We start from the raw sequence: 144,179 nt of genomic DNA, 5'->3' as shown, positions 1-144,179 counted from the left end.
CATGTATAGGAGGGGCAGAAGGAGCATGTACAGGAGGGGCATAAGGAGCATGTATAGTAAAGGAATAAGCAGAATGTATAGGAGGGGCATAAGCAGAATGTACTGGAGGGACATAAGGAGAATGTATAGTAAAGGAATAAGCAGCATGTACAGGAGGGACATAAGGAGAATGTATAGTAAAGGAATAAACAGCATGTACAGGAGGGGCATAAGCAGAATGTATAGGAGCGGCATAAGGAGCATGGAATAAGCAGCATGTATAGGAGGGGCATAAGCAGAATGTATAGGAGGGACAAAAGGAGAATGTATAGTAAAGGAATAAGCATGTACAGGAGGGACATAAGCAGAATGTATTGGAGAGGCATAAGCAGAATATATAGGAGGGGCATAAGCAGCATGTACAGGAGGGGTATGAGCAGAATGTACTGGAAGGGCATAAGCAGAATGTATAGGAGGGGCATAAGGAGCATGTATAGTAAAGGAATAAGCAGAATATACAGGAGGGGCATAAGCAGAATGTGTAGGAGGGGCATAATGAGCACGTATAGTAAAGGAATAAGCAGAATGTATAGGAGGGGCATAAGCAGAATGTATAGGAGGGGCATAAGGAGCATGTATAGTAAAGGAATAAGCAGAATGTACAGGAGGGGCATAAGCAGAATGTATAGGAGGGGCATAAGCAGAATGTACAGGAGGGGCCTAAGGAGCATGTATAGTAAAGGAGTAAGCAGCATGTACAGGAGGGGCATAAGCAGAATGTACAGGAGGGGCATAGCAGAATGTACAGGAGGGGCATAGCAGAATGTATAGGATGGGCATAAGCAGAATGTATAGGAGGGGCATAAGGAGCATGTATAGTAAAGGAATAAGCAGCATGTACAGGAGGGGTATAAGCAGAATGTATAGGAGGGGCATAAGCAGAATGTATAGGAGGGGCTTAAGGAGCATGTAAAGTAAAGGAATAAGCAGCATGTACAGGAGGGGCATAAGCAGAATGTATAGGAGGGGCATAAGGAGCATGTATAATAAAGGAATAAGCAGCATGTACAGGAGGGGCATAAGCAGAATGTATAGGAGGGGCATAAGGAGCATGTATAGTAAAGGAATAAGCAGCATGTATATGAGGGGCATAAGGAGCATGTATAGTAAAGGAATAAGCAGAATGTATAGGAGGGGCATAAGCAGAATGTATAGGAGGGGCATAAGCAGAATGTACAGGAGGGGCTTAAGGAGCATGTATAGTAAAGGAATAAGCAGCATGTACAGGAGGGGCATAAGCAGAATGTATAGGAGGGGCATAAGCAGCATGTACCGGAGGGGCATAAGCAGAATGTACAGGAGGGGCATAAGGAGCATGTATAGTAAAGGAATAAGCAGAATGTATAGGAGGGGCATAAGCAGAATGTATAGGAGAGGCATAAGGAGAATGTATAGTAAAGGAATAAGCAGAATGTATAGAATGGGCATAAGGAGCATGTATAGTAAAGGAATAAGCAGCATGTACAGGAGGGGCATAAGCAGCATGTATAGGAGGGGCATAAGGAGCATGTATAGTAAAGGAATAAGCAGAATGTATAGGAGGGGCATAAGCAGAATGTATAGGAGGGGCATAAGCAGAATGTACAGGAGGGGCATAAGGAGCATGTATAGTAAAGGAATAAGCAGCATGTATAGGAGGGGCATAAGCAGAATGTATAGGAGGGGCATAAGGAGCATGTATAGTAAAGGAATAAGCAGCATGTATAGGAGGGGCATAAGGAGCATGTATAGTAAAGGAATAAGCAGAATGTATAGGAGGGGCATAAGCAGAATGTATAGGAGGGGCATAAGCAGAATGTACAGGAGGGGAATAAGGAGCATGTATAGTAAAGGAATAAGCAGCATGTACAGGAGTGGCATAAGCAGAATGTACAGGAGGGGCATAAGCAGAATGTACTGGAGGGGCATAAGCAGAATGTATAGGAGGGGCATAAGGAGCATGTATAGTAATGGAATAAGCAGCATGTACAGGAGGGGCATAAGCAGAATGTATAGGAGAGGCATAAGGAGAATGTATAGTAAAGGAATAAGCAGAATGTATAGGAGGGGCATAAGCAGAATGTATAGGAGGGACATAAGCAGAAGGTATAGGATGGGCATAAGGAGCATGTATAGTAAAGGAATAAGCAGCATGTACAGGAGGGGCATAAGCAGAATGTATAGGAGGGGCATAAGGAGCATGTATAGTAATGGAATAAGCAGATTGTATAGGAGGGGCATAAGCAGAATGTATAGGAGGTGCATAAGGAGCATGTATAGTAAAGGAATAAGCAGCATGTATAGGAGGGGCATAAGCAGAATATATAGGAGGGGCATAAGCAGAATGTACAGGAGGGACATAAGGAGAATGTATAGTAAAGAAATAAGCAGCATGTATAGGAGGGGCATAAGCAGAATGTACAGGAGGGAGATAAGGAGAATGTAAAGTAAAGGAATAAGCAGCATGTATAGGAGGGGCATAAGCAGAATGTACAGGAGGGGCATAAGCAGAATGTATAGGAGGGGCATAAGGAGCATGTATAGTAAAGGAATAAGCAGCATGTACAGGAGGGGCATAAGCAGAATGTATAGGAGGGGCATAAGGAGCATGTATAGTAAAGGAATAAGCAGCATGTACAGGAGGGGCATAAGCAGAATGTATAGGAGGGGCATAAGGAGCATGTATAGTAAAGGAATGAGGGGCATAAGGAGCATGTATAGTAAAGGAATAAGCAGAATGTATAGGAGGGGCATAAGCAGAATGTATAGGAGGGGCATAAGCAGAATGTACAGGAGGGGCATAAGGAGCATGTATAGTAAAGGAATAAGCAGCATGTATAGGAGGGGCAGAAGGAGCATGTACAGGAGGGGCATAAGGAGCATGTATAGTAAAGGAATAAGCAGAATGTATAGGAGGGGCATAAGCAGAATGTACTGGAGGGACATAAGGAGAATGTATAGTAAAGGAATAAGCAGCATGTACAGGAGGGACATAAGGAGAATGTATAGTAAAGGAATAAACAGCATGTACAGGAGGGGCATAAGCAGAATGTATAGGAGCGGCATAAGGAGCATGGAATAATCAGCATGTATAGGAGGGGCATAAGCAGAATGTATAGGAGGGACAAAAGGAGAATGTATAGTAAAGGAATAAGCATGTACAGGAGGGGCATAAGCAGAATGTATTGGAGAGGCATAAGCAGAATATATAGGAGGGGCATAAGCAGCATGTACAGGAGGGGTATGAGCAGAATGTACAGGAGGGGCATAAGCAGAATGTATAGGAGGGGCATAAGGAGCATGTATAGTAAAGGAATAAGCAGAATATACAGGAGGGGCATAAGCAGAATGTGTAGGAGGGGCATAATGAGCACGTATAGTAAAGGAATAAGCAGAATGTATAGGAGGGGCATAAGCAGAATGTATAGGAGGAGCATAAGGAGCATGTATAGTAAAGGAATAAGCAGCATGTATAGGAGGGGCATAAGGAGCATGTATAGTAAAGGAATAAGCAGAATGTACAGGAGGGGCATAAGCAGAATGTATAGGAGGGGCATAAGCAGAATGTACAGGAGGGGCATAAGGAGCATGTATAGTAAAGGAGTAAGCAGCATGTACAGGAGGGGCATAAGCAGAATGTACAGGAGGGGCATAGCAGAATGTACAGGAGGGGCATAGCAGAATGTATAGGATGGGCATAAGCAGAATGTATAGGAGGGGCATAAGGAGCATGTATAGTAAAGGAATAAGCAGCATGTACAGGAGGGGTATAAGCAGAATGTATAGGAGGGGCATTAGCAGCATGTACAGGAGGGGCATAAGCAGAATGTATAGGAGGTAAAGGAATAAGCAGCATGTATAGGAGGGGCATAAGCAGAATGTACAGGAGGGAGATAAGGAGAATGTATAGTAAAGGAATAAGCAGCATGTATAGGAGGGGCATAAGCAGAATGTACAGGAGGGGCATAAGCAGAATGTATAGGAGGGGCATAAGGAGCATGTATAGTAAAGGAATAAGCAGCATGTACAGGAGGGGTATAAGCAGATTGTATAGGAGGGGCATAAGCAGCATGTACAGGAGGGGCATAAGCAGAATGTACAGGAGGGGCATAAGCAGAATGTACTGGAGGGGCATAAGCAGAATGTATAGGAGGGGCATAAGGAGCATGTATAGTAATGGAATAAGCAGCATGTACAGGAGGGGCATAAGCAGAATGTATAGGAGAGGCATAAGGAGAATGTATAGTAAAGGAATAAGCAGAATGTATAGGAGGGGCATAAGCAGAATGTATAGGAGGGACATAAGCAGAAGGTATAGGATGGGCATAAGGAGCATGTATAGTAAAGGAATAAGCAGCATGTACAGGAGGGGCATAAGCAGAATGTATAGGAGGGGCATAAGGAGCATGTATAGTAATGGAATAAGCAGATTGTATAGGAGGGGCATAAGCAGAATGTATAGGAGGTGCATAAGGAGCATGTATAGTAAAGGAATAAGCAGCATGTATAGGAGGGGCATAAGCAGAATATATAGGAGGGGCATAAGCAGAATGTACAGGAGGGACATAAGGAGAATGTATAGTAAAGAAATAAGCAGCATGTATAGGAGGGGCATAAGCAGAATGTACAGGAGGGAGATAAGGAGAATGTAAAGTAAAGGAATAAGCAGCATGTATAGGAGGGGCATAAGCAGAATGTACAGGAGGGGCATAAGCAGAATGTATAGGAGGGGCATAAGGAGCATGTATAGTAAAGGAATAAGCAGCATGTACAGGAGGGGCATAAGCAGAATGTATAGGAGGGGCATAAGGAGCATGTATAGTAAAGGAATAAGCAGCATGTACAGGAGGGGCATAAGCAGAATGTATAGGAGGGGCATAAGGAGCATGTATAGTAAAGGAATGAGGGGCATAAGGAGCATGTATAGTAAAGGAATAAGCAGAATGTATAGGAGGGGCATAAGCAGAATGTATAGGAGGGGCATAAGCAGAATGTACAGGAGGGGCATAAGGAGCATGTATAGTAAAGGAATAAGCAGCATGTATAGGAGGGGCAGAAGGAGCATGTACAGGAGGGGCATAAGGAGCATGTATAGTAAAGGAATAAGCAGAATGTATAGGAGGGGCATAAGCAGAATGTACTGGAGGGACATAAGGAGAATGTATAGTAAAGGAATAAGCAGCATGTACAGGAGGGACATAAGGAGAATGTATAGTAAAGGAATAAACAGCATGTACAGGAGGGGCATAAGCAGAATGTATAGGAGCGGCATAAGGAGCATGGAATAATCAGCATGTATAGGAGGGGCATAAGCAGAATGTATAGGAGGGACAAAAGGAGAATGTATAGTAAAGGAATAAGCATGTACAGGAGGGGCATAAGCAGAATGTATTGGAGAGGCATAAGCAGAATATATAGGAGGGGCATAAGCAGCATGTACAGGAGGGGTATGAGCAGAATGTACAGGAGGGGCATAAGCAGAATGTATAGGAGGGGCATAAGGAGCATGTATAGTAAAGGAATAAGCAGAATATACAGGAGGGGCATAAGCAGAATGTGTAGGAGGGGCATAATGAGCACGTATAGTAAAGGAATAAGCAGAATGTATAGGAGGGGCATAAGCAGAATGTATAGGAGGAGCATAAGGAGCATGTATAGTAAAGGAATAAGCAGCATGTATAGGAGGGGCATAAGGAGCATGTATAGTAAAGGAATAAGCAGAATGTACAGGAGGGGCATAAGCAGAATGTATAGGAGGGGCATAAGCAGAATGTACAGGAGGGGCATAAGGAGCATGTATAGTAAAGGAGTAAGCAGCATGTACAGGAGGGGCATAAGCAGAATGTACAGGAGGGGCATAGCAGAATGTACAGGAGGGGCATAGCAGAATGTATAGGATGGGCATAAGCAGAATGTATAGGAGGGGCATAAGGAGCATGTATAGTAAAGGAATAAGCAGCATGTACAGGAGGGGTATAAGCAGAATGTATAGGAGGGGCATTAGCAGCATGTACAGGAGGGGCATAAGCAGAATGTATAGGAGGTAAAGGAATAAGCAGCATGTATAGGAGGGGCATAAGCAGAATGTACAGGAGGGAGATAAGGAGAATGTATAGTAAAGGAATAAGCAGCATGTATAGGAGGGGCATAAGCAGAATGTACAGGAGGGGCATAAGCAGAATGTATAGGAGGGGCATAAGGAGCATGTATAGTAAAGGAATAAGCAGCATGTACAGGAGGGGTATAAGCAGATTGTATAGGAGGGGCATAAGCAGCATGTACAGGAGGGGCATAAGCAGAATGTATAGGAGGGGCTTAAGGAGCATGTAAAGTAAAGGAATAAGCAGCATGTACAGGAGGGGCATAAGCAGAATGTATAGGAGGGGCATAAGGAGCATGTATGGTAAAGGAATAAGCAGCATGTACAGGAGGGGCATAAGCAGAATGTATAGGAGGGGCATAAGGAGCATGTATAGTAAAGGAATAAGCAGCATGTATATGAGGGGCATAAGGAGCATGTATAGTAAAGGAATAAGCAGCATGTATAGGAGGGGCATAAGCAGAATGTATAGGAGGGGCATAAGCAGAATGTACAGGAGGGGCATAATGAGCATGTATAGTAAAGGAATAAGCAGCATGTATAGGAGGGGCAGAAGGAGCATGTACAGGAGGGGCATAAGGAGCATGTATAGTAAAGGAATAAGCAGAATGTATAGGAGGGGCATAAGCAGAATGTACTGGAGGGACATAAGGAGAATGTATAGTAAAGGAATAAGCAGCATGTACAGGAGGGACATAAGGAGAATGTATAGTAAAGGAATAAACAGCATGTACAGGAGGGGCATAAGCAGAATGTATAGGAGCGGCATAAGGAGCATGGAATAAGCAGCATGTATAGGAGGGTCATAAGCAGAATGTATAGGAGGGACAAAAGGAGAATGTATAGTAAAGGAATAAGCATGTACAGGAGGGACATAAGCAGAATGTATTGGAGAGGCATAAGCAGAATATATAGGAGGGGCATAAGCAGCATGTACAGGAGGGGTATGAGCAGAATGTACTGGAAGGGCATAAGCAGAATGTATAGGAGGGGCATAAGGAGCATGTATAGTAAAGGAATAAGCAGAATATACAGGAGGGGCATAAGCAGAATGTGTAGGAGGGGCATAATGAGCACGTATAGTAAAGGAATAAGCAGAATGTATAGGAGGGGCATAAGCAGAATGTATAGGAGGGGCATAAGGAGCATGTATAGTAAAGGAATAAGCAGAATGTACAGGAGGGGCATAAGCAGAATGTATAGGAGGGGCATAAGCAGAATGTACAGGAGGGGCATAAGGAGCATGTATAGTAAAGGAGTAAGCAGCATGTACAGGAGGGGCATAAGCAGAATGTACAGGAGGGGCATAGCAGAATGTACAGGAGGGGCATAGCAGAATGTATAGGATGGGCATAAGCAGAATGTATAGGAGGGGCATAAGGAGCATGTATAGTAAAGGAATAAGCAGCATGTACAGGAGGGGTATAAGCAGAATGTATAGGAGGGGCATAAGCAGAATGTATAGGAGGGGCTTAAGGAGCATGTAAAGTAAAGGAATAAGCAGCATGTACAGGAGGGGCATAAGCAGAATGTATAGGAGGGGCATAAGGAGCATGTATAATAAAGGAATAAGCAGCATGTACAGGAGGGGCATAAGCAGAATGTATAGGAGGGGCATAAGGAGCATGTATAGTAAAGGAATAAGCAGCATGTATATGAGGGGCATAAGGAGCATGTATAGTAAAGGAATAAGCAGAATGTATAGGAGGGGCATAAGCAGAATGTATAGGAGGGGCATAAGCAGAATGTACAGGAGGGGCTTAAGGAGCATGTATAGTAAAGGAATAAGCAGCATGTACAGGAGGGGCATAAGCAGAATGTATAGGAGGGGCATAAGCAGCATGTACCGGAGGGGCATAAGCAGAATGTACAGGAGGGGCATAAGGAGCATGTATAGTAAAGGAATAAGCAGAATGTATAGGAGGGGCATAAGCAGAATGTATAGGAGAGGCATAAGGAGAATGTATAGTAAAGGAATAAGCAGAATGTATAGAATGGGCATAAGGAGCATGTATAGTAAAGGAATAAGCAGCATGTACAGGAGGGGCATAAGCAGCATGTATAGGAGGGGCATAAGGAGCATGTATAGTAAAGGAATAAGCAGAATGTATAGGAGGGGCATAAGCAGAATGTATAGGAGGGGCATAAGCAGAATGTACAGGAGGGGCATAAGGAGCATGTATAGTAAAGGAATAAGCAGCATGTATAGGAGGGGCATAAGCAGAATGTATAGGAGGGGCATAAGGAGCATGTATAGTAAAGGAATAAGCAGCATGTATAGGAGGGGCATAAGGAGCATGTATAGTAAAGGAATAAGCAGAATGTATAGGAGGGGCATAAGCAGAATGTATAGGAGGGGCATAAGCAGAATGTACAGGAGGGGAATAAGGAGCATGTATAGTAAAGGAATAAGCAGCATGTACAGGAGTGGCATAAGCAGAATGTACAGGAGGGGCATAAGCAGAATGTACTGGAGGGGCATAAGCAGAATGTATAGGAGGGGCATAAGGAGCATGTATAGTAATGGAATAAGCAGCATGTACAGGAGGGGCATAAGCAGAATGTATAGGAGAGGCATAAGGAGAATGTATAGTAAAGGAATAAGCAGAATGTATAGGAGGGGCATAAGCAGAATGTATAGGAGGGACATAAGCAGAAGGTATAGGATGGGCATAAGGAGCATGTATAGTAAAGGAATAAGCAGCATGTACAGGAGGGGCATAAGCAGAATGTATAGGAGGGGCATAAGGAGCATGTATAGTAATGGAATAAGCAGATTGTATAGGAGGGGCATAAGCAGAATGTATAGGAGGTGCATAAGGAGCATGTATAGTAAAGGAATAAGCAGCATGTATAGGAGGGGCATAAGCAGAATATATAGGAGGGGCATAAGCAGAATGTACAGGAGGGACATAAGGAGAATGTATAGTAAAGAAATAAGCAGCATGTATAGGAGGGGCATAAGCAGAATGTACAGGAGGGAGATAAGGAGAATGTAAAGTAAAGGAATAAGCAGCATGTATAGGAGGGGCATAAGCAGAATGTACAGGAGGGGCATAAGCAGAATGTATAGGAGGGGCATAAGGAGCATGTATAGTAAAGGAATAAGCAGCATGTACAGGAGGGGCATAAGCAGAATGTATAGGAGGGGCATAAGGAGCATGTATAGTAAAGGAATAAGCAGCATGTACAGGAGGGGTATAAGCAGAATGTATAGGAGGGGCATAAGCATGTACAGGAGGGGCATAAGCAGAATGTATAGGAGGGGCTTAAGGAGCATGTAAAGTAAAGGAATAAGCAGCATGTACAGGAGGGGCATAAGCAGAATGTATAGGAGGGGCATAAGGAGCATGTATGGTAAAGGAATAAGCAGCATGTACAGGAGGGGCATAAGCAGAATGTATAGGAGGGGCATAAGGAGCATGTATAGTAAAGGAATGAGGGGCATAAGGAGCATGTATAGTAAAGGAATAAGCAGAATGTATAGGAGGGGCATAAGCAGAATGTATAGGAGGGGCATAAGCAGAATGTACAGGAGGGGCATAAGGAGCATGTATAGTAAAGGAATAAGCAGCATGTATAGGAGGGGCAGAAGGAGCATGTACAGGAGGGGCATAAGGAGCATGTATAGTAAAGGAATAAGCAGAATGTATAGGAGGGGCATAAGCAGAATGTACTGGAGGGACATAAGGAGAATGTATAGTAAAGGAATAAGCAGCATGTACAGGAGGGACATAAGGAGAATGTATAGTAAAGGAATAAACAGCATGTACAGGAGGGGCATAAGCAGAATGTATAGGAGCGGCATAAGGAGCATGGAATAATCAGCATGTATAGGAGGGGCATAAGCAGAATGTATAGGAGGGACAAAAGGAGAATGTATAGTAAAGGAATAAGCATGTACAGGAGGGGCATAAGCAGAATGTATTGGAGAGGCATAAGCAGAATATATAGGAGGGGCATAAGCAGCATGTACAGGAGGGGTATGAGCAGAATGTACAGGAGGGGCATAAGCAGAATGTATAGGAGGGGCATAAGGAGCATGTATAGTAAAGGAATAAGCAGAATATACAGGAGGGGCATAAGCAGAATGTGTAGGAGGGGCATAATGAGCACGTATAGTAAAGGAATAAGCAGAATGTATAGGAGGGGCATAAGCAGAATGTATAGGAGGAGCATAAGGAGCATGTATAGTAAAGGAATAAGCAGCATGTATAGGAGGGGCATAAGGAGCATGTATAGTAAAGGAATAAGCAGAATGTACAGGAGGGGCATAAGCAGAATGTATAGGAGGGGCATAAGCAGAATGTACAGGAGGGGCATAAGGAGCATGTATAGTAAAGGAGTAAGCAGCATGTACAGGAGGGGCATAAGCAGAATGTACAGGAGGGGCATAGCAGAATCTACAGGAGGGGCATAGCAGAATGTATAGGATGGGCATAAGCAGAATGTATAGGAGGGGCATAAGGAGCATGTATAGTAAAGGAATAAGCAGCATGTACAGGAGGGGTATAAGCAGAATGTATAGGAGGGGCATTAGCAGCATGTACAGGAGGGGCATAAGCAGAATGTATAGGAGGTAAAGGAATAAGCAGCATGTATAGGAGGGGCATAAGCAGAATGTACAGGAGGGAGATAAGGAGAATGTATAGTAAAGGAATAAGCAGCATGTATAGGAGGGGCATAAGCAGAATGTACAGGAGGGGCATAAGCAGAATGTATAGGAGGGGCATAAGGAGCATGTATAGTAAAGGAATAAGCAGCATGTACAGGAGGGGTATAAGCAGATTGTATAGGAGGGGCATAAGCAGCATGTACAGGAGGGGCATAAGCAGAATGTATAGGAGGGGCTTAAGGAGCATGTAAAGTAAAGGAATAAGCAGCATGTACAGGAGGGGCATAAGCAGAATGTATAGGAGGGGCATAAGGAGCATGTATGGTAAAGGAATAAGCAGCATGTACAGGAGGGGCATAAGCAGAATGTATAGGAGGGGCATAAGGAGCATGTATAGTAAAGGAATAAGCAGCATGTATATGAGGGGCATAAGGAGCATGTATAGTAAAGGAATAAGCAGCATGTATAGGAGGGGCATAAGCAGAATGTATAGGAGGGTCATAAGCAGAATGTACAGGAGGGGCATAATGAGCATGTATAGTAAAGGAATAAGCAGCATGTATAGGAGGGGCAGAAGGAGCATGTACAGGAGGGGCATAAGGAGCATGTATAGTAAAGGAATAAGCAGAATGTATAGGAGGGGCATAAGCAGAATGTACTGGAGGGACATAAGGAGAATGTATAGTAAAGGAATAAGCAGCATGTACAGGAGGGACATAAGGAGAATGTATAGTAAAGGAATAAACAGCATGTACAGGAGGGGCATAAGCAGAATGTATAGGAGCGGCATAAGGAGCATGGAATAAGCAGCATGTATAGGAGGGGCATAAGCAGAATGTATAGGAGGGACAAAAGGAGAATGTATAGTAAAGGAATAAGCATGTACAGGAGGGACATAAGCAGAATGTATTGGAGAGGCATAAGCAGAATATATAGGAGGGGCATAAGCAGCATGTACAGGAGGGGTATGAGCAGAATGTACTGGAAGGGCATAAGCAGAATGTATAGGAGGGGCATAAGGAGCATGTATAGTAAAGGAATAAGCAGAATATACAGGAGGGGCATAAGCAGAATGTGTAGGAGGGGCATAATGAGCATGTATAGTAAAGGAATAAGCAGAATGTATAGGAGGGGCATAAGCAGAATGTATAGGAGGGGCATAAGGAGCATGTATAGTAAAGGAATAAGCAGAATGTACAGGAGGGGCATAAGCAGAATGTATAGGAGGGGCATAAGCAGAATGTACAGGAGGGGCATAAGGAGCATGTATAGTAAAGGAGTAAGCAGCATGTACAGGAGGGGCATAAGCAGAATGTACAGGAGGGGCATAGCAGAATGTACAGGAGGGGCATAGCAGAATGTATAGGATGGGCATAAGCAGAATGTATAGGAGGGGCATAAGGAGCATGTATAGTAAAGGAATAAGCAGCATGTACAGGAGGGGTATAAGCAGAATGTATAGGAGGGGCATAAGCAGAATGTATAGGAGGGGCTTAAGGAGCATGTAAAGTAAAGGAATAAGCAGCATGTACAGGAGGGGCATAAGCAGAATGTATAGGAGGGGCATAAGGAGCATGTATAATAAAGGAATAAGCAGCATGTACAGGAGGGGCATAAGCAGAATGTATAGGAGGGGCATAAGGAGCATGTATAGTAAAGGAATAAGCAGCATGTATATGAGGGGCATAAGGAGCATGTATAGTAAAGGAATAAGCAGAATGTATAGGAGGGGCATAAGCAGAATGTATAGGAGGGGCATAAGCAGAATGTACAGGAGGGGCTTAAGGAGCATGTATAGTAAAGGAATAAGCAGCATGTACAGGAGGGGCATAAGCAGAATGTATAGGAGGGGCATAAGCAGCATGTACCGGAGGGGCATAAGCAGAATGTACAGGAGGGGCATAAGGAGCATGTATAGTAAAGGAATAAGCAGCATGTATAGGAGGGGCATAAGGAGCATGTATAGTAAAGGAATAAGCAGCATGTATAGTAAAGGAATAAGCAGCATGTACAGGAGCGCTTTCTGTTACGTGGGAAGCGACAGCTGTGAGATTTGACCTTCTGGTGATACAGGCAGTATGGAGCAAGTGGAGTCCAGAATGCAGGGCAGGGACCAACCAGCAGCTCTGTGGCTGTGCTTCAGGGCTTCAACACAGATGGAATAGGAGGAAGCTTCTGGAGTGTGCTCTTCTGTCTGCATCCTTCCTTTCCCTCTTTCACAGGGATCCATCCAGGTGCTAGAACAGCTAATGTAAGTGCTATGTAGTCAGATGTTTGATTCCTGTACTGTCTATGGCCCTCATTCAGACCCACTCGCGAGCGGCTGTCCGCTCACAAGTGGGTCGATGGTCCCCACTGTGCATGCGCACGACGGAGGGAGCTCCGTCGTGCGCATGCACGAGACCCGACAAGCGAAGGACTTTCCTTCGCTCGTAGTGTCTCATCAAAGGGGGTGTGCTGTCTATGGTGACTAACAGCACGCCCCCTTTGGTGGGCGTGCCTGCCAGACGGAAGCGTTCTCAAGGGAACGCCTACCGTCTGAAGCCGGCCCCACTGACATCACTAGTGATGTCAGTGGGAGTGATTTTGGCTCTGATAGAGCCAAAATCACTCCTGGCCTTGCGGTTGAAAAACCCAACCGCAGGCTTTTGCTCGCAGTTTCGATGGTCGCGATGGTCAAGACCATCGCGACCATCATTTTGCACGCTCGTATATGCTGTGGGTGGTGACCCACAGCTATACGAGCGTCCAGGAGGACGCTCCATATTAATGGAGGTGGGCCCTGATTCAGAGTGACGCTCTGGTCAGAGCGTCCGGCTCTGAATCAGGGCCAATGTTCCATACTTAGGATCTGCCTGTCCTGTCTATGTTCTATATCCTGGGTCTGCATATCCTGTCTGCCTATCCTATGTTCTATATCCTGTGTCTGCCTATCCTGTCTGTGTTTCATATGCTATGTCTGCCTATACTATCTGTGTTCCATATCACATGTCTGCTTGTCCTGTCTGTGTTCCATATTCCCTATCTGCCTGTCCTTTCTGTGTTCCATATTCTATGTGTCTACCTGTCTTGTCTGTGTTCCATATCCTATGTATCTGCCTGTCCTTTCTGTGTTCCATATCCTTAGTGTCTGCCTATCCTTTCTGTGTTCCATACCCTATGTGTCTACCTGTCTTGTCTGTGTTCCATACCCTATGTGTCTACCTGTCTTGTCTGTGTTCCATATCCTATGTATCTGCCTGTCCTTTCTGTGTTCCATATCTGGTACTTGCCTATCCTGTCTGTGTTCCATGTCCTTACTGTCTGCCTGTCCTGTCTGTGTTCCATACCGTGTTTGTACTACATTCCCTAAGTCTTGGCTCATGCAACTGGTACTTAGAGGTCCCTTTGAGATTACAAAAAAATGTGTTCTTCAGCGGGTTGTTTTTCAGTGGGCCCCTAACATTGCATTTCCCAAGTGAGCCCTTCGTGTCCCAGTCGGTCCTTGTCTGCCATCTGTCTGACTTTACAGTTGGAAGGGCGGCCCAGAGCTGGGTCAGGAGAGCCTAGGAGCAGGATCAGGGGTGTATCTATAATGGGTTCATGAAGTGCACTGCACGCGGGCCCCTGGGTCCAGGGGGGCCCACACTGCACAACCTACACCGATGTTTTCTAATATTTACCTCTCCAAAGTCCCGTGTCAGGTGTCTCAGCCCTGCACAAAACACTGGAAATGGCTGCCGTGGCCATTTTATCGGCATTTTGCACAAGCGCAGTAGACTTTAGGCACAGGCTAGTGCCCAGAGTCTACTAATGCTGCGACATCCGGCATTCAGCCTTCAGTCTGCTGGTGGCCACCGGGGAGAGAGGAGGGGGCCCCAGACAGGGAATGCACATGGCCCCCTCCTCTCTTAATACTCCCTTGGGCAGGCTGCTGTCTCACCTCAGCTCTCCTCACTGACAATGGTGGAGATGAGGTTGTAGTGGCCGATCAAAGTCTCCAAACTACAGTCTGGTTAGAGGGCCTCATGTGGCCCGTGGATCGCAGTTTGGACGCCCCTGGTGTAAATGCATGAAATCTCAGGACCTCTAAGAGTTTGAAAATATTACCCAGCAAAGCAATTAAGCCACTTTGTGGGCACCCATTAATGACATTATTTGGTTACACTTTGGCAGAGGGTTGGATATCTAGGTATACTGCTTCACAGTTCTAGGCTTGCCCAAAGAGAATAGACCCCAAATACCAACTAAGTTATACAGTACAGATGACGTGTATGTGACAATGGTTTTAAAGAAATGTAATTTATCCACTAGACTTTCTCCTTCCTCATCCTCTTTGAATGGCCCATTGTGTGCTGGCTGTACACAATTTTATCATTTAACATATTAATGGTCCATGACCTTAGAGGGTCTTTCTTATCTTTCTTGCCATAAGTGAAAAATATCATGTAAGCTAACAGAGCTCCACCTGAAGCATCTGTACGGGTTTATGGCATAGTCACAGCAGCAGCCGTTGGGGCATAAATGAAGTTGAGATTAGAAAATACCTCTTCATAGGATACAAAGGACTGACCAGCTGTTTAGATTTAACGTTCTGACTCATGTACAGTAGAAATCAGACATTGACATGATTCACTGGGGATGTTCTAGTTTTTCTATTTCCTGAGTATATCGACCTTTATTAAACACAGCATGACAGCACTTCCATTTCCCCTTCTTATACTTTATGTGTTTTGAATGCCCACTCTATATGTCACTCGGTCTACTGTAACCCTCCATAAGCATGGTGTTCACAGCTAACAGAGATTTTGTGTATAACACTTGTTATTACTGCCATCAAGTGGAATTCAGTTGCTACAACATCTGTTTTATAGTACAGTTTATTATTATTATTATTGGACTAAATGTAAAAGGACGTGGGATTCTGCAACTGCCGAGATTACTGCAAGTTAGCAATCACATTTAAAACATCATTGTTTAGCAAAGCAAAAATCCTGCACCTTAATACATTCGGCCCATAGCTGTTAGCAATTACTATATTAGCAGGACATTAGCAGGATAGGTACCCCAATAGAGAAATGTAAATCAAGATAACATTGCATCTGAAACGAAAAGGGTTAGGGGGAGAAGGGGGGAGGGTAAGTATACTTACCTGACCCCTGTTGGTATACCAACCATTGAGATGCTGCTGCCGGTAATCTGATAGGAGGCATCCTGACAGCTGGCATTACATACCGATTCCATAATTACTCGCTAGTAAAACCTGCTTTTAGAAGTGACACCTTTTACAGAAAACTAAATATTTATTAAAACCAAAACTAAAATAATGTTAGTTACAAATATGAAACTGTCCTTTAAATATCTGCAATTGGTACTTATAGCCAGTGGCGGGCTGGGCCGGAGGGCAGGGTGCCATGTGCCCCCCCGGCCGCAGCGTCATGCGGGCCGCGGGCAGTCTGTGTCACTGTGACACAGACTGCACCGCGTGTGTAGCGCTGACCGGACGAGTTCGGTCAGCGCTACACAAGTGACAAACACACAGCCGCCGGCTCTGGGAGCTGTGTGTTTGTTTTGATCAGCAGCCAATGAGAGTCTGTCAGACTCACATTAGCTGCTGCTGCGCCCACTGCCGAACCCGCTCCATCTTCCGGCTCCCGCAGTGGGCAATGGGAGAGGCGTCATAATGTCATATGACGTCTCTCCCATAATGCAGAGCGGCCCGGCCCGGGAAGGACAGACGGAGGAGCGGATGGCGTCGGCGGGAGCGGGGTTCAGGTGTTTTTTTTTTTTTACTACGTGTGTCTACTGGGGGGAGGGGGGGCTGGCTGTCACTACAAGGGGGAGACCACTACTGGGGCACCACAAGGGGGCAACCACTACAGGAGGCACTGCAAGGGGGGGGACTACTACTAATGGGGGCAATACAAAGGGGGGACTGCGACTACTGGGGGTACTACAAAGGGGGAACCACTACTGGGGCCACTACAAGAGGGAGGGACTACTACTGGGGGCACTACAAGAGGGAGACCACTACTGGGGGTACTACAAGAGGGAGATCACTACTGGGGGTACTACAAGGGGGACCACTACTGCGGATTATAACTGGGGGCACTTCAAGGGGGGCTACTACTACAAGGGGGGACTACTACTACTATGGGCACTACAAGGGGTGGGGACAACTACTAGGGGCACTGCATAGGGGGAGGGGACTACTACTACTAGGGGCACTACATAGGGGGGAGGGGACTACCACTGGGGGCACTGCATCGAGGGACCACTGCTGGGGGCTCTATAAAAAGGGCAATACTGGGGGTACTGGATAGGGGGGAGACTACAACTGGGGCCACTATTTAATGGGCACTGCATAAGGGTTACCACTACTGGGGGCACTGCATGGGGTGTGGACTGCTACTGGGGGCACTATATAAGGAGCACTGCATAGGGGGTACCACTACTGGGGGCACTATATAAGGGGCTTACTTCTGGGGGCACTGTATAAGGATCACTGCATAGGAGGGATCACTACTGGGGGCACTACTGGAGGCCTGCATAAGGGGGTCCTCTCCTGGGGCACAGGGGGGGCACTGCATATGGGCACCACGACGGGGCTGTCCCTAATCTTTATTTTTACTTTACATTAATCCCATATGGACCCGCCTCCTCCCTGGAACACTTGAGGGGGGGGGGGGGGGGAGAGGGGCGCCGTAGCACGCACGTTCTTCGGGCACCCTGGCTACAAGCTACTCCTCTGCCAGGGCCGCCTGCATGCATTTGCCCCCCAGGCTAAAAGTTGCCAGCCAGCTCCTGCTTATAACTAATGATACGCATACTAGATACAATTTCAGTGGCAACACATTTCAATATGACAATATCTGCATACATACAACATATGGGGAAGGGATGCGTCATAATCTCAGCCGCCGGGATTCCGGTGCACAGAATGCCAGTGCCGAAATCCCGACACCTGTCAGAATCTTGGCACCAGCATTCTGACCGCCGGGATCCCAAAGGTAAGTATCTAAGGTAAGTAGGTACTAAGGGGGGAGGGTTAGGTTTAGGGTGCGGGGAGGGGGAGGTTAGGTTTAGGCACTAGGGTGAAAGGTTAGGTTCAGGCACCGTGGAGGGGGTTTGGATAGGGAGAGGGTTAGGATACTGTCTGACAGGTGTCTGTATCCTAACCTTGTCGGGATGGCGGGTTGGGCAATATTTACTAACCAATTGTCATTGTCAGCCATTTGGGGCCAAAACATATTGTTTACTATGCATTCATTTTTTAATGTGTTTTTGGAGACTGATATTGATGTCCATCAGATTTTAAAAGCCCAAACCTCCATCGGTATAGGTGGTTAAAATAAAAGTCACCGTGGAAAGTGCTGCAAAACTGATAGAAACTGACTGACCATTCCTTGTGCTTTTCTATTAGTTATCTAATCCCACATGCATTTTTGACATCATACTAGTTTAATAGAATGTGCCAAAGTGCAATTTATTAGCAAGGGTGTAGTGATTTGCTAGTGCTAGTGACTGGAGTTTGTGTATGAGTGGGGTGTTCTAGTGTAGTCTTTATGTGGTGTGTTACATTTTTCTGTTTTTGTTTGCCTTTGTCTGTTTGTTCAGTGATTAAAATTATTATGTAGGGGGAAGGAGAGATAGTGGTGAGAGGGTGAGGTAGCAAGAAAGGACTGAGGAGGCACAGGAGGTGGGGAAAGTCAACATGCAAAATCAAAGTGTGGCTGCAACATCCGTTTCACCTGTAATGAAAATGTGCTTTAGAGTCATCTATAATCCGATGTTATGAGCTAATGTCCCCGACACGGACCCCCTCCTCTCACTGGCCAGCAGCTGACTGACGCGGCTGGCCGGCCACCGCAGAATCAATAGACTCTGGGCATTAGAGTGTGCCCAGGGTCTATTGCGCATGCACAGATCGCCGGGGAAATGGTATGGCCGCCATTTTCCCCGCAATCTCCTCACAGCGCATGCGCAAAACACCGGAAAAATGGCCGCATACTCTGCACCCATTATAGATATGCTCCTGATTATGGGCCAATATGGTGTAGGCAGTGAATGATGTGGCACCATTGGAGAGGTTGGTGACTCACTGTCAGAAGAGATTCTCTGATATCAAATGCAGGGTCAAAGACAAGATGGCGGAGGAGACAAAAGCAACAGCAGGTGGTGGGTCCCCTCTATCAGACAATTATACAGACTATGAAAAATTGTTGCAACAGATCCTACCACCAGGACTTGTGCAAAGGATAAATGTGCATGATCTGAAGCACCACCTTGGGAACCATAGTCTGATGAGTGTGCATTACAATACTGTTTACACTTAACACATATTTTTCCACAAGCACTTTCTCAGCTAATACAATTACACACAGTTTAGACTTTTATATTCAATGTTTTATGTATTTGTCTGTTCATTTCACAGCACCAACACAAAACACAATGCACGCTCCATAAGTCACACTACCCAGAAGGAAGAAGCTAGTGAGTGCAACCAGTACATATATTCATAGGATGAAACCGCAGGCACAGACATTAACAACTGTTTACGGAAATAGCATATGTCTTTTAATTCCACAGGAGCATCTCAGCACATCTCTGTACCTTCCACAAGTAGAGACGTAGGTGCTGAGTGTAACCCATACATCATATTTGCCTACTTTTGAAAAGCATTTAATGGAGATTGTGAAAGCAGCACCTATGAGCGTGGCGGTAAAGTGGCCGTGCACTGCTATATCTGAGCAATGTTCCATAAAAATTACTTACATCCAAATGTAGACGAGCCCCAAAGCAGTTAGTAAGATCTACTTGTTGAGGAAAACACACTGATACTTTTCAGAAAATACATGGAGCCATAGGGATCATTGTGCCTTATAACCAATGCAGGGAAATTATACCAATGATGCCATTTGAATGTATATGTTTATTTTTGTATATATAACAGCAACATAATGGAGTAAGGTGGAATCAGGGGGATTGCTAGACCAGAGGTTCCCAAACGCGGTCCTCAAGGCTCCACAACATTTGAGGTTTTAGAGATATCCAAGGTTGAGCACAGGTGTTAAATCAAATTGACCTGTGCATAACCACGGATATCTGAACTGTTGGGGAGCGTTGAGGACCGCGTTTGGGAACCTCTGTGCTAGACTCTTCAGCGAGATTTCTAATATTTCAAGGAGTCTCCCTGACAAGTATGCAGTACATGTGTTCAAGGGCTGCAGGCACAGACATCAAATCTTTAGCTGTGTTCTTCTCATAAGATAGAATCTTCTCGAGGTTGGTGGTCAAGCACCAAATCAAATCATTTATGGTCAATGTAATGTAAATATGTGGACAAACAGAAGCATAAACCTGTCCACCACCACATAACTGAACCTAAGGATGACAGGTAAGCACAATTTACGTCACTGTACTACTTTAATACATTTTCTTCTGAATTTCTCAATAGCAAACTTTTGGCCTAGGGGTGCCTTGAAAACAGTTCTGATACTCTAGGGAGCCGTGATTCAAAAAAGTTTGGGAACCGCTGCACCAATGCACAGTAGGCAGGACAAGCAGATGTTGGCACAAATGAGACTGAGCTACCGCTTACATTCCTGTACTAATGTTGCTCTAAACAGAACAGCATCTTCTCTTGAGGACAGAAATTCTAAGCAATTAAGACTATATGCATGGTTAGCTAGGCTGTGTTAAGAGTTAATCAGTAATGTAGTGTCCTTGACTGCAGATGTGATAGCTCGTTTCCCACTTCAGAATCCACCAGCAGCGCCCAGCTTCCAGGTGATGTTCATACTTGAGGAGGAGATGGCAGAGGTCCACCTAATACTGACTCCCATTAATGTTTAATAAAGGTAAGAAAAACAATGTTTGTTTGTTTTTTTGTGGCTTCACACATATGTTATTTACATTTATAAAAGGCTAATTCTAGACTGTTGTTTTTCAAACTGCTTATAAAATAATATTTGTTTGGTCTTATGTGATAAATGAAAGCATTAAAATTATTTGAGGCCAATTAAACAATTTGGTTTTCAAAAGAATTGTTGCATATGGCTTTCTTCACATGAAAAATCTCTTAATAATGTGTCCCTCTAATCAGTGCATACTTTAACAGGACACAATTGGGAATCTGCACGATTTATCCCACTGCGTCCTCTGCTGAATCAGGCCCTAAGTATCTATGTATTACATTACTCACTACATTGTGAATGAAGCGTCTAGGCTTCAAAGTATCAAACTTTCTAAACATACTAATAAAAGGAGTATATTGCAACTAATCAGCTTCTAGATGTCTTCTATCTAGTTACAGTACATTCAATTATATAATTGCAATGTGCAATTTCCCCTCCTGTCGTCTTTAGAAGGTTTAATACATGGCACCATAAGTGTCTATACATTGCAATACTTACCACACGGTATAAGTCTACATTTAAAACACTAATACTAACTACACTGTGAACTAAGGGGTCAATTCAACTAGCTGTGAGGGGTGAGTTGCCTTTGCAACTGCGTGGAAACTCCAGCAATGGCACTTCATCTCACCCCCCATTGCAGCCCCGTCTCACCCCATGCTTGCTGATTTTTGTATGCAGCCCTGTGGGGCTATCAACTAAATAGGAAAGTCCGCAGCTACCGTCCGTATGACATACAGCTATACTTACTCGTTGGGGCAAATAATTGAGTCGATCCTTAAGTGTAAGGGGTAAATTTACTAAAGTGAGAGTTTTTAGAAGTGAGTTTTATGCATGCTACATTGTGACCAATAGGTCCATCATATTTGAAACCGTAATACCTACTAACTTGTGACCTCAGTGTCTATGTATTGCAGTACTTGCTAAATTATGACCAGTCTACATAAAGCAGTACATACTAAATTTTGCTGTCTGTTTGAAACTGTAAATACATACTACATTGTGACCCAAGTGTCTATGTATTGCAATCCTTAGAAGAAAATGTACTCTGTTTGAAACAGTAATAAGTACTACATTGTGACCTAAGTTAGTGCAATATTTAGGGGCAGATTCAATTGGGTGCGTGAATAGCATAAATCCCACACCTGCGAAGTTTTGCAGCTAACGATGGTCCTGCTCCTGCCGGACACCAGCGAAACGGAGTTGCCCTCAGGCTGTGGGCGGGGTATAGGGGGAAGGAACAGAGCATCCTGGGACAGGAAAAAGCTGTTGGTGTCCAGTCCTCCACGTACCACCTACACCTCATTGTGTCCCTGTGAAGCCCTATGGACCCTGAAGAAAAAACAATATGGTAGACAGTACGTACTTTCTTACTTTGACCTGGAGAGTCTCTTCTGAGCCTTCCATTTTGATGGATTTGGACAAAAACTTCAGAGTGGTAACATTGAATCCCAGAAGTCATACTAGGGGGTTGAGGTCCCGGTCGAACCTCCCGTTGGTGTATGCTGGGCAGAACTTTGACCCGGGGAGCCTGTTCTAGGCCTTCCACTGGATGGATTTGGATGAAAACTTCACAGGAGGGGTGGCAATTGGTCTGGGATGCCTAATGGAGTGGTTGGGGTCCCGGTCGGACCTCACGGCGGAGTGCGCCGGGAAGTACTTTGACCCAGGGAGCCTGTTCTGAGCCTTCCACGGGATGAATTTGGACGAGATCACAATAATCTTAAAAAAAAATATATAATTGAATGTCATATATAGTGAGAGTTATGATAAAACTTACCTTCGTTAACTCTTCGAAGTCCATAGGATCCACAGGGATACCATGGGGTGTAGGTAGTTGTTAAGGACCAAACACCAGTCAAGCTTTTTAGCTCCCAGAATGCTCCAGTCCTTCCCCCTATACTCCATCCCTAAGCCTGAGGCAATTCAGTTTTGTAACAAGCCCAAGGCAGGAGAAGGAAAGAGAGAAGACTGGTGCACAGAAGAATCACATTCACTTACTAGGGAGATGGAGACTGGTGACCAGGAAACCCAACCCAGAAAAGCCAGGGGCGTCAGGGCAGGGGTCCTGTGGAGCCTATGGACTTCAAAGAAAAAGAGTTAAAGTTACGTTTTACCATAACTCTAATTTTCTTCTTCAGGGTCCATAGGGATCCACAGGGATATCATGGGGATGTTGCCATAGCATTTTTTCAAGGGTGGGGACACTCCTGAGCTGAGAAGAGTATCCTGCATCCTGAGAGGCAAAGGTATCAAAGACACAGAACCTAAGAAAGGTGTGGACAGAAGACCACGTGGCCGCCTTACAAAGCTGTTCAGCTGAGGCGCCACGGCAGGCTGCCCGCGAGGGACCCACTGAGTGAGTGGAATGAGCAGTGACGGTAGCCGGTACAGGAAGGCCCGTCTGCGTATAGGCCCGTGAGATAGTCATGCAAAGCCATCTGGCCAGTGTCTGCTTGTTAGCTGGCCAGCCCCTCTTGTGGAATCCATAAAGGACAAATAGGGAATCTTTGTTTTTTTTACGAAGAAAACTTGTACGGTCACGTAGATCCTGAGAGCAAGGACCACATCCAAGGAGGCCTCACCTGCCGAGAGGTCTGGTAATTGGAAGGCCAGAACTACAATGTCCTCATTAATATGGAAATTAGAAACAACCTTGGGAAGGAAACCAGGACGAGTTCTGTCCCAATGAAAGATCAAAAATGGGGAGCGACAGGAAAGTGCCCCTAAATCTGACAGCCTACGGGCGGATGCAATAGCCAGAATAAACAGTCTCTTTGCAGTAAGCCACTTGAGTTCCACTGAATCCAGGGGTGCAAACAGAGGGCCCTAAAGGGCATGGAAAACCACTGACAAATCCCATGGAGCCACTGGAGGGACAAAGGGGGGTTGAATACGGAGGACACCTTGGAGAAAGGTGTGGACATCTGGCAGTATAGCAAGTCAGCACTAGAACCAGATGGACAGAGCAGAAACATGCACTTTTAGTGAGGCTAGGAGTCCGAGGTCCAGTCCTGCTTGAAGGAAGGCCAGGATTCTAGAGATCCTAAAAACCTGAGAGTCGTAGTTTCTGGTATTACACCACTGGAAGTATGTATGCCGCACTCCTGTGATAGATCCGGGCAGATACCGGCTTACTCGCTCTGAGCAGGGTCTGGACCACAGAGCGAGAAAACCCTTTGGATCTCAGGAGGGATGTCTCAAGAGCCACGCTGTCAAAGACAGAGGCCCAGGTCCGGATGTAGACAGGGACCCTGAGACAACAGATCCGGCCGTTGAAAAAGTAGAAAAGGAGCGTCTACAGAGAGGCTCTGAAGATCGGAGTACCAATGTCGTCTGGGCCAGGCCGGAGCCACCAGTAGGACAGTGCCTCCATCTTGCTTGAACTTCCGAAGGACTCGAGGAAGCAGGGAGACTGGAGCGAATAGGTATGCCAGTTTGAAAGTCCACTTCACTGACAAGGCGTCTACGAAGGTTGCTTCGGTATCCCTTGTTCTGCTCCCCAATTTAGAAATCCTGGGACGAACACCGCCGAGATGGCCGGCAGGTGACATTCGGCCCATGTGAGAAAACATGACAATTCTGACATGGCTGGCCGACTTCGAGTGCCTCCCTGGTGATTAATGAATGCCACTGCAGTGGCGTTGTCTGACTGCACCTGTACAGGCTGACCCTGAAGAATGTCCTGAGCCAGAGTGAGGGCAATGTAGATTGGTAGGGTCGTCTCAACCGATGTCCAACAGCCCTGGAAGTTGTGTTGATCGGTCACTGCGCCCCAGCACCGGAGGTTTGCGTCTGTCATCAGGACCCATTCCAGGATCCAGAAGGGGCGACCCTGGGTTAAGTGTGCCGTCTGTAGCCACCAGGAGAGGGATCGACGCACCTGGAAAGGATTAGGTGTTGCAGGGGCCTTGAGTGGAACTGAGTGTACTCCACCATGTCGAAGGTGGAGACCATGGATCCCAGAATTTGCATTGATGAGTGAATTTACACTCGCCCACTGTGGCGTAATCTGCACACTCGTTGTTGCAGTGTGGAGATTATGTCCACTATCAGGAAGATTCTCTGAGTCCGAGAATCTAAAAGAGCCCCCAGAATGGACCATCTTTTAGGAAGTGCACAGGCAGGACTTTTTCCAGTTAATTAGCCAACCATGTCTTTGCAGGAAAGCAAGGGTTGCCTGTAGATGGTGGCGAAGAACCTCCGGAGAGCTTGCTAAGAGCAACAGGTCGTCCAGGTATGGGAGCAGCCAAATTCCCTGATGCCCGCAGGTGGGATGCCATGGTAGCCATAATTTTGGTAAAGACCCGTGGAGCTGTAGAAAGTCCAAAAGGCAGAGCCTGAAACTGGAAATGTTGCTGTAGGACAACAAACCAAAGGTATTGCTGGTGAGAGGGCGCTATAGGTACGCGTCCTGAAAGTCCAGAGATATAATATAGTCCCCAGGCTCCATAACTAGGACAATAGAGTGTTTCGATACGAAACCTGGCCACCCTGATGAATTTGTTCAGAGATTTTAGATTGAAGATAGGGCATTAAGACCCATTTGGTTTCTGAACCAGAAACAGGCTGGAGTAATAACCTTTCCTTCGCTGTGACAACGAACTGGAACTATTATCCCAGCTTGCAGCAAGGACTGAATGGCTTTTTGGAGGAGCAGGGCCTTGTTCGAATCCGAAGGAGGGCCTGCGCAAAATAATTGTTGGGGTGGCCTTCTTAGAAAAGAGATGACATACCCGTGAGAGACCACTTCTTGTACCCAGGCATCTGTGGTAGTCAGATACCAGTGCTGGGCAAACTGCAGAAGTCGGCCTCCTACTCTGGGATCTCCCAAGGGGAGGTCCGTTCTGTCAGGCTGAAGGCTTGTCCTCAGACTTGCCGGTTGGGTGTCTGCCATAGCAGGCCAGGTCTGCTTAGACTTGGAGACCTTTGTGGAAGCTGAAAGGAAAGGACTGACCTTTAGCCCTGCCTTGGGAAAGAAAGGATCGGATCCAAGGTTTGGGTGTGGATGCGGAGGGTAGAAAGGCAGTTATTTTATGCTGCCAATGTAGCCACAAGCTTATCCAAGTCAGGGACAAACAGGATCTCCCCAGTGTAGGGTACAGACTCTAAGGCCTTCTTGGCATCCGTATCCGCCTTCCATGAACGAAGCCAAAGACTATGGCGGATAGCCACTGAAGTAGCCGAAGCATTGGAGGCCAGGAGACCAGTATCCAATTCTCCTAAATAAGAGGCCGCAACCCTGATGTAAGCTATATAGGAAATCTGTTCTCAGGAGGCCTCTAAGGAGAATAATTCCTGTAGAGCATCTGCCCAGCCTTCAATGGCCTTAGCCACCCAGGACGTGGCCAAAGCTGGATGAGCAATAGCTCCTATAAGAGAATACAGATTGTAGGCCAGCCTCAATCTTCCTATGCGTTGGGTCCTTCAGTGAAGAAGCTGTGAAGATAGGTAAAATAGAGCTTTTATGCAAATGTGTGAAATGGAATCTACTGCAGGAAGAGCTTCCCATTTGGCACAGTCAGCTTAAGGAATAGGATAAAAAGAGATCAAGCATTTTTGGGGCTGAAACTTTTTACCAGGAGTATTCCAAGCTGTTGTCATGTGTTCTGAAAGCTGATCTGAGTGAGGAAACTCTGCCAAAACCACCTTTTGTTTTTTACACATTGAGTGTTTTGGTTTGGGGGCGGGCTCATCATCTGTTATCTGGAGGACATATTTGACCGCTTGCACTAAAGCTGGTATATTGATTTTAGACTGGAGTTCTTCCTCCCCTGAGGGAGACTCCATAGAAAGATCAGCATCACCTGCCTCTTCAGAATCAGAGTGGCGTAGACTGTGAAGATAACACAGGACGCTTAGTAGTTTTACCAGGTAGGAGCTGCTCAACCTTGCAAAAAATTTGAAAGGCTGTATGGGTAGGCGCCAGACTCTGTACTGAAGAAGAGAACATATCTACCCATGGAAGGGGCATAGGAGGTACCTGTATTGCTTGTACCTGTTGTGGCAACCCCATAGGGATAATTAATGCAGGGACTGCTAGGCAGTCCGCAATATTATTCAGCACCTGACACAAGGAGGCCCAGGGGGGCTCTTGGGCAGGGGCTGGAGGGACTAACAGGCCTGGTGAAGTATAACACTTTGCACAAAGTCCTTCCTGAATTAAATTCCTTCTCAGATAAACCTGCTGTACAGGCTCTGCATGATAGCAGTTTAGGTGCAGCCACTTGCTTGCTACTCTTAGTATAGCACACAGTATGGCACTGAGCAATATACAACTACCAAGTATATGCCAATGATCACCAAACACAAGTGGGGATGCACTATAGTGATTCTACCTATGGTTTAGATAAACTACAGGAGATCACAGCTCAGATATGGCCCTGAGTGGAGTGCAACTGCACAGTATGTGACAACCTTCACAAATACAAGTAAATGTGAACTACAGTAGTTTTTGACCCTTATGGCATGTATCCACTATACAAGAAAAATGAGTGATTGAACGATTACGACATCGTTCATTAATAGTGCAGTAAAATGCTGGCAACGACTAGCGTCGACATTTGCCATCGCCTGAACATGCACAACCTGACGAGATAGTCAGGTTGTGCATGTACGGGGATGAGGGAGGGTGCCTGCACTGAACGACATATCGTTCAGTGTGGGCACATTATCCACTGCACAGGATGATGAATGATTGAACGATTACAATGTTGTAATCGTACAGTCATTCCACTCTTGTGTAGTGGATATGCACCTTTATACACCGGTATATTAGGGCTATAAGAGAAAAACAGGGAATGATATAAGCTGACAATATATGGAAAACAGAGACAGCGCTAGCATAAGTCACATACAATGCAGAAATAATATAGCTGCAAAGGGCACTTCATTCAGCTACACAGACCCAGTGGCTGGTAGGCTATACCGCTAAATAGCCTGACTCCAAGGAGAGGTATGTAAGGGGACCGGACCAAGTGTTTCCCAGAGAGAGCTGTGGCTGTGCATTAGAGAAAATGGCCAGCGGAGATCTGAGGGGGTAGTGTCTAAGGAGGAGAGCAGCTCTGAGCGACGAGACTGTGGTGGAATGGCGCCTAGAGCTGGGGCAGGGGCCACTGAAAGGGAATGACTGACCTCACTATGCCAATTTTTAACCCCCGGGGAGCTGGAATCCCAGTCCAGATGATGTCCCAGGTGGTCTAGTGAATCCCCCAGTCAGTTCTGGGCATTCACACTCAGCACCTCCGGTCTGTCACCTGAGACCAGAGGTAAGACTGCTAAACTGCAGGTTACTTGAAGTCTGCGTTTCAGTCTGGGTTCCTCCCGTGGGGCAGATTAGCAAGGTCCCTGGGAGTACCCACCAAAAATTCTGGAGTTGCGGCTGCGGAGGGGTGATGGAGCGATACCACAGATGTACTTAGGACAGACTGATGCTGTGCGCTCAGTGTAAGAATAATAAATAAATAAATCATGAAAACAAAGCTTTGGGCTGCTGAGGCAGCCCACTGTTTATAAAGGTGACCCGACTCCTGCCGAACACCAGCAAAACTGAATTTCCTCAGGCTTAGGGGTGGGGTATAGGGGGAAGTACCCGAGCATTCTGGGAGCTAAAAACCCTGACTGTCTGGTGTTTGGTCCTTAACCACTACCTACACCTTATGGTATCCCTGTGAATTCCTATGGACCCTGAAAAAGAAATTACAGTTAAAGTAATAACTTTTTGATCCAAATTTTTTTCAGTTAACTTCTGTTGTATTCTCAAATACACTAAACATATTTAACAGAACTTTTTACTAAATAATCAACCACTTATTCATTTCATATTCTTGAAAGTAAATTTTGAGTTACATCCAACTCTTTGATAACTTAACTTGAAGATTTAAATACTTCAGCTAGATGTAAATATCTAAAACACAAACTATATATATTATTTAAAAGTATTTAGCATTTTTTAATGGTATCCGGATAGAAGTTCGACAATGTAAAGGTTGACGGTCAATGGGTCGACACCAGATGGTGGACAGATTCAAATGGTTGACACATTATCGATACAAACATTTATGGTTTTTCAACATTTTTAAGGTTAGGGTCAGGCACTTGGGAGAGGGTAAGATACCAGGGAGAGGGGGGTTAGAACGAAATTGCAGGAAAAAATATGTGTTAACCATTTTTGTGTCGAATTTTGCACTGCCAACCTATTGCATGTCGACCACCTGGTGTCGATTCATTGATTGTCGACCTTTCGTACTACACCCTTTTTAAATCAGGTTCACAGTGTAAAAGGACAATAATTTAAGACCAAGTAGTCACCACAGCCTCATTAATTGTTTAGGAACTTGGAAAATAAACATAACATTTCTTTGAACCAGTAAGGATGACATGATGGCCTAGACCAGAGGTTCCCAAAATCGGTCCTCAAGGCACCCTAACAGTCCAGGTTTTAAGGACAACCATGCTTGGGCACTGGTGACTTAATTAGTACCTCAGTATTTTGATTTAACCACCTGTGCTCAACCATTTCCTTAAAATCTGAACTGTTAGGTGCCTTGAGGACAGAGTTTGGGAATCTCTGACTTGGACAAAGTCTGGATTAGAAACCCAGAGAAGATGTCAACAGGACCAAGATTTAAAACAAAAACTTTTGATGTTTGATTTCTTCTTTTATCATCTATTTCACAGGAGACAATAAAATACATGGTAACACAAAAACAGACTACATCCGATGAGGTCTACACCTTTATTTTCTAGTGTGAACATCAAAGAGAAGAAAAGGTCCAGACACATTTACACACACAGAAATACTTTTAATTGCAAAATTCTGCGTATATTATTGTAAAAGCTTTTTCCACACTGTAAATGAATCCTCTCTCTGATAGAGAGAAGTGTACTCTCATCCAAACCCTTATACTTGTTATAAAAAAAAATGGGGTGGTGTGTGCAAAACAGGCTGCAGTTCATTATTAAAGCACTTGTACAGTCATTAACCATGTTTCACTGTTTAGTACATTTGTACCCACTGAGCTTTTGTGATTCATTGTAACACACTAAAGATGGAAGTTCTGGGTGTAGTCAGGAAGGAAGCGTCAGGCGGGCTGGGAAATAATCTCTGTGACGTGATTGGAAAGAATTGTGTCACTGTATGGGAACGGGCTGCCGAGTATGACCTGTCTGTGAGGGCATCTTTTGGCTTCTTTCCGCAGATAACCTCTTCAATCGTTCTGTATAGAAACCATTAAAATCCAACCTGTGGAATAAAATTTGTATAACAGTCAATACTGCGAAAAAACATTGCACTTAACTATATGATGAATTGGTTAGTTGACAGTAGACTTGATAGTTGGAAAGTTACTGAAATCAAGCAGATGTTAATTTGGCACAGAAGGCGATTTGGCTGCAGGATTTAAAGCTGTGACAGTTTTTTTTTTTTTTTTTTAAAGGCGAAATGGGAACCAATCACACGCCAGTCCTGGTCTTTCTGCGACTGCGCTCTCTTGTTCTCACCGTACACAGAAAGAGACCTTTGCTTACTATTATCTTAAATATTTAAGAATAACATTTAAATAAAGCTCTTTTTCAAACAAGGAAACTCACATCTCAGATATTAAGAAAATGTCCAATTTAAAGTTCCCAGAAGTCTATGTAACAAGTGAATGAGTGAGGTGTCCCCCATATTACTACATTGGTTAAGGTCATTGTGGACACTGCGGTATATGAAACTGAGCAAACTACTGACCTGTATATAATGTTAATCATGCTGTGTTCGCAGTCATTGGTACTGTACATGCTTAGTTTATCAAGAAGGTCCATCAGGTGGTTAGAAAAGTTACTATCAAAATTGTTGATGGTGGACTCGAAGCCAGTTGAAGACTGAAAAGCATCAACGTGCTCTGCCAGGAACTGAAAAAGAATGACCTGTAATTTCCGCTCTCAGGCAGCAGCTGTTACATGCTTCACACTATTTACCTTAGAGGTGAGTTTCTTTTTCACAGCCTCCTCCGTCTTCTCACTCTGTGTGGGGGGTCCCATCATTGTCCCATGTTCTAGGGTCAATCGCTCCATCTCTGTCTGCACCTGCATGCTCTGTGTGAACCTCTGACAAAAAGGAGGCAGAGAGGGAAGGTCACTCGCTGTGTCTGATGAATATAATTAACTAAAATGAAATACCAAGAAACTTCAGCATAGACGACTGTAATCTGCTTTGTAACCGCTAAACCAAAGCTTACAAATGTCAGCTATCACTGATATATAATATTTATTCCTTTGTAGTGACAATCATACTGGCTTTTACATAGCACAACCAGAATATAAAATATTCTAATAAGTTTTGCCTTCCTTTTGAAAGGAACACTAAAGGCCTTATGTAATAGCTTGAGAGATGCAGGCACGGGTGTAATTCCGGCAATTTAGCCCAAATTTTTATAGCGGTTATAATTTAAAAGGCAAAATCAACCTCGATCAACCAGATCTATGTAGCACACCACTGAAGCTCTCCACGGTAGCAGAGAGGTAATCCTCTGGAAGCCTGAGCCTTTACCTTCACAAAATGAACGAAAGGGGGTAAACCCAGGTACCTAGCTTACATCCAGCCTGGGATCTACCCGGGTCTAGGTGCAGTGTAAATCCAACTCGGGACCCACGTACAGCATAGGAAGATCTCCAAGCACCGGCACTGCACAGCCGTGGTCAACCCGGGAATAAGAAAGCTGTCTGAATGGTTTCTAAACCGTGTCGCATCTGGGTTGGACCCGCGTTCAAAATCCTGGGTGCGATCCAGCATTTTGATCTAAAAGGAGTATTAATGTGCCAGGCTCCTTGATCTACACCCTAAACCACAATCCACTGACCCCAGTGCCCCCCAGTGGATGCTGTAAGAAAAAATGTGTAAGCAGTCTTATCAACAATTTAAAATTTAGATGAATGCAATTGCCTGTGTCTGCTCCATAAGCAATGTTTTCCTAAAAATATTCAAGAGTGACAACTCCCTCACAATGTAATGATATGGGGAGGTGGCCTAGTGGCAATTATTATATAACAGAGAGGAGATGAGAGGAAAAAGGAAGGAAAAACGAAAGGAAATAAAAAAGTGGGAGTTGGAATGTCTGACCTTCTGGGTTCATTGGTTCTATAAAAAAAAAATTTATGATGCCCATTTCCTCTGGGACCATATGGCCCCATTGTTGTCGCAAACACTAGAAAACAGACAAAAATTATTGACTAAATGAAACAAATGTAACCAAATTGAACAATTTGTGTGAACAACCATTTTTGTCTATTTTCTAGTGTGAGTAATGGTCAATTATCATTTGTTCCCATACACTACCAGACTCTCATTCCAACCAGCCAGATGTCTGACAGATAATTGTATAGTGTATGCCCAGAATTAGACCACTGTCCTATTCCCATTGCAAGTACAAATGTGAATGGACTTCCACAATTGTGTATTTATGGATGAAAGTACAAGAGAAGAACACTTCTGCTAATTATAATTAAACCTTTTCTTTTGTAATATATCAGATGATAGAATAATCAGTAGAGCTCATCGTACATTAAGACATGAGAAAAAAATAATAATCTAACTCCTCTGCCTTAGACTACACCAGTGGTTGTCAACCTCAACCCTCAAGTATACCCTACAGGTCATGTTTTGAGGATTTCTGTCTGTGGAAGCAGATGGGGTAATTACTGACCTAGTAGAATAGATTATCTCCCCTGCGCATGATTAAGGAAATCCACATAACATGACTTGTTGGTGGTACTTGAGGACTGGAGAACCACTAGACTACACAATTATCACTGTGCACAGCTTCAATTTAGTGCTAAAGCAGGAAATTAGTCTTCATTTTGAGAAGGACACGTCAAAAGCTACATAAGTGAAATATCACACAAATGAACCAGAAAATTCTCTGAAAGGCTGGAGATCAGTAAAACATAAATTGTAGGAAAAAGCACCATAACATTACTCAGACAAGTACTAGAACTGTAGACACTAAAGGGTATATTTACTAAAGTGAGTTATGGAGATGTTGCCCATAGCAACCAATAAGATTGTACTTAACATTTAACTAGCACCTCCTAGAAGATAATAGCTAGAATCTGATTGGTTGCTATGCACAACATCTCCACTTGTAAAAACTCTCACTTTAGTAAATATACTCCTAAGGGACTGATTCAGAGCCGACGGCAATGTGGGCGTTCACGTAGTTGAGCGATTATTTGCAACTGTGCATGCACGGAAATTTCTGAAAACTCCTAATGCGCACGCGTTACACAGACAAAGTACACAAAGGCGCTGTTGCGATCAGGACAGACTGTGTCAGAGATGTTGTGGAATTTATTGGGTGGTGACTAGTAGGTGGCTAGAAATTAACGCAAAAATGGTCCATTCTGTGGGTGTGTTACGGATAAGTCAATGGGCTGTTCCCAGACGAAGGCATAGGAAGCCATGGTCGGACAGAGAAACTACACCTGCCATAGGGCTGGTGCGAGCCATCGTGGCGTCTAAGAACCTACCAAACTGTGTGCAGTGTGCACAGGTGCTAAAAGTGGGCATCTCAGTCCTTGCACATTCAGCCGCACGGATGTACACATGGGTGAGTTTTCAACAGCATTTGTATATGGATGGGCAACCGCCAATAAACACAGTTGCATGCGCTTTTGTGTACGATTCAGAAGTCTTTAGGACTTGCATTAAAAAAACAAACATACAATTTTGTCCAAAGTAAGATAGTAGTGAGGCATTACCTGGTTGTGTACTGCACTAAAAAGTCAATGTCTGATACTCACCTGCATGCAGTTGGTGAACATGACACATACTGACATAAGTTTTGAGAAGATCTTGAGAAGTTCAGGGTTGGTCAGCATGCAGTCCTTCAAACAATTGTCAAGGAAGCTAGTGTGGTGGCTCAGGACATCATCTATGTTAGAAGCCTGTTGGAATGTGGAAAGGCATACTTCAAAATGGTATGTGTGGCACATACTTCCTTTAGCAATCAGGTCTAATAAATTAGGAATGGCTTGTTCATTGTGATTCAATTCACCAATTGTGCTGAATTCATGAAATACCAACGTAGCACTAGACTGACTTTCAATATCCTGGACCATAACTTTCCATGCTAGGCCAATTCAGTTTCTGATTACTTGATATCCTCGTCAAGCTTCAACCATTCTCCAAAAATACACATTTTCAACAGAGTCTACCACCACTCCTCCTACTTCTCTACGCTTCTTTCCACCCCTGTCCTATGCTTGACCACAGTTAGACCTCTAACTATTCAAACCCTTTCAGCATGTAAGTTCTCATTGGCAAGGGCCTGCAGTGTCATGTCCATGCCAAGCCCTATCCTTGCTTCCAGTGCATCTTGTCTGCAGGTCCCTTTCAGCGACTGTGACTCTGTGAGTTCGCCCTATGATGGGTACACTCTCACTGAGTGCTACACTGCCTCAACGAGCAAGACACACTGAATAACCCAACTCTCACCTCTTGTCTGTGTCCTACCTAGTTTGTCAATTTATTTGTTGTTACAAAGATATGTCAACCTACATACACTGTACCATTGACATGTCAGATTTTGTTACTCTCCCTTTACGGAGCTGCAGAACTATGTGTGCCTTCAAAATAAAAAGATAATAAACAATTTTTTCTTTCTCAACCTCTTTCTCTCATGAAGTTCACAAGCTACCCATATACAGCCCGAGAGACGGTAACCAAAACTCATATGTTGCATGGAACCCATTGCAGAGGCTGCTGTAACTGTAAGGCAGTTTGTATTTTAGATTTAGCATTCTTTAAAGTAAAAGCAATCGTGTAAATTACCCTAAAAATCAGACAGACCCGCTATTTCTAGCTGTGCTGCTCACCGATTTGAGGTTTTTCTCCAGAACATGCCATGTTGGCTCCATCACCTCAAACATCATATAATACTGAATGTTTTGGACGAAGTTCAACATCCTCTGTCGGAGGGTAAATGCTCCTGCAAACCTGGTGATGCAGAGTAAGAGGGAATAATAAAGGTAAAGCGTAACAATACAGTATAAAACTACAAAGAAAAATCAAGACGCAGAATAACAAACTAAAAGTAACCACATGTGCAGACAAGTGTAAAATGTAATAATTCTGACAATTAATTAATATCAAACTGCCACATGTACAGGCTTTTAGAGACCACTAATGATCAGCGAGAATAAGCAAATGATCTAAGAGACACACAATATATATATATATATATATATATATGCTGTATCGGTGGGTCGAGCAGTTGAGCATTAGAGTGTTGCAGGGAGGCACCGCCCTCTCCCTCCCTTCACAGCCCTCACTGGCTGCCACCTAGACACAGTCTCACTTCTCTCTACTCGCAATTCCACTCCCACTCGTGGTTCATAGGCCCATCTGTGTTGGTGGTTAGTTACTGAGACAACAGACTGGGGTGGGGGGCCCAGACATGAGAGATATACGAGATGGGGAACATGTAACAGATGAAAGAGGGTCGGGATGACAAAATGAAAGAGAGAGGGGGGACACAAATGACAGACAGACAGGGAGGGAAACAGAGGGACAGAGTTATAGGCTTGCTAGATTATGCCTTAATAAGGGACACATATGACTGTGGCTGATTAAAACCAGATGAAATGCAGCCTTGAAGTCAGCCAGCACCAGAACCTGTGCAATTCATGTGTCTCTTATTAAAAGGGATGAGGTGGCAACCCTAGATGAGGGAGGCGGGTGGGAGGCAAATGAGAGAGATAAAGGGGGGGAAATAGAGGAGATGGAAGACAGGGGACAGACGAAAGAGAAAAGAGGTTAGGTAGGGATGAAAGATGGGGGCAGGGGGAAGGGAAAAACAAACATGGGGGGGAGACAGACATACGGAGGGGTAATTGAGACACAGAGGTGACACAGACGGGGAAGTAATTGGAAGTGCAGAGATGAGAGAGACCGAGGAGGTGTGTGTGTTGGGTGTGATCACATGAACGCACTCTCTTTTTACCTTTTGTAAAGACCTTGGAAGCATTACTACCAGATGGAACAGGCAGGCCAGTTGAAATTACCAGGGAACTGACATGGCACCTACTAGAAATGCTTTCAGGTAGCTTGTACTTGAGCAGGTTTCATGATCCCGCTTCCTGATCTGTATAAATACTTCTGGATTAAGGTATTATTTTCCAGAGGGGAATATGGCATAACTGCTTCTTGGTTCTCCATCCTTGTTATACTGCATCTGGTACCTCACTGGTGGCTGCTGTATGCCACAGTCCTAGTATTCTTCAATTGTATCTTTGTATGTTCTGCCCGTAGGAAAGACTGTGGCTTAACTACAGCATTTAGAACGGTTACAGAAAATTGATGGATAGCTCGAGACCAGTGGTCCGGCAGACAGTACTGCAGAGCAAAAGCTCCCGAGCCCTGGAGAAGGGCATCCGCCATCATGATTGTCTAATCTCAAATGGAAAAGGGACGACCTTTGTGATTGTTGTCCCTGAGCCACCAGATTATTTAGTGATGCGCAGATGGTGTGACCTGTCCAATTTTATAAGGGTAGTGGAAATGAACAAATTGTATTGCCTCGTAGATCAGGATGGTCTTTTACTGAACTCGCACAAATAAAATAGTTCTTATTGTAGGTCTACTTCACAAATTACACCCCAAATAAGAAGTAAAACACAAATACACAGAAAAATTACACACAGAAATGGTAGCAAGAGAAAATTAATTTCAAATGAGATTTTATGCATACTGTAAACACCACTCGCTCCAGCTATCAGCATTGCAGGAGTCCGGTGCTTGGAACAACTGATATAGGGGAACACTAATTTGAGTATTTTCACAAGTTACATTCTAAACTAAATGCAAATCAAGGAAACTACGGACGACATAGCACAGTATACAGAACCACGGACCACGTGGGTGAGCCCCTCACCATTCTAGGGCACATACCTGCTGTTCTGCTACCTTTAACACTCAACTTTAAATGTCCCTCCCAGCAAAAATGCAAGGATCTTTAGTACGGATGTGCAACTTCTTAAAAAGATTTAAAATTGTTTTATTTTTGAAGATTTCAGAAGCAGGGTTACCATTTGGCGGAATGCAGTGAGAACTGTTTGGCAGCCTTGTTGCTGATCCAGACATTGCACAGGAGTCGCTCTACATGTTTGCAGTAGAACATGTGACGGAAAAGCATTTGGTAGCGTGTCAGAGCCTTTCTGCAATGAAAGAAAAAGGACTAAAATTACTCCTTGCTGCAAAAGGTGTACAAGATTAATTTATGCATTTCTGGAAAACGATTGGAAAATTAAAAATAGAGGCAATTACTACTCTAAAAGCAAGTAGTCCTCCACTTAGACCTTACGTTACTACATTAAAATTATTGTTAATAAAAAATGGGGCAGATTCAACAAGGCTTAGTCGGAATCTTGTGCGATGTCACTAGTGTTCCCGCTAGGCTGTTTTAGCAGGGGGGGCATGCCCTGCCCGATTTTAAAGGGGCAAATGCACCCTGCCCTTTTAGCAGCGCCCTGCTAAACCAGCCTGCCTTGTGCCTTCCCCCACCAGCGAGTCAGTGTCCCACGGGTGGGAAAAAGTGCGGTGACCGGGTGAATAGATGCCATACACAGCCACGTGGCATCTATTCACAGTGGGGGGGGGAGAGCTTGGGGGAAGCCCAGCACCTCCATAAGTGCTGGGCACGCCCCCAAGTGCGACAAACTGGAGGCGTGTCATACAGTCATGCCCCTCCCTGGTCAGCCACTCCCCCTTTTTAGGAACGAGACTCCCTGCCGCACTCTCTGTGTCCTGTCCTGTCCTGCCCATGGTCTACTGAGAATACTAACACTATATGTCACTCTCTATGATAGCAGGATTTGCACCCCATAGAGGTGTGAGCAAAAATAAGCAAAGTTTTACTTACCGTAATACCTGGAAACGCATGTATCAGAACCTCACAGCTAAATGAATCTGCCACAATATGCGCAGACATTTGGGGGGCAATTAAACTGAGTGCGATGACACATTGTGACCAGCGACATCGTACCATATAGAGGTGAGCATACCGTAATGGGCAAATGTATTCACAGCTGAACATCGCAGCGATGCTTGGCGATAAATTGCGCTGAATTTAATTGGTCCCTAGGTGTTCATTTTACTTTTAAGTGGAAAAGAGTTATGCAGGCTGAATAAATATTGTTTTTTATTTCTGGTGTTACCGTGTGGGGTGTAGGTCTATCGCACTCTACCTGTTAATTATTAGGGAAAGAGGCCACTTGACAATATAATCAAAGGAGAAGGCCTCCAGTCCACTCAGTGCCAACTCCGTTGGATCAGCATTAATCAAGGCTTTCTCCTGTCGGGTTTCAATGGCAAGAACACGGAGTAGCTGCGTGATTAGATCATGTGTCATAAGCTCAATCTGAAAATAGAGTAAATCACAAATCAATGTCATCTTTCACAAAATATAGCAAGGTACATTTCTAAAGATGTATACAACCCAAAACAAATAAACCACAAAAGAAACAAAAACTGAATTGTTTAATTGTCCATAAAGATTTTTAAATAGAAACAGACACATTATTGGGTAACAAAGTGGTTTATATTGCTGCCTCGCTGTGCTGTAGTCAAGAGTTTGATTCAAACCAGAGCCCTATCTGTGTGCAGTTTGTATGTTCTCATACGGTTTGTGCAAGTATCTTTCCGCAGTCCAAAAACATACGACTGATATGAATTACTACATAGTCTCTGCACAGTGCAGTATGAGCATAAACAATAATGATACCTTCATTTTAAGTTGTTAATCATTGTGAAAAGTGAATGAGAGTATGCCAAAGGTTTGCAGATGTTTTGTGATAAAATAGCATACGCTTACTAAATAAACAGATTTTAGCAATAGACTCCACCAAGTCAATTAAAGATTGAGCAGAGAGCTACACCCCAGACAGGAAAGAGGAACTGCACGGGTTGTGACAGGTGCAGGGTGCTAGAATGAACAGTAATTATTATGGTGCTAAATGAAAGTGGCCAATGTTTCAGCTCATATTCAAATATTTAGTTCAATATCTGTCTACCCTGCGTCTAATGAAAACCAACCCATGCAATAAAGAATTTGTCATCGGTACCTTTAGATCATCCTTAAAAGGGTCAGTGTTAGCAGTACTCATTCTCAAAGCCAATTCCAACAAAGCCTCCAGCCGGGTTGGTATAATGTCTTCCACCGTTTTTTTCAGTTCCTCCTCTGTTAAGTCCATGAAGTGCACAAAGAAATCACCTTGGTCCATGAGGAAGTAATGTTTTATGGACCTAACAGGAAAAGTCATTAGCAGATTAGAAAGCAACTAAATGTTGGGCAGATTAATGTAGGTACTGTTTGTAGAAATGTAAGCAAGCATGATCATCATAGAGGTATCCTAACCACTTTCCTGCCTCACTCATTAACGTCATTACCCAACATTTGTGACAACTCTTTCCCCAATATTCTTCCATTATGTTACTCCCACTATATACCTCTCTTGCCTCTACACCGCTGTCTAAGTCAGGGGTAGGCAATGTGCGACACTCCAGCTGCTGTGGAATTACACGTCAGCATGCCCTGCCATAATTTAAACATGCCCTAACAGCAAAACTATGGTAGGACATGCTGAGATGTGTCGTTCCCTAGCAGCTGGAGTGTAGCACGTTGCCTACCCCTGGTCTAAGTGGTCTATTTACTAATATGGAAAAGGGCCAATATGAGATTTCTTAACCAAATCTCTCTCCTTGTCCGTGCTCCTCTACTTTCTTCATCCAGCATTTCCACTCTCTCACTTCTAGCTACCTCTTTCCTGCATCTGCCCCAGCATGTACTGTATATATGGAATGAGTGAAGTCCCGGTGGCTGAATAGTGCTGGGTGAAATACCGACGCCGGAAGCCCGATCGTCAGAACTCCCAACAGGGGCACGCAAGTATATAACCCTACCCCTCTCCCCCCTAACCCTCCCTTGGTGGTGCCTAACCCTAACCCTCCAACCCGGTGGTGCCTAACCCTGACCCTGACCAGCCACCACTGGGCCACCAGGGACCATATGTAGCCATTCTAAAATGTCAACATTTCACCAATGTCTACATGATGACTGCCGACATACCATACCACACCAATTTTTTACAATAAACACAGGAGTCGGGAAGATCGAACATGCCCAAACTAAAAAAAAAAAAAGGTATTGGTATTAATTCTCTGCATGTTCACATACCTGAGATGAGCCACCAACTCCTTTTCCTCCATTAAGAAGTCCAAAAGCACCTTACTGGCATAACTGTAAGCTTTCTCAATCTGCTCCACATAGGCACGTTCCTTAAGGGTGTAGATAATCTCTTTAGCATCTGGACAAGCAACATCATGGCCGCACTCTCTGACCACATTCAGGTATTTTCCTGATTAACAAAACATACAGACACGACATCTTGCCATAAGTTTTAGTGGAAAATACATGAAACATGCTTTCACAATCAGTTCTATATTTATTTTCTCCTGTTACCTGTACTAAGGATTTTGTCTGCCACCTTCTGCAGAAAAGAAGGGATCTGCTGTTGTACTATGGTGTATCGCTGATCCCAATACTTGTCATTATAGTCCTCCTGGATCTTCTCTTTCTGCAACTTGTGTTCCTCCACCATGAACTCACTGTGTTATCCAAAAAACAAAAAGGAGCAGTAATTATGCATGGATTACGCAGTTGGCCTCTATCCTGATATCCTCTTCACTTTGTCTAGAGGAAATCAGAATAAAATATACATGGATGTGTGTGTTATGCCGGTTTGTCAACATATTTAATAAGTATTGTCCAATAGTTTGCCATCTTCACATAGGAGATATAACAGGATTTTGGTACTTACCGATAAATCCCTTTCTCCGATTCCACAGGGGACACTGGAGGACTTCAAGACAGTAGGGTATAGACGGTGCTGAGTGGAGCTGGCACTTTAAATTTAAATGAAGTGTGACTAGCTCCTCCCCTCTATACTCCCCTATAGGCCAGTATTAGAACCGTGCCCGAGGGGAGCAGAGAAAAAAGATTGACAGAAGAGGAGTTGGCGAAAGTACACATAACAACTGAAAGGTGAAAAGAAAGTAACATAGAATGAAACAAGAGACGACAAACATGTCTCTAATATTCATAACATCACCCTAAACAAACATGTCGCCAACAGGCATAGCAGGTGTGGCAGGAAGAACAGTGCAGGGTGGGCGTCCAGTGTCCCCTGTGGAATCGGAGAAAGGGATTTATCGGTAAGTACCAAAATCCTGTTTTCTCCTTCATCCACTAGGGGACACTGGAGGACTTCAAGACAGTGGGGACGTCCCAGAGCTCCCATCACGGGTGGGAAAGCGCTGAGAACCCTGCAAAACAGACGGACCATATTGTGCTGCAGAAGTCGCAAAGGTGTCAAATCTGTAAAACCGAACAAAAGTATGCCGGCCCGATCAAGTAGCTGCCCGGCATAGAGATTCCATAGAAATGCCTAGAGCAGCCGCCCACGAGGCACCCACTGAGCGAGTGGAATGTGCGGTAATGGAAGATGGAGGTTCCCTAGACGAGGCCATATACGCCTGTCGTATGGTCAGATGAATCCATCGAGCCAGTGTCTGTTTGGAAGCTGGCCAACCCGGACGAGCAGCATCATACAAAACAAAGAGAGTATCTGTCTTGCGAACGGCTGCCGTCCTGTCTACATATATGCGAAGAGCTCTAACCACATCCAAGGATCTACAAGAAGGAGAATCCTGTGGAAGAACCGGAACCACAATAGGTTGATTGATGTGGAAGGCCGAAACCACCTTAGGCAGAAAATCCATTCTGGTGCGTAGCTCAGCTCTATCCTCATGAAATATCAAATATGGTGGACGACATGATAAAGCTCCCAGCTCCGACACCCTCCTGGCGGAAGCTAGAGCCAGCAGAAGTATCACCTTCCATGAAAGATACTTCAATTTCACCGACTCCAAAGGCTCGAACAGCGAAGACTGCAAGAAAGACAGGACGAAGTCCAAGTCCCATTGAGCAGTAGAAGATGGCCCTTTCAACAACCACGCCGTCAAACGTAGCTGCTTTAAGTTTGGATAGAGTAAAGGACCCTGAAGGAGCAGATCCTCTCTGAGTGGTAAGGGCCACGGATTGTCTACCAACAGGAGCTGAATGTTGGAGTACCAAGCTCTGCGAGGCCAGTCCGGAGCTATCAGCAGGACCTTGGCCTGTTCCCTCTTGATGCGTTGAAGGATTCGAGGGAGAAGGGGAAATGGAGGAAATAGATAAATGAATTGGAATCGCCATGGTGTTGACAGTGCATCCACAGCCACCGCTTGTGGATCCCTTGTTCGAGAGCAGTAAAGGGGCAGTTGATGGTTCTGCCTGGATGCCATGAGGTCGACCTGCGGAAGACCCCACCGTTGGACCAGCTGTTGAAACACCTGTGGATGTAGAGTCCATTCTCCTGGATGTACATCCTGACAACTGAGGTAATCTGCCTCCCAATTTTCGATGCCCGGAATGAAGATTGCCGAAATCGATCTTGCGTGGCTTTCCGCCCAGATCAGAATCCTGCTGACTTCCTTCATGACCGCACGACTTCTGGTGCCTCCTTGTTTGTTTATGTATGCCACTGCTGTGGCATTGTCGGACTGGACCCTGACTGCTCGGCCCCTCAGAAAGTGAGCTGCTGTCCGTAATGCATAGAAAACTGCTCTTAATTCCAATATGTTGATTGGAAGACTCGTTTCCTGTGCTGTCCAGCGTCCCTGGAAGTGATGCTCTAGAATTACTGCCCCCCAGCCTCTTAGACTTGCATCCGTGGTAAGAAGCGTCCAATCCCACTCCCCGAATCTCTTTCCCTCCGTAAGGTGAACTGAGTTTAGCCACCACAGTAGGGAAATCCGAGTCTTGGGTTGTAACCGGACTCTCTTGTGAAGAGATCCCGACCATTGTGATAGTAGATCGAAGGACCAACCTCACCATCTCCTGAATGGAAGTTATCTTGTCCTGGGGAAGGAACACCCGTTGAGACACGGTGTCCATGATCATTCCTAGAAACTGCAATCTCTGTGTCGGTTGCAGATGCGATTTGGGAATATTCAGAATCCGAATGAGGAGGTTGTGTGTCACGGTGATGTCCTGTAATAGTTGATCCTTGGAATTCGCCTTCAGGAGTAGGTCGTCCAGGTACGGAATAATAGTGATTCCTTGTTTCCGAAGGAGACTCATCATCACAGCCATAACCTTTGTGAATACCCGTGGGGCCGAAGATAAGCCGAAGGGCAAGGCCTGAAACTGGAGATGTGAATCCCGTACTGCGAATCTCAGGAAAACCTGGTGAGGTGGCCAAATGGGAATGTACAGGTAGGCGTCCTTGATATCTAGAGATACCATGAACTCGCCCTCCTCCAAGCCTGCAATTACCGACTGAAGAGACTCCATCTTGAACCGGAAGATCCGTAAGTATGGATTGAGATCCTTTAAGTTTAGAATGGGTCTGCCGAGCCGTCCGGCTTCGGAACGACAAAAAGACTGGAGTAAAATCCTTTTCCCCTCTGATGACTGGGGACTTGGATTACCACTTTCATGGACAGAAGCCTGTCTATTGCTTTCTCTAAGACCACACTTCTGTCGTTGGAAACTGGCAAACCTGTGGTAAAAAAACGATTCGGGGGTTGCAGTTGGAAATGTAGGTTGTAGCACCAAATTATTATATCTCGGACCCAAGTGTCCGCACAGGTTTCCATCCAGACCTCTCTGAAGTCACGAAGACGCGCTCCCACTCTGGGGTCCCCCAGGTGAGAGGGAAGTCCGTCATTCACTGGGTTTAGAAGTGGACTTAACTTCCTGTAGACTCGAGCCTCTGGTGGCTGCGGTTCTACCCCGACCTCTGGTACCACGAGACGTTGATGATCCTCTGAAACGACCACGTGAACGACCCGGGGCCCGAAAGGACCGAAACGAAGGTCCTGAGTAAGATCGTCTAGGTGGAGGAGCTGCAGACGGTAGAAAAGTGGATTTACCTCCAGTAGCCTGAGATATCCATTTATCTAGTTCTGCCCCGAATAGTACATGTCCAGTGAAAGGAAGTGCTTCCACAGCCTTTTTGGATTCCGCGTCAGCCTGCCAAGTTTTGAGCCACAGCGCCTGCCGTGCTGAAATTGCCAGAGCTGAAGTTCTGGAGGCAATAGAACAAACATCCTTAGACGCTCCCCCAAGGTAAGCTGCCGCTTCACCTATATGTTCTGCTAACGGAATGACTTCCTCCATAGGTAGTTGATCCTTCATTCCATCCGCCAATTGCTTAGCCCAAATATCGATAGCCTTGTTAGTCCAGCAGCTAACTATCGCTGGACGAAGAGTCACCCCTGCAGCGGTGTAAATGGACTTAAGAGTGCTCTCCAGTCTCCGATCGGACGGGTCCTTTAAAGACGTGACTCCAGGAACAGGGAGCGTAGTCTTTTTTGACAATCGCGATACAGATGAATCTACCATAGGGGGAGTTTCACAAGCCTTTCTATTATCTGCTGGAAAAGGGTAAAAAGATAATAAACGCCGGGACATCTGAAACTTTTTATCTGGATGTTCCCAGGCTGTCGTTAGAAGGGAATCCAGCTCTTCCGATATAGGAAAAGCCATAGCTTGTCTTTGTTTCTTAAGAAAGAAAGACTGCTTTGCAGGACCTGAGTCCTCTTCCTGTATGTGCAATACATGTCGTATTGCAGCAATTAAGGCTTCTATTCCCTCTGATACCTGTTCAGGATCAGACTCCAGAGGCTCTTTAGGTGAATCTGGGGCATATTCACCCTCTTCTAATTCGGGCATATCCTCCTCCTCCTCTTCTGGGTCATCCCAATGGAGGACTGAGGGTAACAATCTCTTTTTAGAGACCTGCGGAGAGGACGCCATTGTCATGGCTTTGGAAATCCCCTCCATAGAAACAGCTAGGGATCTCGCCCATGCTGGTTCCTCTGTAGCAGCTGACCTATAAGCCTCTACTTCTCTGCGAGAAGCCTCTAGTTCAGCCGAGAGAGAGGACATAACAGATGTAACCTGCGTCCAAGACGGTGGTTCTGACATCTCTGCAGATTGCTGATCCGTATAACAACAGTCACACAATCTGGAGGTAGATGACTGTCCCTGTGTAAATTTTACTCCACACTTTTTGCAGGTAAATAACTTTTGCGAAGCCTTAGACCTGCCAGTCATGCTACATACAGACAACACACAAAACACAAAGAGGTTAAGTGACAGGGTAAGAAAAACAGTACACTGGGGTACAGAGAGATTGGAGACAGTCACACTTGCCCACCACAGCGCTCCTAGCAGTGCCAGAGTGCCAGGCAAAGATCAACTATGCTCTCTGTCTACATCAGCCTAAACCCCTGCTGTGATACATACAGGTCCGTGTAGGCTGTCCAGCGCTGCCGCTCCCTGTAATGGCCGCCAGCAAACTGCATGCAGTGACACGCTGGGGCTGATGGGAGGCAGGAGGAGGAAGTCGGAGCTAAGCTCCGCCCCCTGCATTCTAGCGCCGTTATTATAAACTGGCGCGTGTACCCAGTATAACTGTTATATATATATATATACTGCCTTAGTGCAGTATTGCTGAGCCGCCTAATGCCGGGAAAACATACAGGAAGCCACCTCTGTAGCGCTAAGCCGGCTTCCCTGCTAATCAGGGAGCCAGCTGTAATGATAGAGACGCGCTGAGGCTGTACCGCCGTCAGCGCACTCTGTGGGGGGTCTGTGAGGCCACCTCTGATAGCACTAAGCCGGCTCCCTGCTAATCAGGGAGCCAGCTGTACTGACACAGACGCGCTGGTGGCTGCGCTGCCGTCGGTGCGTCTCTGTGGAATGTGAAGCCGTCTCTGATCCCGCTAAGCTGGCTTCCCTGCTAATCAGGGAGCCAGCTGTACTAACAGGGAGATGCTGAGGCTTAGAGGCTTCCTGCTGCTGCTGCCGGCGGCTGGCTCTGACTGGGGGGTCTGCAATGCGCGCTGCATGCAGCGGCATGTGGCCCCCCCCTGAAGACTGAGGTCTCAGGTGTCGGGGACCCCAGGCGAAGTGCAAGCACTTGCGAGTGGGTCCCCTCCGGCAGCGTCCCGTGTAGCAGACAGGCAGTTGCAGTTACTGCCCGTCTGTCCTCGTCCTCAGATTAGGAATTCTTTTTTTTTTTTAAAAAACCTATCCTAGCCCTAGCAGGAGAAATCCTTTTTTTGTTACCTGCTCCCACTCGGGCACAAACTAATACTGGCCTATAGCGGGGTATAGAGGGGAGGAGCTAGTCACACTTCATTTAAATTTAAAGTGCCAGCTCCACTCAGCACTGTCTATACCCTACTGTCTTGAAGTCCTCCAGTGTCCCCTAGTGGATGAAGGAGAAAAATCCTGATAGGACCAATTGTAAAGTTTATCCTGCGGCTCCCACCATTGAGTACAATGGAGGAGCCGTTCATTGGCTGAGAGGCGGGGCCTGACCTCTCAGCCAATGAACGCACAAATACGGAGCTTCAAAGGAGGAAGCAGAGTCTGTACATTTCATTCGGGAAGGAGTAATCATTCTGGTTAGAATGATTATTCCTTAATGCGATGGTCGAGTTTTTCGTTTTCTTATTTTAACCCATGGATGCCTACTGGACAAGGGGACCACTGGAGGTAATATGTGAGTATGTGTGAGTGTGTATGTATGTATGTATTAAAATTATACTGTGTAAGGTGTGTGTGTTTCTTTCAACATTTCTTTACAGGTGAACTACAAGTCCCAGTGGGCCCTTAATGCCCCGCATGCTGGTACTTGTGGTTCTCCAAGAAGTACCAGCATGCGAAGGAGGCTTGCTGGGACCTGCAGTTCTACTGGAAAGAATGTTTTATCACTTCTATTTTTACACATTCACACAATCAACCCGCCACCCACCGCCCAGGAGTGGCGGGGATAGCCCCGGGCCATCAGCCTAGGCTAGGGGTGCCCTGGAGAGGGAGACCCCTTTTTTTTGCCTAACCGCCACCAAAAGTCAGGACACCAGTAGCTATGGCGCCTCTTCAAGATAAGAGGCCACCCTCTGATGTTTTCACCTGACGCAGCTGAGGCTCTCCTAAAAAGCATCCGTCCAACCTCCAATGGCTTTAGCTACATAAGCAGAAGTCAGGACTGGATGTGCGATAGCGTCTGCAGAATTTAAGACGTTTTTGAGGAAAGTTCCATTGTCCTGACCGAAGGATCCCAAGTGATGCAGTATTTGTACTAGGAAGGGCAGCGATCTTGATTAGGCGGGCCAAGTGAGCATTCCCTGAGGAGAAGGCTCATTATGCCCGGTCTGCAGCAGGTAGAGAATTGAAGGAGGCGAGGAGCTTAGAAACCCGGAGGTGCCCATTAGGGCAAGCCCTCCGTAGAAGGTCCACACTCTGCGCAAAAGGCGGGAATGCAGAAACAGTGTACTGAAGCATGAAAAGCGAAGTATTCCCAGATGGTCCAAGTACTAACCTGACCCTGTTTAGCTTCAGAGATCAGATGAAATCGGGCGCATTCAGGGTGGTGTGGCCGTGGGCCTCAGTAACCTTGAAGCTAAGAATAGCTACATTCGCTGCGATATGGGATAGACATAGGTCTGAAAATATTAGACATAGTGTCCCAATAAGCTGAGGAACTTCCAATTACCGAACAGGAACGCAACACTATTTAGACTGTGACGTAGCACTAGTCATGGCTGACTGAAACTTCTGCGAATCACTGGATACGGAGCCTGAGGAGAAAGTACAGTGGTACAAGTCCTGCAGTTACACAATACTGAAGCACCCACATCCCTGGATGCTTTGCCCTTGTAGAACCTGATAAGCAATCCAGGGCAGTCCCCACACACCAGTTAGGAAAACTCCTGTGTGCAATCAAAGGGGGGAGGGGGGGGGGGGGGGGGGAGTGCAATGAATATGGCCTCACCCCACAGTAAGCGGGGCTTTACAAACGAGTGATTTACTAAACGGTCAGAGGAAACTGAAACATAAAATGTACTCCTAAACACAAATAACAAGAGATATGGTAAGAACTTACCTTTGTTATCTCTGTTTCTACGAAGTCCATAGGGTCCACAGGGTTGACCTTGGGGTATAGGTTGGGAACCAAATCCGGGCACCACGCAGTTAAAGCTTTTAGCTCCCAGGATGCACTTGGGTCCACTCTCCCTATAACCCCACCCCCAGCCAGAGGCACCTCAGTTTGTAAGTAGCCAAAGGCCGGAGGAGGAGAAAAAAAGAGAGAAAACTGGAACACTCGATAACCATACTCACAGAAATGGGAGACGGAAAACCGGTGACCAGTCACACAGCCCATTTGAAGCCAGGTGCATCAGGGCGGGCGCCCTGTGGACCCTATGGACTTCGTAGAAACAGAGATAACAAAGGTAAGTTCTTACCATATCTCTTGTTTTCTACTTCAGGGTCCATAGGGGGTCCACAGGGTTGACCTTGGGGATGTCCCAAAGCAGTTCAACCAAGGGAGGGGACGCTCCTGTGCTGAGAGGAGAATCCGCCGCCAAAAAGGAAGCATCCTGAGAGGCAAAGAAAAACAATGCCTAGAACCTTAAAAAGGTGTGGACAGAAGACCACGTGGCCACCTAGCAAGGCAAAACAGCCAAGGCGCCACAGCGAGCCACCCACGAGGGTTACATGGCCCGAGAAAAAACAAGCAGCAACAACAGAAAGGCCTACCCATGGGTAGGCCCCTGAAGAAGACATACGAGGCCGTCCAGCCAACATATGGCCATAGGCCGGCCATCCTTTCCTGTTAAAACCAGAAATCTCAGACCACCAATAAGGAGTCCGATTTCCGTCAGGAACTTGAATGGATCACATAAATCCACAGAGGCCGGACCACAGTCAATGAGGCCACACCAGCCGAGAGGACTGGGGACTGAATGGCCGCACCATAAGTTCCAGAATAATATGGAACCTGAAAATCACTAAGAAGAAACACAGGGTGAGAGCAACTCACACCCTGACAAGATGCCCTCCAGAAGAGGGAGCCACATGAGAACGCTCCCAATTCCGACACTCACCTGGTTGATATAAACTCCCTGATAGAAAGAGAGAAAGCCAAAGCAATAGACCATGTAATGGCTATCACAACCAGCGGTTCCATTAACTTTCCCCGGGGTTAACGAAGAACCACTCCTAACTCCCAAGGAGTCCCTAGGGAGGACAAATGGAGGCATAATCCAGAAAACACTCCAAAGGATGAACTGGATATCAGAGCGGAGCAATTCCATAACCTAATCATACTGACAGTGTAGAGATCTGCACTGTCAGGAAGGCCAGGCCGAGGGTGAAACCCAAGCCAGCCGGAAGGAATGCCAGAATATCTGGAAATCCTGGACAGCAGAGGATCGTATCGATAGGTATAATACCATAAGAATTATGGCTGCCACAGTTTGTGGTAGGTCCCAGCAAAAGCTGATCCATGTGCTCCAATCATTCCAACGATGACAAAGCCATGGAAGCCGTAAGACCACTGTAGGGACGTAGTCAAAGACAAACGACCCAGGTCCAAGGCAAACCCCAGGACCCTGAGACAACAGGTCTGGGTAGTGAAGCATCAGGAATGGAGTATCGATGGAGAGACTCCGAAAAACCAAGTACCCCTGACATCTGGGGCTATCAGGAGCCACCAGCAGGAAAGCATCTCTGTCTCGATTGAAACACTTCCCTCGAGGAAGAATGGAGACTGGAGAACACAGGTACGCAAATTGGAAGAACCCCTTCACCGCCAAAGAGTCACTGAAGGTTGCTTCAGAATCCCCAGAGTTGGACTGTAACACCATAGCGTGATAGAGTCAGAAGGCCATGAGTGTCACCTCAGGAGGGCCCCCCCCCCCTGCTCACCAGGAGATGAAACCTCTCTTGGGGAAGAGACTAGTCCCCGGGATGCACGTCGTAACGGCTGAGGACTCCCGCTTCCCAATGGAGAGCACCTGAAATGAACACTGTCGAGATGGTCGGGAGGAGACCCTCAGACAATGTCCGAATGTATGACATACCTGACATTGCCACCCAACGAACAATATTGCTAAAAAGGAAGCCACTGTTCTGACCCTGTCGGACTGAACTTTTTCAGGTTCACCAGGAAACAAGGGCTATGCCAGAGTGAAGGCCCAAGACAGGCTAAAGTTCCAACAAGTTAATTGACAGGGTGGAATCGACAGACATCCAATTGCACTGAAATGGATGCGAACCAGACACTGTCCTTAGCAAAGAATACCCTGGACGAGATGGTCATAGTCACCCGAAAAGGGACAGACAGAAAAAAACTTGTTCCATCTGGAGATAAGCCAATTATGGAAAGGCCTGGAATGGAACTAAGCCCATTCCACCCTTCCAAAGGCAGACACTGAATAGTGGACCATGCATCCCAGAGTGCAAAGACATATGTCGACTGCGCAGACATCCATGTACTCCTAATGGAAGAGTGGAGATGCCGTCTTACGCCAGAAGAATTCTCAGATTCTGAGAATCCAGCAGGGCTCCTAGGTGAAGAATACCCAGAGAGGGATGCAGGGAGGACTTTTTCCCCATTGATTAAACTTCTGCACCCTGAAGAAGCCACAGTCAACCTGACCCGGCTGTAAAGTACCCCGGTGATCCTGCTAAGAGCAGGAGGCCATGCAGGTACAGGAGCATTGGGATATACTGAACAGAAGAACTGTCAGAAAATCCAAAACGCTGGTAAACCCCTGTGGGGCTGAGAACAGTCCCAACAGGCAGAGCCCGAAAACCGTAAGTGCTGTGATACAGCAAACCTCAGTCCATGCTGAGGCAAGGTCTCTGTAAGTGCCCGTAGGCACGCGTCCTGTATATCCAGTGATACCATAAAGTCCCCAGGTTCCAAACATAGTAAGATGGAGCATAGGGATTGCCTCCTGAGCCCAGGTAGCTTTAGGAACTGGTTCAGGGAATTGAGACAGAGAATAGGCCAAAGGGGACCATTCAGCCACCGCACCAGAAAGAAAGCAGAACAACCAGTCCCTCGCTGAGAAAGTGGGGATGGCCCAATTAGCTCCGCTTACCCCAACAACTGTATAGCTTTCTGGATTCGTAAAGCCCTGTTCGGGTCCGAATAAGGGCCTGCGTACCATCACATGGAAATAGGCCGCCTGAGCAAAGAGAGGGCGTACCCTCCTACCCATGTAGCCGCGGCAACTAGACACTAGTACCGGGCAAACTGAGAAAATCGCCATCTCCCAGTGGTAGGCCTGTCTCGTCATGCTGACGATATATCCGTAGGTTCAGAAGCAGGATCGGCTGGCAGTCCAGGCCTGCTCGGTTGAAGAAACAGACCTTTAGGCTGACCCAGAGGACAAAAAGACTTAATAGACTTAGTCTGAGGCCCTGTAGTGGGCATAGCTGAAGGTGGGAAATTTGTACTGCCACTGTCAAGGTCAGGACCCAACAAGATCTACCCTATAGATGGTATCTGCACCTCTGCATTCCCAGAGCGCAGCCATAGGGTATTACGGAGGATACCGTCGCAGCCGGAACTCTGAAAGTTAGGAGACTGGTATCCAATATAGGCATGTCCACCTATGACAACTGCATATATTACATGAGCGACCAAATACATTTGAACCCCAGACGTGTTGGTGGGGAAAAAACATTACGAATGCATCAGCTCAGTATGCAATAGTATTAACCAACCATGCTATAGCCATGGTAGGATGGGTAACAACCCCTGAAAGCGAGTATACTGATTTCAGGCAGAGTTACCACCTACGGATCAGAAGAATCCGACCACGCAGGAATGGGATGCATAGTAACGTCTGTAATCTGACGAGTAACACGCCCATCCACCCCATGAGGGGCTCGTGATGACCCTCAGGGAATTTGGGACAGGAGGCCAAACACAGTTGTAATACCTCATAACTGACAACAGCCAGAGTCCCGCCATGCGATCCCCCCGCTAGTCAGCAACAGGGAACCAGAAGGCACGCAATACTGAGGGTGTATGATACAGGTGCAGGTCAACATTCACTCTAACCAGAATGGACCTGCCACCAGCCCAAAGCAGGGATAATAATACTTGAAATAGGCTTCCCCCCGTGTAAGAGGGAAAGAGCCCAAAACAGTATCCAGTTCACGCAGAGCCAACTGGGAAGTAACCAGTAACCACAGGGCGTCAACCACGCCAATTTGCGTTTCGTAGAAAACGACATCCACCCAGGGTGGCTGTGGGAATCCCTGCAAGGGGAATGACAGACTATGGTGGCACCAGGGGGATTTCATATACTGCGAAAACCCCCTGCAGGGAGCAGTAGTCTGTGTCACAGGGGAAGAGTGCAAGAAACTGCGAGATACCCTGAGATGAAAAGGGCATTATGGTGAAGTAACAGCCCAGGTGAGGTACAACAATGGGGCCCACCCGGCGATCCGCAATTGAGAGGATCCCGAGAAAACAAACCTCCCAAGGGGGTCGTGAAAGGGGCCGGCACCAGATGACGCCACACACAGAACCCTTTATGAAACAAATCCTCCGCACTAACACCTGCAGCACATGACTTGCAGGATAGCAAAAATGGGTGCAGTATAACGCTCTATCTCCTGGTCAAACATATCTGACCAATCTTGGCGGAAATATCAAGCAGTGCTATACTGGTCCTGGGACCGCTTAGCCGCAGGGACCCATTTTCAGCGTATGCAACACACAGTTCCAACGAAAATGTGGCAACGTGCAGCACGCAACAGTATGTGACAAACCTCACAAATATCAACGAGTATATAAATGTGAGGTCTCAGAACCACCCTAAGTACAGCTGTATTAGGGCAGATAAGGAAAAGGGATAGATATACACTGACAGGTGAGAGAATTAAATACAGACAGTCAGCACTAGCATAAGTCACATACCATGCAGATATATACATATATACATAAACATGTCATATAATATACTGCACTATTACACTGCATTCAACTTACCCAGATTCAGTGTCTGGGAAGGCTACAGCGCTGTGTACACTGACCTGATGGTGAGGTACGCAGGGGGACTGGACTCACTGCCATCTCCGGAGCTCTGCTGCTGCACCACAAGAAAATGGCTGCTGGAGACCTCAGAAGAAGCGTGGCCCGCGGAGGAAGCAGCTCAGCGACGCCAGACTATACATACTGAAAGGCGCGCTGAGCTGAGGGGAGGAGCCGCTGTAACAGGGAAAGCTTCCTCCCCTGGCCGGCTATTAACCTCCCGGGACGCCGGCTCCCAGCGCCGATCAGTAAGTCCCTGGTGGTCTAGTGGACACACGGGGTATGGGGGGCCCGCCGCCACTGCCGGCGCCTCCAGTCTGTCCCCGGAGACCGGAGGCACAGGACTGCATATTAAATGCGCGGATCAACGCAAGCGGTGATCCGCGACCTTACCTGCTCCCCGTAGATCCGGCAGCAGTCCTGGGCGCCCGCAGAGTCCGGCTAGTACAGACTCTGGGGTCCCGCTGAGATCTCCACATCTGTACTGGCGTCTCAGCACCGGCGGGGTGACGGAGCGGCAGCTTAGACGTCCTATGGACAGTCCGACGCTGCCGCTCTGAAAGTCCAAAGTAAAAATAAAAAACTCTGTACTTAGAAAAAATAAAGCTTAGGGGCTGTTAATCAGCTCCCCACTGCACTAAACGGTGACCCGACTCCGGCCGGGCACAACTTAAACTGAGGTGCCTCTGGCTGGGGGTGGGGTTATAGGGAGAGTGGACCCAAGTGCATCCTGGGAGCTAAAAGCTTTAACTGCGTGGTGCCCGGATTTGGTTCCCAACCTATACCCCAAGGTCAACCCTGTGGACCCCCTATGGACCCTGAAGTAGAAACATGCACACAGAAACATTTAATGCTGTATCAATGGGCAGTTAATGCTCAACAATCCTGTCTGTGCTACTTCCCCGGCATCCGGCTGCGGCTCCCCGGTGTGTGCTGGTGGACCGGCCGAGGACACTGACACGCTCGCCAGCGCTGGAGTGTGGGTGTCCTATGGGACGCCAAGCGCTGCCCACTTACAGTAAAGAAATACATGTGCCTTGCTACATGCTTTGCCCACATATAGTAAAAAATACATGTGCCTTGCTCCTACAGGGCACAAAACTGAACTGCCCTGCCTGGGGTCAGGATATAAGGTGGGAGGGGGAGGAGGAGGAGCCAGGGCTGCTGGGAAAAGAAGCTTAACTATTTGGTGCCCTGACTCCTCCTGTTCACCCTGTACCAATGGTGTAAGCCTGTGTCCCCTCATGAATTGTGAAGAAATTAAGTTTCCCTGGGATGTATGAAGGAGGGACTACAGCAGGTTTCTCAGATACCTGCTGTCATCCCTCCATTCCCGCTGGCAGCCGCAACCCCCATAGGTTACTATGGGGCATGCGATGCTGCCAAATTTACCACCAGAAGAAGATGTTAGCATGATTAGCCGGCGCAGGGTTCCTCTGGTATCCTCCCCGGCAAGGGCAGCTGTGCATGTGCAGTCAGTGTGCATGCGCAGCAGTCCCGGGCAGCTCTCTGGGCACATTATAGGGACGAGCTCCTGTCAGAGCCAGTGTCCCTGCATGTGCCGGATGATACGCATATTGCAGTGCGATCATGGGCGGTAATGTCATGCCCAGATCGCATTGAAATGGAGATCATTAATAAATGGGTATGCGTTCGGCATCCCGGCGGTCGGGATGCCAGTGCTTACCTTACAGGCTCCAGAATACACACGCCGGTCAGAATCCCGGCGCTGGCATCTCGACTGCCGTGATGCCGAAGGAAAGTAGCGGGGTGGGGTGGGAGGGTTAGGCACTAAGGGGAGAGGGTTAGGTTTAGGGTGCAGGGATGGGGCGGTTAGGTTTAGGCACTGGGGGAAAGGGGGGGGGGGGGGGTTTGGGTTCAGGCACCATGGACGGAGGGTTAGCATACCGACCACCAAGTGTCAGTATGTTAACCCTGTCGGGATCCAGGCGCCAGGTATTACATACAGATTCCAATAAATGGGGGCCTTCATCTTGTAGGCTCAAAAAGGTTGTCTAAAGAATAGACAAGGTGTTTCTCCTAAGTTTATTGCTTCTTGCATATCTAAATTGCTGATTTGAAGCAGGAAATTGGGAAAAAAAAAAACTCTTGTTAACTTGAGGCAAACAATTTGATTTTCCCACATAGATTTGTGCATCATTGCATCTAGCTTTTCTCCAAATAAAGAATTCCCTTCACAAGGAAAGTTAGTCCAACTACACTAAGGCTGGGTACACAATTAGCGACCTGCCAATGTGACACCTGATGGTGCCAATGAACAATATATCGGGTGGGCAGTACACCCTACAAGAGCTGGTGAAAGACCACCCGATATATCGTTCACCAGCAACCTTGCCGGCATCGGCAGCTGGGTCGCTCCATTGGCAGTGCATGTAGGCTGGTGGAACTACCCGATGAACGACCTCTGGTAGCGTGCATAGTGGGTACATACCAGACAATGTGCCCGGTATGTCGGTCCGATCCGTGGGATCAGAAAACATATTGTCTAATGTGTACCCAGCTTAGGACTGTGAGTCTACTGTCCAGAAATGTAGCCAAGGGGCCATTCTAGCTACTATGGAGGATGTCAGCATACAGGCAGAGAAAGCAATGATATCCGAGGAAGTTTCACAACCAAATTAAAATTACTCTTTGCATAATGCTTATACTTTTCTACAGATACTGACTGCCTATTTTCTCTGTATGTATATAGATTCCAATAATAAACTGTCCGCATTATTCAAATGTAACTTTCCCTGGGTTTCTTCAATTGAAAACTACAGTCATTTATTATCCGGTGAATCCCTTTCTAGATCAGAATCACTATCCTCCACCTCTATCAGCAATGAGCTCTTTAATTGGTTGGCTAGGTCGAGGAATATTTTTGCCGCATACAGTATTATCCTTTTGTAACAAAAGACTGCTGTCAAATGCGGTACAAGCTCTATGATATGGTATCTTGCTATTTTTGCTTTAGAGCCTGCAACAATGAGCTATTGCTATATTACTTTGTATGGGAGAAGAGAGTAAAATGTAAAACGGTACGTACATAAGAGAAGTGTGAGATGCCTTGGGTGTCCAAGTATCGGTCTGATGAATTTGGTCTGATAAATAGGATAGACAGACTGCTGTATAGACTTCGTTAAGCAGATTTAAGACATTTAGCTTTGTACTATTCAGACTTTGATATTAATGGTGACGTGGATTTATTTACACTTTGCCCTGTTATCATAGGAGAAATTACATGTTTTTGGGCTTTAGGTTTGTTGTCCTCTAGGTTTACCTGACCAAAGGCTAAAGATGGCCACATGTGGGGATACAGTGGTTCATCCCGACTGCTGGTCATCCTGATTTAAAACATGGTAGATTATATTGGACAGATAGTTTTTCAGTGGGTGGGTGAATGAACAGATGGCAAGCCTACACCTCATATGCACCCGTGATTACACACATAGGCCAAAGAGGTCAATAGCTGAAATATTTTTCATCCTGTCCAATCATATATTAGTAGAATGGACTTTGCTCATTATAGATGATTGTGTAGGGACCCAAGCATGTGTCATCTGAAGTCCAACTTAGTTGAGCACAACATTTACTGATAAAACTGGTGACTTATCAGCCCTTCCAGGAAGAAAGATTTTACCTGTAAGGATCGTTGACGATTCCCCCATAAATCCACCTCTCCAGGATCTCAAAGTATGGGGCACTGGCTGCCTTTGTCAAATAAAGACATAGCTCCTGGGCCTGAGTATCTCCTGTATAACCAAATGTTCTGTCATGCAGGAGACTGAGGGTGGCTCCACCTAGACACTCACCTTTATCCAATGAACTGGCTGAGAGACAAAGATAAAATAATAATTTTGCTTAACCATTTATCTGTACACTTTTGTAAGGTATAGTGAAAGCTAAGGTAAACAGTCATATACCATCTAGTTGCAATTTACAGCAAACCAAAGCAACTAGACACTATGTTTCATTGTCTAAAGGCTGGTATTCACTACCAGATTAAACAAAGCGATTGAGCGAGAACGACAGATTGGCCATGTTTGGGGGTGAGGGAGGGTGCCTACACTGAACGACTGATCTATCAGTGTAGGCACAACACACGCTGTGAAACGATTGTAATCATGCAATGTCGTAATAGTTCAATCGTTTCACAGTCTGCTAGTGGATACGCACCTGTAGTCACACTAGAAAGATTGCACCCAAATGCAATGTTAATAAATGTAGTGCACACAGAACAGTAAATATGATTTATTGCTATAATCTACTAGTACATGTCTATGGTTGATTAAGCAAAGCATTAATTTTAACAATAATTAATGAAAATAATAAATCAATGTACTAGTATGATATCTATAGGCTGAACATAATATACCCATCTTCCCAGTCTCATTAGCTAAAAAATAATAATTTTGGGTGGAGTTAAGTAAAAAACAAATTCACAATGCACCCGCAGGTGTCATTGCCTCTCCCCTGGGAAAGGGATTTGATTGAAAGAAGTACAGTAATGTAAGAACACAGATCAGAGAAGTGTGGGAGCATTACAGCAATGGCGCATCCAAGGGAACAACTTCACGTCAGGGCTTATTTTGTAATAACGTAGTACAAAGCTTCCTTGGCTGAGCCATAATATAGGTGTCATACATGGTTTTAGGAAATGGTTCAACTTAAAATCCCTGCTTTCATCCAGCTACACAGTGAGGAAAGAACTACGCAGAAAATGCTGTGACATTAATAACAGTGTCTGTACAAATTAAGAATACTGTACATATATACGGGATGTGCCCACATGCAGTTATCATCAAATTGCACCAAATAGCCCTGCTTGGTGCACCACAGACTTTGCGACTTAGCCGCGCTAAGAGTCCTAAAATATAATACAATTAGGAGAAGATCAAAGGCGATACACACAGGTCAATCACACAGGTTGGTGATAACAAACCAAATAGTCCAAAACCATGGGAATATTCCAAAATCTGTCAAAGCAACTCCTTTCTCTGTCTCAGGATGACTCCACGTCGTAGAATGGATTATATATACAAAAAATATGAAAAATAAAACACAAATGTGAAGTACTGAAAAATCAAATAAATCTGTCCCCCTTGTGTTTGAAAAGTAGATGATGGTGGGGTTAGAGCCTCTATAGTCCAAGATGTACACTAAACAGGAAGAAAAGGGCCTCGCCAACAAAATCTTTTAAAATTGTAGTGTGCCAAAAACTCACATACAAAAGGCACATATAGGTCTCTTTGGAAAAGATAAAATCATGCAAAATAAACGATAAGAAGCATACCCAACTCACATATCAGATGGTTGGGATCCACACATAAAGGTTTCTTTATACTTGTAATTAGTCCATCGCATATCACACAAGGAGATTCATCATAAAACAGCAATATTTTATTCCAAATAAAAAGTATAAAAAATATATGGAATGATTTTAGAAAAAATTCCAGCAATACAGTTTAAACAGGGAAAATATGCAATGGTATCGCATTACAGAAAGAAAGGTCCGGACCTAAATCCGAATGGGGACCACTGCATACCTCCAAAGTCCAAGTCTCTGTAATCGTCCTTATGGATGCCTACTGATCACAGCACCAACGCCGTTAAATCATTCCATAGATTTTTTAATACTTTTTATTTGGAATAAAATATTGCTGTTTTTTGATGAATTTCCTTGTGTGATATGAGACTATGGACTATAGAGGCTCTAACCCCACCATCATGTACTTTTCAAACACAAGGGGAACAGATTTATTTGATTTATCAGTACTTCACATGTGTTTTATTTTTCTTCTCATTTTTTGTATATATTCCATTCTACGATGTGGAGTCATCCTGAGACAGCGCATATTCCCTTGGTTTTGGACTATTTGGTTTGTTATCACCAACCTGTTTAATTAACCTGTGTGTCCCGCCTTTGATCTTCTCCTAATTGTATTATATTTTATTATTATCATACCTGATTGGGCAGGATTCTAGGAGTGGGATTGGGCTGATACAGTGTGTGCACCAGAGTTCAAGTTATTCATTCTAAGAGTCCTGCCAGAGATTTATGCATCTTATTTGCATCACTAATGTGACAAAAGTACAATGCAAGGGTACACAGACTACTGATGCTGGCATCTCATGCATCGTCATGTGTGTGACTGTATGCTAATCTGGATAAAACGGCAAAAGACAGTTCTGATATGAGCAACAGCGCCATGCCTCACACCATGCTTGATTATGCTTAATCTGTGACGGTATACCAATTCCTTTGCCACAAAAGTACTAATCAATAAAATAATAAAGCATATTTTATATCAAGGCATAAACAGTCTCTGAATTAGATGGTATTTCAGATTTAACAAATGGATGTCCTGTTTTACATTACAGCTACTTATTACAGTGACGACCATGTACCCACTTTACAAGACAATACATAGCCAAGCTAATCTCATAACAGACAAATGAATCTCTGTCATCACAACCACTTACCGAGAGATGCCAATACTTCCATCGTCCTGAGTGGGGGCTGAATGTAGAACCACAGCTTTTGCAAGGAGAGCAAACCCTGGCGCTGAAGGTGCTCCAGCTGTGTAATAAGGATCATGTACTCCTTCACCAGCATTCTCATAGCGGCACTTAGGGCATGGTTCACTTGGCCATACTCAAAAGAAGATTTTTCCTCAATGAATCTGGAGAGTAGCAGAGGTGAGGATGTATTAGGTGGGACAGAATTTACAATGCTGCCGTGCAGCTCCTCACGTTCCTTTGGGTATGAATTAACCACTGACTAGTAAGGCTGCCTGCTTCATAGAGAAGACCTCCCCCCTAACATGGCAAACTACAGCACTAGAATATGCCTAATACTGTTTATTACATGCATTTTACTGATATTCTTAACACGGACCTCCAAATGCCAATAAAAACTGTAGTAACAAACACAATTAGAACATGTTTATGCCTGGCATGCATTGTCACTAGCATTAAAACCTGCTAAAGAAACACCAGCTCTTACAGTTCTACAATAAAACATGGTGTGCAAATTTAGTTTAGTATAAACTCTGGAGTTCTAAAATGTATATTATTCACTTAGACTATATCCTATAGACTGTAAGTGTGCAAGCATGGCCCTCTTACCTCTTTGTCTGTTATTACCCAGTCTTATTTTATTACTGTTTTGTTCCCAACTGTAAAGTGCAACAGAATATGCTGGCAGTATATAAATCACCTCTATGAGGGAAATTCAAGTGTATTGCCATCTGGCGGCCACTAGATGGCGCCGACGGAGCAATTCATTTACTGCTCCATTCGGGCGCGTACAGCCGCTGGAGCGGACATTTCTACTTGCAGCCCTCTGAGATGACAAGCAGATATGACCGAAAAGTGACCTGTTTGAGCGCTCAAACAGGACTTTTTGGGGACGAGACAATGTCCTCTCATTATGTTATTAATAGTACAGACATTAATTATATATATATATATATATATATATATATATATATAATTAATGTAAAAATGTGGATTTATTTTCTGTTTAAATAGAATTGACAACTGAATTATGAAAACTAACAGACAAGATTTCAAACAGAAGAAGACACAGTCATACATTTCTATATTAGGCCTCTCAATCTGACCAATTATCGAATGTGCTATTCTAGGAAAAAATTATTTATACTTGGGATGTTTGAGATCTCCTAAGATGCATTATCTGATGTTGGAGTTATTAGGAAGCCCAGTTGACTGCAACAAAATCAATGTTAAGAAGAAAGACTGTATAGTAAGAGCTCATTACATTATAATTTGCACTATTACAGTAAGCGGTCATGAAGGTTTATTACCTGGTCACAGTGGAGTAGCTCGCAGCCACAGGCAAGATTCTGTTCACAAGTTCCCTTATAGACATATCCAGGTTTGGGTCCACTGAAAAGGAGCGTGTCTGATGTCCCACTAGGGACTGGGCATTAATATATTGTCCATCAACTCCAACTAGAACGTAAAGTAAGTCCTCAACTATAGCTGCCTCCTGAGCAGGTAGCGGGAGGGTCCCTGTGTGAGGGGAGAAATAAAACGGATCTATGAAAACTTTAGGATACAGTGTTTAATACACACTGGTAATCAGCATATTCCTTTATATGCATTTACCAATTGTAAGAACATTAAATATATTTTACTTTATAAAAGTAGCAATTTTAATATTATAATCACAGTGTGTATATCATTAGCAGACACACATACCTATTGGCACGATGACATCTGAGCTTATGCTGGAGAGAGAAAAGAAGTCCCCTGTCAGTGCAGATCGCTCATACACCCATGGTGGGAACACAGGGATGTGCTGTCCATCATTCTTCTTGTTCAGTTTCTCTCTGAGATGTTTCCGCAGAACCTCTACAGGCTGTTAGAAGTGCAGTGAAAACAAATGGTATAAACACTTGTGAAGAGCACATAGCTCTACCACTGCTAACTGAACCAATAGGTGTAGGGTGTAAGATGACATGAGGATCTCATAGCTATACATTACCTGTGGCCCACTGGCCGTTGAAGCAGTTACACTTCCCAGTTGCCTGCGCAGCTCCTCCAGTTCCTGTATGGAGATCTTGGATGAGCTGGAAGGGATTGTAAGGCTGCCAGAAGCTGCACTACTGGTAGTGAGTTCAGCTCTGTCTTTAGCATTCTGCTGCAAATACTGTAGTGTCTATGAATATAAAAACACCAACTAGGGTTAAAAGGAAAGCTGCCTGCTTAGTGTTATTCAGGTTGAAATGCCTGAAAGGAGAAACTTGAAATGGAGTTGCAGTAGTAAGGGAATAATGGCAAGTACTGTGCAGGAGGCAGACACGTTACTATTATCATAATCATATCATCTGTGCACAAGGCAGACACGTTACTATTATCATCATCATATCTGCGCACAAGGCAGACACGTTACTATTATCATAATCATATCATCTGTGCACAAGGCAGACACGTTACTATTATCATCATCATATCATCTGTGCACAAGGCAGACAGGTTACGATTATCATCATCATATCATCTGTGCACAAGGCAGACATGTTACTATTATCATCATCATATCATCTGTGCACAAGGCAGACATGTTACTACTATCATCATCATCATATAATCTGTGCACAAGGCAGACATGTTACTATTATCATCATCATCATCATCATCATCTCATCTGTGCAAGAGGCAGACATGTTACTACTATCATCATATCATCTGTGCACAAGGCAGACACGTTACTATTATCATCATCATCATATCATCTGTGCACAAGGTAGACATGTTACTATTATCATCATCATCATATCATCTGTGCTCAAGGCAGACAAGTTACTACTATCATATCATCTGTGCACAAGGCAGACAGGTTACGATTATCATCATCATATCATCTGTGCACAAGGCAGACATGTTACTATTATCATCATCATATCATCTGTGCACAAGGCAGACATGTTACTATTATCATCATATCATCTCTGCAGGAGGCAGACATGTTACTATCATCATCATATCATCTGTGCACAAGGCAGACATGTTACTACTATCATCATCATATCATCTGTGCACAAGGCAGACAGGTTACTATTATCATCATCTTATCATCTGTGCACAAGGCAGACAAGTTACTACTATCATATCATCTGTGCACAAGGCAGACATGTTACTATTATCATCATATCTGTGCACAAGGCAGACACGTTACTAACATCATCATCATATCATCTGTGCACAAGGCAGACACGTTACTATTATCATCATATCTGTGCACAAGGCAGACATGTTACTACTATCATCATCATATCATCTGTGCACAAGGCAGACATGTTACTATTTTCATCATCATATCATCTGTGCACAAGGCAGACATGTTACTATTATCATCATCATATCATCTGTGCACAAGGCAGACATGTTACTATTATCATCATCATATCATCTGTGAACATGGCAGACATGTTACTATTATCATCATATCTGTGCACAAGGCAGACATCTTACTACTATCATCATCATATCATCTGTGCACAAGGCAGACATGTTACTATTATCATCATCATATCATCTGTGCACAAGGCAGACATGTTACTATTATCATCATCATATCATCTGTGCACAAGGCAGACATGTTACTATTATCATCATATCATCTGTGCACAAGGCAGACATGTTACTACTATCATCATCATATCATCTGTGCACAAGGCAGACATGTTACTATTATCATCATCATATCATCTGTGCACAAGGCAGACATGTTACTATTATCATCATCATATCATCTGTGCACAAGGCAGACATGTTACTATTATCATCATCATATCATCTGTGCACAAGGCTGACATGTTACTACTATTATCATCATATCATCTGTGCACAAGGCAGACAAGTTACTACTATCATATCATCTGTGCACAAGGCAGACATGTTACTATTATCATCATATCTGTGCACAAGGCAGACACGCTACTATTATCATCATCATATCATCTGTGCACAAGGCAGACACGTTACTACTATCATCATCATATCATCTGTGAACAAGGCAGACATGTTACTATTATCATCATATCATCTGTGCACAAGGCAGACATGTTACTACTATCATCATCATATCATCTGTGCACAAGGCAGACATGTTACTATTATCATCATCATATCATCTGTGCACAAGGCAGACATGTTACTATTATCATCATATCATCTCTGCAGGAGGCAGACATGTTACTATCATCATCATATCATCTGTGCACAAGGCAGACAGGTTACTATTATCATCATCTTATCATCTGTGCACAAGGCAGACAAGTTACTACTATCATATCATCTGTGCACAAGGCAGACATGTTACTATTATCATCATATCTGTGCACAAGGCAGACACGTTACTAACATCATCATCATATCATCTGTGCACAAGGCAGACACGTTACTATTATCATCATCATATCATCTGTGCACAAGACACACATGTTACTACTATCATCATAGCAATCTGTGCAGGAGGCAGTCATGTTACTATTATCATCATAGCAATCTGTGCAGGAGGCAGACATGTTACTATTATCATCATATCATCTGTGCAGGAGGCAGTCATGTTACTATCATCATCATCATCATATCATCTGTGCACAAGGCAGACATGTTACTATTATCATCATATCTGTGCACAAGGCAGACATGTTACTATTATCATCATCATCATATCATCTGTGCAAGAGGCAGACACGTTAACTACTATCATCATCATCATATCATCTGTGCAAGAGGCAGACACGTTACTACTACCATCATATCATCTGTGCACATGCAGACACGTTACTATTATCATCATCATATCATCTGTGCACAAGGCAGACATGTTACTATTATCATCATATCTGTGCACAAGGCAGACATGTTACTATTATCATCATCATCATATCATCTGTGCAAGAGGCAGACACGTTAACTACTATCATCATCATAACATCTGTGCACAAGGCAGACATGTTAATATTATCATCATCATATCATCTATGTACAAGGCAGTCATGTTACTACTATCATCATATCATCTGTGCAGGAGGCAGTCATGTTACTACTATCATCATATCATCTGTGCACAAGGCAGACACGTTACTGTTATCATCATCATCATATCATCTGTGCACAAGGCAGACATGTTACTATTATCATCATATCTGTGCACAAGGCAGACATGTTACTATTATCATCATCATATCATCTGTGCAGGAGGCAGACATGTTAACTACTATCATCATCATAACATCTGTGCACAAGGCAGACATGTTACTATTATCATCATCATCATATCATCTGTGCACAAGGCAGACATGTTACTACTATCATATCATCTGTGCACAAGGCAGACAGGTTACTACTATCATCATCATATCATCTGTGCACAAGGCAGACACGTTACTATTATCATCATCATATCATCTGTGCACAAGGCAGACATGTTACTATTATCATCATATCATCTGTGCACAAGGCAGACATGTTACTATTATCATCATCATATCATCTGTGCACAAGGCAGACATGTTACTATTATCATCATCATATCATCTGTGCACAAGGCAGACATGTTACTATTATCATCATCATATCATCTGTGCACAAGGCAGACATGTTACTATTATCATCATATCATCTGTGCACAAGGCAGACATGTTACTATCATCATCATATCATCTGTGCACAAGGCAGACATGTTACTACTATCATCATCATATCATCTGTGCACAAGGCAGACACATTACTATTATCATCATCATATCATCTGTGAACAAGGCAGACATGTTACTATTATCATCATATCTGTGCACAAGGCAGACATGTTACTATTATCATCATCATATCATCTGTGCACAAGGCAGACATGTTACTATTATCATCATATCATGTCTGCAGGAGGCAGACATGTTACTATCATCATCATATCATCTGTGCACAAGGCAGACAAGTTACTACTATCATATCATCTGTGCACAAGGCAGACATGTTACTATTATCATCATATCTGTGCACAAGGCAGACACGTTACTAATATCATCATCATATCATCTGTGCACAAGGCAGACACGTTACTATTATCATCATATCTGTGCACAAGGCAGACATGTTACTACTATCATCATCATCATATCTGTGCACAAGGCAGACACGTTACTACTATCATCATCATATCTGTGAACAAGGCAGACATGTTACTATTATCATCATATCATCTGTGCACAAGGCAGACATGTTACTACTATCATCATTATATCATCTGTGCACAACGCAGACATGTTACTATTATCATCATCATACCATCTGTGCACAAGGCAGACATGTTACTATTATCATCATCATATCATCTGTGCACAAGGCAGACATGTTACTATTATCATCATCATATCATCTGTGCACAAGGCAGACATGTTACTATTATCATCATATCTGTGCACAAGGCAGACACGTTACTATTATCATCATCATATCATCTGTGCACAAGGCAGACACGTTACTACTATCATCATCATATCATCTGTGAACAAGGCAGACATGTTACTATTATCATCATATCATCTGTGCACAAGGCAGACATGTTACTACTATCATCATCATATCAGACATGTTACTATTATCATCATCATATCATCTGTGAACAAGGCAGACATGTTACTATTATCATCATATCATCTGTGCACAAGGCAGACATGTTACTACTATCATCATCATATCAGACATGTTACTATTATCATCATCATATCATCTGTGCACAAGGCAGACATGTTACTATCATCATCATATCATCTGTGCACAAGGCAGACATGTTACTATTATCATCATCATATCATCTGTGCACAAGGCAGACATGTTACTATTATCATCATCATATCATCTGTGCACAAGGCAGACATGTTACTATTATCATCATCATATCATCTGTGCACAAGGCAGACATGTTACTACTATCATCATCATATCATCAGTGCACAAGGCAGACATGTTACTATTATCATCATCATATCATCTGTGCAGGAGGCAGACATGTTAACTACTATCATCATCATATCTGTGCACAAAGCAGACACGTTACTATTATCATCATCATATCATCTCTGCAGGAGGCAGACATGTTACTGTCATCATCATATCATCTGTGCACAAGGCAGACATGTTACTATTATCATCATATCTGTGCACAAGGCAGACATGTTACTACTATCATCATCATATCATCTGTGCACAAGGCAGACATGTTACTACTATGATCATAACAATCTGTGTAGACGGCAGACATGTTACTATTATCATCATATCATCTGTGCAGGAGGCAGTCATGTTACTATTATCATCATCATCATCATATCATCTGTGCACAAGGCAGACATGTTACTATTATCATCATCATCATCATATCATCTGTGCAAGAGGCAGACATGTTACTACTACCATCATATCATCTGTGCACAAGGCAGACACGTTACTATTATCATCATCATATCATCTGTGCACAAGGCAGACACGTTACTATTATCATCATATCTGTGCACAAGGCAGACATGTTACTACTATCATCATCATCATATCATCTGTGCACAAGGCAGACATGTTACTATTATCATCATCATATCATCTGTGCAGGAGGCAGACATGTTAACTATTACCATCATCATATCATCTGTGCACAAGGCAGACATGTTACTATTATCATCATATCTGTGCACAAGGCAAACATGTTATCATCATCATCATCATCATCTGTGCAGGAGGCAGACAGATTTCTATTATCAGTGTTTTCCCCAAGGCTGTTTTTGCGGATGCACCACCCGGCAAGTAACAGCTTACCACCCGGTACTTTGGGAGCCTGCAAGTGGGGACAGTATCTGGGAGCTGTATAAAAAGGACCAGATCCTACAGACTTTGCAGCTTCTTCATAATCAGATGACTGGGCCTCCAATAAGAAGAGGAGCATTAATGTCTAAAATGTTATTTCAAGTTTAAATCATTATAAGGTCAGTGTTTATTATAACATTTTATTAGTGCAAAGGCCCCCACCCGGCTACTTCTTGATGCCAACCGCTGGAAAAATTTTCTGGGGAAAAAACTGATGATGGAGATCATCATCATCATCATATCTGTGCACGAGGCGTACATGTTACTACTATCATCATATAATTTCTATTATGGTGGCAGTAATTTTATCCTTACAAAGAATTAGAGATAAAATAGGATTGAGGTTACCAAAAAAAAGGGGCCGACTAGAAGGGCAAAGATTATTTTCTCCTGTCAAATTCTATGTCTGTGTTTTTCATCTGGAAAAATGGTTTAATAAAAGATAATGGGGCAGATGTACTAAGCTCTGGGAAGTGATAAACAACCAACCAATCAGCTCCCAACTGTTATTTTTCAAACACAGCCCGTGACATGGAAGTTGGGAGCAGATTGGTTGGTTGTTTATCACTTTCCAGAGCTTCATACATCTGCCCCAGAGTTTTATATGAGTGACCTGATTACCACTCATTTTTAGCTGCGATTGTCTGGGGTCTGACCACCTTATCGCTCTGAATTAGCCAATCTAATCCAAATATAAGAATGCTCAGAGAATCAGGAGATCAGTTGTCTGATTTTTGGAAGGCCATGACCTGTCCACTTGTATTAGTGAGAGCTAGACCACAAGTGCCATTGGCACTATACTGATGGACTGGAATGGAAACAAGCAAGAAGTCAAAGAGCCTCCTGGCACACATATACAGGCAGATTGCCATGTCAGATGCACCTCAGCATGATACAAACTTCATACATCCAATTTGTTTCATTTAAGATATGTTTACATATGGAAACAAGAAAGAGCCACTAACATAATAGAATTAACAGATTTAAATCCAAGTATTTCGTAGAAAACCTACTAGAGGAATGTAATTGCTGCAGGTGAGAGCTGAGAATGAAAGGAAACACTGAAAGACATGCAAGAACTGAGAGGGAGAAGATAATGTGGGGAGACAATGAGGGGTATTTATCAAAGCTTGGAGAGAGATAAAATTGTGACAGATCAAGTACCAACTAATCAGCTCCTAACTTCATTTTTCAAACACAGCCTGTGAAATGTAAGTTAGAGGCAATTGGTTAGTTCTTTACTTCTCACAATGTTATCTATCTCCAAGCTTTGACAAATATCCCAGATGTCTTTGGGCAAGAGTAGGAAGTATGTTGGTGGGATATGTGCAGTGTTTATGGAGTACAGAGCAAGCGTTGACAATTATATGGTTGTGTTGTATTACAATGTATAGAAAGAATAGTTTGCTTATAAGCACCACATACTATTACACTGAAATCTGAAACGTAGGGCAGTAAGGGTGAGTGAGCCTCATCCTAAGCACTGCAGGGGACGAAACGAGAACCAATCATGTGTGATCACCAGAGAACAAACCTGCACTGCAGAAACTATTATGAAGTCCATGGATGGAGAACTATTTCTCCTATCCAAGCTTCATTAAAATCAGGGGCACTCTTATATGAAAGAGAAGGCTCCCCTCTGACAAGTTATGTGGTCCATTACTAGTAGAGTCAGCGGATAGGGGAGTGCACTTAACAGATACCATTTCCCCTATACTGGCACCTACACTCTGGAGCACCCTTGTTTGAAAGAGTCTTACCGCTCACCAGACAATAACACTCATTACTACAGAAAATCTTAAGAACTCCAGAGATGGCGGGTTCTAATGCCCAGATCTCCTGTATGCTGGCATCAACAAACATAAGGGGCGATTCAATTCAGAGCGCTGTTGATAGCGCTGGGAGGGAGCTCCCGGGGCTAGTTAATTCAGCGCGCTGATAGGGCGACTAAATGATTTCTCCTTATACCCGCCTGACAGGGCGAGAAGAAATCTAACTAAAGTGGAGGCCGCGACAATGTTTTCCGGCTTACAGCCTTGCGGTTGGCACTTTAGTCGGAGAATGCCGGTTTAGCAATTAGACACCCGACTAGTTGCGAGAACCGGCATTCTCCGACTTAAGAGACTAATACTGGATACACATGGAACAATCGTCAGCGATAACGATATCGCTGAAAGATCTCCCTTTAAAGATCCTGGTATGCTGGATAAAATTATATTGTTCATCCACACACCAAAAAACCACCAATGACCCACGATCGCGGACCCCTATGGAGAGATAACGATATTGTCCAGGTTGGCCTGCATGCATGGACAATGGTCGATATCGTTATCGTCCAGCTGGAGCGCGCATTGTTGGTCGTTCATTGCATACACACGGAACGATATTGTTATTGCTCATATCGTTGTAATATATTGTTTCGCGTGTATGCACCTTTAACTGCTAGGTAAATTGAATAGCTCCGGGATCAACTTCCCGATGATATTCAACTTGCTGTTAATGGAATCGTCCCCATAGTGGGTGCTTCTACTTTTCAAAATGTTATACCTCGGGGATAGGAAAACTGTGGCACTCCAATTGTCGTGGAACTTCACATCCCAGCATGCTTTGCCACAGTTTTGCTGTTAGGGCATTGCAGGGATGTGTAGCTCCACAGCAACTGGAGTGCCACAGGTTGCCTACCCCTGGCATACCTTATTGCAGTGTTTTCCAACCTCGGTCCTCAAGGCACACTAACAGTCCAGGTTTTAGTGATATCTAAGCCTGAGCACAGATGGTTAAATCAAAATAACTGAGGTACTAATTACACCTGTGCTCAAGTATGGCTATCCTAAAATCTGGACTGTTCGTGTGCTTTGAGGAGTGTGGTTGGGAACCCCTGCCTTATTGAGCTACCATGTTATTCTGATACATTTTATGTGTTTAATCAAACATGAAATAAAAATGCATTACCATTATTAAAAGCAGATTTTATAATGAAAACCTAGGTGAAGAATCTGGAATTTTGCGGTTTTGAGAAATAATTAAAATTTTTGATTTTGCAGTGTGACCAACCCAAAAAGAGGCAAAATAGGCCCAGCAGAAAAGCACTTAAACGTTTCACCAAAAATGTAAAAGCAGTGACCTTTATTAAAGGGAACAATCATTATGCATAGAACTTACAGTACAGTGTTCTCCACAGGATCAATTTCACAGGCGCTCTACCCTCACGCTTTTACTTACCGCCCGGTACTCTGACATCACCAGATAGGCTCTGCCGAGGGCTTAGTCTAGGGGAGCTAACTAGCGTTGCAGTCATGTGACGATGGAGAGTGCCCTCTTGCTAGCCCAGGAATGGAGCGTTATCGGCTGAGCTCTGTCAGTCACAAATGCTGGTTACGCTCTGCTGATCCCTCACTCTGGGCGTGCTATATGATTAGCGTCTGACTCTTCAAGATGCGAAAGGGATCTCTGATGGGAGGGAAATCTGTGATTGTGCCTCTGATCAGTTGCGCTTCGCTGATGTTACTGTGACAGGCAGTCACCGGGATCCCTCACATCAAAGATCCCACACCTAACTGTAAAGGCAGGGCACAGTTTAGACGGCAGGAACATTGTTGAGAGGGTAGATGGAGAGCGAGTGTGCAGGATTGTTACTTAGTCTGCACTGCTGGACAGTCACGCAAGGATAGTTAGCACCAGCCATCGGGTGCGATGTGCAGCGTGACCGGACCTCAGCGGTAGCCTGGACAGGCACTGGAGAGGTAAAAAGGTAGTTTTAAGTGTCCTGAGCGTGGCAAGGACACAATTATATCTGTGGCCAGTCAGCATGTGGGTAATACCTGCAGGAGTCTTTAGATGTTATTAGTGCAATAGTGCGAGGTACTGCACTGCCACCACCCAGCTACTTCATAATGCCACCCGGCTGGCAAAGATTTCTGGGGAGAACACTGGAGTATTTATTGTTAATGAATGTTAACACGTGCTCCCTTACCTCCTTGTCTTCTGTGAGCTTGGAGAGCAGGTATACTAGTGGGTCGAGGTTGCGTGTGTTCTTTGACTTTAACTCTTCATATTTCTTGAGAAAATCTTCTGGGGTTCTAGAAAACTCTGCAATTTTAACCTAAAGAAACATCATGGTAATTAGAATTTATTTTTAACTGTCAATTCAACTTTATAAGAAAGATCTGTATCACAAGATGGACCCAGCACAAGCAGTATTATTTGCTCCAGCGGTACAATTATGTATACTTACGCGTAATGATAGCAGACATATGCCACTTTACAGTGTTAATAGTAAATGCTAAAGTTACATTTGTACACAAGAGGAGAGAAAGAGGTCAGAAGAAAAGAAACTCACAAACCCAGGCATCACACAACATACACACAGATGCAACATACAGTATCACAACAGGCAACACACAACAGTCAACAGGAATACACAACCACAAAACATAACATTGATGGGAAGTTGCTCAGTGTCCTCCATGGAATCGGAGAAAGAGATTTTTCTGGCAAGTACAAAAATCTTCTACTTGCCAGTAAAATCTCTGGAGAGCGGTACAACGATAAGTGTCTGCAGAAAACAGTGACACATGGTGGAGGTGCCTTGAAAGCTTGAGGCTACATTTCAGCAAATGGAGTTGGGGATTTGGTCAGGATTAATGTTGTCCTCAACACTGAGAAATAAAGTCAGTTACTTATTCAACAAGCAATACCATTAGGGAGGCGTCCAATTGGCTCCAAATTTATTCTGCAGCAGGACAATGACCCCAAACATACAGCCAATGTTATTAAGAACTATCTTCAGCGTAAAGAAAAACAAGGAGTCCTGGAAGTGATGATATGGCCAGCACAGAGCCCTGATCGCAACATCATTGAGTTTGTCTGGGATTACATGAAGAGACAGATGGATTTGAGCAAGCCTACATACACAGAAGATCTGTGGTTAGTTCTCCAAGATGATTGGAACAACCTCCCTGACGAGTTCCGTCAAAAACTGTGTACAAGTGTTGATGCTGATTTGAAGGCAAAGGATGGTAACACCAAAAATTGATTTGATTTAGATTTCTCTTTTGTTCATTCACTTTATTTTAATCAATTAACAAAATGCAAACTATAAGTTACATCTATTATTTGAAAGCATTCTTACTTTGCAGTGTGTATATACATACATACCCTTTATACAGCTAATCTCCGTGATCAAGCCTCCAGGCAAAACGTATGTCGTAACAGATACAGGGAGCCCTGTGACTGTGCAGTGTGGGACACCCCTACACCAGGTCTTGTTGTTATATTAGAGAAAACATCTCTTGTTGTAGAGAAAACATCTACCTATGGTGGATGCATAGGCTGTGGTAATCCTTGTAAAGGAATGACAGACTGTTGAGGTACAGGAGCAGTCTGCATAATCTGAGACAGACCCAGAGAGGGCATAGTGGTCCGCTAAGGTAACCTTATCTGGGGAAAAACAGCCGGGACCGCCAGGCATCCCGCAATGGAGGCCAGGACCTGAAATAAAGCAGCCAAAGGGGGTTCCTGTACCGTTGTTGAGGGGGGGGGGGGGGTATGAAGTGATTGGAGGATTAGAACACTTCACAGACAGGACCTCATTCAGAGGCGGTCGCAAGAAGCGAGCGCTCTCTCTGAATGAGGGCGGTCGCTTCACGTTTCTAGTGCGGCCTCCTGGTCGCTAGCTAAGCTGTGGGTTGACACCCACAGCTTTAGCGACCAACCAGGTTGATGGTCGCGATGGTCAAGACCATCGCGACCATCGGGGCTTGCGACGAGACCCTAAGGTTGGGTCTCGGCAACCGCAAGCCCCAGGGAGCTTCCTGCTCTGATCGAGCCGGAAGCTCCCCACTGACATCGCTGCTGGTGTCAGTGCGGCCGCCCATAAAACGGCAGGCGTTCCTTAAGGAACGCCTCCGTTTGTGTAGCCACCCCGCCCTGCCTACAAAACGGGGCGAGCTGTCGATCAACATCGACAGCCACCCCTTTTGTAGTGAGCTCCTGAGCAAGAGTTTCTCTCTCGCTCCTGGGGCTTGCGCACGCGCAGTGCAGACGCTGCGCGTGCGTAGGGCCTTAACATCGACCCGGTTGCAAGCGCTTAGCGCTTGCGACCAGGTCTGAATGAGGGTCATAATCCCTCCCAAACCGAATCCTCACTTAAACCTGCAGCACATAACCTGCAAGATAGCAGAATGGGTGCAGAAGTGTGTTCGTTACCCTTGTCAGACATGTCCGACACACAATATGGCACTGGGTATGGTGCAATCACGAGTTTATAGAATACTAGTCTTAGAGCAAAACCCTGTTCCTGACTGATGCCTGGGTAAGCTGCAGGAACCTTTGCCTAAATATGGCACAGTGCAGCACACAACAGTATGTGACAGACCTCACAAATATGATCTTTTTATATATGTGAGGTATAGGAACCAATCTAACTACACCTGAATTAGGGCAGATGAAAGGAAAGGTATAGCTATATGCTGACATTTAGGAAAAAAAGACAGACAGGCAGCGCTAGCATATGTCACATACAATGCAGAATGCAAACTGCAAATTTGCACTACAATCTACTACAGAGACTCAGTGTCTGGTAGGACATAGCGCTACATACACTAACCCAAGGGAGAGGTATGTAGGGGGACCGGACCTTGCGCTGTCCTGAGAGAGCTGCGACTGCAACTTTGAAGAAAAATGGCTGCCAGAGACCTCAGAGAGGGCGTGGCCAAGGAAAACAGCTCAGGGAAGCCAGGCCTCAGAGGAAAGGCGCCCTGAGCTGCGGGGAGGAGCCGCTAAAAAGGGGAAGCTGTCTCCCTTGGCTGGTTGTTAACCCATGAGATGCTGGTTCCCGCACCTTTTGTCCCTGGTGGTCTAGTGGATCGCGGTGGCTGGAGCCTGCGTCCACACCCAGCGACCTCCAGTCTGTCCCCAGAGACCGGAGGTATAGACTGCCTAAACGCGCAGGTCACCGCGAGGGGACCCGCCTTACCTGTACCCTAATGTTCGGCTGAAGTCTGGGTCCTCCGCGGGGGCCTTGGCTAGCGCCGACCCTCGGATTGCCAGCCGAGATCCCCAGATCAGTACTGGCGTCGCGGCTCCGGACGGGTGTCAGAGCAGCAGCGCAGGCGTCCCTCGGACAGTCTGCTGCTGTCCGCTCTAGTAGAAGTCAAACTATCTAAATAAATCATAAAAATAACAAGCTTAAGGGCTGCCTAAGAAGCCCTGCGTAATGGTGACCAGACTCCAGCCGGGCACCAACGAAACTAAGGTGCCTCTGGCTTGGGATGTAGAGAGAGTGGACCTAGTGCATCCTGGGAGCTGAAAGCTTTTAACTGCGTGGTGCGCGGATTCCAGATCCATCACCTGCACTCCAAGGTCTCCCTGTATAGCCCTATGAACCCTGAAGAACTATGGCCCTCATTCAGAGCCGTACGCTCTGAGCAGAGCGCACGCTCTGAATGAGGGCCGGGCTCCATTTTCATGGAGCGTCCTCCTGGACGCTCGTATAGCTGTGGACCATCGAAATTGCGAGCCGGAGCCTGCGGTTGAGGCTTTCAACCGCAAGCTCCGGAGTGATTTTGGCTCTATCAGAGCCAAAATCACTCCCACTGACATCACTAGTGATGTCAGTGGGCCGGCTTTTGATGGGAGGCGTTCCCGTGGGAACGCCCCCGTCAGGGAGGCACGCCCCCGGCACTCCCACCAAAGGGGGCGTGCTGTCAATCAACATTGACAGCACGCCCCCTTTGATCGGACACAACGAGCGAAGGACTTTCCTTCGCTCGTCGCGTCTGGCGCATGCGCACGACGGAGCTCCCTCCGTCGTGCGCATGCTCAGTCCATAACATCGACCCACTTGCGAGCGGACAGCCGCTCGCGAGTGGGTCTGAATCAGGCCCTATGTCCCTATATGTTGCTCTCAAAGTAGAAATTCCCCAATGGGTGCTACTGTGTCTACAAATATTATTGTGTACAGTGATTTATATAGCTTTCCATTTGGCAGTTTATGATTCAGTTCACAATATAATAAGCCTAATGTTCTTTATCTGGCTGTGTCTGTTTGGATGATGGACAAATGACTGTTGTTGCACTTTATAGAAAATCAAGCTCCATCAATGGTACAGTATGTCGAAGCCGGATAATTGGCTGAGACAGGATCAGTTAAAAAATGAGATCTGCACGACGCCATTTTGCGAATGGCCGCCCAGCGCCATTTTAGCGAAATTCACTCTTAAGTACATATGGCGATGCTATTATTAGCATCTTGTGATCGCATATCTCATATACACATTAAATACGCACAGCTGCGCTGTTAACTCCATACGCACATAATACCCCTCGTACGAACGCTGTTTATTAGTTTCATGCGTACGCAACTGCCCCAAGTTAAAAGTCCTTACTACATAAATGCAGACAGTCACTAAGACATAGAAAAGGGATCAACCCTGCAAAACACATACCATGGTGAACTCTAACTAGCGTCCTTTCCAAAACCCCTAATACTTACACACTTACATAAAAGGTTCCATAGCTTCAAGGTTTATTCATTTATTACTAATGTTGCGAAATAACGATTATTTGATATCTAAGGTTTAGTACATGATAAGCAGACAGTGTTTGGTGTTGTACTGATCTACTCTGTCTCAACAGCTTCCCGGTGTCATCGGTGAGAAGATCGCAACATGCATCTGCAACTTATGAACTATAGAGAGTTAAAACACTAAAATGTACTATGTAATATTAGCAGCTTAGATGTGCATGCAGTGGGAAAAAGGAGACAAAAGGTTGTCAGAGGCTGACCTGTGTCCATTTGAATTGACCTGTTAACTGTCCTGTAACAGAAGCATTGTGATGGAGAACCAATGGAATCATGCCAAAATTGCCTATTGTATTGCTTATCCCTGTAAGAGTATATATGTGCGCTCTCTGACCCCAATCGGGAGCCTTCTTGCTGATGCTGTTGACAGAGGTTTCTTGCTGATGCCGGTATCTGGTCCCAGAGCACGTGCGTATGTAACAACTGTACCTTGGGTCTGTATGATTTATTTGCGCTAAATGGTCTTTAAATCACAGCGTGTAACCTACTGTTTTTATGTTGAATAATAACCTTTTGTGCGTTGGAAACACATTCAAAGTCTGAAGGCATTTATTTACTGTATGACTCATTACGCTAATAGCGATAATTTTAGAAGGTATAGGCAGGATCGTATAAAGGTGTAGAAGGTATCGTACAGAGGTTTTCACTCGGTATCGATAAGTATATTACAATGCATCTTTTCATCCTTCTTTCACATTACATTGTTGTGCATGGATCAAGGTGAACAAGTTATACATCAAAAAGAAGAAATGTTTTACTGAACACAGTTATCCTGAATAACTTCTAACATAGAGCTGAATGTCAGATCTAAATTGTTGCCAGTTCAGAAGATCATTAATAATGTCATGTGAACCTAAATGACAACCAGTTCAGTGGTAACCACACAGCCCCAGGTAAAACACCGGGCACGGGTCAACACAGGATGTGGCCTACTCACAGTCCAGGTGCTCTTTCTTAGGGACCCATGATCTGGTGCAGGGGTGGGGAACCTTTTTTCTGCAGAGGGCCATTTTGAAATTTATAACACTATTCGTGGGCCCGGTGCAGGCCACACCCCCTCCTAAGGATGCTGCTGTAAGGGCAGCGGTGTGACCATCTCAAGTGTCCTAAGGATGCTCCAGGCAACACTGCTGCATAGATTCTGGCTGCAGGGCACCATTCTAGGCACACAACTCCAAATTATTAATAATATATAAATGCAATACAATTTTGCAATCAATAGAGGTTTTTAGCATAATCTTGGCCAAGGTTATGGGCCTACCCACCATATCCAGGTAACCTCTGTAGGGTAGGTCCCTAACATACTATGATTCAAATCCAGAGTGCAGGACACCCCAAACTAGCCCAGCTAAGCTGCCCCAGGGCAACGCCATAGTAAGAAAAGTGCAGTGTGAAAGATAGTTAGGAGCAGCTACTGCTGCATATAAAGAATGAAAAAAAAGTGAGGTACATATATAATAAACAAACAGTGAAGGGTTAAAATGTGTCATAAAAGAAAAATGTGTTATAATGCGGTGCCCTGAAACAGATCAACAAAGGCAATCCAGGGGGCCCCATGCCCCAAAAATGAACCAAAGTTGCACTACAGTATATAAAACGCCCTGGGGCAGCTTAGCTGGGCTAGTTTGGGGTGTCCTGCACTCTGGATTTGAATCATAGTATGTTAGAGACCTACCCTACAGAGGTTACCTGGATATGGTGGGTAGGCCCATAACCTTGGCCAAGATTATGCTAAAAACCTCTATTGATTGCAAAATTGTATTGCATTTATATATTATTAATAATTTGGAGTTGTGCACCTGAGATTTGTCTGTTTTTGTGCCTACAATTAGTCTCATCAGGTAGCACCTCCCATTATATATATTCAGGGTGTGCAGTCCAGAAACCTTCCCATATACTCCATTTAATGTGCTTTATTGCACACCTGAGGGAAAGGAGACGCCCTCAGTCTGGATTAGCACCCCTACCTTATTGGATTAAAAGCATGGAGTCTTGTAATGAATATGCACACTGGTATTAGGCGCAATTCTAGGTAAGTCCTACAAGTTTTATATACTGTAGTGCAACTTTGGTTCATTTTTGGGGCATGGGGCCCCCTGGATTGCCTTTGTTGATCTGTTTCAGAGCACCGCATTATAACACATTTTTCTTTTATGACACATTTTAACTCTTCACTGTTTGTTTATTATATATGTACCTCACTTTTTTTTCATTCTTTATATGCAGCAGTAGCTGCTCCTAACTATCTTTCACACTGTACGTTTCTTACTATGGCGGTGCCCTGGGGCCCCCTGGATTGCCTTTGTTGATCTGTTTCAGGGCACCGCATTATAACACTTTTTGTCTGTTTTTGTGCCTACAATTAGTCTCATCAGGTAGCACCTTCCATTATATATATTCAGGGTGTGCAGTCCAGAAACCTTCCCATATATACCATTCTAGGCAACCTGCTAGCCAGATGAAAAAAGCTCCAAAGGCCAGACCAAATGATTCCGCAGGCATTATACGGCGCCCGGGCCTGAAGTTCCCCATCCCTGAGGTGGTGGCCTTACAGTCAGTGAAGCTCTGGCCAGACCTGGCGGCTCCTGGCTGGCGTCTGAAATGAAGGATCGGGCCTGGCAGTAGAAGGGGGGAATCCAGCGTCACCTAGCTGCAGACCTGAGCATGGAGGCACGGGGCACATCGTCTGCCCATGTGGCACAGGGTATGGCAGCTGCTGGAGGAAAATAGCGGCTCCGCCTCAGGGATCCGTGAGGAGAGAGAGCCTGGCACCGTCCTGTGACCGGGAGGTGGAGGTCACGCAGATTGGTTGAGGAGACGCTAACGCCCGCAGTCATTGGTTGCTGAGGGATTTTACTGGGCCGGCAGCTGCAGCACACATAGCGAGTCCTGCTGGACTGGGTCATTTTTAAAAACTGGGTCCCTTGGTGCCTGTAGCATGTAAACACACGTTATAGCGCGTATTTTGCGATCAAGGTCATGGACTTGCGGAGCCTGTGCAAATTCCGATAAATTTTTGTCGCCATAGTTCATAAATTGTCCCAAAAAAATTATATTTATATTAGGGGTGTGCACCGGCCACTTTTCGTGTTTTGGTTTTGGATCTGGATCTTTCTTCGTGTTTTGGATCTGGATTGGTTTTGCCAAAACCACCCTTCCGTGTTTTGGCTTCTGGGTTTTGTGTTTTGGATCTGTATTTTTTTAAAAAAAAGAATAAAAACAGCTAACATCACAGAATGTGTTGGTTTTTCTGCTCCTATGCTATTATTAACCTCAATAACCTTAATTTCCACTCATTTCCAGTCTATTCTGAACACCTCACAATAGTGTTTTTATGTCCAAAAGGCTATGCTAAGCGACACGTGTGGGCGGCACAAACACGTGGCCCATCTAGGAGTGGCACTGCAGTGGCAGACAGGATGGCAGTTTGAAAAACTAGGCCCCAAACAGTACATAATGCAAAGAAAAAAAAGAGGTGCAAGATGGAATTGTCCTTGGGCCCTCCCACCCACCCTTATGTTGGATAAACAGGACATGCACACTTTAACAAACCAATCATTTCAGCGCCAGGGTCTGCCACACGACTGTGGCTGAAATGATTGGTTCGTTTGGGCCCCGACAAAACAAGCTGGCAATTAATCTGTCCCTGCACAAACTGGCTCTACGGAGGCAAGATGTCGTCCTCATCCACCTTATCCACCGATTCCTCACCCTCTTCAGTGTTGTGTACATCCTCATCCTCACAGACTATTAACTCGTCCCCGCTGGAATCCACCACCACAGGTCCCTCTGTACGTTCTGGAGACTGGTCTCCCTGGAAGAGTTGGTAATTCATTTTTATGAACATCATCTTCTCCACAATTTGTGGAAGCAGCCTCCTACGCCTTTCGCTGACAAGGTTCCCGGCTGCACTAAACACTCTTTCGGAGTACACACTGGAGGGGGGGCAACTCAGGTAAAATAGAGCCAGTTTGTACAGGGGCCTCCAAATTGCCTCTTTTTCCTGCCAGTACAGGTACGGACTGTCTGACATGCCTACTTGGATGCTGTCACCGATGTAATCCTCCACCATTCTGTCAATGGTGACAGTATCATATGCAGTGACAGTAGACATGTCAGAAATTGTTGCCAGGTCCTTCAGTCCGGACCAGATGTCCAAACTTGGTCCTGCCTGCCCTGCCCAGCGGGTTGCTTAGGATACCTATGTTTTTTCCTGGCAGCCGGAGGAGCTGTTGACGTGTCACGTTCCGCTTCAGCTGAGTGTTTTCACCAGCAGGTCTTTGCACCTCTGCAGGCTTGTGTCTGCCGGAAAGAGAGACACCACATAGGCTTTAAACCTAGGATCGAGCACGGTGGCCAAAATGTAGTGGTCTGATTTCAACAGATTGACCACCCTGGAATCCTGGCAAAGTGAATGAAGGGCTTCATCCACAAGTCCCACATGCCGAGCGGAATCGCTCCGTCTTAGCTCCTCCTTCACTTTCTCCAGCTGCTTCTGCAAAAGCAACAGCCTGATGAGGGGAATGACCTGACTCAAGCTGGCAGTGTCTGAACTGACTTCACGCGTGGCAAGTTCGAAAGGTTGGAGAACCTTGCACAACACGGTAATCATTCTCCACTGCACTTGAGTCAGGTGCATACCCCCTCCTTTGCCTATGTCATAGGTGGATGTATAGGCTTGAATGGCCTTTTGCTGCTCCTCTATCCTCTGAAGCATATAGAGGGTTGAGTTCCACCGCGTCACAACCTCTTGCTTGAGGTGATGGCGGGGCAGGTTCAAGAGTGTTTGCTGGCGCTCCAGTCTTCGGCACGCAGTCGCTGAATGGCGAAAGTGGCCAGAAATTTTTCGGGCCACCCAAAGCGTCTCCTGCACGCCCCTGTCGCTTTTCAGAAAATTCTGCACCACCAAGTTTATTGTGTGAGCAAAACATGGGACGTGCTGGAATTTGCCCAAATGTAATGCCCGCACAATATTGGTGGCGTTGTCAGATATCACAAATCCCCACGAGAGTCTAAGTGGGGTAAGCCACTGGGCGATGATTTCCCTCAGTTTCTCTAAGAGGTTGTCGGCGGTGTGCCTCTTTCTGAAACCGGTGATACACAGCTGCCTTGGAACAAGCTGGCGTTTCTGAGATGCTGCTACTGGTGACGCTGCTGTTGTTGCTGCGTAAGGTGATACATCTACCCAGTGGGCTGTCACAGTCATATAGTCCTTAGTCTGCCCTGTTCCACTTGTCCACATGTCCGTTTTTAAGTGGACATTGGGTACAACCGCATTTTTTCAGGACACTGAGGACACTTTTTCTGACGTTTCTGTACAGTCTCGGTATCGCCTGCCTAGTGAAGTGGAATCTAGACGGGATTTGGAACCGGGGACACACTACCTCCATCAATTGTCTAAATCCCACTGCACTAATGGCGGATACCGGACGCACGTCTAACACCAACATAGCAGTCAAGGCCTCAGTTATACGTTTTGCTTCAGGATGACTGCTGTCGTACTTCATCCTCCTCGCTAAGGACTGTTGGAGGGTCAATTGTTTAGTAAAAGTAGTGGTGTTCCTACTTCCTCTCTGGGATGATGAACGACTCCCAGCAGCAGCAACAGCAGCAGCGGCAGCAGTAGGCGTAGCAATGCAGGATCCTCCGGAGGAATCCCGGAAAGGAGAGTCAGTCATGCCAGAGACATGGCCTGCAGGACTACTTCCGATCCTGACTAAGGAGGAAATTGACGAGGAGGGAGTTGACGGTGTGGTTTGCAGGCGCTTGGATACAACAGGACAACGGGATTTAGGTGTCCCTGGACTGCTTACGGTCTTAGCCAAAGTTTCTGAACTTGACAGTAACATTTTATGAACGCGCTGCAGGTGCCGTATAAGGGAGGATGTTCCTAGGTGGTTAACGTCCCTACCCCTACTTATTTCACCTTTACATATGGTACATATGGCAAGACAGTTGTTGTCCGGATTTGGATAGAAATATTGCCAGACCAAAGAGGTGGAATGTTTGGTCTTCTGCCCAGGCATGACCGTGATGGGCTTTTTTATCCCACGGACAACAACTGTCTCCCCCGGAGCCTGATTTAAACAAACCACATCACCATCAGAATCCTCCTCGCCAACTTCCTCCTCAGTGCCAGCTACACCAGTATCCTCATCCTGTTGTACTTCAACAGTGACATCTTCAATTTGCATATCAGCAAGTGGACTGTGGGTGCTCCTTTCAGCACTTGCAGAGGGCGTGCAAATGGTGGAAAGAGCCACCTCTTCCTGTCCAGTGCTGGGAAGGTCAGGCATCGCAACCGCCACCACACTTGGACTCTCCTTGGGGATTTGTGATATCTTCTTAGAACGCACAGTTCTTCGCTGTGCTTTTGCCAGCTTAACTCGTTTGATTTTTTTAGTGGGAGGAGGGCTTCCATCGTCATGTGAAGCTGAACCACTAGTCATGAACATAGGGAAAGACCTTAACCGTTCCTTGCCACTCCGTGTCATAAATGGCATATTGGCAAGTTTACGTTTCTCTTCAGATGATTTAAATGTTTTTTTTTTAAGGTCATTTTCCTGAACTTTGTCATTTGGGATTGTATGTGGCTTCTACTAGGACATTGGGCATCGGCCTTGGCAGACGACGTTGATGGCATGTTATCATCTATGTCATGACTAGTGGCAGCAGCTTCAGCACTAGGAGAAAGTGGTTCTTGATCTTTCCCTATTTTATTTTTATTGGAGAAAGTTTGGTCCTCCATTTATGTTATATTGATATATACGTGCGGCTAAGGCGCACACAAACACAGAAATTTTTATTTTTATTTTTGTTGGAGACTAGTGCACTTTGTGGGTTACACCACCCTTTAAGAAATGAGCCAGCCAGCTCTTTACTTATGGGACACAGGCGCACGCTTGGCGCTGCTCCTTTGTTGATGCACGTGCAGCCACAGTGCACACAATTCACAAACACAGAAAATATTTTGTTATTTGGTTTGGAGTGCGCTTTGGGGGTTACAGCACCCTTTAACGGTCAAGCCAGCCGGCCCTTTACTTATGAAACAGGCGCATGCTTGGCACTACTTTGTTGATGCACGTGTGGCTACTGTGCACACAATTCACAAACACAGAAAAAATATTTCTTTTTTTTGCACTTGGGGGGAGCACCCCTGATGGACAGAGCACCCCCTGGACAACACTACAGCAACCCTTTAGGACTGGGACACTGCACAGGACTTTGGAGTGGACACAGCCCCTATGGACAACTGACTGCACAACACAGTCCAGCCAGCCCCTATGGACAACAGCAGCACAGCACAACACTACACTGCACTACACTACACAGCCAGCCCTAACTCCCATCCTCCCTCTTCACTGTCCAGAGCAGAGTGAGAAAATGGCGCCAACGCAGGTACCTTATATAGGATCCAAAACCCGCGAGACCCGGAAGGCGGGATGATGACGTTTTGCCTCGATTTCAGATCAGAGTCAGGCGGGAAAAGTCGAGCCTGCCTCGGATCGGGGGGGCTCGGGGGGGGGGGTTCGGATTTCAGAAATTCGAACCCGCTCACCCCTAATTTATATACATCTAGTCATTTTGTCAAACATCTGGTTTTTCCTTTAATGCTCCTCTCCCTGATGTCACATTGAGATCATACATACCTCAGTTTCTTTCTAGGTGACTAAGCTATACAATATTGAAAACGTAATCCAAATTCATCCTGTAGTTTTTGTGTGATCCCGGAGCAGACAGACAAAAATTCAGAAAAAAATATAAAAAAATTCTCCATAGTTCATACACAGTGCCAAGGAGTAAATTTCTATGTACAGAGATATTATATATCCCGACGCCTGCACTTGATGTGACCTGAAAAATAACCTATGATAAGTGCCGTTTTTCACCACCTAAATGGCGAAAACATAATTTGCTAAAGTGAAGTTTTCAAAATCGTAAAAAATCCACCTGCCGCAAGCACCTGCAAACTTTTTTTTAACGCAGTTTACCTTTGGGGGACTGTCCCAAGGATGCAGGGGGGTTCCCGCTGCTTTGCACCCCAAAACCCCAACTCTGCACTTTTTTTCGCCACCTATTCATAGACTAAACTTTTTCGCGGATCCCATTGCATTTAGTTTCCGCACAGGTGAGAAAAACGCATTAGAAATGAATACGGATTAAACTTTTCGCTAGGCGAAATGATGTCACTCGCGATACTTTTCCACAGAAACTGACTTATCGCGGCTAATTGAATACGGCCCATTTTTTAAAAATGGGGATAATCTGCGAAAAAGCCACATTTTCCGACAATCGCGGTTATCCATTAGCGCCCGAATGTTCAGGGCTAATTGGATACCCCCCTATATCTAGATATTTGTGCACAAGCTATAGAAAGTACAGTATAATATAGTGGGGTTACATTTAAAATGGTTATGCAGGTAACGGTAGTGTTATCCATAGCGACCAATGAGATATTTAATTTTTTCATTTGAAAAAGGCAGATAGAATCTGACTGGTTATCGTGTAGGAAATGAAGAACAATTTCAAATATGCCCCCCAGCATATTTTTAGGGTAGGAATGAGAACAGAAAGGTGCTTTACCTTGGCACTGTGTGCAGACACACTGGTGGTGACATATGGGGTGCGATTCTTCTGCAAGAGATCTGTGTAAAGCTCAGCTCCCTCAGTTCCATGCACACGGAGCAGACTGATGAGCTCATTTACATCATGATGTATTCGGAATTCACTCATTGTGAATGATCTGAGACAGAAGACAAGATATTGTGGTTTTAGATATTGAAATAACATTAGAATAGAGTGCAGTAGCAAATCTATATTTAAACAAAAAACACATGCAAAAGAACGGTGATCCTTGTAGTAGTCCATAAAAGTGGCCTCTTGTGATAGGTATGATCAAATTGTCAGTAGGCTGGTCTATTCATCAGGTGGTGGTTAGCTGGTGTGAGTGCTGCCATGCAGTCAGATGTAGGAATCAGCAAGCAAGAGATGTGCCTATTGCTTTAGACTGTCTTAGGTCATTCACCATCTACCGTATATACTCGAGAATAAGCCGAGTTTTTCAGCACATTTTTTGTACTGAAAAAGCCCCCCGTCTGCTAATACTCGAGTGATGCTCCAGGACCAGGGCCGGTTCTCCCGTTACGCAGCTGAGTAGGGTGCCACATATTGGAGGGCGCCTCACTCAGCTGCGTACCATGCGGGCCGCGGTGCAGACTGGACGGAGTTCAGTCAGCACTACACAGTGCCAAACACACAGCCGCTGGCGGGGCAGCTGTGCATTTGTTGTAATTAGCAGCCGATTAGAGTCTGTCAGACTCTCATCGGCTGCTGCTGCTCCCACTGCGGGAGCCATCTTCCGGCTCCCGCAGTGGGTAATAGGAGAGACGTCATGATGTCATGACTTCTCTCCCATAATGCAAAGCGGCCGAAGGAGCCAGTAGCAGCGTCGGGACCAGGAGCGGGGTTTCAGGTAAGTGTTTTTTTATTACCGGTACATCTCTCTCTACTGGTGGGGGGGGGGGGGGGGGGGGGCTACTACTGGGGGCACTATCAGGGGGGGATATTACTACTGGGGGCACTACCAGGGGGGGATATTACTACTGGGGGCACTACCAGGGGGGGATATTACTACTGGGGGCACTACCAGGGGGGGGGGCATTACTGCCAGTAGCTGCTGCATTTCCCACCCTAGGCTTATACTCGAGTCAATAAGTTTTCCCAGTTTTTGGTGGTAAAATTAGGTACCTCGGCTTATATTCGGGTCGACTTATACTCGAGTATATACGGTACTTCTATTTCAAACAAAGTGGCAATGCTGTCCACATCCCTGTTAGGTACACCATTCAAGCCCTTCACACTACAGCAATACAACCATTGCCCCTACACTACATCAATTCCACCCCTCTCCCTACACTTCAGCAATAATAGACTTGCCTCGCCACTGGGCCGTGCTCCTCCTGTTCAGAAAGGAAAAGCAGCATCACAGTAAAAGGTGCCCACACACATAGCGATGTGCACACGATCAGCCGATGTGTACGATTTCCCTTGAAACTCTCCCCAGCAGCTCTGCACACAATTTGGTGTCCTATCTTCATACGATCTCTCCTGCATCCAAACTTTTTACAGTGCATCGTGTCCTAGATTGTCAGATCTGCCCTACTGCATGGCAGATCTGACGATGCGATGTGCGACCAGCAGGCACGCGCATCGCAACGTGATTGTGAGTGGGGACTCACGATTTACTCAGGATTTGCCCATATTTTACACGATCTGTCGTGTGTCGGAATTGGTCAGATCGGATAAAATATCGCTATGTGTGTGGGCATCTTAACATTCTTTTCTGAGCAGATTCCATGCGGTGTGTCACACAGCAGGAAAGAATCCCAGGAGATTTACACATCTCCAACAATCTGTAATGTACATAAAATAGCAGTTATTCAGTCCACCAAAACACTGATGTCCTCTCCACAATAAAAGTGCATTATATTTATCATTTAATTTGCAGATACTAATTGTGTCTTACACAGGTTATTCCTGGATTTTTTTGCACCAATTCTTAATTTGTCATTTGAAAGTGTCACAGGATCACTATAAATAATATGAGATATGGTAAGAACTTACCTTTGTTATCTCTATTTCTACGAAGTCCATAGGGTTCCACAGGATACCTTGGGGTATAGGTGATGACGTCAGACATCGGGCACCATAGAGTTAAGTTTTCAGTCCTCCCAGGATGCACTAGGGTCCCCCTCCTATACCCGCCCCTGAGCCAAGGCATCTCATTTAGTTACCAAGCCATAGGCCGAAGGAGGAGAAGGAAGAGAGAGAAGAAAGATCTGGACACACACACACACACACACACACGCAAGAATCACATTCTCACCAGAGGGAGACGGAAAAACCGGTGACCAGAGTAAAGCCCATCTGCAGCACAGGTGCGACAGGGCGGGAGTCCTGTGGAACCCTATGGACTTCGTAGAAATAGAGATAACAAAGGTAAGTTCTTACCATATCTCATATTTTCTACTTCAGGGTCCATAGGGTATCCACAGGATACCTTGGGGATGTCCCAAAGCAGTATCCTTTAAGGGTGGGGACGCTCCTGTGCTGAAAGGAGAATCCGCCGCCCGAAGGAAGCATCCTGAGAGGCGAAGGTGTCAAACCTGTAATACCTCACGAAGGTATGGACAGAGGACCACGTAGCAGCCTTGCAGATTTGGACTGCAGAGGCACCACGTCGAGCTGCCCACGAAGGACCCACAGACCTAGTGGAATGAGCCTTCACAGAAGGAGGAACCGGCAGACCTTCATGAAGATAAGCTTCAGAAATAGCCATACGGATCCAAAGTTTGCTTTGAAGCAGGCCAACCCTTTTTACGGAAGCCATAGAGGACAAACAAGGCGTCCGACGAATAAGTGTGGTCAACATAAGTCCTTAAGGCCCGCACAACATCCAAAGTGGCCTCACCCACTGAAAGGCCAGGTGAGTTAAAGGCCGGAACAACTATTTCCTCGTTAATATGAAACTGGGAAACAACTTTGGGAAGAAACTCAGGACGAGTGCGTAGCACTGCCCTGTTGCCATGAAAAATCAAGAAAGGGGGTCTACAAGAAAGAGCCCCTAAATCAGAAACACGTCTGGCCGAAGCTATGGCCAGAAGGAAAACAGTCTTAGCTGTTAGCCATTTAAGATCCACTGAGTGGTTCAAATGGCGGTCCCTGGAGAGCCCTCAGGACCACAGCTAGCGTTCCCGCTAGGCTGTTTTAGCGGGGCGCAGCGCCTGTCCTCTTTCTGGAAGGCAAAAAGCGCCCTGCCCTCCAGAAGGAGGGCAAAAAGCGCCCTGCCCTAACAGCCTGCGGGAACCGTCTTCACCCGCGGTTCGCAATGTCCCGCGGGTGAAGAAATGTGCGGTGCACATGCGCCCGGCATCTATTCTCCCTGTCTGCAGGGCTTGGGGGCTGCCCGGCGTGTCCGTAAGTGCCGGGCACGCCCCCAAGAGTGACGAAAAGGGGACGCGTCTTATAGACACGCCCCCTTTCGATAACCACGCCCCCTTCTCGGTCCCGGAGCTAGAGGGAACACTACACAGCCAAATCCCAAGGCGCCACAGGTGGAACAAAGGGTGGCTGAATGCGTAGAACACCTTGCATAAAGGTGCACACATCCGGGATTGTAGCAATCCTACGATGGAACCAGACAGACAGGGCCGAAACCTGCACCTTCAAAGAAGCAAGGCGAAGCCCATGGTCTAGTCCCGCTTGCAGGAAGGAGAGAATCCGAGACAGACGAAACTCCCGCGGTGCATAACCTCTCGGCCGACACCACTGGAAGAACGTATGCCACACGCGATGGTATATTCTCGCGGAAGACGGCTTCCGAGCTCTGAGCATGGTACGCACTACAGAGCTGGAAAACCCCCTGGACCTTAACATGGCTGTCTCAACAGCCACGCCGTCAAAGACAGCCGAGTCAGGTCCGGGTGAAGACAAGGACCCTGTAACAGAAGGTCGGGACGTAGCGGCAACCGCTGAGGACTGTCCACGGACAGACCCTGAAGGTCTGAGAACCAGTGCCGTCTGGGCCATGCGGGAGCTATCAACAGGAGCATCCATCCTTCCTGTTTGAACTTCCGGATTACCCGTGAAAGAAGGGAAACCGGCGGAAAGAGATAAGCAAACCGGAACGTCCACTGGACAGACAGAGCATCCACCAGAGACGCCTCTTCGTCTCTTGTGCGAGACCCGTACACCGGCAACTTGTTGTTGTGCCGGGACGCCATGAGGTCGATCTCTGGAAGACCCCACCTGTCCACCAGCAGTTGAAAAACATCCGGGTGCAGGGACCATTCTCCCGGATGAACGTCCTGGCGACTTAGAAAGTCCGCCTCCCAGTTTAGCACTCCCGGGATGAAGACAGCTGATATGGCCGTAAGATTGCGCACCGCCCATACCAGGATCCGAGACACCTCCACGAGAGCCCCCCGACTTCGGGTTCCTCCTTGCCGGTTTATGTAGGCCACGTTGGTAGCGTTGTCCGACTGGACCTGCACTCGGTGACCTTGGAGAACCCGACGTGCCTGCTGGAGAACGTTGAACACCGCTCGGAGTTCCAAGATGTTTATTGGAAGCTCTGCTTCTGCCGGAGTCCACCTGCTCTGGAACAAGTGTGGACCCGAAACTGCTCCCCAGCCCCGAAGACTGGCGTCCGTCGTCAACAGGACCCAATTCGCCACCCAGAACGGACGACCCTTGTTGAGATGGGTCGTCTGTAACCACCAGGCAAGGGACAGGCGAACCTCCGGAGTGAGCACTATCGTCTGGGATTTTAGAGACTGAGGCAGTCCATTCCACTTGGACAGGATCAGGTGCTGCAGAGGTCTGGAGTGAAACTGGGCATATTCCACCATGTCGAATACCGACACCATGGAGCCCAGTAACCTCATCGCCGAGTGTAGAGACACCCGGCGGCTCTGCAGACAACTGCGCACCCTCGACTGTAAGGCAGAGATCTTTTCCCCCGTCACAAAGATCCTTTGCTGTCCCGAGTCCAATAAGGCTCTGAGGTGCAGAATCCGCCGAGACGGTACCAGGGTGGACTTCTGCCAGTTTATTAACCAGCCGTGCCGTTGCAGTAGCGCAATGGTCAGGTCCAAGTGGCGCAGAAGGAGCTCCGGAGATCCTGCCACTAATAGAAGGTCGTCCAAGTACGGCAACACGCGGACCCCCTGCAGCCGCAGGGAAGCCGCCATGACCGCCATCACCTTGGTGAAAACACGTGGTGCTGTCGCCAGGCCAAAAGGTAACGCCCGGAACTGGAAGTGGTCGCTGCGGATTGCAAACCTAAGGAACTGCTGATGGCACAAAAGAATAGGGACATGCAGGTAAGCGTCCTGTATGTCCAATGATACCATGTAGTCCCCAGGTTCTAGCGCCAGAATGATGGACCGTAGGGTCTCCATCCGAAACTTCGGTACCCACAAAGATTTGTTGAGAGCTTTGAGGTTGAGAATCGGACGAAACGACCCATTGGGTCTCTGCACCAAAAAGAGATTGGAATAGAAACCCTGGCCCCTCTGGGAGAATGGAACAGGCACTATAACTCCAGCCTGGAGCATAGTGTGCAAAACCTTCCGCAGCTCCGTGGCTTTGTTCCGGTCTAATGGTAGACCCGTGGTGAAGAATCGAGCCGGGGGTCTGTGCCGGAAGGAGAGGGCATACCCGTGTGAGACCACCTCGAGAACCCAAATGTCTGTCGTGGTGACCGACCAACACCGGGCGAACTGCAGCAGGCGGCCTCCCACTTTGGGATCCCCCAAAGGGAGGCCCGGAACGTCAGGCCGCAGGCTTGTCATCTGGCTTAGGGACCGGACGTCTGGTACTCCAGGCCTGCTTCCGGGGCTTGGCCCATTTTTTGGGGGCCAGCCTGACGGGGAAAAGACTGTGCTTTAGGCCTACCCTGGGCCCTGTAAGCCCGAAAGGACGATGTACCTGAACCAGAAGGAACAGCAGCCGACAGGAGACATGCTGATTTAGCTGCCGCCAACGTGGCTATAATCTTGTCCAGGTCCGGACCGAAGAGAACCTCTCCGTTAAAAGGCAATGCCTCCAAACCCTTTTTGGAATCAGCATCCGCCTTCCAGGATCGCAACCACAAAGTGCGACGAGCAGCCACCGCTGCCGAAGAAATTCGAGACGCCAGGGTACTAATATCTAAGGCCGCTTCGTTGATATAAGTGGCCGAATCCCGGAGATTGCCTATCAACTCCGCCTGCTCAGCCGAACAGTCGGGATCGAAGGACGCCTGCAACGTATCAGCCCAGCGTTCCATAGCTCTGGCGACCCAGCAAATGGCCATAGCTAGCCGTGCTGCCCCCCCTGCAATGGAATAGACGGACTTCAGGCAGATCTCTACCTCGCGGTCCGTAGCATCCTTAAGGGAGGACATGGATGGCATGGGTAACGTGGCACTACGGACAAGGCGTGTCACATGAGAATCCACCTGTGGAGGTGATTCCCACTTAGCAAAATAATTGTCCGCAAACAGATACGCCACTGCTAAACGCCTTTGAGGCTGATATATTTTGCCTGGCTGTTTCCACGCTTCCTCTAGGTGGTCAACTAATTGTCCCGAAAGAGGAAACACTGTGGAATCTCCTTTAACCTCTTTGAAAAAGGCGTATTTGGACTTAGATACCGGAGGTTCCTCATCCTCAATAACTAAAGCAGTCCGGACTGCACGAATAAGGCCAGGTATATACACCTTAGACTTAGCGTCCGACTCTTTAGGACGGGGAAGTTCCTGGTCAGAAAGATCCAGAATCTCCCCATCATCGGACGTCCCGTCGTCATCCTCATAAGGAGCGGACTGAGAAGCCACCAGCCGCTTCACAGACTCCCCCTGCAACACGTCTGACAACTGCTGTACAGAGCTTGTTAACGAATTAACCCACGCAGGCTCATGAGAGACCTGAGGAGGGGAAATAGGGAGACCGTGGGGTACCATTAATTGTCTCGGGAAACCCTGCATGGGTGACGACACCACTGACTGCTGGGACAATCCCATCTGAGTGAATGGAGGCTGCGGAGCTAACTGGCCCACGAGGGTTGTAAGTGCCTTGGCGAAACAAGCCCAGGGCGGCTCCTGTACCGATGCTGTGACCGTAATAGGTCGCGCCAATAAATAACACGGATGGCATAGCCCTTCCGCGCTACCCTCCCCCTCCGCTATAGGTGCCTTGCACGTAGTACACCGAAGCTGTACAGGGAAATCACTCTCAGACATAATGGTAAATATGTGACCCCTCTCAACAATACTTGTTCGTATAGTGAGAGACCACCCTGCAGCACCGCACCACGAGGGCTTTAGCAGAAAGACAGGGACAGTAATAAGGCTGACAGTAATAGAAGTAAAGTACAGGCAGCAGCGCTAGCACAGTCACATACAATGCAAAGAAAAATCAATTCCTGCACTAACCAGCGCTGATCACTCACCTACCCAGACACAGAGTCTGGTAGGACACAGCGCTGCATACACAGACCTGTACCAAATCGGAGGAGAGGTATGCGGGGGGACCCAGACCACGATGCCTCTGATTCCAGGCTTCCAGCAGCGTTCACCATGCGGTTGTGAAGATGGCCGCCGAGGAGCTTAGAGGAGGCTGGCCTGGGGGAGGAGCGCTGCCACAGGGCCAGTCGGTGTGTGCAGAGAGGACTGTGTGCAGCGGGGGAGGCGCCGGCTGTGAGACAGGGAAGGCGCGCTCCCCTGGCATGCATTTAACCCCCGGGATGCCGCAGCGCTACCGCTCTGCTGCGGTCCGCTGTCCCAGGGGGGTAGTGAAAGCACAGGTTATATACCTGGCTCCACGCTGCATCCAGTCCCCAGGGAGCCCCCTGCCTGGGGACTCTGGACCATGTAACAGCGGGGACCCACCGCTGCTTACCTTGCTGTCCCCCTTGATTCCGGCCATGGTCCTGAACATCTGGGGTCACCGCTAGCTGTGACCCCAGATGCCTACCAGCATCCCCGGATCAGTACCGGCGGGGGTGTAGGGAAGACAGCATGGACGTCAGGACTGACTGTCCATGCTGTACTTCCAGATGTGCAGCCACAGCTGCTTGAAGAAAACTTCAGGGGCTCTTCTTAGCCCCCACTCCAACAGGTGCACCCGACTCCGGCCGGGCACCAAACTAAACTGAGATGCCTTAGCTCGGGGGCGGGGTATAGGAGGGGGACCCTAGTGCATCCTGGGAGGACTGAAAACTTAACTCTATGGTGCCCGATGCCTGACGTCATCCTGTGGATACCCTATGGACCCTGAAGTAGAAAAAAGATGTGACTTCCTAAAAATGTGCTGTATAATGAATGTGAAGGCAATATTATTCCAGGTTTTGTTTTTGGTTTTTTTAACAGAGGTCTGTAAGAAAAAAGAGGGGGTCAGTGTCACACTACAGCCAGTCTATGCCCATGTACGTAAATCAGTGTCCTCACATAGGCAAGCCTGTGCCTCTGAATTCCAATTTATGGTCCTGCATGATAAAGGTTGTCCCTCCCCATACCAGTCTGTAAATTTACCCTTTCAATGTAGTGTTCACGATAGGCTTTTAAAGCAGGGCGCCTAGCCCTTCCCTCAATGGAACGCCCCATCACATCATTGGAGAAGGTTTTTCTTGTACCGCCTTCTTTACTCTCTGGTTAGAATACAGGAAGCTGGGTTTGCCTGTTACCCTGTTTGTTTCCCCCGCACACCCCCAACTGTGGACCTGCACCATGTATGCTGACGCCTATTTTCCAGGGGCTGTTAAAGTGCTGTTGGCACAGAGTGTTGGGATTTAACCTTAACAGTATATGGGCAGGGCAGCGTAGCATGCGGATCTGGTCATAGGCTCCTGTCTCTGCCACATCAGTACTGGTGTTACACAGTGATGGCTGCATGCTGAACGGTAGCGATGATGATAAATAGGTGACACTAGGGATTGCCATTGGTGGGGTGTCCATCGATGGTACACAAACCATCAATGGTTTACACCCCTCGATGGTCACCGCTGTGGGGGGAAAATGGCGGGCCACAGGCCAATTGAAATATAGGGGTTGTGCTTAGCGGTGTTGGGGGCAGGGCTAAGCTCTGTCCAGTCCGGAAAAAAAACTAAATCATCCCAATTGTTCATCGATGGCTAAGAACTATTGGCTCTTAGCCATCGATGATTTCGAATCATCGACAGCCATCCCTAGGTAACACCATGTTACATGCGAGTTGGAAAACAGCTGACAGTCTGGGTTTGGTAAGAATGTACAGCCACTGCCAAAGGTTTTGAGAATGACACAAGTATTGGTTTTCACAAAGTTTGCTGCTTCAGTGTTTTTAGTCCTTTTTGTCAGATGTTACTATGGTATACTGAAGTAAAATTACAAGTATTTCATAAGTGTCAAAGGCTTTTATTGACAATTACATTATTAAGTATATGCGAAGAGTCAATATTTGCAGTGTTGACCCTTCTTTTTCAAGACCTCTGCAATTCGCCCTGGCATGCTGTCAATCAACGTCTGGGCCACATACTGACTGATGGTCGCCCATTCTTGCCTAATGAATGCTTGGAGTTTGTCAGAATTTGTGGGTTTTTATTTGTCCACCCGCCAATTGAGGATTGACTACAAATTCTCAATGGGATTAAGGTCTGGGAAGTTTCCTGGCCATGGACCCAAAATTTCAAAGTTTTGTTCCTCGAGCCACTTAGTTGTCACTTTTGCCTTATGGTAATGTGTTCCATCATGCTGGAAAAGGCACTGTTCATCACCAAACTGTTCTTGGATGGTTGGGAGACGTTGCTCTGGAGGATGTTTTGGTACCATTCTTTATTCATGGCTGTGTTCTTAGGCAAAATTGTGAGTGAGCCCACTCCCTTGGCTGAGAAGCAACCCCACACATGAATAGTCTCAGGATGCGTTACTGTTGGCATGACACAGGACTGATGGTAGCGCTCACCTTTCCTTCTCCGGACAAGCGTTTTTCTAGATGCTCCAAACAATCTGAAAGGGGATTCATCAGAGAAAATAAATTACCCCAGTCCTCAGCAGTCCAATCCCTTTACCTTTGAAGAAAATCAGTCTGTCCCTGATGTTTTTCCTGGAGACAAGTGGCTTCTTTGCTGCCCTTCTTTGGCCATCCTCCAAAAGTCTTTGTCCTGTGTCATGCCAACAGTAAAGCATCCTGAGACCATTCATGTGTTGGGTTGCTTCTCAACCAAGGGAGTGGGCTCACTCACAATTTTGCCTAAGAACACAGCCATGAATAAAGAATGGCACCGAAACATCCTCCATGAGCAACTTCTCCCAACCATTCAAGAACAGTTTGGTGATGAACAATGCCTTTTCCAGCACGATGAAGCACCTTGCCATAAGGCAAAAGTGATAACTAAGTGGCTCGGGGAACAAAACATCAAAATTTTGGGTCCATGGCCAGGAAACTCCCCAGACCTTAATCTCATTGAGAACTTGTGGTCAATCCTCAAGAAGCGGGTGGACAACAAAAACGCACAAATTCTGACAAACTCCAAGCATTGATAAGACAAGAATGGGCGGCCATCAGTCAGTATGTGGCCCAGAAGTTGATTGACAGCATGCCAGGGCAAATTGCAGATGTGTTGAAAAAGAAGGGTCAACCATGCAAATATTGACTTTTTGCATAAACTTAATGTAATTGTCAATAAAAGCCTTTGATACTTATGAAATGCTTGTAATTTTACTTCAGTATACCATAGTAACATCTGACAAAAAGGTCTAAAAACACTGAAGAAGCAAACTTTGTGAAAATCAATACTTCTGTCATTCTCAAAACTTTTGGCCATGGCTATATAGCACTGCCATGTCAGACAGGCACACCAGCGAGGGAAGTCTCTCTGCAGTACATGTTGCTGGCTGTTGTAAGCAGAAGGTCTGATTGCACCTCTCAATTCTTCCAAATTCTGGAAGGAACACACAATACTGAGCTGCTTCACAGAATGCCATCCTTTATGTGGTCTGCAACTGCTCAAAACTATTCTTAACACATAGGACAAGTTTGCCATGAGTAGCAGATTGTATAGAGAAAGTCAAGATTAGAGAGTTGTTAGGAACCAACTTGCTGTAACTGGTTTACCTGCTAAGTGACGAAGTACAATACTTTAGGTTTTTATGTTCTCCATTTATTTAGTGCATGTCTATGATTTTGGGGGCATTATATTACATAATAGCTGGGATACTCTGCGTTGCACGGGTTGAAGACTGGACCCTGACGTACACCTGCAGCATTTGTTCACATTGTCCTTGCCTATAACCCCTTCCCATTGATCCTGAAAAGGACACCACTGTTTGCTAACATGCATGCAAACATTGGCTTAACTACCGTGGGTACAAGGGGTGGGGCTTCTATGGTGCCCTAGCTGCCTCTGTGGCCCGCCACTCCCGCTGCACCCACTCACACAAGGTGGGCCGGTCCAGTCAGGGCGGTCGTGGGGGGCCCAGATGTCAGTGATGTCGATTTGGTGCCAGCCCACCAGCTGACTAACTGACACACGGCAGGCAGTCATGGAGACACAGCACCTCCAGTCGCGAGGCAAACAGAGCTCACGAACCGACAACCAACCAGCAGTGGTGGCTGTACAGGAACAAGAAGTTGGTCACCAGGACTAAAATCTTTACGGAGCCCTGGCTTACTTAGACAGGTATTCCACTGCGCCAACACCAGTCTGTATTTTATATGCACTTTCTAGCCACTGATGAAATATGAACTTCTCAAACAGTCTTTATTACTCCTCAGAATCAAGGAGTTTTCATACCATGTACAAAATAAAGCTAAGCTGAATGCTGATCTATTAACTGTTGATGAACAAGGAGGCAACTGTGTGCCAGCATGTACATTTGTGTAAGAGAGATGACGTGTTAATCCTTTGACTGCTGGTTGTGAATTGTTGACATGACATGTTAATCTACTAGATCAGGGGTGGGGAACCTTATTTCTGCCGAGGACCATTTTGATATATATATAACATTATTCGCAGGCCTGGTGCAGGCCATGCCCCCTCCGTGTAAAGTCACGATGGGGCTAGGCCACAATCGCCGGTGATTACAGCAATGTCCAGATCATCCAGGGAGCTGTAAGGGCAGCGGTGTGACAGTCTGAAGCGTCCTAAGGATGCTCCAGGTGGCACTGCTGCATAGATTCTGGCTGCAGGGTACTATTCTAGGCACTCTGCTAGCCAAAACAGACTAGCAGAAAAATGCTCAGAGGGCCAGACCAAATGATCCCGCGGGTCTTATACGGCCCCCGGGCCTGAGGTTCCCCATCCCTGTACTAGATGAAACACCACAGACCCTGATCCTATACCAAAGACTATGCCGTGACAAAATTTCATTTAGGTAGAAGAAATAAATGAGGTAATATTAAAACTATTGAAGACTCACAATATAAAAATATCCACATTTCCTATCCATTTGTTGGTAATTAGACGCTGTATTATTTGAATTCCATATTCTCCTTCTCTGGCAGGGCCACGGTGACACAATCCCATTATAATGCCTCCGATAGCACCGAATATTCCCCCCTGGTGCCGACCTTGTTTAACCCTTCCGGAGACGGCAGCCCAAAGGTGGGCAACTATGATCTTGGAACTGGGTCCGAGACAGTGTGTATAATAAATTTCACCTGCATGAGCACTAACCAGCAATTGCCATTATGTGTGGGTCACTGACAGGCATGGGTGCAGGCATATGTGGGATCAAAGGCTGGCATTCGGGAAGGAATGCGAGGGGTCACTACTTGGCAGTGAATAGGCCCTAGCCTAGCACCATCCCTGGTGAGCAGAGGCCATTGGTAATATTTCCAAAATAAACATTGCTATTTATTTTTTGGCAAAGTAAAACCAGCTATTGTCAGGTAACAAGAAATACAAAACCTGATAAAACATGAATGACTGCTATTACATTACACAGCACCATCGATACCAACAGGCTGTCAGTTGTGCAGGGTGTTAAAAACTAGGAATTATTGAATGGAAATCTACATAAATAAAATAACTGTGACGCTCCCACCCCTGGGGTATACCTGTCACTGGAGACTGGGGGGGATCAGCGCCTGGTCATTGGTCCAGCATACAATTCAGGCTGTGCCTCCGGCATGCACACACCGGATGCGTGCTGCTGCGTAACTAAATTACCGGACATCGACTCAGGAGTTACCGGCGGCTGTATCCATGACAACGGTCCCGCGGGAGGAGAGCGCGGGCAGTGCAGCAGGAAGACGTGGAACGCACACAGAGGCCACCCGGAAGTGTGAGCTTGTTTTCACTCAGAGGCTTCCTGAACACTAGTTGGTCACCAGAAAAATGGCGGCACCCAAGCTCCTCTGCCGCGTCCACCGAATACACTTGTCCTAAAGCCACACATGCAGTTTGAGCTCTTGGGTTTGAAACGACAAAGTATTATATTAATCATAGTAGTAGCTAATCTGCAGCACAGAAAGAAAGTTGAAACACCGGAATATAAGCAGCAATAATACGCAGCAGGACACATGGTGCCTCCGGAGCTGATCGCTGCGTTATCCAGAGATTCTGAGATGCTGCGTGTGGTGGATCTCCCGGTGCTGCCTGTGAAGGGGAGCAAAGAGCCGCCGGGAGCCGTCACTGCACCGCGCAGGGTCGGTTATATGCGGGACCACGAGTTTTTCGAGGTGTGATGGGAATGAATGACACCAGTTCAGTATGGAGGTGGCCGGGGTCAGTGCCGCCCTAGCGCTGAGGGCACAGTCACTTTCATTATTGCTGCCTGTTGCAGGCGAGATGTGGTAAACCTTCTATAGAGGACCGGTGGTGCCTACACACTAGACGATATGCTCCCTGAGCGATATCGTCTAGTGTGTCCCCGGCAGGCTGTGCTCAATGTCGTTTATGACATTGAGCACAGCCGCTGAACGATATCATTAACGATATCGTTCAGCGCCGGGCTCTCTCCCCCATTCCCTGACATGCAGCAACCTGACGAGATCGTCAGGTTGGCCTGCATGTCAGCCCGATGAGCGATGATGACGAACGACCCGCGGGAACGCGCGTCGTCGTCATCATCGTTCATCTTTTTGGGCTTAAAAATGGACGATAAAGTGGACGACTGAACGATATCGTTATCGTTCAGTCGTCCACTTTAATCGCCCAGTGTGTACGCACCATTAGGGTTGGCCATCTGTGGGCCCGGATAACCATGATTGGTGGCATGAAACCATCAATGTTTTGCACCTACCGACGGACATCCCTGCTGTATGCAATGGCAGGTGGAGGACCAATCAGGGCAGGGCTAAGATCTCTTGTGCTGAGGGGAAATAAACAAGCTATTTCTGCCTCGGGCATCGATTGCGGAGAACCATCGGTGACCAACTGTGGGAAACCATTGATGCTCCTCAAATCACCTGTTCTCTTTAGAAGGTTTGATAACTCTCCCCTTGGGCGTCCTGTTTGTCATTGTTGCCTTCAGCAAGATACGTGCATGCACTGATCTTCAATAGTCTCACTTACTGCGTTGTAGCGTGGAATTGTTCGAGTCAGTGGTTCAGTATGAATATTTGCAGCAGGATATATAAAAGAAGGGAGCCCCCTAACCTTGAGCTTGTGACTAAGAAATGGAATTGCAGTCTGCGGGGCATATGTATCAAAGCTTGATGTGATATATATATATATATATATATAAAACCAACCAATCAGCTCCAAACTATTATTTCTTTAACACATCCTGCAAAATGTAAGTTAAGGTGGGTACACATCTGACAGATATATCTGCAAATGATGGTCGTTCATACCCACTGAACGGCCATCATCTGTGTCTTGCTGCGTGTCCCGTCCCTCTACTCGCTGCTGTGTGTGTACAGGCGGTCTGCAGACATACCTGTCCATCGGCTGTGCAGCACAGCCAATGCGATATGTTGGTGAACGCCGGCGTTCACCGACATATTGCGGGTACACAGTGCCTGACGGGCTGCAGATTCATTGGCCGATCAATTGATTGGCCAATGTATCTGTCAGTGTGTACCCAGCTTAAGAAGCTGATTGGTGATCTATATCTCACGATTTTCTCACATCAAGCTTTGATACACATGTCCCTGAATATAGAAAGCACTTTGACATGAATGAGAAGCTCTGTGCATTAGATAAGTTAAATAGGGCATCATAGCACCAGCCCTAATTCCTTAACCAGAGCCAGACGGTAGGGACTTAAGAGAAACCAGCAGTGGTGGGTCTTCCGGTCATATAGATTGTCCCCCTTTTATTCAAAATTTGTCAGTGTAGAGTCATTTTCCCAATACCACTGGGCTGTAGTTACAGGTTGAGTCTCCCATATCTAAAATGCTTGGGACCAGGGGTATTTTGGATATCGGAATATTCTGTATTTTGGAATAATTGCATACCATAATGAGATCTTGGGAATGGGACCCAAATCTAAACACAGAATGCATTTATGTTTTATATACACAGTCCTCAGGTAATTTTATACAATATTTTCAATAATTTTGTGGCTCAAACTTTATGTACCGTATATACTCGAGTATAAGCCGAGTTTTTCAGCACAAAAAATGTGCTGAAAAAGTGCCCCCTCGGCTTATACTCGAGTCAAGTGTAGCGCTGACCGGACGGAGTTCGGTCAGCGCTACACACTGCCAAACACACAGCTGCCGGAGCTGGCAGCTGCATGTTTGGTGTAATCAGCAGCCAGGGGAGGATTACTACAGGGGGCACTACCAGGGGGGGATTACTACAGGGGGCACTAAAAGGGGGGATTACCACTGGGGGAACTACCAGGGGAGGATTACTACAGGGGGCACTACCAGTGGGGGATTACTACAGGGGGCACTAAAAGGGGGGATTACTACTGGGGGTACTACCAGGGGGGGATTACTACTGGAGGCAATGAAAGGGGGGATTACCACTGGGGGCACTACCAGGAGGGATTACTACTGGGGGCACAACCAGGGGGAATTACTACTGGGGGCACTACCAGCTGCTGCCATTTCCCACACTAGGCTTATACTCGAGTCAGTAAGTTTTCCCATTTTTTGGGGGTAAAAGTAGGTACCTCGGCTTATATTCGGGTCGACTTATACTCGAGTATATACGGTACATATATGAAATTCATTTGTTTCATACATACATGAAATTCATTTGTTTCATATACACCTTCTACACAGAGCCAGAAGGTAATTTGAAACTATTTTTAATAATTTTTGTGTCTTTGTTTACATTGAACCATCAAAAAGTAAAGTTTTCACTGTCCCCTTCATGCTAAAAAAAAATTCCTTATTTCAGAATATTTTGATATGGGATACTCAACCTGTACCAGAGTAATGAGGAATACTGGGATCCCTGGAGGAGAAACTGCCACCTTACAGTCCAGGTTTTAAGGATAGTCATACTTGAGCACAGGTGACTTAGGGCCTGATTCAGAGCCGCTCGTAAGCGGCCGCTCGTTCGTTCCGAGCGATGTTTGCCCAACTGCGCATGCGTACGGATCGTAATACGCATGCGCGAACCAGTCAGTGCGGCCGAAAATCGTTTGTTCGCTAAATAGCGAATGCCTGCTATTTTGAGTGACAGGAGGAGGCGTATGTGGGTGGTAACAGGGGAAGGTGTTTGAAAACGGGGGTGTGGAATTCGAACGCAGGCGTGCTTAAAGGTCAAAACGGGCATTTTAAGGGAGTGCATAATTAATACAGCAGCGTCACTGACCACGTCACTTTGTTTTTTTTAACTCAGAACTGCTCGCAAAATAGCGGATGAAAAAACCAACCACAAGAATAGCGAGCAGTTCATACGCTGTTCGATGTACTCGATTAATCTAATAAATAGCGGACATGACGTATGAAAATTATTGCAGTGTGAATCCAGATGGATTATGAGGCTGGAGACTTTGGCCCTCATTCAGAGCCGCTCGATAGCGGCAGTACGCTCATTCCGAGCGATGTTCGCACATCTGCGCATGCGTACGGTTTTTAGTACGCATGCGCGAACCAGTCAGTGCGTCCGAAAATCGTTTGTACGCTATATAGCGAGTGCCTGCTATTTTGAGTGACAGGAGGAGGCGTATGTAGGTGGTAACGGGAAGGTGCTTGAAAACGGGGAGTGGAGATCAGAACGCAGGCGTGCTTAAAGGTCAAAACGGGCGTTTTATGGGTGTGCATAATTAATACAGCAGCGTCATTGACCACGTCACTGGGTTATTTTATAGTCAGAACTGCTCGCAAGATAGTGGTAGGAAAAACCAACCACAAGAATAGCGAGCAGTTCATACGCTGGTCGATGTACTCGATTAATCTAATAAATAGCGGACATGACGTAGGATGCGAACGGCCAGGGGGCGTAGTTATCCAAAAAACGACCGCAAGATTTGTTCGCTCGTTCAGACATGGAGGCGTGAACAGACCGCAAAGAGCGAACGGTTCATTTGAATAGCCACCGCCTTTTCCTGAACGACCGTCCGAAAATAGCGTCCGGCTCTGAATCAGGCCCTTAATTAGTACCTCAGTTATTTTGATTTAACCATCTGTGCTCAAGCATGGATATCACTAAAACCAGGACTGTTATACCCCTTTTACACGAGAGCTAAAACCAGGATTATTGCAGGGTTAACCCAGGTAGCTCCTTGGTGTAAAAGGGGACTGGGTTGGATTCCTGGGTGGAGTGACCCAGCAATCCAACCAGGTAAGTTGCAGGCTTACACCGCAGTCGGGTCTGCATAGACCCGGCTTTTCCAGCGTGAAAGTGGACGCTTGGAGATGACATCATCTCCAAGCGCCACTGAAGCCGGACCAATTGGCCGGCTTGCGGCGCACTGCAGGTCATCAAGACCCGGAGCGCACCGTACACACAGCAGGGTTTCACGGGTTACTCCCGTATTAAACCCTGCTATTTACCTGGGTTGGATTGCCGGGTCATTCGACCCAGCGATCCAACCCTCACCCCTTTTACACCAAGGAGCTGCCCGTGTTAACCCTGCAATAACCCGGTTTTAGCTCCGGTGTAAAAGGGGTATAACTGTCAAGCTTAAATTTATGAATTTGATGCTTTTTGCAAGTCTGTATGAGAACAAGCTCTAAAAGACATTTCCATTTTTCGTGTAGAGAGGAGATATGAAAAAACCTTTGAAAAAAAGGCACCTCAGAATACACAAGTACCATACTGCCAAGTTCCTAGTCTCCCATAGTCTGCATGTGACAAAGTGACAAGCTAAATGAGCTTACCTGTCTGCCTATTGGTGACCTGATACTTGGGATTGTAACTGTGTAGATCCAGTCCAATATGAGTGTTCTCACTCTTCCAATGGCTGAGAACACAACAAATAACTTAAATGCCTAATATACACTACGGGAGGGAATTCAGTTACCCATGGCAATTTACCGCTGGTAATCATGGGAGGTAGCCTCTAGCTTTAAAGCCCAGGGCTATTCAATTAGCCTCCCACATTCGCCCGATAGCCTTGTTAAACACGTGCATTAACCCACAGGAACCGTGATAAATTCATGGACCTGTGTATTAACTGGCAGTTACCACCCGATAAGCTAAGTGAATACGGGTCAGCGATCAATTAGTACCCGTTCAGTTAACTGGGCTAATTGAATCCCGCCCTAAATATCTGATTATACCTTTTGTAGCCAAACTGACACCTTTATGCACTGACCAAGGATTGTAACCAGACATATCTGTTAATCAGTCCCTATAAATTGTGCAAAAAAAGTTAGGAACATGTGATTGAAGTGGTAAGATGTGTTTTCATCTGTCTGTGTAACTTATGTCTCATTTACTGTACGCAGGATGGAGATGTGCATCGTCATTTATACTTGCAAGATGTATTGACAAACATTGGAAAAGTAGAAGACAGACCCAAGTATGTACTTTTGTTTTTTTGTCTTGTTCCAGTCAATACAAAACAGTTTAATTTGCAGTTGGACTATACGCAACATTTTTAGAATTGTCAATATTTTTCTTTATAATCTCACTCATAATATATTAAATATTTTTTTGCTCCGTAATTAAATTGACTATATCTGCATTACATACACCGCTTAAGTATACATTAAATATCATGGCCACAGTTTAATATAAGTTTATTTTTTAAGAATTGGTTGACAATTTCAAACATTAATGTATTCTCTGCCCTCCTTGAGCTGGCCCTGAGGTCATCTGCTCTTCTCTGTAGGGAAAGGGATGCAATTGGAAAGCCGGCTGACGTAAGCCCGACAGCCGGCTTCCTGACTGCTTTATCCCGGCGAGGGTTAAATGATAGACGTCTACATCTAGACGTCTGTCATTTTTCCGAGCGACAGCCGCGGGGGGGAGGCTTAGGTTAGGGGCTCCCGGGGGGGACTTAGGGTTAGGCACCCCCCCTTGAGGGGTTAGGGTTAGGCTAGGGGGAGGGACGGTCAGGTTTAGGCACCACCCCGGGGGACTTAGGTGTAGGCAGTGGGGAAGGGGGGGTTAGGTTTAGGCACTTAGAGGGGGGATTAGGGTCAGGCCAAGGGGAGGGAGGTTAGGGTTAGGCACCCCTAAGGAGGGTCAGGATTAGGGGGGTTAGGTTAGTAAGTACTCACCTACGGACGATCGGGATTTCCAGCGCTGTCGGGCTCCCGCTGCCGTGATCTCTTCATTTGTCTGCCTGACGCTGCCGGGATTCGAACTCCCGGCCATGCGGCCGGCGGTATTTCATACCGCTTCCGTAGGGAAACATTGCCTTCCATGTGCAAAACCCACTATATGTACTACAATATGCTTTTGCATGCACATGTAATGCTTGTTCAGTGCAGTTTGGCTGTATGTTTGTGAGCAGCTTAACTGATCCATACTAGATAGCTGTGAAAAAAAATTGAGTCTGCAGCTTCTGGCCCTTAACGTGGGGGTCTGTTTCCTCATACAAAGCAGGCAAATGGAAATGATTTTCAAGAAAAAAAAGGTTAAATGGTTTGATGACAAAAAAAAAATTTTGTCTTTTGATTTCTTTCCAGGTTGTCGGAGTTTCCATGCCAAATGGCCGGCTGTGCTCAGCTCTTCGATACTCTAGAGTGTTATGAGCATCATTACAATACATTGCATAGAAATGTCTGCTCCACCTGTAAACGCTCCTTTCCATCTGCGCGTCTTTTGGACATTCACATTCTGGAGTGGCACGACTCCCTCTTCCAGATAATGGCAGAGAAAAGCAATATGGTACGTGCTATTGTGGGTACTATCAGGCTCATTACAAATTTGCTTAAAAAAATGTCTACTATTACACAGTTATACTGGCTTTTTTTATGAAACTGCATTGTAGATTATTTTTTATAAATATTTTTAAGCTAGATGTTGGGCGCATCATTTAAGGGCCAGATGCAGCGTTGAATGTACGCCCTTTTGCGGAGTGTATCATGTTGCACCGTCACTGCTCCAGGGCCAAGCATACACATGTATAGCTGATGCATAGACATGCGCACTTCAGACGCACCTCCACTAGTTAGAGAAGTGGTGTAATGGGTCGTTCACATGTTGGTTATGTTCGGTGAGGGCGTGTGGACTGAACTGCAGGTGATCTATGCAGAGGTGGCCAGACGCATAAGTATAGCTAATGTCAGACAAATCTTTAGCACCAAGTATTGGGCTCATGCAAGTGTGCACTCATAATGATGGGTATCAAAACAAGTGTACAGATAGATGTGGTCCACTAATAAGGATGAGTGCAACTTTGCATACATGCGAAAATACATATTTATTATCCGAGGGCCTGATTCATTAATGATCGCAACTGTGATTGCAATTGCGATTACGCACGCAGTCTCACTGCGAAAATATGGTAATCCTCTGCGTTTGCTATGCTGTCACAGCACAACATAAGGACGCCCACCTTACCTTACACACATCCGTAGTACTTAGCAAGACTGCAAAACCATTGGTAACATTGAGTACAATCGCAGCCTCACGCACACTTGCACAAGCTCTGACCTTACTCAGGAATTGCTAACCTCGTCGCACGCAGTGAGTACACAAGCTACGTATGGCATCGGAGTAACTAATTTATGCACGCCCATGCAACGGCATTCAAACGCACTGGCACGCCTTTGTTTCGCCGACCACCCCTCCGTCACCACCCCCAAACGTTACTTCCTGACAATCACTCTGTGTTGGGTCTGCGTAGTCACTGCGATCACAGTCTCTATTGCAGTGGAGTGTTCGCACATGCAGTTGCCATCCTTGCTGAATCAGGCCCTGTGTACATTGTGTGGGACTAATCTTGTATATAAAATTCATTGGTCTGTTTTTGTCTGTCCGGTTATGCATTTGGACACCCCTGCACCGATTGGAATGAAACCAACGTGAGGTTGTAAAGTTGAATCACGGACAGGTTTTAGGGGGGTTAGGCTCCCGGTCGGACCTCCCGTTGGTGTACGCTGTGCGGAACTTTAATCTTGGGGGCCTGCTCTGGACCTTTCACTTGATGGATTTGGATGAAAACTTCACTGAGGGGTGGCTATTTGTCTGGCATGCCTAATGTAGTGGTTGGTGCCCCGGTGGGAGCTTTGACCCAGGGAGCCTGTTCTGGGCCTTCCACTGGATGGTTTTGGATGACATCACATAATAAAACTTAATAGCTTGAAGATTTAAACCCAGGCAATGCCAGGTACTTTAGCTAGTTAGGGGTAACTGGCTTTCACCTCTGCATCAGCCCATCAATGTTATGGTGGTAAATTTGCTAATAATGAAACTTAACTTTATTACACTAGTGTAAACTCTTAGGGGTCGATTCATTTATTTTCTGTGGAGTGTTATCCTCTTACTAATGAAACACACTAGATGTTGCTTTTTAAAAATTGTGGAGCACCATTGCATTTTACCAATCCAAAAGTACCATACCCACCTGACATGTAATACCGACAAACCATATTAGCAATGCCATTCTAACAGTGTCCCGTGCCTTCCACATTTGTATATGGATCTCATCCAGCCCTGTAGCCATACTACCATGAAGTCGCCTGACCACCATGACAACCTCAGCCACAATTATGGATGCAATCCGTACAGTGATCCACAGGGTTCATTTAATCTCTTGGTAGTCTTCCCAATTGTTGTGAGAACGTCCTTGCTTAGCTCAGAATTGGTGAGTTTCTACTATTCCCTTCCAAGGTGCCAAAAAGTTTACTAAAACATCCTTGAGGCCATCTTTCTATGGCCTCACCATATTCTTCAATGCCCAAGCTTTCTTCTCCTGAACTATTTTTGCTGCTACTTTCCGGACCTGCAATTGCCTCTCAACCAAAAAAAGCAGACCTCTCTGCAAGGGGTGCCCTCATGGCCATTTTATTCAACTTGACAGCTTCCCTCACTTCAGTCCTACGGTCACCTCCATTGTAAGCACTGACTGTCTTCTGGCCCCATCTCTTTACAGCTTCCTCTACAGGCCCATTTGGACTTCACAGCAGGTGGGGTTTTAACACAGAAACCTCGATTAGCACCCTAATTGTTCTCCTGGGAGCTATACAAATCTATCAATCTTGTGCCTAGTCTAATTTGTCACCAAGTGGTCATCAGTTATCATCTTCTTTACCGGAATGTCCAAAACACTTACTCATTAGGGTGCTCTGGTAATAAGTATACTTATGATCAAACTTTTGTTCATTATAGACAATCTCTGGCTTACACAGAAGTCCAATTAAACAATTCTTGGGTTTAGATCATGGAGGTTGTTCTTCTCAATCACACTACTCCAAGTATCGCCATCATTCCACACGAGTGTTGGTCTAAAGAGCCAGTAGGTGGTACTCTCTAAAACACCTAAACTACTTCCCCTAAGTGACTGAATACTTCTGTTTGGTGCAACAACAGTAACCCAACATGCAGGAGCTTCCTCTCAGCTAATCGGCACCTTGCTTCAGAATCCGAAACTGTGCTCCCTACTGTGCTCGTGTGCAGCCCACACACCCACCCACCTTTCACAACATTATTGTAGAGAATATTTTGGTAAGTTCTGTAGAAAACATTGAAAATTTGAACTGGTGTTACCTGAAGCCAGATTATTAAATGCACTGTGGGGAAAATAAATGTTTGCGGTTCATGGTTTAATCTAGTTCCAGTGTTTGGTGGAGGGATGTACAGAGAAATTCAAAACAAGTGGGGAAAGGAAGCACCATTTAATGAAAGCTCACCTGTATCCTCCTGATTTCCGCTTTGACAAACCCAAGAAAAACAAAAGGTTAGTGTGTTTTGTTCCTTCTAAGAAAGCTGAACTGCTCAACTACTAGCTATGAACCTCCAGCTAAAGGGTGCAAATTGTGGGCCTGATTTCAGATATGAACGCAAATTCCATTGCAGCGGCGAACTCTCTCGCAATCGTGAAAATGTGCTAATGACTTGTTCGCAGTCCAGTTTTTAGAGACACCCACTGAAAGCATCTGTCATCCGTCGCTCAAGCACAAAACATCAAACGCAGATGAGGCGGCCATCAGCCTTCTGAGTAAGTCTAAGCTGCTGCAGACACAGCTGGTCTCCAGACATGCAGAAGACTCTCATGCTCCAAGCAAGAACACAGAGGCTCATTTATGGAGGCCCATAAAACTGCGTTGAAACAGTCCGACACACCTGCGTTTTTCTAACCCCTCCTGCATCCCCATACCTCCACGAGATGTTGACTATCTGTCCCTCACTTTGAAAATGAATCCTCTGTGTGATCGTAGTCGCAGTTCAATTGCTATGTGTGCGCAGTGCGGCTTACACACATGCGCAATGGCAAACCTTTGCTCAATCTGCTGAAATATCGGCATTGCGTGCAGCTCTGAATCAGGCCCTGTGTACCTGAACAATCAATGTTGTGATGTAACTAGAGCAATTACAGTATCTTTTCTTTTCTGCATACGTATAGTGTAGCTTCATGTAGCACACATATATTGGGTAGCTTTATTTCAGCATTGCAATATAGAGTTGAGCTACAACACCCCTCCTACCAACTGTCTGTCTGCACATTCCACAACCATCCCACCATCACTACGCAACACGTTTGCCTAAGGTGCACAATAGAAGCTCAAGGTTGCGAAAACGGCAAAGATTATAATAAGTTTATTAAGTCATTAGTTTAGTTATCATTGGAATTGGCAAAGACAAATGTTCTAGAAAATATAAATAAAAAAAAAAAAAAAAGAATTCCACTGTTAAGTTTAAGATGATTGATGGAAATGTTATTAACAAGAATACAACTGTGTGTTTGCTTTTGTGTTCCTGCAGTAAAAACAAGCAGGAGTGTAGCAGAAGACAAGAGTTGTCCATGGACATTACACCAGAAGAGCCACCAGTGGTGGAATCTATGGAGATCAGTCACTCACCTGCTTGTGACCACAGTGCTTCATCTACTGCAAATTCATCAAACATCCTTAACAAGTACCGGTAAGATGTGGGTGTCTCCTGTGTGGGTGTTTTAGAAACCAGCAGAAATCTAGACTAAAGAGAGAAATAATTGCCAGTTCAGAAATACTTTTAGCACTTTTCTTCCACGATTTGCTATTACATGGTTATAATGGTCTCATGGAGAACATTACAAAGCAGTCTGCACTACTCATCTTAACAACATTGTACCAACAAATATTTAAAGCTGCATCACCAACCTAGTAACTAAATTATACTCACCGGAGCCCATAGTTTCTCAGTTTAGATATTTTTCTTGGGGTCCCCATAATTTCTCTCCTAGCCCCAGTTAAAAACTGTGACACTGTATTAGGTAATGCAAGCAGGAGGACCAATCAGAAGACACAGTTTGGATTTTATTTGGTTTACCCAATTTCCCTTTAACACCCTGCCTCCCCTTTGTATTCTTTTTAAACTGTGTCCTGATCTTCAATGCTTAATAGATTTCTAGTTCTAAATTACGGAAATAGAGGTGTCACAGGGAGGGGAAGGAGCTGTAATATGGCTTTAATGCTAACGGCAAACATTGCATGGAAAGTTGCACCAAAACATTTTCCAGATACACAGGACAGTTTTAATACGCATATTTACAAATGTATCAGTAAGGTTTAAACTGCTATGGAAGTATGGTGAATTTGTTTTTGTAAAACCCCTTGATCCTGTACTTCATGCCAAGATTACCGCAGATACCAAAGTCCTAGATACACAGGTCCGTTGGTTAGATTGTTAGACAACACACCACTCCATAATAACCTTAGGTTTACTATATATGGTTGTATGGTCTTGCATACTGTGCTATTTCTTTGTTGATAGCCAGCCACACGTGCAGTATATTGCTCAAAGCTAATTTCAGAGGATGGGTATGTTGCCAGGTTCAGGTACCTACTTATTAAAAATAACGTTTTAATAATCTCATCATTAACACTGTGGTTTCCATTGCAAGTATACTGTAGATAGTTATAACTTATCCATTTAGTTCATATCTTTGCCTTTTTATAATGTTATGTCCACATTTTAAAGTGGGTGTGCCCCTTGTCCATTGCAGCAGATACTAGATGCTGTTCCTCCCTGCTAGCTAAGCCAGGACAGGAAATAAACCACTTCCATAAGGCCTGTAAGGCCACTCCTAACTCTTTTAGTTGCTTTCTTTTCTGTCCTTTTAGCTTGTACCTGCTGAGTGCATCTACAAGTTAGTATTCTTTTTATATAGGGCTAACCTACATATTTGACATCTGTTTGGAGATTGGAGGTGGCAGGATGCTTCTTTTTTATGCCTCCCACAAGAGTACTAGCCTAGGACCAACCTCTCAGTGCAAATTCTTCCTACAGGCGGACCCTTTCCACCCGCAGTCTGCAAGGCCACTAGCCAATGCTGCACACTAGCAACCAGTGTCTTTAGTCACGTGTCCAAGCTGCTTTTAGACATAAACGGCGGTATCCAATTAGCAGCGCTAAAGTAGTGCTGCTAATGGATCGTCGCGGGGCTATCCAATTAGCCCCGAAGTGCTGCCCCCAGCTGGCATTTATTCTAGTTATTTGGGGGGACCTGATGTGTCCCGAAAAATAATCCACAAAAATGGCAAAAACACATAGGTCTGTGAGCTTATCACAGGTCCTATGTGTTTTCAGGAGAATAATATAATATTATTCGTACAAAATAATAGGATATGGTGAAAAACTGGGATTATCGGCGAAAAATCCCTGTTTTCGGCCCCCGACAAATATCGGGGCTAATATCGGGGCACGATTTTAGCAGGCGATTGAACGATAACGACGTCGTTATCGTTCAATCGTTTATAAATCGTGCAGTATTTGGTCGTTAACGATCAACGATACGTGCTCCCGCTCGTCGTTTGATCATCTCGTCAGTCGACTGAACATGTAGGTCACTTTCACTTGATCTATTAAAGATCGTTTGCAAATCATTCAGACTGAAAGATAAAATTTCACGGGAAAAAATCAAGGGAAAATCGTTTAGAGATTGGACAGGGAGTAGATCGTCTAGTGGATGTGCCCCTTTAGAGAGAGAATTTCAGTGGGCGTTTCTGAGTGCTAATGGGTGGGGTGAGGGGCAGGGGGGTGAGCTAGACGCGTATGTGTCTAAGCTGCTTTCAGACACAGAGACAATTTCACTGGGCGTTTCTGGGCTGTAACAAGGTGGGGTGGCTAGCCAGATGCATGCGTGTCGCAGTCAGCGACTGTCTTTTGCCACAGTTGCAGTAATTTCGACTGCCATGTTCAGATGGATAATAGAGCAATGTTCAAAGGTGCAACTGATGTGTGGCTGATGGTGCATCTTAATATGCACAGAGGCGGATTAGCGCTGCAGCCGGTGGGGGTCGCTGTAGAAAAGTTGCGGCATTTGCTTAAAGACGCCATCGCAGCTGCATTAGTGTGCACCTCTGAATCAGGCCCACAATTATATAACTCGGGGCAAGCTCCCGGAAGCTTCTTGTTATATTGTTTTTAAAGGAGAGTCAATTTAAAATATACTGCAACAGTATATACATATGTGCCTAAGCTAATAATATGTAAAAATGGAAATTTTCGGACACGACGAGGTTGAATTATTTGTGTACTTTCCCTTCTGATGAAATCAGATTTTAAAATCTGTTTGCTTAATTGCATCTGTTGCTAGACTCTCAAAAATCCCACACTAACTCTGCTAAATGCTAACTGAGGGGTATATTTACTAAGGTGCGGGATTTTAGCAGGGGGGATGTTGCCCATAGCAACCAGTCAGCTTCTAGCTATTATCTTCTAGAAGGTACTAGATAAATGTTACGTAGAATCTGATTGGTTGCTATGGGCAACATCTCCACTTCTAAAATCCCGCACCTTAGTAAATCTACCCCTGAGAGAGAGTATAAGCAGGAAGTTTAAAAGCATCTCTAAGAAGCTGCAAATCCGGCGATAGCAGTGGCAACAACTTCCCAGGCCTTACGAATTTGGGGAATCAAGCTTGAAAGGAACATTCAGGACAGTAATGCAGAGATCAATGAAATTCATGGACCTGATTCTGAGGGGGGAGTAAACTGAGCAAGTAACTGTGCACCTGGACGACGCATGTTGCAATGCAAGGGGTGAAAATACATTTATTTTTTTGCATGTGGGGTAAATACTGGCTGCTTTTGCATGTAGCCTACAAATGCTGGACAGCTTTATTCCGTTTTCATCCAACTGGGGGATGCCATTACTTCTGGGTTATGCGTAGTGAGGTGTGGGGTTCGGCACTAACTAATTAAAACTCGTTCTCATACCCTATAAAACCCCTCCCCTTCCACTAGAACCTCAGTCTTGTTTTCAGTGCCTTGGAGTAAGGCACTAGCTTAATTTCTTTATTTTGCGGTTTGGTTTGGGTGCTTAGTTCCTGGCAACATGCGACAAGCACTAGCAGAGTTAGATTGAATAGAGGTTTGTGTGTAACCGTGTATCCCACTCTAAAGACCGCCCCTGGAAGAGTCACCAAACTATGTAGTCCTTGGGTCTCTCTCTCTACACCAGACACACATCTGAGGGGGCCGCTGGCAAAAATGTAAGCTTTATACATTTTATATGTAAAAGACCTTGTTGCTGTGTTTACTGCCTCCCCGGCACACCACTTCTAAGCAGAGCGGCCGGGCATGTTATTACTCAAGTGGCTGCTGCTGTAAGGCTGGAGTGCCTCCCATCTCCCCGGGCTTCCACAGCACCCGCTGCTTTCAAAAACCCGACAGTTCCTCCTGGACGACCGCCGGCTGGGATTACAGAGCAGCAACATTTTTGGTGCGTAAAAATCATATTTTCTCTGTCAGCAAGGCTGGTGGGACACTGGACCATGGGATTGTAGATTGGGTTAGAGCTGGCACTTAATGTAAACTATATCTTTAAATCCTAAACTCCTCCTCCCTGCAACTCCATCATGCCAGTGTTCTTTTAAGTGTTTAAGGAGTTAGGCAACTTTTGTTTTGGGGACTGCTAGGCAGCATTCAGTAGCTTATATGTTTTTTTTTTCTGCGAGACCCCCCCCCCCCTCCTGCACTTTCACCCTTTTACAGAGTGCCGGGCGGCTCCATTAAGGAAGCGTGCACCTTACAGGCTATGCGACATGTACTAAGTGCAAACTTTTTTACAGGGTGTGGTGCGTGTTCACCCACCATTTTGTCCGCTGGTAGCACCGTGTCAATCTGGTCTTATTGGCTCTCAAGCAGGCTCCAATTGAGCCTTTAGTTTCAGCGGATCTTCAGTTCGTTAATTGTTTTCTAAGTTGGTATTCCTTATGGCTAGTGCCTCAGCTCAGCACTTTTCTGAGCTATGGGCTTTGTCTTGCATAGCCGCCTTTTCTCGTCTTCCATGACGATATAGCGGTTCCCTGTACAATTCCCATGATCGGGCCAAAAGTTGTTTCGGCTTTTCATTTAAAACAGGAAATTGTTTTTCCTGTTTTATTTATTCTTCCCGGGACCCGAATGATGATCTGGCTCTGCTCGATGTGGTTCATGCTCTGCTGATTTACTTGTACAAGATTTCTTCTGTCCGCCATACATACTCTCTGCTTGTTCTTTACGACGCACATAAATGTGGTTGGCCGACTACAAAGCGGACCATTGCGTGTTGGATCTGCTTGGTCATCACTTGAGCTTATTCTATTCCGGGAAGACCGGCACCAGACAGGGTGTCTGCTCATTTCTCAAGAGTGTTGGCGACCTAATGGGCAGTACGACTTGAGGCTTCGGCTGAACAGGTCTGTCATGCAGCTACCTGGTCCTTTTACTCCTTTTTACCGTTTTCATGTTTTTGCCTCCGGCGATGCCCACTTTGGGCGTACAGTTCTCCCATCAGGGAGACTGAGCGTTCCCTGGGCGCGGCTGTTAAAAGTCTCATGGTCCAGGGTTTCATCAGCCTTGCTGAAAAAGAAAAAAGGATTTTTGATCACTTACCGTTAAATCCTTTTCTCCCTCATGCTCAGTCGTGCAAAGTTTTTGTTCTTGACTGTCTTTTCCCTACTAGTTTGTTTTATTGTTCTAACAGTTTCATTGGGTTACTGCTACTCCTCTCCGGACTCTTTTAAAGAAATACTGACATGATGGGGTTGCGGGGAGGTGGAACTTTTGGATTCAAAGCTATAGTTTATATTTAGTGATCGCTCCAGCCCAGCCTACAATACCATGGTTCAGTGTCGCACAGCCAGCTTCAGAGAAAAGGATGCATTGGTATGTGACCAAAAATCCTGTGTTATTTTTCTTTGCTTTACTCTCACCTCAGAGTGCGGCCCCTCTGTATGAATATCTGTAATACGACTATCTCTCTAGTAGAGTCTTGTGACTTCTTGACTTCTTTCATGGATATCAGGTGGAGTACCTTTTTGGGAAAGAACTGGACTCTAGAAAATATAGGTGGTATGGTTACTACAGGACAGGCCCAACAGAAGGGTATATACTGGATAACTTGTAAAAGGCTCAGGTGGTTAATGTATCAAGCAGAGAAAAGAGTGGAGAAGTTGCCCATAGAAACCAATGAGCTTTGAGGAAGTATTTATCAAGTACATTCTATAAAATTATAGGCAGATGCTGATTGGTTGCTATGGGCAAATTCATTGGACTATTTCTCCAGTGTTTTCACTGATACATCAACCCCTCAGCATCATAAAGAGTTCATAAGGTCCAGCAATACAATTCTAGCAGGAAATCAGAACTTTTTTGTGCCTTGCACTAAACAATATACTATATACAGCTGAGTTCACTATAGGGGGCACCACCTTTCAATAAATACATCGGAAAAGTAAGAGCCTAAGCCCTATTGTTATATACCAGTGATTTTCAACTCTCGGCACTTCAAACAGGTACGAAAAATTGCCAAGGCACACCCTCAGTCCCCCACATAGAATCACACACATTAGGAGACACATACACTGGCCCCCGCAGAAGAAAACAATCACATTGGCCCCCACAGAAAGCAACTGATTACACATTGGTCCCCACATAAAAAACACAACCTCACTGGCCTCCACAGAAAGCAACATATTACACATTGGCCCCTACCTGTCAATTGCAGAAAAAGGAGCTTCCTGTCATTCAGCTGTGGAATTTGGTGCAGCCTGTTACACTTACTGCTCAGCAGTGAGCACAGTGCGGGCAGGACGGCGACGCGGCATGCATGACCGATGATGTCACGCTGCCACGTCTCCATTGGTCACGGCCCAGGCAGCAGCTGAGCCACTCAGGAGAACTCGGCGCTGCCCGGGCCCGAGGTTAGGAGCTTCATTGCGGGCGTCTTCGGTGCCGCTTCTCTGGCGATACACATTCGAGAACCGCTCGCAGCACGGTGGTTGAAAAAAATGCTGTTATATACGATACTTAGAGGAGGATCACTCCAGTAGGTGTTCTTCAACTATACAATCTGTTACTGGTCTCCCAGGACATATGCAATAAAAAGGAACAAACACACAGTGTGACGCAGTTATTGCCTTCTATCCTCGTGTAGGTATTTTGAACTTGCACTCACGTGTGAAGAATTATCAATGCCTTTTATAGGTTTCTTTAAATTGGATTCTGCCTCCAGGTGATTGGTCTCCCGATTCCCTTCCTTTCCTCTTAGCCCCAATTGTGTGCAATAAATAGGAAGAGAAATCCCAATAGTGTAAAACTATTAAAACATGTAGGACCTGATGCTGAGTCGCACGCATCAGCTTCTATTGGCTGTCCGTCTGTGAGCTTATACAAATGCCCAACAAAACTCCTTCCCTTCTCTATATCCATTCAGCTAATTTTATGGCCGATGGGTTTATACCTACCGATGCTGTTTTGCCTCTGTTAGCAATGAAAATGAACTCCCTAGTATCTGCTGCAATGGAGGAGATCCAGGATATATGATAAATAGTTATAATATGTGAGTTTCTAATTTATTAGTGCTGCAAAAGATATGTATGTATTAGATTTTAATCACCAATTTGTATTGTTAAAAATAAATCCTGCAGAGAATAAAGAACATACACGTTCCTTTCCTGTTTTTCAGCTAAAAAAAATATTTCATGTGTTCTAAATTCAATAATCCCCTTTTTTATTTTTTTGTTAGTGCTGTCAATTGTACGTAAATACAATTGAGCTGTCATTAATTAAACATGTCCACCTGGCTGTTATTTCTGTCCTATATTACCAGCATATCCTCCCAAAGGTCTCCTGTCTGTCTCATTCATATGGTCCAAATTGATCACCAACAGCTGGTATAAGGCAGACCACCCTAAATGTCCCTTTATCTTATAGTTTACCCATAAAGGTTACAAAACTATGTTTATATATTTTATCAATCATTGTCTTGTTACTTTTAATCGTTTATTTACTGTGTAAAGTCCTTGGGGTCAGTTGTGCTGCTTTACAAGTTTAATGCAAGAAGGGTTTAGGTTTTGTACATTATGCGCATATCATATCTTGTATTTTTATATATTTTTTTAAGGGTTCCGTCTACAATTTGCTTCGGACACGGATCTGTTAGAGGATTCAGACATACAAAAAAAAAGAAGTGAACATTAATACGCTGAAAGAACATTTCAGAAAGACTGAATAGTGAAATTTGGTGATCAGTTTTCAGTATGCTGTCTGCATTGTTAATACAACGTTTGGTAAAACATGCAACCGGTAAAAGTCACCAGTAGGTGGTGCTCTTGTAATATGGACACCGTCTTTTAACAATCCAGGGATCGGCTTCAAGCTTTTCTGTTGATGTGAAGCTACACGTTTGTCCAGGAAGGAATTTCAATATGGCTATCTGGGGTAGTCTGCTGGATAATATAGCCTGTGGAAGGGGGGTATTGTGTTTTGGAGGGGAACACGTCCTCTTGACAAAGTTTAATGTGTCATTAGATTTGTTGCATTTTGGTGGATAGGAACACAATACACTTCAAAAATATAATTCTGCATATTTTGTGGTTTTCTGATTAATTTTAATTTGTTTACAATAGAGTATTATTGATTCCATTTCAACACCTGATCAGCTCTTTGATCTATACAATATGCAATAATTTCTTCTATATCGTTACAGTGTGTGTGTTAGAATAACTCATGTAGTATATTAAAGTGTAAGTTATTGCCGTCATTAGAAATCAGATTTATGTGACTGGTTTAAAGACAATCAACCTACAGCCTTATGCTTTTCTATGGGCACACAATTCCTCTGTGGCCTCTACTTTCCATATAATATACAAGTATAATACACATTTGTCTTTTCTGCCAGTATTACATTATTTTGTAAATAATCAAATTCCGCTTCATACAGATGTGTCCACATACATCTTAACGCTACAAGTCACGTTACACATAACCTGTGACACTGTAGCTCTGAGTGTCTTTTTTTGTGCAACTTTTTTCCTTCAAATGCATCTTATTCGCACAGCGATGCAAACAAGCAGCTTCTAATAATGAAAATTATATACCTATATTATGTGTGCCACTGCAGCTGTATTCGCTTGCGAAATGCTACACTACAGTGTCACAGCTGCCGACACTGTAACATAGCATTTCGCATGCAGATATACCTATATTATGTGTGCAACTGCAGCTGTATTCGCTTGCGAAATGTTACACTACAGTGTCACAGCTGCTGACACTGTAACATAGCATTTCGCATGCAGATATAGCCGCAGTTACACACAGAATATAGGTATATCTGCATGCGAAATGCTATGTTACAGTGTCGGCAGCTGTGACACTAGTGTAGCATTTCGCATGCAGATGCAGCCGCAGTTACACACAGAATATAGGTATATCTGCATGCGAAATGCTATGTTACAGTGTCGGCAGCTGTGACACTAGTGTAGCATTTCGCATGCAGATATAGCCGCAGTTGCACACAGAATATAGGCATGCTGCATATCATTTTAATCAGCAGAAGCTGTTTGTGCATCGCTGTGTGAATAAGACTCATTTGAAGGGATAAAGTCGCACAAAAAGACGCTCAGAGCTACAGTGTCACAGCATGGCGCCACTAGAAGGGCTGTTCAACGCGCAAGGAGGCTAGATGTATGTGGACACATCTGTATTACTGTGTATATTCATGATAAAAAGATCAAGCCTACCATGGTGCAGCAATAATTCTGACTGACTCCAGCCCAGCAATAGGAAATCAACAGCTGATGGTGTCAAGATTTACACAGATCTTGTAGTCTTAAGATGGGTACACACTGTGGGGGAGATTAAATTGTTGCGCACAGCGATAATTAATGAGCACCCAATTTTGCAGTTCAATTGTTCTGGGCGCTAATTAATTATTGCCCTTTTCACAACCTATTGGATATGGTTTAGCCGTGTAAAACGGCTAAACCCGTCTAAAGTCCTGGTTAGGGCCCCCTAACTGCGGTTAGCGTACCCTAACCACTGGTTTCTCGCACATTTTCGAGCAGAAATGCCGGCAGCTATCGCGCTCAGAAGGAGCAAAATTGAATTGCTCCGTCGGGCGCCTTTAAAAAAGGCCCCTTGCTAAACTATTGAATGGCCCCCTATATGATGTATTGTATGATATATTGTTCCACCACGGATCAGAACTATATATCGTACACATTGTATAGTGTGTATGCCCGATCCGTCATTCCTGGCCGCCGATCATTGCATCTTCTCAAATGCTATCCTGCACGACAGATGGGATGATGCAATGAGCAACGCGGTATAATTACATGCAGTATGTAACAATACAGCGTGCCATCATACAGCAGATCTTGCAGTATGTACGGCGCACGCAATGTATTGTTACATCGGTTGCTAAGTCGCTCCGTCGTATGGGGTTTACCCAGCTTTAGCCTGTTATCAGTCCTAATACAGATGAGTATGATTCGTATTAGGGGTGTGCACCGGCCACTTTTCGTGTTTTGGATCTGGATCTTTCTTCGTGTTTTGGATCTGGATTGGTTTTGCCAAAACCACCCTTCCATATTTTGGGTTCTGGGTTTTGTGTTTTGGATCTGTAATTTTTTTGGAAAAAAGCATAAAAACAGCTAACATCACAGAATGTGTAGGTTTTTCTGCTCCTATGCTATTATTAACCTCAATAACATTAATTTCCACTCATTTCCAGTCTATTCTGAACACCTCACACTTCACAATATTGTTTTTAGTCCAAAGGTTGCACCGAGGTAGCTGGATTACTATGCTAAGCGATACAAGTGGACGGCACAAACACGTGACCCATCTAGGCGTGATACTGCAGTGGCAGACAGGATGGCAGTTTGAAAAACTGGGCCCCAAACAGTACATAATGCAAAAAAAGAGGTGCAAGATGGAATTGTCCTTGGGCCCTCCCACCCACCCTTATCTTATATAAACAGGACATGCACACTTTAACAAACCAATCATTTCAGCGCCAGGGTCTGCCCCACGACTTCGGCGGAAATGATTGGTTCGTTTGGGCCCCCACAAAACAAGCTGCCAATTAATCTGTCCCTGCACAAACTGGCTCTACGGAGGCAAGATGTCGTCCTCATCCACCAATTCCTCATCCTCTTCAGTGTTGTGTACATCCTCATCCTCACAGAGTATTAATTCGTCCCCGCTGGAATCCAAAACCACAGGTCCCTCTGTACTTTCTGGAGGCTGGTCTCCCTGGAAGAATTGGTAATTAATTTTGAAATTTTGATGAACATCATCTTCTCCACATTTTGTGGAAGCAACCTCCTATGCCTTTCGCTGACAAGGTTCCCGGCTGCACTAAACACTCTTTTGGAGTACACACTGGAGGGGGGGCAACTTAGGTAAAATAGAGCCAGTTTGTACAGGGGCCTCCAAATTGCCTCTTTTTCCTGCCAGTACAGGTACGGACTGTCGGACATGCCTACTTGGATGCTGTCACCGATGTAATCCTCCACCATTCTGTCAATGGTGACGGTATCATATGCAGTGACAGTAGACATGTCAGAAATTGTTGCCAAATCCTTCAGTCCGGACCAGATGTCCAAACTTGGTTCTGTCTGCCCTGCATCACCGCCAACGGGTTGCTTAGGATACCTAAGTTGTTTCCTGGCAGCCCCAACTGCAGGAGAAAATGAAGATGGAGCTGTTGACGTGCCACGTTCCGCTTCAGCTGACAGTGTTTTCACCATCAGGTCTTTGCACCTCTGCAGGCTTGTGTCGGCCGGAAAGAGAGACCCCACGTAGGCTTTAAACCTAGGATCGAGCATGGTGGCCAAAATGTAGTGGTCTGATTTCAATAGATTGACCATCCTCGAATCCTGGCAAAGCGAATGAAGGGCTTTATCGACAAGTCCCACATACCGAGCGGAATCGCTCCGTCTTAGCTCCTCCTTCACTTTCTCCAGCTGCTTCTGCAAAAGCCTGATGAGGGGAATGACCTGACTCAAGCTGGCAGTGTCTGAACTGAATTCACGTGTGGCAAGTTCGAAGGGCTGGAGAACCTTGCACAATACGGAAATTGTTCTCCACTGTGCTTGAGTCAGGTGCATACCCCCTCCTTTGCCTATGTCATAGGTGGATGTATAGGCTTGAATGGCCTTTTTGCTGCTTCTCCATCCTCTGACGCATAAACAGGGTTGAGTTCCACCGCGTCACAACCTCTTGCTTCAGGTGATGGCAGGGCAGGTTCAAGAGTGTTTTCTAGTGCTGCAGTCTTCGGCACGCAGTCGCTGAATAGCGTAAGTGGCCAGAAATTTTTCGGGCCACCCAAAGCGTCTCCTGCACGCCCCTGTCGCTTTTCAGAAAATTGTACACCACCAAGTTTATTGTGTGAGCAAAACATGGGACATGCTGGAATTTGCCCAGATGTAATGCCCGCACAATATTGGTGGCGTTGTCAGATATCACAAATCCCCAGGAGAGTCTAAGTGGGGTAAGCCATTGGGCGATGATTTTCCTCAGTTTCTCTAAGAGGTTGTCGGAGGTGTGCCTCTTATTGAAACCAGTGATGCACAGCGTAGCCTGTCTTGGAACGAGCTGGTGTTTCTGAGATGCTGCTACTGGTGACGCTGCTGTTGCTGCATAAGGCAATACATCTACCCAGTGGGCTGTCAGTCATATAATCCTTAGTCTGCCCTGTTCCACCGAGGACACTTTTTCTGACGTCTCTGTACATTCTCGATATCGCCTGCCTAGTGAAGTGGAATCTAGATGGGATTTGGTACCGGGGACACACTACCTTCATCAGTTGTCTAAATCCCACTGCACTAATGGCGGATACCGGACGCACGTCTAACACCAACATAGCTGTCAAGGCCTCAGTTATACGTTTTGCTTCAGGATGACTGCTGTCGTACTTCATCCTCCTCGCTAAGGACTGTTGGAGGGTCAATTGTTTAGTAAAAGTAGTGGTGTTCCTACTTGCAGCTGCAGCAGTTGGCGTAGCAATGCAGGATCCTCCAGAGGAATCTCGGATAGGAGAGTCAGTCATGCCAGTGACATGGCCTGCAGGACTACTTCCGATCCTGACTGAGGAGGGAGTTGACGGTGTCGAAACCGTATAAATTGGTTGCGATCGCTTAATTGCGCACGAATCGCAACCCGACATCCATTGGACGATTTGATCGTCCACGGCCATCTTATGTGAACACAGGCTCCCGCCGCATTTGCGCACGCGCTATTGCACATGCTCGCTATACATGCACACGCATCCCATGCCCCCGCAACTCGTCATATTGTGAATGGCAAGCCATGCTTCTGTGCTCACAACAGTTAAGCGCCATTTTTACATTACATAAACACAAAGTTAGTACAGCAATACTGTTTAATACTGTTTTGCGTTTCAATCGCATAGCCAGCTTTTAAGTATTATTGTCGGAAACCTTACCCCGACGGACAGCAGCCTTTCCTTACAATAAACTTATATCCCATTTAACCCTAAACTGACTGAGATACGCACAATGCTATGTGTTTTAAAGGTATGCAGTGAATGTTACATGTTAAATAGCAGTTATATTGTATCTGGGATTAGGAATAAGATAAATGGGTCATGAGTAGTATCTACCGATTTCCCTCTGTCTCAACAGGAATATGAAACCAACAGAATGAATATGGAAGGGATCACTATCGAGTTATGAAGACCTGCCAAGAATTATACTCTATACTGTATAAATCACTGTACACCTCCCCTGTAGATTTGCATGCCAAATGTTAGTACAAAGGGATTTTTTTAACAAGTTCAACCTCCAGTGACGTCAACCATTTACTAACAAATGAATAGCAACAACCATTGTGACTCAGTAATAAAGGGCCAATAGGAAACCCCTCTGAGTATTCAGCTTATGTTTAAAGGTAATTGTACACCTATAAATTGCCATGCAGTCTGGATCCCTGCCCTTTTCTTTGCTACCTTCCTCCCTGCCTGACCCTAAAGAAACACACAGCAATCCTGATGGACAGCTGATTAGTCTAGGATCCAGACCGCATAGCGAAGTGTTGGTAATTGTATCTTTGTCTTTATCCTGTATATAGCTGCATTGTATAGATTAAGGCTGATTATACCCTTTTTACAATATAGTACCTTTGTGTGTGTTGTAACCGCAAACTGTTTCTGTGTGACAAAGTTATTTTATATTGAAATGGGAGGTATGGGCAATCTGGTCTGTGCAATCAAATCTCTCTAATATCGATGCTGTTCAAACGGTATCAATAAATGGGGGCTCATCGAGTTGGATATCACCCATCACTGTGTTTTTGAACTGCTCCCCTCGTCTTGGAACAAAAGACTGGAAAGGCGCCCGCAGATTTTTTTCCTGCGTTCCTATTTTTGTTCAGAGACGGAGACTCGCAGTTTGCGTATTCAGAGAGGGCTGATTAGAATCTGGGATAGTGGAGAGAGATTTGTGCTTGCCCACGTTGTTGTAGAACGGCCGCGCATTGCATGCGCAACCGATCGCACAATAACGCCACAAAGGTTTTAGTGTACACCACGTGCAAACAGTCGCAGCATAGTGCGTGTGACCGGATGTACGGCCACTTCCTGCCATGTGTAGTGATTATATCTAATTGTTTGTAACTGAACGCACAATAGCAAGTGAAGCATGTGACTAGCATTTCTGTTAGAATTCAAATAAATCATCAAGACTGAAATACGTCATATTGATAGGGCTGTAATCTCCAAAAGGCTATTAATCAAAAGAAAGGTATTTTTTTTTATTTTTGTTATTTGGCCACAATATAGAAGTGTGTAAGGTGTATGATTGAGATTGTTAAATAGGTTGTGCCTTCGTGGTCCCTATTTTAGGTAATAAATATAGGGTATACATAACAGGTATACTGGCAGACGGGATCCTCCTGGTTTCCTATCGTTAAAGAGAGTTAACGATAAAATATAGCTTCCAGTGTAGTTGTAATATTCATCGGTCAGTTAGGGCCTTTGAGTGTTGCGACCGGACCATACGAGTGTGGCATCTCTGACTGAGGCTGGTTGCGGGGACAAAAGGACAATAGGTGGTTACTGTGGTTTTATCTATAGCTAGATAACTCCTGTGTTCCCTATTATAGGTGGTACTGTGCTTGCCTTAGTAGGTATTGCTGTGTTCCCTATTTTTAGATATTAGCTAACTGTAGAATAGGTGTGTGGAGGCAGCCTATCGGTTAATTCTTCCACCGGTCTCATCATTGTTTTTTTTTTTTTCGCAAAATGGGCGCAAAACAGTCAACAGGGATGGTAGACGATGCGCTGTGTATGCAAGGTCCGACCGGGTCGGCTCTTCATATAATGTACACTAAATATGGTGCGTACGCAACGATGCACTGTACTGTGTGGGTTAAGATGACGGGTAAGAGTGAGAAACCTTTCCCAAAGATTGGAAGCTTTAATATGGAGATTTTAAATAACCTTAGGGATCACATATGTAGAGTGAAATCCCTAAAGAAAAGAGTGGAGTATGATGATTCTTTGAAACTCTGGCTGAATGAGAGTCGCACATGGGTTAATGGCGTGCATGGGGCACCGCGTGGAGCCACGTGCATGCCTAGGGGTGATGCGCACGCAACGCTACATAGCGTAGCGTACGCATCACAGGGAAATGCAAACTTGCGGCACGGTAGCGTTGCCAAAGGTATTGCGAATCGCGCTTGCGCACCCCCGCCACCTTATGTGGTGGGCGGTGATGATACATTACCACATAAAAACTATAAAAATGTTGTAACTGAACCAAGTAAGTTGTACCCGGTCCTGAGTGAATATTTGGAAAATGTCTATGATGCAGAAAGTGATCCTGTAGCAATGTCTGCTGTATCCCATGCTGTGCAGTTATTAAATGTCCCTTCCCAGCAAGTACAAGTAGCTGCCCCTATGGCATCAAGAGGGGGGGAGGGATCCTTAGCTCATGGGGGGGAGGCCCTAGTAGAACCCATGGTGGGGAGGCTCCTTTAATAAGGGTGCAGGAAGTATTAGAACTAACTGCTTCAATAGCAGAGGTTACTAATACCATTCGCTGCAGTAATAGGCTTAAAGGTATAGAGGTGGGAGGCATCCACCCTGTAAGGACAATTATTGTCCCTAATGGGAACGCAGATGCGAATGGTGTCGTACCCACAAGGGAAGTAGCGATGCACTGTCCTTGGACACGGGCGGAACTACATTCCATTATGTCTGAATTTCCTGACCCCAAGAAACATCTGGCAAAATGTCAGCGTTTTATAAAGGATCTAGGCAATGCCCATGAGCCAACCAACAAGGATTGGCGAGTGGTGTTAAGAGCATGTCTTCCAGAAGGTACAGATGTGAAAAAGTTTATCACAGCATGTACTCTGGATGCAGACATCGCCTTAACTGATCAAGGTAATCAGGATTGCATTGCCCGTATAGTTGCCCAACTAGCCATATTTTTCCCGTTAGTTGTTAATTGGAGTAAAATCTTCTCCATTAAACAAAAGGAAAGTGAACCTGCAGAAGATTACTTTAATCGTGGGCTGCAGACGATCACTCAGTACACTGGGATCGAAAACATTAAGGATAGCACGCACTACCGGGGAATGGTCATCACTGTTCTAATGGACGGTCTAAAAGACAGTTTGAAAGACAGAGTTCAGACCTCACACCCTGGTTGGAGAGGGATAACAGTTGACGCGCTCAGGGAAACTGCCATAGACCATGACAAAAATATCACCAGGAAACGTGAAGCTCAGAGCGAGAAATTGATGGCTGTTAGCGTTCGAGCTCTAGAAGATATGCACTTACAGCCAACAGACACATATCCACCTGCACAGTTACAAGTCTTAAACACCTACCATCCTGCGCAGGCCCAACCCATACAATTCCCTCACACATACCACACCAGACCACAACACACTCTTCACACACACCCAAAACCATCATACCCACACTCGAAATCCCCTCCTCCCGGACTTCAACAAAATTTCCCCAACAGATCAGCTAAGAAATGTTTTAACTGTAACCAAGTAGGACACTTTAGGAAGGACTGTAGAGTCATAATTCAGGAACCCCACATGCAGCAACGTATTGATGCATCTCGTAACCATAAGAACTACCAGATAAATCCTGCCCACATAGTTGCTGCAAATGCCTTGCTGGGGGAAGATAGCCAACTATAGGGGTTAGGTCATACCTGTAGTCTGCAGGCAGTCAGGATAACGGGAGGTACTAGGGAAGAGCCGGTAATAAAGGTTAATGTAGCTGGTACTGAACGTTCCTTCCTAGTAGACACAGGGGCGACCAGGTCTGTTTTAAAATCTCTTGAAAATCTACAGATAACAAACCAGACAGTACCAGCAATGGGTGTAACAGGTAGTGTACAGCATTAGCCTTTAACCAAACCCACGGAGGTTACCATTGGGCCTTTGCATGCCAGGCATTCTTTCCTCCTGGCAGCAACAGCCCCTACTAATCTCCTGGGAAGAGATTTATTGTGCAAAATGGGATGGATTATCTATTGTACCCCTGACGGGATATTTATGGATGTCCCAGGAAGGTTTGAACACGAGGTAAGGGATGTGCTAGACACTCCCCAAAGGTTAATGCTGCACACCATAACATCAGACAAGGGTTCAGCTCAGGTAGATGAAATGTTAGAACAAATACCTAGTTTCCTTTGGACTAAGGATGGACAGGACACTGGGTTAATGGCAAATGTAGCTCCCGTCATGGTAAACCTGAAAAACGGTAGACGCTCCTAAAATTCCCCAATACCCATTAAAGCTAGACGTGGAGTTAGGGGTTCACCCCATAATTGAGCGTTTACTACAACAGGGAATTTTAGTCCGTACAGCCAGTGTAGCCAACAGTCCCATCTTCCCTGTGAAAAAGAGTGGTGGGAGGGGGTACAGGCTGGTACAGGACCTTAGAGGGGTTAATAAGGTGGTAGAAAGTCAATTTCCCGTAGTGCCTAACCCAGCTGTCATCCTTATACAAATCCCATCAACCGCAACCCATTTCACGGTAATAGATTTATGCTCCGCTTTCTTCTCCGTCCCCCTTTATCCTGATTGCCAATACCTATTTGCCTTCACATACAAAGGCGTACAGTACACATGGACACGACTACCCCAGGGCTTCATTGACAGCCCCAGTATCTTCTCCCAGGCCTTACATGATTGTTTACAGTCTTTTCAACCTGCCAATGGATCGGTACTAATCCAATATGTAGACGATTTGTTGTTCTGCTCTGATTCGTTTATGTCATGTTTAAATGATACTAAACTTTTGTTGCTTCACCTCTCGCACACAGGGCATAAGGTTGCTAAGGACAAGTTACAGCCGTGCCAGACCAGGGTTAAATACTTGGGACACTGTCTTACCCAAGGCCTCTGACAGCGGACAGAATCCACGCCATACAGACCATGACACTACCGCAGAACCAGCACCAGATCCGTACCTTCTTGGGCATGTGTGGGTATTGCAGGTCATGGATACCAAGTTTTTCCATTCTGGCTTTACCACTGCAGGAGTTAGTATCTTCCACAAAACCAGACCGTGTCTTGCACTCTGAAGAGTCAGAGCAAGCCTTCCTTAATCTTAAGGACAGTCTGATAAGAGCACCTGCATTGGGGATTCCAGACTATGGGAAACCCTTTGATTTATTTTGTACGGAGGCTGCTGGTTGTGCGGCAGGAGTTCTCACACAAAAACATGGTGATGCCAATAGACCAGTAGCATACTACAGTGCCCAGTTGGACGCTGTGGCAAGAGCACTCCCAACGTGTTTAAGGAGCGTAGCTGCAACCGCACTCTTAGTGGAAAAGAGTGAGGATGTAGTGTTAGGCCATGACATGACTGTACATACACCACATGCTGTTTATGCCCTGTTAAATTCGGCCCAGACCAGACACGTTTCCTCCGCTAGGTTCACTAAATGGGAACTAGCGTTAATTGCACCGACCAACATTACTATAAAGAGGTGTAATACTTTAAACCCTGCTACATATTTACCAAGTGTGCCTCATGATGCACAAAGGGTGGAAGGTAAAGGTGAATCGTTACCAGTGGTAGAAGGTGAGTTTGGTACAGGAATTAATAGGCATGACTGTATGGAGTATTTAAATCAAAATTTTACAGCTAGGCCTGACATTCATGACACACCGTTAGAAAATGCAGACTTAACGTTTTACATGGATGGGAGTTGCCATAGACAGACTGATACAGGTGAGTTATGTACAGGTTATGCTGTGGTTGATGACAAGGACGTTATAGTGGCCGAACCACTCGGTCCACCCCATTCAGCGCAGGTGGCGGAACTCGTGGCACTAAGGAGAGCGTGTGAGTTGGCCGAAGGAAAAACGGCCAATATTTACACAGACTCCAGGTACGCTTTTGGGGTGGTGCATGATTTTTAGGCATTATGGCGTCTAAGAAATTTTCTAACGGCAGCAGGCACACCAATCGCACATGCACATCACATAAAACGACTGTTGACGGCAATACAGCTACCCAAGACAGTAGCTGTCATTAAGTGTAAAGCCCACACCTGCGAAGATGATCCAGTATCATTGGGTAACAACAGGGCTGATGAAGCTGCCAAATGGGCAGCAGGTTTAAAACTTAATCAAATGGATAAAGTGTTGGTATTTGAAACGGTTGACATGCAGAAACTGGTTGAAATGCAAGGTCTGTGTACCCATCAGGAAAAGGCAAGCTGGAGATCCAAGGGATGTGAGCAAGAGTCCTCTGGGCTCTGGAGAAATGAACAAGGGAAGCCAGTAGCTCCTAAAGCATACTACCCAAGCTTAGCAGAAGCAGCACATGGTCTGACCCATCTGGGTAAGCAGGGTATGTGTAAGTTAGTGAAGGCATACTGGTATGCACCTGGCTTTTCTTCCCAAGCAGAGAAGAGGGCAATGTCCTGTTTGACCTGCTTAAGGAAGAATATAGGAAAAACTACCCACCGAACCATCTCACATCCCTCCAGCAGACGGCCCTTTCCAGGTCATACAAATTGACTTCATCCAGTTACCACCCTGCAGGAACTTGAAGTATGTTTTGGTTTGCATAGACGTATTCTCTAATTGGGTAGAGGCATACCCAGCTGCTACCAACACTGCTGCATTCACGGCAAAGAAAATAGTTCAGGAGTTTGTATGTAGGTATGGTATCCCTAGAGTAATTGAAAGTGATAGGGGTACCCATTTTACAGGAGATGTTTTTCAATGTATGTGTAAGTTGATGGGTATTAATAGTAAGCTTCACACCCCATATCGACCGCAGGGCAGTGCCAAGGTGGAGAGGGTAAATGGTACTATTAAAAACAAGCTGAGTAAAATCATGGCTGAAACTGGTTTGGGATGGCCAGAAGCTCTGCCTCTTGTGCTCCATAGTATCAGGACCACCCCTAGATCCCCTCTTAATCTTTCCCCATTCGAAATACTGTTCGGGAGGCAACCTCATTTAATTATAAGTCCTCAGGAAGATTTGAAAAGTAACAACGAGGTTACTGTGAGGTACCTTATAGGGATGAGTAAGCAGCTCCAACAGCAGCAGCAGAAACTAAAACTGTTATCACCTGATATGCCTGAAATGAACTGTCATGATGTTGAACCTGGAGAGTATGTTATGATCCGAAACTTTTTACGTTCAGGTTGTTTGACTGACCGTTGGGAAGGACCATACCAAGTGCTACTGACAAGTACAACATCCGTGAAAGTAGCTGAGAGAGACACCTGGGTCCATTCCAGCCATTGTCGGAAGGTCAAAAATCCTGAGGAGAACCAGACCAGGGGAGAGACAGAGAACCTGGACCTGTCGATTGCAAGCCTGTTCCGTGAAAGCTACTAATTGTATCAGTAGCACTTGAACAAGGCTGGTAAGACCTGGTATGGTGATGGGGTTTCAGGTTGTAACTGCTTTTGTGTATCCTCCCAGAGTTCATATCATACTGTTGTGTTTCGGGATGTCCTGGTTCTGTGCTGGTGGTCGGAGGATGGAGAGAGATCGGTAGTGGTGTCGGTGGAGAGGAGCTGGGAGAGAAAGAGCTGCAAAAACAAGGCCAGTACCTGACCAATATTAGCACTGTAATGGTTAAAAGATCTGCTCTCTTGGAATCTCGGAGGCAGTGTGAAGGTTTATTGTCTGAAGAGTATTGTATATGCGCAAATTGTGGGCCTGTAGTCAATGATAAATGCATCCTACGATGTCAGACCCAGAGTAATTTATACTTGGGCGAGCATCCGTTAGAGGACTACCATTCCCTAGTAGGCAAGGTTTTGAACCAAACCGAATGTTGGGTATGCTCCCAGGTTCCTCAAGGACAGCATAATGTAGGGTTAGTCCCATTCCCCTTAAAGGTCTCTGAAGTCATTGACTTACAGGGAGGCAAACCGGTGGACAGAACATTTAACATATCCGATTCCCCTAATTTGAAGCTCCACCAATATCAAGTAGATAAATCCCTGTTATGTGTCAACTTCACCAATCCCAACAAACCTGGGAATTGGGAAGTCACAGGAATTAATCAGACAATGACCTTCTCACTGAGAGCCGATAATGTATCTATAGACTCAACACTTTTATACAACATTGTTACAAGTGGGAAATTCTATAGGTACAGGTATACGCGGAGTAATGTTAAAGTGATGGTTGGAAGAGTACCACCCGGGTACTGTGCGAAGATCATACAACCTGATACTTGTATTAGCCAAATGGAGGAGATAGGGATGGGATCATTCATAGAAAAGATGTGTACATGGTATCATGAAACATTCCATCCCATTCATCCTCCCAGATGATGTATATTATATTTGTGGTAGAAAAGCGTATAAATGGCTCTCTCCAAGTTCCAGTGGACTATGCTATTTGGGAAAGGTACTCCCTGAAGTCATGACTCTTGCACATAATGAAATGATTGATGTCCATAGGAACATACCTTCTCCATACCTTCATACGCATTATGAACACAGAAATAAGAGAAACATGATTCCTGGTGATGTGCATAAAGCCACTCAAATGATAAGTGAGACGACTGGCTTCCAGATTTTAGTTGCACTTGATCCCACCAGGATTGCTCGGGGATCTCTAAATTTTAGGTATATTCAAGATCTCGCAAAATTAATAGATAATATCACCGAGCTATATGATGACACCTTTAGGTACACTGGTAAGGAGTTACAAGTGTACAAGAAAGAGCTGTCCAACATCGTTTAGTGCTGAATTATTTAACTGCTGTCACTGGAGGGTATTGCGTAACCCTAGCCACCCAGTTTGGTGTTAAATGTTGTACTTATATCACCAATAGCACTAGTGACCCCAAGGACGTGATACACCGGAAAATGGATGAAATTCTGCAGTTGAAATGGGAATTTCGGAAGAACCATAATGCTTCAATCGCTGAAGTGGAGGAACAGGTCGAAGAGTGGTTCTCCTGGTTGAACCCTATGAAATGATTCTCGGGTCTAGGAGAGTGGGTCCAAGGACTGATTGCGAGTATAGGGAAACTCCTGATCCTAGTTTTGGTGGTCATCCTAATAATTGGCATATGTATCAGATGTGTTCCAGCGGCTATGAAGTGTGCAAAAGGTTGTTCCAATGGAAACCAGGAAAATGAAATAATGATGGTAGTTACCCATGATGCTGTGAATACTAATGTAACTAATACCCTACATTATAACCCTGAATTAGAGAGTACGATCTAATGTTTGCTTGCATATTGCCATGTATAATAAAGTATTGTCAATGTTTCTTTAGAACACCCTAGTTTAAATGTAGTCTCCATCTCCCCTTTCTTCCAAGGTTGTCCTCTCCATGGAGTGGTGCTTTCCCACACTAGCTCCCCATTGGTCCTCGACTTAGAGTCCACGTGGTACGCGTACGAGGGGCTACTTTATGTCCCCAGGGCCGCATTATTCAATGATTCAAATGACCACACGGAGTCATATCGTTAAGAACATTGAACAATACTTTATAATACAGTGTCCACATGAAATAAGATCCAAATGATAGTAGAAGTCCCATAAGAACACGTACCTTGTAATGATGTGATTTGGATTTGTTTAGCAGTGCATAAAAGTGTTATTAATGCTATTTCAAAACATCTTAAAATGAAGTCTCTAAACAATTCAAAATTATCCTTATGGGTTAGGTGCATTCCCACATCTAACATATGGTCACGACCTCTTCAGTCTGGCCTGTGGTGTGCACATAAGGCTAGTTTTATGTCCCTTCCCCCAAGAGCGCTTCATTGATGGGTAAATTAACAACTCATGCCATCCCATAACAATAACATTAACTAATGTCTTATAGTATGGCTAATCAGATAACCAATTATTAATTGTTGCTTGCGTATGGTGATAGCGTATAATTGCTATCAAAGGGTGGACTGTCGAAACCATATAAATTGGTTGCGATCGCTTAATTGCGCACGAATCGCAACACGACATCCATTGGACGATTTGATCGTCCACGGCCATCTTATGCGAACACAGGCTCCCGCCGCATTTGTGCACGCACTTGCGCACGCGCAATTGCACATGCTCGCTATACATGCACACGCATCCCATGCCCCCGCAACTCGTCATATTGTGAATGGCAAGCCATGCTTCTGTGCTCACAACAGTTAAGCGCCATTTTTACATTACATAAACACATAAAGTTAGTACAGCAATACTGTTTAATACTGTTTTGCGTTTCAATCGCATAGCCAGCTTTTAAGTATTATTGTCGGAAACCTTACCCCGACGGACAGCAGCCTTTCCTTACAATAAACTTATATCCCATTTAACCCTAAACTGACTGAGATACGCACAATGCTATGTGTTTTAAAGGTATGCAGTGAATGTTACATGTTAAATAGCAGTTATATTGTATCTGGGATTAGGAATAAGATAAATGGGTCATGAGTAGTATCTACCGATTTCCCTCTGTCTCAACAGGAATATGAAACCAACAGAATGAATATGGAAGGGATCACTATCGAGTTATGAAGACCTGCCAAGAATTATACTCTATACTGTATAAATCACTGTACACCTCCCCTGTAGATTTGCATGCCAAATGTTAGTACAAAGGGATTTTTTTAACAAGTTCAACCTCCAGTGACGTCAACCATTTACTAACAAATGAATAGCAACAACCATTGTGACTCAGTAATAAAGGGCCAATAGGAAACCCCTCTGAGTATTCAGCTTATGTTCAAAGGTAATTGTACACCTATAAATTGCCATGCAGTCTGGATCCCTGCCCTTTTCTTTGCTACCTTCCTCCCTGCCTGACCCTAAAGAAACACACAGCAATCCTGATGGACAGCTGATTAGTCTAGGATCCAGACCGCATAGCGAAGTGTTGGTAATTGTATCTTTGTCTTTACCCTGTATATAGCTGCATTGTATAGATTAAGGCTGATTATACCCTTTTTACAATATAGTACCTTTGTGTGTGTTGTAACCGCAAACTGTTTCTGTGTGACAAAGTTATTTTATATTGAAATGGGAGGTATGGGCAATCTGGTCTGTGCAATCAAATCTCTCTAATATCGATGCTGTTCAAACGTTATCAATAACGGTGTGGTTTGCAGGTGCTTGGATACAACAGGAAAAAGGATTTAGGTGTCCCTGGACTGCTTACGGTCTTACTGTGAGGTTCTGGTTTTGTTGTGGGCCCGGGGTGGTGATAGGAGCAGACACTGAAGCAGGTTTAAATAAAAAGGTGGAACTTTTAATAAGTGGTTTGATAGACTTGAATATGACAAAAACTAAAGTCCAGATCTAGCACTTGTGAGCTGTGGTGAAGTAATGGGAAAAAGTCCAGTTAGTGACAGGCAATGAACAATGTCCAGAAGTGACTGGTTAATAGAGAATGTTCAGGTAGTGACTGGTTAACAGAGAAATGCCCAGTTGATTACAGGCTGGAGAAATCAGGTGTAGTGGCTGAAATGAAGAATGCAGGCTGAGGAAGGTTTATCCAGAAGAGTGTCAGTGGAAGCAGGGTGAACAGCAGACTCAGATACTCAGGCAAGGGGAAGGTAATGGAGGATGCAGGGTAGTCCAGCGGGGTTGGAGCAGACGGGCAGGTAGCGTATCACAGGAAACAGGTGGTGAGCAGAGGGAACTCTCAGCTATGCTGAGAAACACGTTGCACTAGCAATGAAGTGAGGATCTGAACCTCCGTAAATACCAAGTGCTGTACCGTGAATGGCCAGAGAGCATGTGACAAACCAGAATTGGGTGATTAGGTCACGTGACCGGAGGCAAGATGGCGGCGCCCATGCCGGAGTGGAACGGAAGCACCATCAGGCCTCACCAGCCCAAAGTGACAACATGCCTGCACAGAACCACGCACAGCCAAAGCCCCTCGCCAACACCAGTGCCACCGCCAGACGCCCCCCGCCATAGTGACCTCACAGGTAATACCAGTCGACCACCATGCCGCGAAACAAGTCGTGACACTTAGCCACAGTTTCTTAACTTGACAGTAACTTTTTATGAACATGCTGCACGTGACGTATAAGGGAGGATGTACCTAGGGTGGTTAACGTCACTACCCCTACTTATTCCACCTTTACATATGGTACATATGGCAAGACAGTTGTTGTCCGGATTTGGATAGAAATATTTCCAGACCAAAGAGGTGGAATGTTTGGTATTCTGCCCAGGCATGACCATGATGGGCTTTTTCATCCCACGGACAACAGCTGAGTCCCCCGGAGCCTGATTTAAACAAACCAAATCACCATTAGAATCCTCCTCGTCAACTTCCTCCTCAGCGCCAGTTACACCAATATCCTCATCCTGTTGTACTTCAACAGTGACATCTTCAATTTGCATATCAGCAAGTGGACTGTGGGTGCTCCTTTCAGCACTTGCAGAGGGCGTGCAAATGGTGGAAAGAGCCACCTCTTCCCGTCCAGTGCTGGGAAGGTCAGGCATCGCAACCGCCACCACACTTGGACTCTCCTTGGGGATTTGTGATATCTTCTTAGAATTAGAAAGCACTGTTCTTTGCTGTGCTTTTGCCAGCTTAACTCGTTTGATTTTTGTAGCGGGGGGAGGGCTTCCATCGTCATGTGAAGCTCAACCACTAGTCATGAACATAGGGAAAGACCTTAGCCATTCCTTGCCACTCCGTGTCGTAAATGGTATATTGTCAAGTTTACGTTTCTCCTCAGACGATTTAAATGTTTTTTTTAAGGTCATTTTCCTGAACTTTGCCGTTTGGGATTTTATATGCCCTCTACTATACCATTGGGCATCGGCCTTGGCAGACAACGTTGACTGCATTTCATCGTCTATGTCATGACTAGTGGCAGTAGCTTCAGCACTAGGAGGAAGTGGTTCTTGATCTTTCCCTATTTTATTTTTATCGAACAAATTTTTGTCCTCCATTTATGTTATATTGATGCACATGCGGCTAAGGCGCACACAAAAACAGAAAAAGATTTTTTTTTTTCAGGCACTTTGGGGTTTACACCACCCTTCAACAGACGAGCCAGCTGGCCCTTTACTTATGACACAGGCGCACGCTTGGCGCAACTTTGTTGATGCATGTGCAGCTACAGCGCACACAAACAGAAAAATATTTTTTTTTGCACTTTGGGGGAGCACCCCTAATGGACAGAGTACCTCCTGGACAGCACCCCTTTAGGGTTACATCCTTTATGGGACACTGCACAACACAGCCCAGCCAGCCCCTATGGACTTTGGAGTGGACACAGCCCCTATGGACAACAGACTGCACAACACAGCCCAGCCAGCCCCTATGGACTTTGGAGTGGACACAGCCCCTATGGACAACAGACTGCACAACACAGCCCAGCCAGCCCCTATGGACTTTGGAGTGGACACAGCACCTATGGACGACAACAGCAGCACAACTCCCACCCTCTTGTTTCACTGTCCACAGCCGGAGTGAAAAATGGCGCCGACGCAGGGACCTTTTATTGAATCCAAAACCCGCGAGAATCTGACAGCGGGATGATGATGTTTTGCCTCGATTTCAGATCCGAGTCAGGCGGAAAAACTCGAACCTGACTCTGATCCGGCTCGGATCGGGGGGGGGGTTTGGATTTCAGGAATCCGAACCCGCTCATCCCAAATCTGGATCAAAATTAAACGGTGTAATTTACAAGGTGACCTGTAGTGATTACCCATAAAGAATCAAGCTTCTGGTAGTCATCAGAGAGCTACAACTTATATTGGAACCTATGGACAGAGCTGTAACTATACTTGCTGGTGACCTGGGCAGGAAAGAGGATTTTTCAAATAGAGACATAAGATGCATGCCCAAAAAAGGGGTGTGGCCTCATGGGGAAGAGCCATGACAAATCTGATTTGTCCCCTACGATGATGAAGGGTTACCAATCCTGTTTGTACCACTGTTATTAAGGTATCAATCCAATGGCTTATCACCAACTGAAGGTATAGAAAGAATGCTACTTGTAGTGTATATGCAGCAAATATTAGCAGTGTGGAGATATGTGTATGTACACTGCGGCAGCTAAACTCCCCAACAAGAGTACTCTAGGTATGCTGGTAACACCTGGGTCGGAGTTGGCTGTGTTCAGGGCTGCTATCAGATATTGTGGGACAGATGGCTCTATGTGTAATGTGTCGTACTGCCATGTGAGAGGTGAAAGGTTTGCGTCCCATGTATGACAGTATTCTGAAATGTGTTTGTTAAATAAAACAGTATGTGACTGAAGGTGCTTAGGGAGGTGGCCATATGGAGAGGGAGTCGTTCAGGGAGGAGATAGGGGAGGCAAGGAGAGGCCGGGGATAAAAGAAGAGGAAGCTTCAAATGAGCATGATTAGAAACCGTAAATTGACAGGCCCAAACAGTGTCGTTGCACATGTCAAACCACCCTAGTTAAAGCCCTGTCTGTGGGGATACTGGTATTCTAAATAATCTAAATGTACAGTCAGCCACTTTATTAGACACACTTTGTAAAACCCACCTTTGCCTCCAGAAGCACCAGAATGCTTTGTGGCATGGATTCAACAAGGTACAGTTGCTGCAGATTTGTTGACTGCACATTCATGCTGCGAATCTCCCATTCTGCCACATGGATAGGGATCTGGTGACTGTAGAAGCCATTAGAGTACACTGAACTCCTTGTCATGTTCATGGAACCAACTTCAGAGGACGTGTAACATGTAGGGGCCTAATGTGTGCCAAGAAAACATTTCCAACACCATTCTACCCCCACCAGCTTGAACTATTGACACAATGGCCCAAATATAGCCTGCAAGTTTTAGGCAGCAGTGAGATTAAAGCGTAAATATTTTTGACAGCAATTCCACCCTGTCCAACTTACTGTCACACTTTAGCAAATAGGAATGATATCCCTGTTGCACCCTACCAGAATTTGGTTTATGAAAGCAAACACTATATTTTACAGGGCAGGATGACTCTGTTTGCTCTGTCCACTGAAAGAATACTCCAATTAGACTGGTTGGATTAAGCCTTCCTACTCTGAATTGAAGGGGATGTAGTCTGGAACCCGACGGTCTAAATGCCGACCGCCGGCTTCCAGACTGCTTTATCCCGACTAGGGACGAATGACAGGCATCTAAATGTTGACGCCTGTAATTTGCCCGACATCGGGAGACTGGCGCCCAGCATCCCGATCGAGTGGGCTCCCTGGGGGGACTTAGGGTTAGGCACCCACCCGGGAGGTTAGGATTAGGCTAGGGGGAGGGAGGGTTAGGGTTAGGCACTTAGAGGGGGGGTTTGGGGTAAGGCACCCCTAAGGAGGGTTAGGTTAGTTGACACTTTAGGACGATCGGGATTTCCTCCTTTGTCGGGCAGCCGCTGTCAGTAATTGAACCGCCGGCCATGCGCCCGGCGGTAATACATATCACACCCAATTGGAGCAACTTCTATTACATAAACCAAATAATCACACTCTTGCCTGCAACTAACCGCATTGATTTAGTTTAAGGGGGGATCTTCGTTTAATGCATAGTGGAGCAGGACACTAAAATGGGTCAGAGGGACGAAGTCCATGACGAAACCAGTTAGGGTGGGACACTTTTTTACTAATGCTGGGCACACATTTAATGATGTGTACCGATCACGATCTTGCAAGTGACTGGGCCAGCAGGGGTCTCGGCATCGGTAAGTGCATACAAACGTACCAATGTCAGGACCGACATTGCGATGGCGGAGGCCATGCTTCATTCTGCAGCATGGCCTCCACTAACCATGTCACCCGTCGGATCTGCATGAAAGGTTCGACACAATCCATCAGAATCCATTCTAAACATAATGTGTGGTGCGGCACTCCAGGATTTAGTAATCACGAGTCAGCGGTATATAGAATTCCAACATTTCAAAGATTTACTTTGTCATAAGGGATAAAAGTTACATTAAAGGTGCGTACACACTGGGCGATTAAAGTGGACGACTGAACGATATCGTTATCGTTCAGTCGTCCATTTTTAACATCAAAACGATGAACGATAACGACGACGCGCGTTTCCACAGGTCGTTCGTCATTATCGTTCATCAAGTAAACATGCAGGCCAACCTGGCGATGACGTCAGGTTGCTGCATGTTGGGGAATGGGGGAGAGAGCCCGGCACTGAACGATATCGTTAATGATATCGTTCAGCGGGTGTGCTCAATGTCATGAACGACATTGAGCACACCCTGCCGGGGACACACTAGACGATATCGCTCAGGGAGCATACCGTCTAGTGTGTACGCTCCTAAAGACTTCTTACCTTAAATAGGAACATCACCACGTGAAAGCTGAACCCAGCCGCGGGTTCCGACTGGAGACGCACAAGTACGACGTCATCACGTTAGGTGCCGGAGGCACCGACGGTGATGTCAAGTGACAACCCATCACCGTAGTTACAATATATACAAAATAATGCAACAGTGACAGAACAATGTAGCAATAATAGATACATAGTACATAAGAGCAACTAATATGGATCTTAGCAAAAGTAGAAAAAGATACTATACAGATAATATGCATAAACGATCATAATAGCATGCCTGAACAATAATTACATAATTCAATCAAAAACAATCATATAATAATAGAATCAAAAACAATTTAAGCCAATGTGATCATTCAGACCTTTTGGAATCAAAGTCTCCAGCCTCATAATCCATCTGGATTCACACTGCAATAATTTTCGACCCTAAGAGAGGTTAGGATATGGTCAATCATCCAATATTTAAGCAACTCCAGATTATGGGAAGCCTCTGCATAATGTCTAGCAACTGGTTGGTTACTTGTGCTACTTAAAATAGCGGCATAAATGGCTGACCAATAAGCAGTCATTCTCTTCTTAAACATCCTTTCGGTCTTACGTATATATGAATAGCCACACAGGCAGATCATCTGATACACAACGAATCTAGACGTACAGGTAAGATGGTGTTTAATATACAAGGTTTTACCAGATTGTGGGTGTTGAAAGGTGTTACCTGTGATAAGATATTGACATGTCACACAAACACATCTAAAGCAACCATAGCGGATTGATAAGAAATGTGCAGGTTTTTTATTATTAATCAGGGGAGTTAAATCTGTTTTTATCAAGTAGTCTTGGAGATTGCGACCCCTAGTATAGCACGGCATTAAGCTGACATTAGTAAGGTTCAAATAACCCCTCTCCTGAAATTTTTGTAACATCATATCAATTTGCGTTTCAGCTACCTGCAGGTCATTATTGATCCATCTAACACACCAAAATTGTGAATAGGGTAAACCTAAGCAAAGAGGTTTAGGATGGAAACTAGCATCACGTAATAAATTATTACGGTCAGTGTCCTTTGAAAATAAGGACGTATTTAACCCCTGAGCACATCAGGTAATCTGTACATCTAATTAATGAACTTCAATATCACTGATGGTATAGGTAAGGTTAATAGGACAACTACTAGCATTAAATTGTTCAATGGTCTCAACAAACAAGTCTCTGGGGCCCTTCCAGAAGATCAGAAGGTCGTCTATAAATTGAGTATAGAAGAGTATTTGCGATGATATAGTATGTTCGCTGAAAAATAGTTATTTTACAATTTCAAACATATACATGTTAGCGTATACAGGGGCTACTGCAGAACCCATAGCACAACCACTAACTTGCAAATAAAATTTGCCAGCATATAAGAATTTTTTTTGTTAATACCATCAACAATAACTCAAGAGTCAAATCTAAGTTAGGGCCACTGCACAAAGGATGGTCAGAAAGAAAATGCTTAGCAGCCACAACATCATCAATATGTGGGATAGACGTATATAAGATGGTAACATCAACACAGCACATCCAAACTTCACCTATTAAGGGTAGCAGACTTTGTTATTTATTCAATAAAGCAGTAGTGTCAAGAAGAACATTTTCATGACTGTACACTGGGCTGAAATAATGAATCCAGATATACAGCTAAATTCTGAAAGAGAATTACTGGCAGCTATAATAGGGGTGGCCTGGTGGTGTTACAGTGGTTTGGGCAGTGTATAATAATATGGGGACCACTGGATGATCAGGTAGTAAAGCGTCCCAGAGTTTTTCTTTTTAGAGATGATGTTATTATCGACAGCAACATCCAGGATTCCTTGTAATTCCTTCTTGAAAGTTATCGAGGGATCTGCAGGTAATTGACAATAAGTACTTACATCGCTCAATTGACGATCAGTTTCAGAACAGTAATCTTTTAAGTCCTGTATTACTAAGGCTCCGCCTTTATCGGCTAGTCGAAAGATTAGGTTGTCATGGCTAGATATATTCTAACCAAGAACCAATTGCCCTTCCTTTGTTAAATTAGGACGTGGTTGTTGGGATTGTGACAAATTTGATGAGGCTTCATGTTCCACAATTCTCAGACACATTTTTATGGTAGCATTAGATGATAATGGCTCGAAATTAGATTTTGATTTGTAATTTACGGAGCTTTTCAAGTAATGGATTGTCCACAAGTTGTAATGGTTTAGCAGCAAAATATTCTTTAAATTTTAATTTACGTTGTAATTGGTTTAGTTCAACTTGCCACTGTAATGCATCGAAAGATGTTGTTGGCACAAAGGACAACTATACTCTCTGCTTCCGATAAATTATATGACGAAAAATTATAAATCAAACTTTCCGAGGCGGGGGGGGGGGGCTTTTTCCCACGTGGTCTTCCTCTGCCCCTGACCACCACGTCTGGTGTATGACCTATGTTTTTTGCTAGGGTTGTAACTCCGGAGGGCCACATGCCCAAAGGGGGAGAGAAACAGGAATCTGCTCTTTCATTCTCACTAACAGATGACACACCCTCATTAGAGGAATCGCTAGTAAAAGGATTGTGACGGTTGCTTCGAAAGAATTGGTGCCGATTATCTCTCGGTCTATTAAATGCCCATCTATAAACGGCATAATGCTCATAATCTGCTTCTACTTTAAGGAATTAATTTTTTTTTATTTTATTAAATCTATTTTATAGATCTGGATTTGATAGTTTAATTTTGCCTACCAATAAACTTCAGTATCATTATCCAAATTAGGCTTGTGAATTATTTCAAATATATTTAATTTGTCTGGTATCGTAAGCAGTTCCTTGTTAGATTGCTCTATAACTAGTAAGATGAGCTCTAATGAGCACGTATTAAGTATATCAACCCAGCGCTTAGAAAACACTGGGTCATGGCGACCTATAGTAGAGCTGTTCCTGACCCAGAAACCCCGGGGTATTTTCTTAGCCCTAAAATAATCACTTAAGGTTATGCCGTGGTACTTTGTAACATCATAATCAATTTACTTTTTCTTTAATCGCAACAAGTTACGATATACATCCTCTAATGCAATGGATTCAATCTGGTTACTAAGTTGTTCCTTGCTGAGAATAGTCTCAGCCTCTGAAAAGGAAAAGGTATCTCCAATAGCAAAAGTCATGTGAGTATACCTACTGGCAACGTCCTCTAGTGCAGGGTCTGCCATGATGCACCGTACAAATCAAGTTTATCCACTGTGCAAACAAGTCAGTCACTGTTGGAAAAAATTATCAAAATAGGACACAGGAAGCTTATGTAATGACACAGCAACTCCTTCAGTTCAAAACAGCAATCACTTGATGAAGATGTCCAAACATAGTTACAGTCCGGGTGCCTTATCCAGATACACCTATAGCGTTCCCCCTAGGCTGTTTCAGCGGGGCGCCATGCCTTGCCATATTTCGGAAGGGCAGAAAGCACCCTGCCCTCCAGCGCGGCACCCTGCTGAAACAGCCTGCGGGTTCTGTCCTCCACCCACGGGCCGCAGTGTCCCGCGGGTGGGGAAAGCGGCAGAGAAGCGGTCGCCGCCAGTGAATGGATGCCGGGCGCATCCATTCACAGTGACCGCGGCGCTTGGGGGCTGCCCAGCATGTCCGTAAGTGCCGGGCACACCCCCAAGTGCGACGAAGAGGGGGAATGTCATAAAGACACTCTCCCTTTTCATTGACCATGCCCCCTTTTTGGGTGCACGCTCACCTTCGGCGCGCGCAGAAGTGCCCTCGCTCTTGGTCCGGCGCCTTGCCTGCCGCCGGACCTAGAGTGAACACTGCACCTATATGCAATAGATGCCAAATCATATAAACGGCACTGGATCGGCACTCCCGTTCACAACGACTCCTTACCCGGTACCCTCACAATCCATCAGGATCCATTCTAAGCATAATGTGTGGTGTGGCATTCCAGGATTTAATAATCACGAGTCAGCGGTATATAGAATTCCAACATTTCAAAGATTTACTTTGTCATCAGGGATAAAAGTTACAAGAAAGATGCGTACACACTGGGCGATTAAAGTGGACGACTGAACGATAACGTTATCATTCAGTCATCCACTTTATCGTCCATTTTTAACATCAGAACGATAACGACGCACGTTCCCGCGGGTCGTTCGTCATTATCATTCATCAAGTAAACATGCAGGCCAAACTAACTATGTCGTCAGGTTGCTGCATGTTGGGGAATGGGGGAGAGAGCCCGGCGCTGAACGATATAGTTAATGATATTGTTCAGCGGGTGTGCTCAATGTCATGAACGACATTGAGCACACCCTGTCGGGGACACACTAGACGATATAGCTCAGAGCATATTGTCTAGTGTGTACGCTCCTAATGACTTCTTACCTTAAATAGGAACGTCACCACGTGAAAGCTGAACCCAGCCGTGGGTTCCGACTGGAGACGCACAAGTACGACGTCATCACGTCAGCTGCCAGACGCACCGAAGTGACGTCAAGTGCCAACCCATCACCATAGTTACAATATATTAAAAGTAACGCAACAGTGACAGAACAATGTAGCGATCAATGGAGAAACACACATTAGCAACAATAGATACATAGTACACAAGAGCAACTAATACGGATCTTAGCAAAAGTAGAAAAGGATACTATACAGATAATATGCATACACTATCATAATCACATGCCTGAACAATAAATCCGCATTATGTCTAGCGACTGATGGGTCACTTGTGCCACTTAAAATAGCATCTCTAATGGCTGACAGATGAGCAGTCATTCTCTCCTTAAACATCCTTTCGGTCTTACCTATATATGAATAGCCACACGGCAGATTATCTGCTACACAACGAATCTAGACGTACAGGTAAGATGGTGTTTAATATACAAGGTTTTACTAGATTGTGGGTGTTGAAAGGTGTTACCTGTGATAAGATATCGACGTGTCACACAACCACATCTAAAGAAATGTGCAGGGTTTTTTTTATTATTAATCAGGGGAGTTATATCTGTTTTTACCAAGTAGTCTCGGAGATTGCGGCCCCTAGTATAGTGGTTAATTCCTAGAACACTGGTAGAAAACTTATCAATAAGGTTTCAAAAAAATTATTGGCCATTGGTTCAGTCTGACCCCGATTTGAACCTTACTAATGTCAGCTTAATGCCTGCTATACCAAGATGTGATGATGAGATTTTAGATGACTTCCTGGGAAATGTATCCAAAACCTAGTAGCCATGGCGAAAAGTCAGGAGCTAACAATTTTCTAAGGGAAAATATTAAATCTTAAAAATACCTAGGGCATTTGACTATGCTGACATGTTTATGCAATAGCGGCTGTTTTTACTTTTATATTTAACATAAATATTTTATTCAGGGAACTACAAATTCACATAGTATGCCAATTAAAAATGTACAACATAAAATTTCTGTATGTTTTTTTCGCAAAATGATGAGGAGAGCCCAACATATGACAGCAACAAAACTCACCCCTTGTTGCCTTGCACCTCCCCATGCATCATTCTAGTTAAATTGATATTGATACCCAGACCCAGTGTTAAAGTACACTGCTATTGTCACCATCAGAGACTCACTGCTATGTTAGCTGTAAACCCTGCTCATGCTCTGACTGCTGTGCCACGTGTTCACTTAAACCTATTGTAAGATTGGGCCATATAGCCTCGTTTGGCACTTCGTGTGTTCCACCATAGACTTTATTACAAAATATGCATCTTATTTGCATCACTAATGCGACAAAAGTACTATGGACATGTTCCCTGATTACTGATACTTGAACTCCATGCAGCTACCTTGTGCAACTCATTTCCTAATCTGGGTAAAAATTTAAAATGCAGAGATCCGATAGGAGTGACCTGCGCCATACCTCATGCCACGTATTTGCATGCTTAATCTGCAACTTTAACTGGGAAAAATGCTAATCCTATGTATCTAGGACACTATAAGCGAATGTGTGTGTGGCTACGATACAAATAAAATGCAACATTCAGGAAAAAGTATGAAATGACCAGGATTACTACATGTAGTGGGAAGTCTAAGTTGCGCCATGCATCTCACGCCATTTGGAGTAAAACGCTAGGTGTATGAGGATACATCTGTAGCAGCTGTTCTACCTGTGCTAATACTTTCACATGATCCATGATAAGGAGGTTCTGTGTTTGCATATAGAGGCTTAGGGGAATATTTACTAAAGTGAGTGTGTGTTTAGAAGTGGATATATTGCCCATAGCAACCAATCAGATGCTGGCTATTAGCTTCTATGAAGGTACAAGTTAAATTTTAAGTAGAATCTGATTGGTTGCTATGGGCAACATCTCTACTTCTAAAAACTCTCACTTTAGTAATTTACCCCTTAGAAGTTCATTCACAAAATAGTCTGCAGCAATTTCTAGGCAACATTTCTTTTCAGCTGCGTATGTAAAACAGCAAGTGAAACTCATGCCTTGGGAGCCCAGAAAAGTAAAGTGATTTGTGGATGTCGGTACCGTCATAGCAAAGCTGCAACTAAAATACCCAACTAAATGCACACATTTTTAATTTTCTGTATATTTTTTCAGAACAAGTTGTCTTCCTTTGGGATCTCTTTTAAACTAA

The 144,179-nt window shown here is 45.2% G+C and overlaps 3 protein-coding genes across 3 annotated transcripts; 1 reads left to right on the top strand and 2 right to left on the bottom strand.

The window, feature by feature from the left end:
* Positions 1 to 29,352: 29,352 nt before the first annotated feature.
* Positions 29,353 to 97,416, bottom strand: TUBGCP2 (tubulin gamma complex component 2). Its single transcript, XM_088474976.1, has 18 exons — positions 97,181 to 97,416; positions 84,186 to 84,345; positions 70,992 to 71,120; positions 61,137 to 61,310; positions 60,851 to 61,010; positions 60,454 to 60,661; positions 59,108 to 59,307; positions 56,265 to 56,454; positions 40,129 to 40,274; positions 39,844 to 40,024; positions 38,732 to 38,912; positions 37,856 to 38,028; positions 36,698 to 36,826; positions 34,487 to 34,607; positions 33,413 to 33,556; positions 30,593 to 30,721; positions 30,363 to 30,526; positions 29,353 to 29,873 (listed from the first exon to the last, which is right to left on the bottom strand). Exons 2-18 carry the CDS (start codon positions 84,333 to 84,335, stop codon positions 29,762 to 29,764), a joined length of 2,691 nt encoding a protein of 896 aa, XP_088331102.1. The 5' UTR covers positions 84,336 to 84,345; positions 97,181 to 97,416; the 3' UTR covers positions 29,353 to 29,761.
* On the bottom strand, positions 42,931 to 55,967 carry LOC148521574 (lamina-associated polypeptide 2-like). The gene is made up of 2 exons (XM_088474994.1): positions 55,905 to 55,967; positions 42,931 to 44,373 (listed from the first exon to the last, which is right to left on the bottom strand). Exons 1-2 carry the CDS (start codon positions 55,965 to 55,967, stop codon positions 43,435 to 43,437), a joined length of 1,002 nt encoding a protein of 333 aa, XP_088331120.1. The 3' UTR covers positions 42,931 to 43,434.
* ZNF511 (zinc finger protein 511) lies at positions 97,314 to 116,816 on the top strand. Its single transcript, XM_088474977.1, has 6 exons — positions 97,314 to 97,804; positions 102,923 to 102,996; positions 104,111 to 104,312; positions 107,201 to 107,325; positions 108,351 to 108,509; positions 115,959 to 116,816. The coding sequence occupies exons 1-6, from the start codon at positions 97,646 to 97,648 to the stop codon at positions 116,026 to 116,028; spliced, it is 789 nt and encodes a 262-aa protein (XP_088331103.1). The 5' UTR covers positions 97,314 to 97,645; the 3' UTR covers positions 116,029 to 116,816.
* The last annotated feature ends 27,363 nt before the right edge of the window (positions 116,817 to 144,179 follow it).

This window comes from Taudactylus pleione, unplaced genomic scaffold (genome assembly GCF_031769625.1).
Source record: "Taudactylus pleione unplaced genomic scaffold, aTauple2 ptg000157l, whole genome shotgun sequence".
NCBI lineage: Eukaryota > Metazoa > Chordata > Amphibia > Anura > Myobatrachidae > Taudactylus > Taudactylus pleione.
This window is presented reverse-complemented; position numbering and strand designations above follow the sequence as displayed.

Excerpts from the sequence above, each read along its gene's own strand:
- TUBGCP2 (XM_088474976.1), bottom strand. The coding sequence starts at position 84,335 with ATGAGTGAATTCCGAATACATCATGATGTAAATGAGCTCATCAGTCTG. Across the intron at positions 61,011-61,136 it reads CAACGGCCAGTGGGCCACAG|CCTGTAGAGGTTCTGCGGAA; the intron begins GTAATGTATAGC and ends CACTTCTAACAG. Across the intron at positions 60,662-60,850 it reads AGATGTCATCGTGCCAATAG|GGACCCTCCCGCTACCTGCT; the intron begins GTATGTGTGTCT and ends CCCCTCACACAG.
- LOC148521574 (XM_088474994.1), bottom strand. The coding sequence starts at position 55,967 with ATGACCAGCAGTCGGGATGAACCACTGTATCCCCACATGTGGCCATCT. Across the intron at positions 44,374-55,904 it reads CATCTTTAGCCTTTGGTCAG|GTATCAGAGGGAATAGAAGC; the intron begins GTAAACCTAGAG and ends GATCCTGAACAG.
- ZNF511 (XM_088474977.1), top strand. The coding sequence starts at position 97,646 with ATGGTGCCTCCGGAGCTGATCGCTGCGTTATCCAGAGATTCTGAGATG. Across the intron at positions 102,997-104,110 it reads AAAGTAGAAGACAGACCCAA|GTTGTCGGAGTTTCCATGCC; the intron begins GTATGTACTTTT and ends ATTTCTTTCCAG. Across the intron at positions 104,313-107,200 it reads TGGCAGAGAAAAGCAATATG|TTCCAGTGTTTGGTGGAGGG; the intron begins GTACGTGCTATT and ends GGTTTAATCTAG.